At 39.7% G+C, this 113,191-nt stretch overlaps 16 protein-coding genes across 21 annotated transcripts; 9 read left to right on the top strand and 7 right to left on the bottom strand.

The window, feature by feature from the left end:
* The first annotated feature begins 2,344 nt into the window (after positions 1–2,344).
* LOC145902620 (uncharacterized) lies at positions 2,345–12,292 on the top strand. The gene is made up of 6 exons (XM_082990660.1): positions 2,345–3,078; positions 8,834–9,028; positions 9,462–9,574; positions 10,439–10,602; positions 10,923–11,113; positions 11,318–12,292. Exons 1-6 carry the CDS (start codon positions 2,436–2,438, stop codon positions 11,647–11,649), a joined length of 1,638 nt encoding a protein of 545 aa, XP_082846786.1. The 5' UTR covers positions 2,345–2,435; the 3' UTR covers positions 11,650–12,292.
* A 1,297-nt stretch (positions 12,293–13,589) lies between these two features.
* LOC145901543 (ras-related protein Rab-7a-like) lies at positions 13,590–17,023 on the top strand. Its single transcript, XM_082989269.1, has 5 exons — positions 13,590–13,706; positions 13,850–13,926; positions 14,547–14,673; positions 15,068–15,286; positions 15,907–17,023. The coding sequence occupies exons 2-5, from the start codon at positions 13,874–13,876 to the stop codon at positions 16,129–16,131; spliced, it is 624 nt and encodes a 207-aa protein (XP_082845395.1). The 5' UTR covers positions 13,590–13,706; positions 13,850–13,873; the 3' UTR covers positions 16,132–17,023.
* An 804-nt stretch (positions 17,024–17,827) lies between these two features.
* Positions 17,828–26,124, bottom strand: LOC145903956 (ubiquitin carboxyl-terminal hydrolase 4-like). Its single transcript, XM_082992153.1, has 19 exons — positions 25,968–26,124; positions 25,774–25,904; positions 25,357–25,487; positions 25,073–25,196; positions 24,810–24,955; positions 24,627–24,724; positions 24,267–24,463; positions 23,969–24,102; positions 23,509–23,627; positions 22,331–22,595; positions 22,114–22,226; positions 21,908–22,027; positions 21,653–21,757; positions 21,499–21,595; positions 21,156–21,264; positions 20,610–20,796; positions 20,214–20,363; positions 19,675–19,882; positions 17,828–19,039 (listed from the first exon to the last, which is right to left on the bottom strand). The coding sequence occupies exons 1-19, from the start codon at positions 26,078–26,080 to the stop codon at positions 18,794–18,796; spliced, it is 2,793 nt and encodes a 930-aa protein (XP_082848279.1). The 5' UTR covers positions 26,081–26,124; the 3' UTR covers positions 17,828–18,793.
* A 610-nt stretch (positions 26,125–26,734) lies between these two features.
* Positions 26,735–30,717, top strand: LOC145902585 (uncharacterized). Its single transcript, XM_082990618.1, has 5 exons — positions 26,735–26,883; positions 28,185–28,276; positions 28,891–29,058; positions 29,653–29,778; positions 30,011–30,717. The coding sequence occupies exons 1-5, from the start codon at positions 26,806–26,808 to the stop codon at positions 30,207–30,209; spliced, it is 663 nt and encodes a 220-aa protein (XP_082846744.1). The 5' UTR covers positions 26,735–26,805; the 3' UTR covers positions 30,210–30,717.
* Positions 30,718–31,013: 296 nt separating this feature from the next.
* On the bottom strand, positions 31,014–33,314 carry LOC145902089 (mitochondrial 2-oxoglutarate/malate carrier protein-like). The gene is made up of 8 exons (XM_082989947.1): positions 33,194–33,314; positions 32,976–33,128; positions 32,733–32,860; positions 32,494–32,663; positions 32,335–32,425; positions 32,097–32,196; positions 31,991–32,042; positions 31,014–31,816 (listed from the first exon to the last, which is right to left on the bottom strand). Exons 1-8 carry the CDS (start codon positions 33,253–33,255, stop codon positions 31,658–31,660), a joined length of 915 nt encoding a protein of 304 aa, XP_082846073.1. The 5' UTR covers positions 33,256–33,314; the 3' UTR covers positions 31,014–31,657.
* A 494-nt stretch (positions 33,315–33,808) lies between these two features.
* Positions 33,809–34,153, top strand: LOC145901983 (glutaredoxin-like). The gene has a single exon (XM_082989814.1). It carries the CDS (start codon positions 33,809–33,811, stop codon positions 34,151–34,153), a length of 345 nt encoding a protein of 114 aa, XP_082845940.1.
* Positions 34,154–34,506: 353 nt separating this feature from the next.
* On the top strand, positions 34,507–37,573 carry LOC145902227 (exocyst complex component 4-like). The gene has a single exon (XM_082990109.1). It carries the CDS (start codon positions 34,517–34,519, stop codon positions 37,343–37,345), a length of 2,829 nt encoding a protein of 942 aa, XP_082846235.1. The 5' UTR covers positions 34,507–34,516; the 3' UTR covers positions 37,346–37,573.
* Positions 37,574–37,612: 39 nt separating this feature from the next.
* LOC145901580 (bridge-like lipid transfer protein family member 3B) lies at positions 37,613–52,630 on the bottom strand. Its single transcript, XM_082989314.1, has 31 exons — positions 52,440–52,630; positions 52,198–52,360; positions 51,955–51,993; positions 51,799–51,887; positions 51,381–51,489; positions 50,730–50,819; positions 50,208–50,354; positions 49,427–49,609; positions 48,895–49,054; positions 48,391–48,477; positions 47,786–47,920; positions 47,628–47,686; positions 47,281–47,422; positions 46,606–46,808; positions 46,198–46,276; positions 45,935–46,019; positions 45,647–45,777; positions 44,987–45,514; positions 44,336–44,418; positions 43,918–44,063; positions 43,189–43,352; positions 42,654–42,866; positions 42,188–42,317; positions 41,540–41,755; positions 41,073–41,238; positions 40,620–40,776; positions 40,083–40,253; positions 39,829–39,908; positions 39,591–39,699; positions 38,873–39,225; positions 37,613–38,639 (listed from the first exon to the last, which is right to left on the bottom strand). The coding sequence occupies exons 1-31, from the start codon at positions 52,481–52,483 to the stop codon at positions 38,577–38,579; spliced, it is 4,524 nt and encodes a 1,507-aa protein (XP_082845440.1). The 5' UTR covers positions 52,484–52,630; the 3' UTR covers positions 37,613–38,576.
* A 3,522-nt stretch (positions 52,631–56,152) lies between these two features.
* On the top strand, positions 56,153–58,327 carry LOC145901984 (NXPE family member 3-like). The gene is made up of 3 exons (XM_082989815.1): positions 56,153–56,658; positions 56,823–57,074; positions 57,304–58,327. Exons 1-3 carry the CDS (start codon positions 56,153–56,155, stop codon positions 58,325–58,327), a joined length of 1,782 nt encoding a protein of 593 aa, XP_082845941.1.
* A 6,914-nt stretch (positions 58,328–65,241) lies between these two features.
* On the top strand, positions 65,242–67,387 carry LOC145903482 (uncharacterized). Its single transcript, XM_082991562.1, has 4 exons — positions 65,242–65,379; positions 65,508–65,634; positions 65,768–65,915; positions 66,153–67,387. The coding sequence occupies exons 1-4, from the start codon at positions 65,282–65,284 to the stop codon at positions 66,986–66,988; spliced, it is 1,209 nt and encodes a 402-aa protein (XP_082847688.1). The 5' UTR covers positions 65,242–65,281; the 3' UTR covers positions 66,989–67,387.
* A 1,786-nt stretch (positions 67,388–69,173) lies between these two features.
* On the top strand, positions 69,174–79,721 carry LOC145902103 (uncharacterized). 2 transcript variants are annotated; one of them, XM_082989964.1, is made up of 8 exons: positions 69,174–69,307; positions 74,655–74,751; positions 74,837–74,922; positions 75,261–75,413; positions 76,670–76,792; positions 77,197–77,292; positions 77,472–77,555; positions 78,202–79,721. In XM_082989964.1, exons 1-8 carry the CDS (start codon positions 69,218–69,220, stop codon positions 78,403–78,405), a joined length of 933 nt encoding a protein of 310 aa, XP_082846090.1. In that variant the 5' UTR covers positions 69,174–69,217; the 3' UTR covers positions 78,406–79,721. The 2 variants fall into 2 exon arrangements, with proteins under 2 accessions (XP_082846090.1, XP_082846091.1); XM_082989965.1 differs by having other exon boundaries at positions 77,472–77,571; positions 78,202–78,388.
* Positions 79,722–79,764: 43 nt separating this feature from the next.
* Positions 79,765–90,921, bottom strand: LOC145902098 (uncharacterized). The gene is made up of 18 exons (XM_082989957.1): positions 90,781–90,921; positions 90,435–90,560; positions 87,489–90,347; positions 87,311–87,422; positions 87,021–87,190; positions 86,591–86,740; positions 86,271–86,435; positions 86,089–86,193; positions 85,570–85,746; positions 85,085–85,249; positions 84,658–84,774; positions 84,197–84,336; positions 83,110–83,286; positions 82,496–82,728; positions 81,994–82,182; positions 81,339–81,532; positions 80,691–80,853; positions 79,765–80,206 (listed from the first exon to the last, which is right to left on the bottom strand). The coding sequence occupies exons 1-18, from the start codon at positions 90,832–90,834 to the stop codon at positions 80,130–80,132; spliced, it is 5,373 nt and encodes a 1,790-aa protein (XP_082846083.1). The 5' UTR covers positions 90,835–90,921; the 3' UTR covers positions 79,765–80,129.
* Positions 90,922–91,092: 171 nt separating this feature from the next.
* LOC145902104 (E3 ubiquitin-protein ligase MSL2-like) lies at positions 91,093–92,206 on the bottom strand. Of its 2 annotated transcripts, none has more exons than XM_082989967.1 (4): positions 91,995–92,206; positions 91,748–91,933; positions 91,603–91,681; positions 91,093–91,380 (listed from the first exon to the last, which is right to left on the bottom strand). In XM_082989967.1, exons 1-4 carry the CDS (start codon positions 92,191–92,193, stop codon positions 91,263–91,265), a joined length of 582 nt encoding a protein of 193 aa, XP_082846093.1. In that variant the 5' UTR covers positions 92,194–92,206; the 3' UTR covers positions 91,093–91,262. The 2 variants fall into 2 exon arrangements, with proteins under 2 accessions (XP_082846093.1, XP_082846092.1); XM_082989966.1 differs by having other exon boundaries at positions 91,093–91,383.
* A 28-nt stretch (positions 92,207–92,234) lies between these two features.
* On the bottom strand, positions 92,235–95,319 carry LOC145902102 (small ribosomal subunit protein mS22-like). The gene is made up of 11 exons (XM_082989962.1): positions 95,143–95,319; positions 94,892–94,960; positions 94,709–94,822; positions 94,400–94,484; positions 94,209–94,335; positions 93,801–93,965; positions 93,322–93,459; positions 93,113–93,252; positions 92,958–93,047; positions 92,619–92,730; positions 92,235–92,532 (listed from the first exon to the last, which is right to left on the bottom strand). Exons 1-11 carry the CDS (start codon positions 95,252–95,254, stop codon positions 92,443–92,445), a joined length of 1,242 nt encoding a protein of 413 aa, XP_082846088.1. The 5' UTR covers positions 95,255–95,319; the 3' UTR covers positions 92,235–92,442.
* A 450-nt stretch (positions 95,320–95,769) lies between these two features.
* On the top strand, positions 95,770–101,469 carry LOC145902101 (tyrosine-protein kinase HCK-like). 3 transcript variants are annotated; one of them, XR_014402575.1, is made up of 15 exons: positions 95,770–95,946; positions 96,022–96,105; positions 96,168–96,245; positions 96,348–96,441; positions 96,852–96,947; positions 97,076–97,179; positions 97,261–97,395; positions 97,857–98,015; positions 98,187–98,317; positions 98,623–98,751; positions 99,214–99,364; positions 100,094–100,225; positions 100,503–100,648; positions 100,763–101,279; positions 101,316–101,469. XR_014402575.1 is itself a non-coding variant. In XM_082989961.1 (14 exons), exons 1-14 carry the CDS (start codon positions 95,820–95,822, stop codon positions 100,817–100,819), a joined length of 1,623 nt encoding a protein of 540 aa, XP_082846087.1. In that variant the 5' UTR covers positions 95,770–95,819; the 3' UTR covers positions 100,820–101,469. The 3 variants fall into 3 exon arrangements, 2 of the variants coding, with proteins under 2 accessions (XP_082846087.1, XP_082846086.1); XM_082989961.1 differs by having other exon boundaries at positions 97,076–97,184; positions 97,266–97,395; positions 100,763–101,469; XM_082989960.1 differs by having other exon boundaries at positions 100,763–101,469.
* Positions 101,470–101,599: 130 nt separating this feature from the next.
* Positions 101,600–108,660, bottom strand: LOC145902099 (tyrosine-protein kinase Srms-like). 2 transcript variants are annotated; one of them, XM_082989958.1, is made up of 16 exons: positions 108,533–108,660; positions 107,942–107,975; positions 107,779–107,879; positions 106,711–106,860; positions 106,331–106,516; positions 106,110–106,266; positions 105,710–105,858; positions 105,079–105,268; positions 104,919–105,019; positions 104,588–104,734; positions 103,999–104,148; positions 103,583–103,728; positions 103,342–103,458; positions 103,070–103,223; positions 102,675–102,809; positions 101,600–102,255 (listed from the first exon to the last, which is right to left on the bottom strand). In XM_082989958.1, the coding sequence occupies exons 1-16, from the start codon at positions 108,564–108,566 to the stop codon at positions 102,026–102,028; spliced, it is 2,181 nt and encodes a 726-aa protein (XP_082846084.1). In that variant the 5' UTR covers positions 108,567–108,660; the 3' UTR covers positions 101,600–102,025. The 2 variants fall into 2 exon arrangements, with proteins under 2 accessions (XP_082846084.1, XP_082846085.1); XM_082989959.1 differs by lacking the exons at positions 106,711–106,860; positions 107,779–107,879; positions 107,942–107,975 and having other exon boundaries at positions 101,602–102,255; positions 108,533–108,649.
* Between the last annotated feature and the right edge of the window lie 4,531 nt (positions 108,661–113,191).

A 113,191-nucleotide genomic window follows, 5' to 3' on the forward strand; every position in this document is an offset into this window, starting at 1 on the left:
TTCCAAAGGCTAAACAGACACGATTTGTCTGTATTGTAACTACAGAGTGTCCTGAATGAGTTGGGTTCGTTGATGTAACGATTGCTTTATGCAACTTTTACACGTTGGACGTTTCCGCCAAAAATGTCGTTAGTTCCAAACATAACGGCATGAAATAAATGCAAATAAAATCCGCTACTAAATTTTCATTGGCTGTATGTTTTTATGATTGGGCATAAGTCAACTACGCAAAGTGGTTCGCCCGCATCTCAGCCAGTTGCCTATAAGCGACCGTCACGCACAGATTAAAACACGATATTTTCCGGCGGTGTTCGACTGCCAAATGGGGTTCGCCGGGAACACAGCCGACCACGTGTCATTGCCAGATCAAAACAAGGAAAGATCATGGCGCTGCCATTATCGCCGTTGAGGGGAAATGACGATGAGGCTGCGGTATGTTCCGGCGAAGGCCGATTGGGGCGAAATCGTGCGCGAAGTTCCCAGAAAATCTGGGCATGGGTCGCGAAGGCTAAAAGATGCCGACAAGTCCTAGCTCCGACAACGGTTTAACCCTGTCGCGCCGGGCTCACGTAAATGCACCTGCCGCCACTCGCATTAAGAAGGCACTTGCACACAAGCAGGTCGGTCAAGGGCCATCGAACAGACTTGCACAAAAGCACCCGAAACATCTGGTCTTGCCTGCCCACCAGCAACACCCCGCAAACCAAAACATCCGCGAAATTCCTTGGCCCGTTTTACCAGTACGTCGTACAGTTTGGGTTACTTATATGGACTTATATACCTTATGTTAAAACGGCACATTTAACAAGACATGCTTATACAAGCAACGCTCTGTTACAGCTGCGGTGGACCGCACAAAGCGAGTCTGTTTGCACAGATCCGGTCTCATCGATGCGCAGCAGGATCGTGAACGAACGAAAGTCGAGCGAAACCATTTCCACGCGCACCGGGCGTTCGCCGGGGAGAAATAATTTACGCTCAACGAATTTACAGTAGCGGATGCGGTTCGCGTGCGAAAAATAAAAGGCCTGCCGTGTCTCACTGCAATTAATCACCAGACGTTAATTGGATTAAATGAAGACGGAGCGACGAACCCTTGTCATCACGGTTGTCTCTCAGCCCTAAGCGCGCAGCTGTGAAGAAACTCCCGGGTGTCCTGCAAGACGTGCTAAAGTGGTTTCAACGCCAAACGGCGGTTGACTAAAAGTGGCCACGCGATAGGCGGAATGAGAATATCGGCCATAGCTGATGGCTTTCTATGGAATTGTGGTTGAGTTGTATCAACATGGTGGCCGTTATGTGTTCCACACCCGCCGCAATCGTCACGACTTGCTACGAGCATGGAAAGTGACGCACTGGGGCAAAAAATACGGCTGAGGTCATCGAGTAGAAATCCACGCAAGTTAAGCGGACTGGGGAAAAGAGAGAGGGTTCTGTGTTCACGTTAACTTTGCTTTCATCGATGGCGGAAGGCGACAGTTTCGCCCGATTTGCGACGGAGAAACGCGGCGACCCCGCGAGACAAAGACGCGACCGTGTTCGGCAGGGGGCTGTTTAGGAACATTGGTGTGGGCAAGCTACCGATGCATGCGGCCTACGTTTACAGTTTCCTGTAGGAAAGGCGAGTCGCCATTCTTCGGTCGAAAATCAACCGGCAAAAACACGGCGGCAATGCTCGGCGGAGGCATGTAAACACACCGGCGCTGAGCTCCCGTCGAGCCGTCGCGTTGTCCATGCTAGCTGGGGGAGAAAAAGTTCCCACGAGGAGGCCTTGTTGTTACTACGGTGGTACGGCGCGGGGCGAGTCAGTCGCGGTACTCGTGCCTCGCTCAATGGACGCTATTATCCGCAAATGTGTTTTAGCTACTCGAAACAGCGGCGGCGCGGCGTTTGAAGTCGGGCGCCGCACTTTATTCGTGTTGCCGCCTGTTTTTATTTACATCTCAGTGCTCCCGCCCCTCGATTTCAGCGCTACAAAGGAGCGCGCGATATGTAAGCTTATCTGCAACTCGCGCACGCCGTTTTTCGAAAGCCGGTGCCGACTGAAAAAATCAGATGCAGTGAGAGATCGGATAGGCGCAAGTGCAATTAATGTCACCGAGTTCAGCGGCAAAGAGATCACGGACTGGTTTATCAGTAGGTCTTATCTCCTATGATTACGTTGGACAGTTGCAGACTTTTTCTTGCAGTTTTGACAGTTCTACCTTTTATATGAGGCCCACTTACCTTGAATGTGATTTTTTAGCCAGTCTGGCAAATAAAAGGTAACCTCGTATTGACAGAACAGAAGGGCTTGTCTTGAATCAACAGTTACCAGCACTTAAGTACGGCGGTTGTACGTTTTTACGCCATAGCACAGTAGTGGACCTTGCTGTTAATTTCTTGTTGCAATTTGGTTTCTTGTTCCACAGAGTTGCCATCCAGCACAGGTTAATATGGCCGTATATTACAGTTTGCCAATGAGGCAGTTGCTGAAAATTGGCGGAATTCTGCTTCACGTCTTTTGCTGTATGGCGTCACAAACCGATGTGTTATGGAACAATGAGGAAGATTTAAATCGTTTGGGCGCAGATTTTCTTACTGGGCACGATGAACACGATGTGAACGTTCGCGAGTCAGGGGAAGATTCAGGAAAGGTTAACGGGATTTCGGGGCTGGAATTTCCGCAAAAATTAAGATGGGACGCCCATCGTTATTCTCTGCGAGTTCGTCGGAGCGCCAAACGCAATTCCAGCCGACGAGAGCGCAGAAAAAACCGCAGGAAACAGCAGCAAGAGGGCAAACTGATACAAGCCAATGGTTCCAGCAAAAACATTCCAGATGATTCAAAAATATCCCACAAGTTCGTGGCCAGCGTATGTCCCATGTGGCCCAAAGATTCGAGGCTTATCGTTAACTGCACGAACGGACGCCATGTCGGGTCAAGTTGCTACGTGCGTTGTCCTCCTGGTTACCGGTTGGCCACTAAGAACAACAAGCCACGTCGATGTAGAGCCACCAAACGAGCCAGACAGGCAAAAAATGGCCAAATGCTTCCAGAGCTTACATGGACTGGAAAAGACCGAAGTTATCAGTGTGGTGAGTAGGATTTCTACACTATAGCCTGTGTGATACCTAAGACAAGTCATGTGAACTAAAAGTTGGAAAAAAGAGTTTTAACATCTGTTTATGAAAACCTCGTTTTCACTGGACTTCATGGTTGCTGGTTTCAACTGAAGTTTACTCTGCGCTTCCACATTTAACCATTGAGTAGCAACTCCATTAGCAGACCAGAGGTGAAAACCCTCTATCTTTAAACGTCCCGCCAAAAATACTGTCGCACTAATTAAACCGACTTAATGTAAACAGCACCTGTCCCTGCACCGCTTGCGAGTTGCCAAAGAATCCCAGCACTCCAAAACAAACCACGCCTCGTGTTTCGTTTATCAACAACGGCGATTACATCTACCGAATCCAACGCTTGTTATCATCAAAAGCGCGACCGCGGCACCAAACCACCTCGCGGCTCATAGGCTAGTTCGTATTTAATCTCGAAACACTGTTTGTGGCATTCACGGTTTCATGTGCCCAAACCGCACCGCTTTTGACGCCGAATATTTGCGTTTTGTTTGGGCTCCATGACCTTGTTGACCGCGGTCGAGACCGAATTTTTTATTAGCCGTGAACGGTTTTATCAGCGCCAGTTGCGATGTGGATGTGGTGTTATCGGGCGTGTCATTCTTTAACGGCGTAGCCTCACAAACAAACTATATACAGCGGCAAGTATATATTTAGTGTGACTGGCAGTAAAAAAAGTAAAAAGTCATTTTAACAATGTGTAAAATCGTTTAGTCTTTACGTGTATTACACGCAGAGAAATGAATAAGGGAGCGATAAAGTGAAGATTGATAACTTCGCAGGCTAACTGCGGTTTGAGGCACACGCACTTGTGCCGGGTTTGCTGTGACTCGAACCGCTTGTCGCCTGTCGCACACGATCAAAACGGTGTACGAGTGTCGCACAGGATGGCTGGCCGTAGCCACTTGAGGTGAAGTGCACTTAAGCCAAGGAATAAACGTCTTTTATTGGCGCGCCGATGAATTATTTTTCAATAGAGAATGATTAGTGCCTTGTCGTTTATTTGACGAGCACTTGTGCCCTTCTATTTGCACATCGGGCATAAAATGTGCGTTGCGCAGTCGCATAGAATGACCGCTATTTCACCGTTGCAAGCCAAATATTACATGCGCTTATGTTGCATCGTCACACCCACCTTTAAAATCCACGGGGTTTCAAAATACTTAACTCAAAGCCACAGAGATTAAACTTCGTGATCGTTCAACGTGAAACTTTCAACACTATGCGAGGATCTAATTTATTGTAGCAATTTTAGCAATGCGTTTGCATACTTTTTAAACACGACAGCTAATGTCCTGCAGGACGGATAAATGTACCGCGGCTTTTCGACCCAACATACGCTATGTGGAACCGCCCCCTGCTTTTCGACAGACCATAGTCATATTTTAAGGAGAAATAAGGCGGGCCTAATTGACTTACGGAGGTTCGACCGGCATGCTCAAAGCCCCAGTTAATTTCCCCATGGCATACGCGGGTCGTGTGCAGGGGTGACGGTTTAAACAAAAAACGGCCTTAAAACTACGTGGTTTTAAGCACCCGTGTAGTGCGGTGCAACGTAAAGTGCTCCGTTGACCCCGGGGCCCTGTAACCCACACCACTAATACATCATGGCCTGTCGGACGCATATGTTCCGCGCATTTCCTAAACAGCCCTTCCCCTTTGCGGTTCCAGTTCAAGGTTTCGTCTTGAGACTAATCCTCTTAAAGCTAATAGCTTGATGCTGGGCGCACGTTCACCATTTAATCAGGTGCGTCTTACCCGTCAGCCGCAAATATCGCTTTCTATATAGCCAGGCGCGTTTTGCCGCCAAGGGTCATCGGAAGGTCATTGACCCATCGGGGAACTAGCAAGGGTTCCTCTTTGTTTTTCTGCCAACGTGACAAGTGGAATTCGAGGAATGAGAAACAAACGAAGTCGTCGTTTCGTGGAACGGATGTTGGCAGTGGTTTTTCGCCGCTGAAGAATCCGTAATCCAGGCTAAGTGTTGCGAAAGTTCTATCCGTCATTGGCAACTTGATGCAAGTCAATGTATAGCGCTCAAACATAGACACGGATACTATACTTAAACAGGGAGATAAACATACAGCCCACAACCATGGTATACAACAGATATAAGAAACCAATCCAACCCGACCAATTAAACACCATAACAGTTTAAATCCATCTAAATATGACGTCATTCAGCTATTTGAAACACGCACAAAAATAAACCGCTTCACAGGTTCGCGATCACGTACAGTTACATGTGGTTTGAAATTTGATTCAACACAATTTCGAGAAAAAAACAAAACAGTGACGTCCTGCCAGTCAAATTGGTTGCAACATGAAACATCAGAGGCGAACTCGTGACGCGCAAGTCGGAACCATCTCATTGTGACGTTATAATTTCTCTCGCCCCGGCGACCCCAGCACCCTAGGGGAATTGTTGGAGAGGCAATTGTCGTTATTGCGGCAAGGGTCGTTTCCGAAATGAGGTTACGCGATACCAGAGAACAGGTGAGAGTCGATCAGTGGGCGCCGGGGGCAAAGGGTAAGATTTTGGATGTTCAATGACTGGTTGCGTCAATTGGCGCTTTGTGAAGGCCCGCAAGAATCAGTGTGGCCCTTGTCCACGAACAAAACCGTTTTCCCACGCTTTTTGTTATCGGGAGAAGTCAGAAAAGTTCGTTGACATGGCCGGAATATGCGCTTCGGTCGACCTTCACAAACAAAACCCTTTCCACCAAGCACCCATCTGCCGCTTATGGCGTATAATTTTCCAAAATACCCTCCCAATAGTGGCCTTGCACTTGGAACCACCTATTTCCGACACGGGAGTCCGTATGAATTCCTGAACCAAAACACGGACCATGAACGTGCAACGGACGGAATGACAAATTGACCGTTTAGCTAAACAAACATGCCAGCTTGTGGTGAACAGCTGGTGCGGGGCGGGCCACGACAATAGACGTACCACAGGCACGTGCTGAGCCCGCGTGGGGCCAAGCTGTGTCCTCGGCTCATCGCCCTCTTGTCCGCTTTTCAGCGTCTTCTGCCTGGGGTGCATTGTCCCGCTAGATGAACGTCTGTCGTCGGTTATAGGCAAGGTTTGGGAAATTCAAACGAGCCCACGGCTGTTAAGTTTGTTGTGAGTATATCGTCCCTCGTTTTTCCCGTCCAAACAGCGTTTATGTGCTGTGGGTAAAATTACGAACTAAACCGCATGTGCGGTTCAGCTTTATGGTTTCCGCGGTTGAATCAACCGGGGCGTTTTCTTGATAGTCTGTTTATACGAAAACCTATAGGGCTGTTAAAACGCTCTTTAATCGTCCCGCTGGGACTCATTAACGAACTTAACATAAAATGCCGTCGGAGTGTGATGACTAATTTGTAGACACAAACCCATTGCGCTGTGACCTACGCTGCGAAAACCTCACACTAAACCCAATATCTTTTTCGTCTTCCTGGCGGTTTGATTGCCCGGGAGACTGGCGTCCAATTACCGGCTTACGGGCCAACAGGCATCAACTGATTAGTCTGCCTCTCGTCGGAGAAGCATTGTGTCTGTAGTCTCTCGCTTAGGTTACTCCAATCCTTTACACTTATTTTTCGCTGCGATTTTGGCTTTCTAGAGTAAATCACGACAATCTAATGTGGCTATATTCAATTCAATTTTATTTTGCACGAAAAGAACTTAAAGGGTTAAACGCATATGAACAATAAATACGCAAAATAAAATTGCGTGGGCATCGATAAAACGGGTTGTCGAGTCACGCACCTAAGTTTAAGGTGACGTGAACGTCTGGAGAAAAAAAATCCAATGTTCTGTATAAATGTTATACAACGCACTAAATTCAATGAGCATTGTTGCCGACAAGCAGATTAAACACAGCGCATAAAGCACAGAGCAAATCGGCGCAAATCAATCTGCCTATTTATCATCCTTTTGGCCAACCAGCAAACCCGCATACATTCATCCACAACAGAAGCAAACACCCTCACGGAGAGATCGGTCGGCTTGGTGGTGAGAAAGTCGAATTCCAGCGCTCGCTTTAAATTAAATTCGACGTGTGTTTGGCCTGGTTGGGGGCAATTACCTGCGATACATCCGCTCCATTCAACTTCGCGCAGCTGCCCATCGTCTGCCCGGCACACGTCCAGCTGGCCCACGGGCCCTCAACTGTGCCTGAATTCAATTAAAATGGGTCCACACGTTCGGATTCGACGCGGGGCTTTCAAATTGGGGCCAGGGACGTCGCATGAGAACCGCTTGTAACGGTTTTGGTGGCCATTTTGCGTCTCTTGTTTCTCCGATTGTCAACCAAAGGGCACCACCCTATACTTAACTTCTGGCTTGAGAAACTAGCCGTTCGATAGTTTCTTATTATTTTTATGGCGTTTATTTGACACTTCACAAATACTTACGTCATTATATTATACGTCTTAATGTTACCACACCAAGAAGATGAATGAAAAAAAAATTGTGTAACATAATAGTCCTCACAGGTCATTCAACCTTTGCGACAAACCCTTCATGTAAAGTATTTTGGATACAGGTAGCCCACAGCACAACCGAGCAACAGACTCAATATTTACAAAATCTGTTTATTAGCAGTTGCGATGGGTCGTCGCAGAAGTGGCGATCCCCAAACAATGGTTTGTATCAAGAATTCTCATCTGTCATCTACACACGAACAAATATCCGGATAATAGTGTTGCGTGGTAACGCCAAGCTTTCCCCCGTGTTGCGCCTCCCGTTTCCACGTCAAAAAGTCAGGAAATCAAAATCCCGCGGAATGTAACGCCCTGGTCGCGTTTTTGAAACCAAATCCCCGCGTTTCCGAAATCGGCTATTTTTTTAATCCCAAGAGCAAGGAAATGAAACTGCAGGGAGCGCGCGAAAAGTTAATCCCAGCCTCCCGGTCGCGCTAGGCTTCACAGCCTTAGACAGAGCATGAATTTTTAATCAACACCCCTACAGTTTCACGAGTCACCCTGCTGCTGTCAACTCAAACGACCCGGATTAATTTTCCCTCTGGCGCAGATCCAGAGCGGCAAGGCCGCGTAATACACCGCGTGGGCCCCAAGGCCGCGCGCGCCAGCCAGATGCGCAAATATAGGAGGCTGCGCAGGTGCGTAAACAACATACCCCGCGCGCCGAACCCAATATGCGGTTTAGGCCGCATAGCTGCGTTCGGCTGCGCTTTGATAAGTTAGGCGACTCGATGTCATGGTCTTGTTGCTTGAAGCAGGACCAACCCTGTTGTTGCGCTGACTTAATTGCGCGTTACGAACCATCAATTTCCGCGCATTTGTTCGCTCTCAAAAGGCGGTGAACTGTGGTTTGGACGCACTTTCGCCGTGTTATTTGCATTCTCGGTTTGGCCTGCAGCGCCGCCGGAAAGGTTGCACTGCGCGATGAGAAACGCTATCTGGGCGTAATCGCACACGCCGGAATTTTCGTGAAACCCGCGTGATTTTTTTGCACCTGATTTTATGCAAGAACCGAAAATTTGCGTGCGTGTTTTCCCCTTGTTCTATGCGAAACTTTCTGTCTAAAATTTCCATTACGCAACTAAACTAAAATACGACGAAAATGTAACCAGAATAAACTGTATTTTACACTCCGAAGTCAGGCATTGCGATGGACCATGATAATAACAGTGCTCAAGGCACAATGAAAAAAACAATCAAACCAGGGAAACTTTCCATTAGAACATATTTATCCATTTTATAGTGTCGGCGTGCCCACCGCTGAAGGCGCCACCCAACGGCGAGATCAAGTGCAAACCTTCCTCTGCGGACGATGTTTCCAATTCCCACGCGCAACTGTGCAAAACCCGTTGCCACCCAGGCTACGTTCTGTCCCACGAAGGTACGAGGAGATGTCAACAGAATGGAAGTTGGTCCGGACATTCTGCGACATGTCGATGTAAGTTTCACTTTGTGTTTTATGTGCCCTGGACTTTGTAGGGCGTTGATCCCAAAACACTGGGACATAGGGAAGAACAATTGATTGGCCATAATTTGAGGGTGTCATAGGTTTATGCATGCAGCTATTGTCGCATGCCTGATACAGCGTTATAGTTATCTGTTACATTTTGCATTTAATAATGCCGTGTTTTTCTGTCACACCTAATAAGACTAGCCTGCGAAAAAAATAAACCGGTCCGTATTGAAGAAAAAGGGCACAGGGGATCTTAAGGCAATTCAAGATCCTGGATTTTAAGCATGCCGAAGAAAACTGAAAATATGAGCAACTTTTTGTTAACATGCATACAAAGTCCCCATTTCGGAAATTATTATTTTGGGTGAAAATTCTATTACCATTAAGGTTGTTTTAATCATGTCTGCTTTTCGTTCAGCTTTGACCCTCAGCCACCAATTTGTTCCCCACCAGGCGTTGAGATGCGGTGACGTCAACAGTTTGGCGACATATTCGCGCGGAGGGGAAACGTACATGGTAGCTGGCGACACAGTACGTACAAATCTATTTGTAATTTTACTTCTATTTGATGATAACTAATACAAATTATATTCAAATAAAGTGATACCAAAAAGATCCCTTGTATACTAAACCATTCCGGGCAGGTTAATTTTATTTTTTCGACTCTGTTATCGCTCCAAGTTATCGTAACTTATGTAACCCGTAATTATAAATCTATCGCCCGTTTGTGTGTTTTTCTACCGGCGGAAAACGTGCCTAATTCTCCGAATACTGGAATGCAGACATTCGCGGAATCAATAAACAAACTTCCTAGATAGGCACTTAGTCGCAGATCGCGATATTTTTGCATGATAAAACCCTCCGTAAAATAGCCTTTTTACGTAAACTGTTGCATCGGCTGTCAACAGAGGCTGTCGCCGAAGCGACTCTAAAATGCAAGTCTTGTCCTATCCGCTAGATCAACAGTTCTTATTTATAAAACGAGGTTTCTTTTGGCCCATCACGGGCCAGATCGTCACTGTCACAATCTACTGCACTTGTTTGCTTTCTCGTGATCATGTGGACATGCGTTGTATCACAGCCGAAGATTACAATCATGGTTTAACATACGGTTACATAATCCCGATTTGCATGCATTATTTTGAACATCTCATGTTATTTCGACGGTCTCAAGTTCGGCGTTGTTGTTTTTCGTTATCCAAGTGGCCGATAGCGGCAATTGTCTCAATCAACATACAGCGGTAGTGTCTAATCGTTTGTTGTTGTAATGATAAAGGTTACACACACTGAAGCAATCCAAACGATAGTGCTCGCCAAACGACGTTGCGTAACACACAAATTACGTAGCTGGATGATATAAAGCAAACAGTGCATTAACTGTGGCCATGTTATCAGGAATCCAACGTCGTTCGCATCTTCAAGTGGTCTGGCGCAAAGTTTTCCGACGATCCGTGGCAGACGATCGAACACGACAAGCCGCACTCGGTGCAGGTTGTGCCGAGTCGAGGTGGCAATTTGTGGCTGTTTGTGGCTAACGCAAGCGGAAAAACCATTTACAGGTGAGTAATCGTCTGGACCACATCAAGTGCAGTTTAACAAGTTTGTGCAGTAATAAAATTGTGTCAGACCTTTGTTCAAACAATGACCAGTCTTGTTTTCCGAAATACCGCGCCACTTTTAAATGAATCCTGAATGTAACTTTCTTTCGGTGATCAACTAGATAACCCTTTGTGGTTTTATCGGTGCCCATTGTATTTTCTGTATCACGTCTATCTAGTGTTCAACTTTGCGCAAAAAATAAAAGTAATTTAATTTTATTTTTTTTTAATTTCAACAACTTGCTTTGTTGCATACAATGTCATTCCATTACTTTCCACAGACTCGGTCCCCGTGAAAAGTTCCACTCCGCGCATTTTATGCCAACACAAGAGGGCGCCACAGTCAATAGCAGCTCCGGGCTTTTAACCGGGATGGATTTGATGACGATGCGTGGTGATATCTATCGCTGCACAAACAGGAGGAAAGGAAGACGATCAGTCGTGCTTATACAAAAACTCGTCAAGAAAAACGGTAATCACCTTGGCCGCCTTCAGCACTTAATATACAGTTATATATCTGGGTTTTTAATATCCAGATACCTTTTTCTATTCCATTGTGCATTGTCAAATTAGTTAATGCTAAAAGTGTCAGAAAAAATAGTGCTGTAGTTGAATTACTGCAGCGGTGTTTATCACGAAGCTGTTTATCTTACAATAATCGACTATTTGTTCACAGGGCGCCGTAGCACATTCAAACGTTTCGCACGGAGGAAAATGCGCGAACGTAACCTTGTCGCCGACTGTGCGATGTTGTCCGTCGACGACGCTATGCTTGTCGTGATGGCGTCCAACAGGCCGGACGGGCGGGGCCGCATTCTCGTCGGGCGCTCTAAACAGCGTCGGATACGAATCGCTGAAGTCCTTAAGCATCGCGATCTTCGGAACATTTCGGATGTTTCCGGATTCCGAACCGCGCATGATGGTGGCGTTTACCTCGTTGCCGCTCAAAGGGTTAATGGAGGCCAATGCTTTATCTATAAGCGGATGAGCGCCACGGATGGACGCTGAAAGAATGCGACTCTAGGCCGACTAAGAGGTTTAGGTGTCGTTATTCAAAGAACAGGAGATGCAGAATCGTCCAACCCCAGAGTGGAGTAAAAACACAGCGTAACGTCGCCACCGTGTGGTTAGCGCGCCCGTGTTTGTCTTGTCTCGCGAAGGCGCCACATAAGCAAGTCAGAACTGGTCATCCATTTGGAAGCGGTGTCGTCTGGCCATATACACGCCAGGGACTCTCAAAAACGAAAATTAAGATCTTCTAACCACTCCTATTTATTTTGTTTGTGTCTATTTAAGAGCAAAGGTAGATGACAATGGTGCGTTAATTCGTTTTGCATTGTTGCCTGAAGTCCGTTTTGGCTTTTATTGATTTACGAAATAAGAGAATGTACAGTGTTTTGAAGCTACCTTCGTTGCTAATATTCCAACAGCTATTCATAGATATATACCTCGACCAATGTCGCCATTGAACGCAAGCAAATTGTTACCAAGGTAAAGTTACGATACAGCATCTTTGGTTACTCTTAATTTTGTACGTTTTTTTCGCCTTGTTGAAGTGAAATTCCTTGTAATTTATCTTGTTTCTTTGTCTCTATTTTTCTACTTCATTCGAACCCTTAATATTCCTCTTTTACCGTAAATAAAAAACACATTTTATGAAATTCTATTTTTAAAAAAATCATAAGCCGTGCACTGAACATCAGTTGAAGGCAGAAAAATACGCGACTGCCAGTTTACTGTGGTTGTGGTTCCCGATGATGATCGATGTAGGAGTTGACAAATTTTGTTGGAGCAATATGTCGATATTCAGCCAAATCTCAATAGGGCCCGCGAATCTTGCCTGCAATATTCTTAACTCAGCTTGATACTATAAAAGAACAATAAAAAGAAATAAACCGTGTTCCATTTTGTAAACAAAAGAAAAAACGCCCAACGAAAGGTCTCTGTCATTTTAAGAATCACAAAATTAGTCTCTTTGTCAGCTAAAAATAGTTGCGCATGTTATGCCCAAAGACTTGAGGCACAATTTTTTCACGAAACCGGGAATGTCATGAAGCAATGAACATACGACAGAAGTATTAATTGATTGAAGCCGGAGGCGGAAGCCATTGAAATGAATTGAAAAGTGTAGGGAAAGGCTTGCGTTGCGACTAAGCCAGAGCCATGGCAGCAACTGCATGATAACTGGTAAACACCTCAAAGGTTGCTTGTTCCAGAAGCGAAAGACATGAGACGAGAGACTTGTTTAGTAAAGTGGAAATTTAAAATCACCACAGATGGCGAAATTCTGGTCTCGTGACTAATACGTCACGCTCAGTGGAACAAAGCAAGGGAGCGCGTCTCCTTTCCAGCACAAAAACAACGCTTTGGTTTTACGTTGAATTGAGTTAGTTCCGCTTATGTAGCAATGTCAGGTTTTGTACTGTGTCAAAGACGATATTTAAGGTGTAGGTCGTGTCAAGGCCAATTTACCAAATTTGAAACAGTGGTAGACAATGATATTTTCGTGCTACACACTTTCGCCATTTCAGAAACCGGAAAAGCTTTCAGGGAAAAGTTTGACGTCTTTCAGCTGTTCGCCATGTTTTTGTAGGATCTTAATATTCGGGTAGAGTTGCTGTTGATGTACGTATAGCCTTTAGTGCTAATGGCCAAGTTGCTTCATGTTTTTTATGCCTACCTTACAATATAGGCCTAACTGTCTTCTGTACAGTGTTTCTTTGGTTCAAAAATATTTCATTTTAGGTTTAAGCCTACCTTCACTATTGAAAGGTTTCCAGCATAATGGAAATTTGTAGTTGGTAGCACCATGCATGTTACAGTCACTATCTTTTCCAAAAGTTTGTTGAATTAAATATTAAGTTGATAAAGCAACCATTTGAATAATATAGGATAGTAGGAATGGTTCATTGTGTTTTTTTACAAATACAATTTGCATTAAAACGTTATGTTAAAACTTAGCGTGTTTTGTCTTTTAGTGTTTTTCTCCTGTGTTAAAACATTATTTAAAACTTTGCTGGTGAAAGCTGTCTTGTTGCAAGCGAGAAATTACAATAACGTGAAAGGTATATTAAGTTTTTCAACTGCAATAACAGCATGATTACCAAATTGATTAAACACTTGTTACAAAACAAGTAAATCTTGAGCTACAATTTTCTAGAAATGTTAATAATACATGTAATTATTGTATTATAAATACTGCTTTCAGGACAGCATTGAGTAAAGCACAGAAATGGCTTCCCGCAAGAAGGTCTTGTTAAAAGTCATTATTTTGGGGGACAGTGGGTAAGAGAAAAGTATTAACAATAATATTTTTGTTTGCTTATCTAATTAATTACACTGTGCCCCTACATTGTGATGAGTCATCATTTTGTGTTGTTTGTCAAAGCACTTAATCATATGAGGTGTTGATGGATATTTTAAAGAGGAAGCAAGTCATGTTAGAAAACCATTATTGATTCTTTGCAAAATGTTGGATTGTCTTAAAACTAAAAAGTTAAACTAACAACAACATTATTATACCTTGAATATGCATTCCCTTTTACCTGCCATTTGCAGTGATATCAATTGCTAAAATTTGCATGTTGCATTTTGAAAGTATGTGGATATATGGGCCAAAAAAATGCATAACATTTGGGCAATATGTGTTATATTTTTTTGACATTCAGCAACATGCTGAAATATGTGGGCTTTTCAAACATATTGTGCCATTGGAGTGTAGGTTGTTGGCCAACAGCACTTATGTGTATGTATTGTTACCTAATTATAACGATTTTCTATTCAACTCCAACCTGTATTGATTACAGAGCTTTAATATCTAACTGGCATGAAACTGAAAATACACAAATTAAGTGCAACTCACTTTTTTACTTTTTTTTACTAATTTACTTTTACATTTTTCACAGAGTTGGCAAGACATCACTGATGAACCAGTATGTGAACAAAAAGTTTAGCAATCAGTATAAGGCAACAATCGGGGCTGACTTCCTCACCAAGGAAGTAATGGTGGATGACCGTCTTGTGACGATGCAGGTGAGGGACATTGTCTTTAAATGAAAAAGTACTGAAATTCACTACAACCATTCCACAAATTTATTCTTTCGAGTACAATGCTGTAGCACATGCATATTTTTCTTTTGTTCTTGTTTTGTATGGTTTGGGTGTTGGTGAAAATAATATAGGTTGGTGTTATGTGGTGTGATGCAAATGTCACAGAACATGTTACAATTGTGTAGCGGCACTGGTCATTTTTGTGACATGTGATATAAAAAGTCTTTGACTCTGTTTGTTTGGCTGTGACAAGCGTACACTGGCGAAAGTACAATATAACCAATTGTGAAGCTGCAATAAACCTCTGTTTCAACAAAAACAATGTTTATGGAGTGGATTATTATCGTGCTGGCTAACTAAATGTTACTATCAACAGATTTGGGATACAGCCGGACAAGAAAGGTTTCAGTCTCTTGGAGTTGCTTTTTACCGTGGTGCAGACTGTTGTGTCCTTGTTTATGATGTCACAATGCCAAATACATTCAAGACTCTGGACAGTTGGAGAGACGAATTTCTAATCCAGGCATCACCACGGGAACCAGAAAATTTTCCTTTTGTTGTCATCGGAAACAAGATTGATCTTGAAAATCGTGTGGTAAGTACATAAACTCTTAATAAGAAACTGTTGTTGTATTGAGAACTAGTTTCAATAATTGGCTCCCAACAAAGAATGTAATCCAGTTGTGCAGGATGGATTTGGCAAATCTCTTGTTAAACTATTGCGATTAAAATTGAAGAAGCACAGTATTGTATATTGGAGACTTATATGTTTCAAATCCTCCTAACACTGTCAGAGGATTGCACTAAGCTACTTTAGAAATTGCAAATTGTCCACATTTATGAGCCTATTTGGCTCTGGAAGGTTAAATTTATAGTATCATATCTAGCCTTTTCATTTCTTTGTCTGACAAAAAAAAGTCATATTATGACGTATGCATCAGTAAAAATGCAAAACATAGCTTTCGTTTAAATCTGTTTTAGGCTTTTGTTATATGTTGTTGTCAAGAGTCTACTGCAGCGATAGATATGGTAGGGCAGTGTCTCTCAACTATTTTGTCACAGACACAGAATTTTTTTGGTCGATTTTTGAATGGCCCACTACCTCTTTGTACAAAAATGGTAATAAGGTGTTAATAAGGCCCTGGTGCTGATTTTGACGCAAAAAACTTCTTTACTCCTGGAACCGCAAAAATTTGAGAACATTCTTTTTGGCAGGTCTCCTACAAGCGAGCTCAGGGCTGGTGCCACAGCAAGAACAACATTCCCTACTACGAATGTTCGGCAAAAGACAACATCAACGTAGAACAGGCTTTCCAAACCGTCGCTAAGCACGCTCTCAACCAGGAATCGGAGGTTGGCCTCTACGACGGCGACTTCCCCGAGCGTATTGACCTCAAAAACACTGATACCAAACCGAAACAGGGTGACTGTGCTTGCTAGATTGTGTGTCGTGTACTGGTAGTAACAAGCTTATCCGTTGGTTGTGTCCGAGTCGAAACCTTTTTTTGCGCCACTTGAAAACTTATACGTCAAAACGCCGAAAAACATGATTAAAGCCACGTGGAGAACCACTAAGACTCGATGTGCAATCTGTGATGAAAACAAACTAGCTTTCTATACGTGCGTCTCTTGTGTGTATTTAATGTACAATATTGTCTGCAACCTCATTTCGTTCACGTTTTCCAGGCGTGATTGCGCGCAATGTTGGAAATGATTAACTCGGATAAACTGATCTTGCGTAATTTAATTGCAAATGACTGAAGCAAAATTATTAGTTTTGAGTTCAACTCTGCGTAATTTCTGTTAAAAGCCCCTATGAAATATGCTACCAATGTATGATCGTTGTTGCACCAACCTACCCTTCAATGTGCCGACCAAGCTGTTGTGACGTACACGAAAAGTAGAAAGGCGCAGTGTTTCCTCACAAGTTCTTTACATACCCAGTGTTTCACCACATGTTTTTGTCAATTACTTAAAGTAAAAACCAAGAGGCTTCTTCTAACCTATTATTTTGCCTGTTTGCTCATATGCGAGATGCATCTCAGTAGTGAGTCATGATTTCTAGTGTGTTACGTTCCCTTTTTTTGCAGATATCAATATATGTATGACACTAAAACACGCAATGAGCCGCTGTCACCACTGGAAAACCTTGTATTTAATTACCGAGGTTTTTTTGAACGCCGTTAATTGACAAATGTTAGGATCAAATATTCTTTCGCGCCTTTAAATAAACGCTTGTACTTGTTCGTTTTTTTCCTTTTGCAAATGATTGTACATTGTCATGTCTGGCATGCTCCCACACTTCAACCAAATATAGGAGAAGATTTGAAAATTTGTGTCTTTAATTTGATTTTGACATCTCTATCGTTGGCAAACCCAATGTACTGATGAAATTAATATTATTAAAAATTGTATGTCATTGGGTCTCCCGCTGTCACAATTCGTCTCGCTGTCACAAACCACAAGTGAGCAGTTTCTTATCTGACTTGGTGGTCGGTTGGAGAACTGGATCTAGAAGAGTATCTCAACTCGTTTGGTGGCAAATTATTCGAACTCTGTAGACCCCCACACCAACAATGAAATTTTAGCCCGTTTAAAGTAGACTCATCTTCTGGTATAAAATTAACGTACTGTATTCTTTGCCAGAAGATCGGTCTATTTTTAATTGCAATATGCATGGCAGTACAGTATTTAAAGCCCTTGTTCGGTGATGTCCTTGTATACAAAATGAACCTCATCGCTGATAGTGTGCATTTTGAGTAAGTCCTTTGACTTCTAACACAAGTTGCTGTGTACCCTATGGACCCTAAGTTGAGAAACCCTAAACAGCATCCAGGCCTCGTGCTGTTTATTCACAGGAAATGAAAATGGAAAAATATACCGGAATTGTTTTACACCGGAATCAGAACGTATTGTATATCGGTCCAGGACCGCACTTTGGTAATTCTGCCGAGGTAGGTTGTTGAGACGAACATTCACGTTAATTTTCCGATTATGCAGAGTTAAACCAACCTAACCCCAAAAACATTCCTATATTCCTGTGTTAATATTAACTTTCCGTTTCCAAGCACGTCATGAAGCAACTGTGACGTTCAGCAATGTGCCGAAGTTTGGCGTTGTCTGTTAAAAAACGACCTTAAGGTTAATACACTTTTATTACGCGAAGGCATTATGAAAACACACTCATACAATGACAGTTAATCACAACCTTGAATATCGCAAAATAACAACAAGCACATCACAGCAGTTATATGTAACGATACCAGCCATACCGCTCATTCTACTTTTGTTACTTCAACCTCAGTAAATTGAGAACTATAAGACACGTGGATGAAGAATTAGTAAAATTAGAAAAGATCGATGGCTTTTCGCAGAAAAATTATTGCTGTGAACTGAAAAATTGAACTACGAGAAAATGTTTAAAAATATTTTTTCCAAGTTGGAGCGTATAGACATCCTTCGTCGCATTATCTAAGGGGGTTTCAGACGCCAACAAAATCACAACACACCAATGTGTTTTTGCTGTGTCGTTGCTCAAAAAGCAGCCGTGATGACATTACTTTCACACAAATAAGATTGCAAGCAAAATTTAAACAAATGCCGCATCACGCACAAGTTGGACGGTGCAAAGATAGGAGCATTACAGCACAAGCTACTGTGCAGCGCAACTTTTTCCAATTCGAAAACAATGTGGGCCACGCCTTTGAACAGCCGAAATCTACGATGTATATTTCGGGAATTTGGGTTTCAAGCTGTTGTTATATGCACAAATAGCCACGCTTCTGATATTTGGTCAGTGGAATTGTCAGCAAGCAATGCTTTCATGAAAAGGCAAACATGAAAAATAGAAACGTACACCATGCAAGTGCGAACGAACCGCTCTCCCGTGATTGGACGAGCCGTTGTTAACGAAATGAAATGGCGACTCGCGATTGGTCGAGCCGCTCCTGGTATCCATAACCAATGCGTTTAGAATAATCATCTCCAGTTTGAATATTATAAATTACTAAAGGCGATACTTTAATGTCGTCTATAATAAGGCTAAATTGTTTAGAAACAGATAGAAAAGTTGTAAAAAGGAATCGCATGCATTTTCCCCCTATCAACTCGTGTCCATACTGTCGTCGGCGTTATTGTTGTTCAAAATGTCCTCGTTTTGTTCGCTGCCGTGATTAGACGAGCCGTTGGTATCGAATTGAAATGGCGATTCGTGATTGGTCGAGCCGTTTTGGGCATCCAAAGCCCGTGGGCTGAACATCTCCATGTAAGGGAAAGAACCGTTTGGATTCTGCTCGCGAAATTCTTCCAGGTCCTGGCGTTGGTAGACAAGCATATACGCAGCCTTGGTCTGAAATTAAGTCAGGTCATGGTCAAAAAATCACACTTTTCCAAGCTGTGCAGTTTCCTAAGTGTTTTCATAGGCTGACACAGTAAGTTTATGTTCTGTATTTAGTGTATGTCAATGGAGCAATCTTTAAAGAAGGAGGTTTATTTAGTATGTTTGATGTTGGCAATACGCTGAGCCACAACGCAGGAATGTGAGCCATCGTTGACGTCAGCAAATGCGTTGCTAATTTAAGTCAACTCCACAACAAAAACACGAAGTTATATTGGGTATTTTGAAAGGAAGGTGCGAAGTTAACGTTCAAGTGATTAAATTAAAGCTAAAACGCCATTAATTATCTTAACTGCAGTAGACGTTTCGAACACTAACTGCGTTCATCATCAACTACCGTCTACTCTAGTTGAGATGATTAATAGCACATTACCTTTGGCTTTTCTTTTCAAATTAATCAACTCTAAGTACTTTGCACCTATTTGAATTAAAATATTACACTACGTTGTAGGCTACGTAACTTGTACCGTAAATATTCGCGCAGATTTCTATGTTCCATACACTTATATTGAGGATTACAATTTGCCGACCCGGCTGTGATGCTGTTCTTTGGCATTTACCCAACGTGAAAGCCAACAGATTCTCACCACAACTCGATCCTCTGAAGAAGATGAGACGCTGCTGTCGTCGAAGTAATGCCACTCTTTGTCCACAATGTTCTTTGCATATGCGGTGTAGTGGCCACCTCCCAATCCGCCGTAGTGATTTGAGACGGCGATCAGGTTGTAGCGGCGTTGTTTTTTCGGCCAGTGCATCTTAGCTTTGTTGACAATGAAATCCGACAGGTCAAGGTCTCTGTAGATGCAGTGGTTTTTGAACGGGAGTTATTTTAAAAAGGGATTTATTTTGTTTTCGACATGGAAATTAAGAACAAAGTAGCATTGTTTTTTGTAAATTCTATGATATTGTTTCTGATTTTATTTATGTCGTTTAAGAATGATGCATGCACAAACTCTCAAAGATGGCAACCAAGATTCCAAACTCGTAAAACTGGAAGACTAATATTTGATTAAAAGGACTCGCTCACTAAACCTGCTGCTATACAGGCTTTGTACATGAGTAACATCACCTTTACCCATGCAGTAAATAACAATACTACATACCAATTGCAACCATTGGGACGAACCTGATTGGAAAGTTAACAAGAGTGTCGAGTTTGTCACGGCTGTACCGTGTGTAAGAAAACCTCTTCAGATGAATAACCAGCACTGGCGGAAGCATCCATAAGTCGAACTTCTTCAACGCTTGCTGGTGTTTTTTGCAGTTTGAACAATACCTGTGCAAAATGCAATGTAGCAGTGCCATGGAGAATGCTATGTTAAAGGAGATCAAATTTTAGGTAAGTTATTTTAAAGAGTAACGTTACTGATTTATTGACGCTAAAAACAGAGTTTTTTTATCTTTTTACCGATGTTAGCATAGTGTAATGACATTTGAACTAAATTCAAGACACCAAACAAAACATAACACAAAATTTAATAAAAAAGGCAAGATTGCCTTTGAATGTAGACAGATATTTTACCAGGCATCGTCAACATCCAGCTCTTCTTCTGTTGTGAAAAGTTTCATGCAGTCCAGAAGATTTACTCCCGTTTGTTTCTTCGTTTCTGGCTTTGCGCTTTCATGCAATACTTCCATACTTGTCCATTGTTTTGGAAAGCAAGTTTCATATGTTGCTTTAGACCAGTCAGCAGCCAAGTAAACTCCATCTGCAACAGACAGAAAGACACACAGTGAGAGATACCAACTCTTCGGGGTAAAAGCAATTACAAAACCTATGTTACAAAATAGGGTTTATGATCTAAATCAGTGTTTTAGAACTGTTTTCGCATACTGAACACGAAGGTGCTCGGTGACTTGAACACAACCCCTAATCAGCATAAAATTATGACAAATGTATTTCGCACAAGGACAACGGCACACACTTTGAGAATCACTGATTTAAATCATTTTTAACAAACACTTCAAAACCTACATATTCAGGTAAATGGTTTGTTGTTGCAACACATAAACACTTTAGAATGACAAGCCCCTGTGGTAGTAGTAGGTATTTAAATTTATGTCATACCTAGGAGCTTAATGGAGTTTTCATCTTTGTAAAGTTGCTTGTACTCTTGTGTCCCAAAGCTGTTCACCACTTTTATTGTGAATAGTTTGTAAGCAGCATTTTCTTCAACCTGAAAATACAATCCACTGAATTTAATGATGTTGATAAAAAAGCAGCAATAACTCTGCAACGAAAACTTAAGACTTTTATACAAAATTTTTTGATTTTAGAAACAAACTTCATTATTTTATATGACAATAACTGCATATAACTGCAACAGTGCAACAGGAAACAGGATATTATTACAGTCATGAAGGAGTAGGAACTGTTTATTATTGTTATAATGAACAAACTGTTACTGCACCTCCTCTGAGTCATCCATAGATTTTTGTTCTTCATCATAATCTTCTTCCAAAATCTTCTCAATCTTCTCCTGGATTTCTTCATTGGCCACATAACGACTAAAAATCGGCAGATAAAATATGTTGTTTCAACAACCCAAAGCAATGCAAACCTACCAGCTTGCCCTCAAAATCGCCTTGTAAAGTTCTTTGTATTTAAGTTTGTTGGGACATACTGGTACCATGGTGGGCTGACCAAACAGATGGCAACTCCCACTTGCACTGTGAAATACACATTAAATAAAACATAATTTACATCACAAAATGTAAAGGTAGTTGGTAAGAAATGATGTCTTTGTGATGTACATGTTAATGTGATTGAGATTCTGAAACTTGTCTTATTTTAATGCCGTTACTATTGTTTCAGCCCACCTGACATGGCGCATGTAGACAGGCAACATCCTTGCACCTTGTGGACTCTGGAATATGTATATGAAATCTTTTTCATAAATGCTGCGAACACCTTCTTCTCGCTTGAAAATCTTGTGAAATCTAACAAACAAACAATCTCATAATTACAGATTCCAGCAGAAAAAAAGCACTGGTTTGTCACTAAGAGAAAGTAAAGATATCCCCACCTGCAGTTATAAACATCAGTCACCATCATTTCAGCACTTGGGTACTCGTTAAATTGAGATACAGCTGAACACAAATCACCGATGCAGCCAAACTTCGGAACTGTGACCTTATACTTCATAAAACATAAAAATCTTTTCTAGTTTAGAAACTAAGAAACAGAACCACAATTAAGATAAGAATCGAAATTGTAACCAAAGGTAAGAGAAATAAATGTACCTTGACAACATCATCAGTGCATTCAACAGGTACAAACATGCACTCCACAGTTCTTTCACGCTTGGCTGGGAGAGGTAGGGACAAAAAACAGAAGGGGTCAAAGGTCACTGAGATACGGGGACACTCTGGGCAATCAACTGTGCTTCGAAACAAGCCATGTAATGAATCAACAATAACAGAGTTATTCCTTTTTCTGTGATTGTCCCATGATTCCTTGGCTACATCTTCATCAGGTCTGCCACTAGCCTCCTGGATTTCTATGTATCTGCATCACAGATGAGATCAGTGTTACAGTAAGCCCGTTTACAGGGACTGATCAAATTTTGACACGCGTCAAAAGCACTTATTTAAATGACACTTTAATTCCATTAAGTTTAGTTGCGAGGCAAGGACTGGTAGCATTGCATGCTGTGGGAAAACATTTAGAACCACAATGTGACTACCAGCTTGGAATTACAACACAACACAACTCCAGTTTTGTGTGGACAGTTTAACAGTTTGTTTGTAAAGTGTAATACAGAACTTTAGACTTTCAAGCTAGGTGTCTGGACTTTTTCACAAATAACTATTCTTTGTGAAAAAACTGGTTTCAAACACTTGGCCGACAAAATGAACAAAAGAACAGGCAGAATATAATTGTTTGATCATCATTGTATCACATGGTTGGTTGTACACTTGGAAAAAAGGAAGGAAATATCAACTTTCCTTGGGTAAATTTAAATGTGCCGGCGATGAAATACACCTTACTTCCTTCAATAACGGAAATAAAACAGTGCAAGTAATGGAGATATATGAATATCTCTTTACATTGTTCTGGATCACTGATAAAAGTTTCATTTTGTGTTATTCAAAATGTTATCATGCTGCAATTTATAAACATTTTGGGATATCAATTTTCTTCAAGATCGCAAAAATGGTTCAATTTAGACATTCAAAATGTGATATAACTGTTGCCAACTCTGTTTAATAAATAGTGCCTCTGCTCAGAATGATTTGAATTTGATTAGACAGTTTGTTTTTCTGGAAATCACAGACCAAAGTCCAGATGCTGCATACTTTTTAAATATATATTCAGGTTTTCATCGCAATCCTGCCACTATGTGAATATTGTTATAAAATAAAGCAAATGTGAAATTTACAATTAAACTTAAAACTGAAGGTAGAAAAAGGAGACCTACGGCTTTTGGGAAATTCGATTGAGATCCTCATGGAGTCCGTCCACCAAAAACGAGAACAATTCCTGGCTGTCATGTTGCTGGTAGCCAGAAAACCGAGGAGCAAACTGACTGACTGCCATCTAAAAAACATAAAATTCAGCAAATACAGAAATTGTTTTCAAATGATAAAGATTTTAATTTACAGTCACAAAACAACTGCTGACCTTTAATGAATGAATACAAATGTCAAACATGTGTAACTTGTATGACCTTCAACAATGGCAACAGCCAGTGGTAACAATTGGTCACAGATAAAGGATGCTTTTTTACAATTGAAGTGCTAACAATTTCTCACCAGATTGAATAAATAAACAACAAAATCAAAAAAAACATCAATGCTGATACAAAATGCGGAGCAGTGAATGGAATCCAAGTGGAATAAAATCATTTTGAATAGTTAACTTATTAACATGTCATATACCTTAAAATCTCTGGGAGCAAATGAAGAGTGCTCGCCCGACCACATGGCTTGTATAAGATCTGCATAAGCTTTGGCCAACTTTCCTCCCATTCCAAGGGGATTTGTTTTGTTTAATTCCTTTTCGTGGCTGCCACCTGTAAAAAATAACATTTTTTATCACCAGATGTAGTAGAATATACAAATCAGAATTTGCACAACTTGGGCTTTTCTATTATGTAAAGAACTTACCTCATAAAAGTAGTGGAATATATTTTGGAGGCATTTATCTTATGATTTGAACGAAAACAGAAATATTTACTTTTGAAGTACTGTGTCAATGCTGGAACATTGCTGAGACACTGGATTGCACTACTCATAAAACAGGTATTGCCCAAGTTGTTAAGCCCACATAAACCAGGGGTGCAATAACGTCCGTTAATGGAAGTGGGGCTACTGCTGCGTAATTTGTACGAGCTAAATAATCCACTACTGCCACTTCCCAAAGAACTGCTTGTGCTGAAAATCAAATAGTACGATTTAACTTTTTGCAATGTGGTTAAATATAGTTGATCTGAAGAACAGCATGAATATGCCTAATGTTAAAAAAGGAATACCTGCATATAAAGGATCATTTTATGACCATAAAAAAATTATTTACAATTTAAATGCACGTACGTACCTGTTTTTGTACCCAGATCCATTTGAAAGACTGCTTTGTTGTTTGGCGCCACCATAAGGCCACTCACCGTTATCATTTTGCTGTTCAATAACCACAAGCTAAACAACAGTATGATCAATTTATTGAGACTGTTCGGACTACACATAGGCTTAACAGCATGCCATAATAAATATATATTTATACCTGGTTTTTCTGCAACGAATAATCACCAACTGACTGATCATTCTTTTTCAACTCGTCATAATTATCAGCAAGAAATGCATTCCAAATGCGAGTTTGCTTGTCTTCAGGTATATGAAAGAGATTCCTCATTTCCTTTGCCAGTTGTGCTAATATCACATACATTTTGCTGATTATTATTTGTCATATTGCTTAAAAATATTGTTTTTTTTTGTATGTTAGTATTTGTCATATATTTTGTAAATATTGCAAATGTGTAAATATACCAATTGTTGTTGTCTTGCTCATTTGCTTGGTGAAAACTTTTTCTTTGTCGTCAAAACAACACAGCTTGAGCTTCAGTGGATAAATTTCAACTGACGTACTTTGCGTGATGCCTTGCACAATTACCTTGCAAAAAAAAAACATTTCTTGACCATGTGTAATTTTTAAAAAAATACAGGGTTGGGAATAAGTGAAAACCTTCATGATGTAAATTTGCCAAAGCCTGAGTGGTATATTGTAACACAACATGCATGCAAATAACTTGGTGATTACAAAACTGATTTACCTTCCTTTTTATTTCCGGTTGGTCTTCCACCTTTCCATACCACTGCACCAGCAAATTCCATGCATTTTCAGGGACTAATGTATAGTTAAACACTTCTGACAAGTTGTCTTTCAGTTCTTCATAAGATTCATCTATAAACAGACAGAGCTAATAACACTTTTGCAAAATGAAATTAAATTTGTGCTGCTATTGCTCCCAGGCAATTCTCAATACAGCTCACCTTTTGGAAAAAAACAACACATACTTCATCTCAGGAATAATAAATCTCACTATATGGAAGATGAAATGTTGGTTTTATACAACTCTATGTTTTGCCAGATTGTCAGCTTTATGAAGTGTTAATGTTAAAGTTTTTAGTTTTTCAACATAAGAATAAGAAGATACAGCATTGCTTTAAGGACTGCTATCTTTTCACACCTTCAAACAAGCCAGAATTGTCAATTGGACCAGGAGGATTAAGATCATGAGTCCTGTTGATCTTCCATCCAAAGCTGTCATTCGTCACATACTTTGTAAAAGGTTTGAACCAATGTGAATCAATAAGACACCTACAACAACAGGTAAAAATTTATTTGAAAAATACTTTTTTAATCAGGAGAATATAAACATACCAGGTTTCACCATTTTGTAGCGGTGCATTTTTGAGTTCTTCTATTTGCTTGTGTTGTTGCTCTAAAACTTCTGGAGAATGATTTTCTCCAGGTTCAGCTTTTTGTTCTCCCATAATTAATTATAGCAAATATAGCTAAAGCCTTTATTAATGCAAGAATTCCAAAGAATCTTTGAGTTAACATTAAACACAAATATAATTTCGTATGTTTGCAGCCTTATCACGGTGGTAGGTAAAACAATATTGCAATAAATAAATATAAAAACAACTTCTGTTTCGTTTTTCTGGTTCCTTCCATATGATGTTTGGTAGGTACCTCTATCGACTCCGTCTTATTGTAATTGCAAATTGCAATAGAAATATGTGATCGCCGCTGTAGTGGCAAAAATATTTTAGCAGTGCTTTTGTCCACATTCATCAGTTTTATTAATATGGAAATATTGTATTCAGGGCAACTATTAGGTCAATTATTTGCTTTGTGAAGCATCAACTGCCCATATTCACGAGCAATGAAGAAGTTCACCGTATTCGGAAATAAAACGCAATTTGTACCTTACAAGCACAACCAAATGCGTTCGTTGCAGAATAAACAACTTTTGACAGGTGATAATTCGCAGATATACAGAGCATCACCGCAAAGTTAGTTTATTTGCTCCAACGCTTTTTTTCCACCAAGTCGCAGTCGAGAGAAAAGTGACATCATGCAACTTTCGTCACGGTAAGTTGAAACACTGGGGTTTTCATTTGAAGCGAAAAAAGAGGAACCCCACGGGCAACAAAACACCAGTAACAAACAACTATCAAGTGGTTACACTGGGTACAGCGTTGCAATCGTTGTAATGGATTACCCAAAGCAAAACGACGATTACGAAGTTACTTCTTTACCCTACTTCCATGCAGATTTGACAAGAGTGCAGGTAAGCAATCGTAATAAAAATACGTCCCTAAAGGGATACGGTACATATGGTATTCGTTTATACCATTATAGGCTACTATGTATACGATCATACGTCGAACTACTGTACGTTATAGTGTGCCAAATAATTGGATTAATTTTTAAATCGTTTTATGATGCAGACCAATTTGGCCGATGGTTTTGGCAACACCAATAATTTACAGGTTTTGAACAAAGTGTGCGTTAAAAAGGCTTAGTTGTGCATCGAAACACGACTTTCAGTGGTTTAATTCTTGTCTGAACTCTATATAACAACATAACCAATGTAAAAAATGGAGTTTTATAGTTCGCTAACCCATAAAACTTATGGTGTAATATCGATAGGATGTGAAACAAACAGCTATTGGTCCTTAACAGCAATTATATCTGAATGGTTAACTTTTGGACGAACACTGTGATTCAAATTGTTAGCACAACACGAGACAAAGAAGTATTGCCAAAAATACCAACGGAAAATGACGTTACGCCATTTTGTGTTGCCTATTGTGCTGCTTACGACAGCAGGTCACGTATACACAAATACAACGATGTAGGAGACGCATCACTTACCTGCACACAAAGGCAATTGAAACCTTAGCGCGGTTAAATGATTTACCCACCTAGGCGTTGTGGCTAAAATTGTACAACAATGTGACAAAGGCTAATATAGGTCAGGGGGATATGGGCTACTAATTCACAAAAATATGCTTTGTGTAATGTTGATTAAAGCGTGCGGAAAGAATCCTTATATTTGTGAATCAAAACACAACTTGCAGAGGTTTTATTCCTATGCATCCTAAACCTTATACAGAAAAGCATTGGCGATACGTTAAATATTAACCAATGTTTTTCCGAAAAGCTTGCGCATTAGAGCAACCTACTCCAATTTAAACGATAACCCATTGTCGTGTAACAATTGAATGATGGTCCAGATAGACATGCTGGTTAGACGTCTGAATAGTGTGATCCATGTTGCTCATGTGTAGTATTGCGACAAAGTGCCAATGCGGGAAGTGGCGAAATCTTTTTCTGTTATTTGTCTTTAGTTTTACATTCAAAACCACAAGTGCAACGGTGTGGAACTCGAGAACGCTTCACTTACGAACAGCACACAAACCTAACCGCAATCAAAATATTCCCACAAAGGAGATACGTTGCTTTATTACTAACAGAAATAGGCCCTGCTTATGAAATTACATTTCGGTGTATCTGCAAATATTTAAAATAAAATAGTGGCTAAGATAATTCCGGCTTCTTTTCGAGCAACATTTCGATTTTTTTTAGGCGGAGGATATTTTGAAAAGATACGTGGCAATACCGCATCACTTTCTCCTTCGTTGGAGCAGCAGCTATCGCAAGATAGCAGTGTCGTGCGTGTAAGTGTTTTCGTGTCGAAACTTTAGGCTACGAACATACTGCAGTTCTGTTTAGACGCAAACATTTTGGTTAATGTCGTTCTGCATTAAAAGTCGAAGTTTGTGGTTACTATTTATAGGGTCAATGCCTTATTTCTAAAAATATATTAATATCAGCTTTGTAAGGTTCACAGGCTTCACAGCCTAGCTAGATCAGCCACTTTTCCCGACAAGTCGGGCTGAGATCTGAAAAATCAAGCTCCCGGTGAGGTTTGAACTCATGACCGGGGGTAACCAGGCCCAATGGCCTGACAAATGAGCTACAGGAGCTCAGTGGTTTCGCGGGGTATATCGTGGCCAAGGTACACTGGTGCGCAAGAGCACAACTTGTCAGGCGACCTTCACATACGTGGGGGATCTCCACCGCCGTAATCAGACAACGCAGAAGTAATATCACGAATTTCGCATAGCAAGGCAGGATAGCCCCACTGCGCAGGCCCTTTCAATGCCTTGGCTGCAAAGCCTGTGAACCTTATGATCAAAATACGAGAACTGAGATCGCCAAATAAAAAAGACTTGCGCAGTGGGGGTATGCAAAAGCATAATATTACTTCTGTAATTTATTATATATGCAGAGTTAACGGCAAAAAAGTCAGGCACGCCCTCATACTCCGCACTTCCACTGCTGGGCGATTCTATTTGGAAGATGGTCTTGTCTTCGATGCTTTAAACGAGTTGATCGATCATTATTCACGAACCGAAATCCCAAACTTTACCAACAAAAGCCTTCACGTAAAACTGAGGTAACGTATATAATATACTCAAGTGCATTGTCACGGAACAGAGCAGTTGAAACTGCGATTTCTCATCACCTAAAAAGCTGTACATGCAGTGCTGAAAGTATAAGCTGGGACGCTCCGAGACGCCGCTCTGATAAGAATTTAACAACTGGTGTGTCCCATGCAGTTGTAAAAAACTTAAATTTAGTAAATTTATTTACTCACCTATAGAATGCGAAAAAACACTAGTAAATTTTTTCGTGTAAATTCTACTGTTTCGGATTTTTATTTTCAACCCTGTGTAAAGACCTGTATATACCTATTACAAACATCTTACAATGAATTATAGTTGCTTGTGGCCACTGGTCAGTTGAACAAGTTCATGCTAAATCATCACCAGGGCGTCGCTAGCGTACCGTCCTTATTTGTAACTGAAGGTCTTTATTTTTAGCCCATGTTAAGCTATTTTAGCCACTGGTTTCCTTATTTTCGGTGCGTCAAATTACATATAAACAGTAACAACATGGAAGGAGAAATCGTATCCTTTTCTGTCGTCATTATTTTCGGTTCCACATCGATGGCAACCTTATGGTTATGGGCTCTCATGTGTGTTCTCAGATACCCCGTCGTAAGGTTCCGTCGCCCCGTTCCTCGACCGTGGGAGCAGGATGTTGTCCAATATTCAATCAATGAGGAACATCCCTATAACGAGATCGGTGAACACTTGTGGGGAAGTGCCTTCAGGTAATTATACAGAGAATGATTGGTGCGGTAATATGTCTTCAAAGTATATAGACGTGTACGCCGCTTGTTTTTTTGTTTTATAGCTCGTGATGCATGACACATAAGGTTATTTTAATAAAAATAGTGCTCATAATACGTTACCACTAAGTTACATATTAAAAAAGCTATTTATAAACGATGCTATTAAGGCCACCACTGCACGATGCAATTGATTCCATTTATCTTTTTATAGAACTCCCAACACCTTTCCGAAAATTCTGACCCCTACCATAAATTCTTTCACCCCTACGGACGAAACCACAGCCAAGCTTACGTGTTTGGAAGATGCTGCGAGCACCGAAACAAGATACCTGACAATGTCGTCTCGCGCCACCACCGAAAGTGTCAACCCGCCGCCTATTCCTGACCGAAAGACTTTGTCGTGCAGATGATGATGCTTTGAAAAACAAACAGTAGGCTTTAATTTTGGCCTTACAAACTCTACATGCTGGCCCCAAGTGAGGGTGTGCAAACGGACCAGGTCTCATACGAATCTATATAGGTGCCCCATAAATATCAAAGGAGGGTTTATAAATATCATTGTTTTGTAATAAGCTAAGGGATTATTGTTGCCTTGTCCCCTCCAACCCTGTCCAAAAAAAACGCATGAAACAAAGGTTAAGATACAAGGTCAATATTCAAACTTAAAGTTTTTCCTTATTAATACTAATCATTTGCTATTTTGTTGGTTTAAGCTGTATTTTCTTATTCTTTTCTATTGCGTAAATGATTTATTTTTGTATATTTCGTTTTGGCTGAGACACCAGCAGCCATTGTTCTTTTTTTCATTGCACAAGCAACCAAACAGCGTTTTTTTTGCTTTTGTACCTAGATTTTTGCTTGCCTGCATAACAACATTAGCTTGTCGACTTGTTACTACTCAAAAAATAAACTTACAAATTCCGCTTTTCGTTTTCAAAATTAAGAAACACAGGATGTAGTTTGCAAAGCGCAATGTTTACCATTCAAGCATGGGGACAAATTACTTTACACTCCGGTATGTAATAATTCACCTGAAGGGAAATGTAACGTTTCACGGACTATGTTAACTGCTAAGTACCTATAGTAAAGCATTTTATTCAATTTTTTCAGTGCCCTTAATTGGGCAAATATACCCGAAGACGATCGCCATAAAAGTTGTTTATCCCTATACCTGGAAGACAAGATTTTCAATAATACACGTGGCCTTGCGCTACGAAACTGCTGTATTCTGCTGGTAAAGTAAATGCAATAAAACAATCCGTAGAAGTCCACAATAAGAGACACATCACATTCACAACTCGCAAAGTTGGTTTGGGAAAAGCTAGTAATAGCATAATGCATTTTGCGCACTCAAGACAACGGTAAAAAACTCCACTATTCTTTGTCGGCATAAAACGTATTGTATGACAGCATCCCAGCAGAACTGGCAAATTGAACATCGAAAAAAAAACAGAAAAGCCACACGTGGCTGTAGCAAACGTCCTACATAAGGTCTCTTAATCAATCGTTCCAAGCGATAAGACGGAAGGAAGAGCTTTTAACAGAGGTCGCACAAATCCGTTGCATTCTGTAGACTTCCCAAATTACACAGTAATCATCGAGTTAATATTTTGTGTGTTCAAGGTGATTTGGATTGAAGGCGTATATAACTGGTTGCTGATCGAATGAGAGTAATAAAAATATATAAGCAAAATCACCAACATAGCATTTTGCTACAGCACTTAATTCCCAACACCGCAATTTGCAGCACAATAACAAGTACGAAGTCTTATATAGTTTCTGAAAAATAGACACAGTACTGCAACTCTGGTACAACTGACCAGAAAACAAATTGCTAAATTAAAAAGCATTTATGAATTTAAGCTTCTTTCATAAACCGGTTTCTGTAAAACTTGTTCATCTGTTCCAAGAATATGAACGTAAGAACTGTGTGTGGTCCCAAGCGGAAATAGTAGGGAGTGAATCCCTTCCACAAGCTGAAGACCCCTTCGTTGCGAATTACTTTTCCAAAAACATCCTGAAATATAGAACATATTAAGGTCAATAGAAAAAGACAACCATTCATGCAAATGTCAATGTAAACAACTGGAAAAAGCTTCACAAAAAAACTAAGGAATTGCCAGCAGTAAACATTTTATAGTGCACAACTGTACAACATGCCAGCTTCCATAAATTGAACGCCAAAACTCACGAAGGCGCCTTTGTATTCTGGCACTCCATTCACAATCTTCATGTTTTGTATTCTGTAAACAAATGAGGTGGTTACATAAGGCTGATACAGTTCACCAAAGTGTCACCTTGTCTTTGCAATGTCCACTGGCATGGAAGCACATGTCGTTACAAAACCACTTATCATGCTTGCAACAAAGTGACAGAAAATACCATCTTTAAAATAATCTGTAAACAAGAAATGTTTCATGTGAAAGAAAATATGAATGACTAAAAATTTTGTTGTGTCATACCAGATCACAATGCTATGATAACTTGTGATAAAGTAAAATGAGCCCAAATGTAAATACTCATACGTAACATTACCTGTTGATAGAAGCATTTGTTTTGCTTGTGAGTATGATGCCAGCTGTGCTGCGTTTACAACCACAGCTCGTCCGATTGTGGGAAGACAACCCTTAATGTAAAAAAAATGATTCTAAAAATCATATCTCTGCAAGGACCACTGGATTTGGACACACTTACTCTCCATAATGTGAACAATCCTTCCTCCGTTATCATTCTAGACAAAGCATTAAAGACACTAGTGTAACCTCTTCGCTGTTCTACAGGTAATCGTCCATCTGCAGTCATTCTAATAAGGGATATCTCAGCAGGTGTACCCACAAAAGCACCACATGCTCCAGCAGTCATTCCTGTAGCATTATGAATATTAGATTATTTCAGCATAAATGTTGCAAATTCCAGTTTTACATTTTACATACCAAGTGCGGCTTTCTTAAAAAAGTTGGGTGGAGTTCCATCAGGAGAAGAGAAGGCATCAATCAGGTAAGTGTAGACCCCAAGTCTGGTTGTTGTGTATGTGGCTTGTCTCAGAAGTCCTGCAGACAATCTGCTCGAATACAACAATTTGACCCTCTTAATCAGCCTTTTTATGTAAAAATAAATTCACTTCAAACTTTAGTCACATTGTAATATATATACAATTATTACCATGGGAAGATTACCCAGTATAAATTCCAACTATTCCTTCACTCTTGAGGATTTTTGTGACTGCATCAGCACTATTTTTGTACATCTTCTGCTGTCCACCCTCTCCACTTAACTGGAGGCGATTCTTTACGAGGTCCAGCGGTTGGACAAACAGGGTAGCTCCCATTCTACATATAAAATAATGCAGTTTATAAAACAGAATTGCTGTTGTTAACAAAGTTACTTCACATACCCTGCGGATCCTCCAAACAAGAACTTAACTCCAGTAGGAATAGGCTTTTGTTGTTCTGGCATGGCTAAGTGTGTATAGATCTACAATTTGTTAAAAAGATTAGGTCTATTTAGTAACGTCTGCAATACATAAATAGCTATTTTCATAACGCATATGATATGAGCATAATTTATTTCTCTACATAATGTCGAGAAAAGGCTGCACAACAATACAAGCAATGCTTATGGCTCGTTATCTGTGACGAGAATTTGCACCTAGTGTTTACAAATCAATACCGCACAGAACGCAAATTCTGAACGTAAGCATACAGATAATACGAAAACACGAAGACTATAGAGCATATATGCTCTGCAAGAATGATTTTTGCAAATTATGCAACAAGAAAATAATTCTTCCTCTGTGACCTCACTTATTTTATGCCAACGCAAAGCACATCGCTGTGCGTTCTTGCGCTGCAAGCGACCTGACAACCGGCATGTCAATATTTGCATCAAAAACGTGATGATCAGCAACTGACATCTGTCAATGATTTGACAAATAAGTCGCAATAGCGACGATACTGGTCGGGATCGGGAAATCCCAAATTACACCAGCAACTGCTAAATTTTCGGAAAGATGGGATCTTATCAAGGAAAAACTTACGACAGCAAAGAAGAAGCGTCGGAATTTGTAAAAAATGAAATAGCGAAACATCGTGTAATTATGTTTTCAAAAGTGACCTGTCCTTATTGCATCCAAGCAAAGAGAGCTTTTAAGAGTATTGACGTTGAGTATCATGTCGTATCTTTAACCGGTAGACCTGACCGTGACGTCATACAGGACGTTTTGTTGGAAATGACAGGGGCGCGAACAGTACCAAGGGTTTTCATAAACCAAAGGTGTATTGGTGGCGGAAGAGAGACGGCTGCTTTAAACAAACAAAACAAACTGAAGGCTCTTGTGATGGAAAACCCTGAATAATCTTGTTGATTTCAACTAAATGCCAATAATTCAAATATGTTTTGTATTTGTTTTTTTCTAATCATTTAACTACGTCCATCTCAAGTATTACGTGCAAAACTGCAAATGCAACCATTTTTATGAAATAAGTTGTCAGTATTTGTGGTGGTTATTTAGTTTTTTTGTATTACTGATTGTTTTATGTAATATTGTATGACCATTGCAGTGTTTATATGCATTGATTTCTGGTAGGTTACTGTTATTTTAATGGTCATGTTAATAAACCAGTGAATTGTAACAAACCTCATTCATGTAAAGAACATGTTTGTGTAGTTTTCACTTCATTAACAATGTATTTTTGTTTATTAAAGGAAACAGGCAATAATGTCTAATCCTTTTGAAAATGGCTCTGCTTCTACTTGGGATGTTAAAACGACTTCAACCTCAGGAACGAAGTCAATGGCGGGTGTGGGAAGGGCTGGATTTATACGAGACCCTTCTGGTCTTCTAATGTCAACAATCAGGATTCTGTCTAACAGTGAAGATGATCACCAGAGGGAATTGGAAAAGGAAAAATTAGAAGAGGCATTTACAGAGACCGATGAAAAGCTTGACGAACTGGTCGCAGCAAATTATGAAGAGCTGGCTGTTTCCATTAAACAGTTTGGCAAGATTGGTGATCGCATATCTGAGTCAAGAAGGAGGATTAAGAGAGTAAAGGAAGACCTTCAACAGTGCAAATCTTTGATGTATTGTAGACAGGATGAGTTGCGCAAGTTATGGATTGAAGGTGTTGAACACAAAAAGGTTCTCTACCTACTAGACCAAATTGAAAGGGTCAAACAGGCACCACAAAAAATTGAGGGCTTTCTTTCCAAAAAGTTTTTCCTCCATGCCACAGAGCTAATCACTCAGACCTTGTCATCTTTGGATGGCGAGTTGATTCAGGTCGAAGCGCTGCATGACACAAGAAATGAGCTCCTTGGAAAAAAGCTTTTGATGCATGAACTTCTCATTAACGAGCTCCACAAGCAAATTTACATCAACAGTTTGAGCAATCCTGGAAAGAAAAAGGCCCCTTCTACAACTAAACCCCCAAAGCTGGAGAGAAAAGATTCATTTGAGGATGAAGGAAAGATTGGGAAGTTTAGCAAAGATGTGACAGACCTAGAGGATCTTGAATCCAATCCAGATGATGATCCTTTCCAGTTAATGACAGTTTTGGTCAAGTCTCTGGCTTGTTTGAAAAAGCTGCCTGAAATGGTTGAATCCAACAAAGCTAGAATGGACAGGCATATTAACACCCTGGTAACCCATACAACTGTTGAAGTTACCGACACAGCATTTCAGGATGAGCAAAAGAGTGATGACAATCCCAAGCGCTTGTTGGAGCTTTTAAAGCTCTTATTCAAAAAGTTCCATTGTGTGGTGAATGCCCATTACCACATACTCAAGTGCGTGCGGAAAGTTGTATCGAATACAAATGCTGAGGTGCAAGTGTATGAGATAGAAGATGTCTGGGAAAAAATTCAGTCTGTGTTGCAAATACTGTTGCATGAGTATTTAGATGCTGACAATGTGTCTGCAGCATCACAACAACTGGGATTTTCAGAGTCTGGCAGTCTTTCTTCACATTTTACAAGAAAGCGTGCAACCCGACCAACGGTTGCCAAGTTGTTTCGTTTTGATGGCTCGTCCCATGCAATATCAATGAACAATTATCTCAGAGAACAGCGTGCCCAAAGGCGCACCAACTCCTTGAACAGTCCAACATCTCCGCTGATGGACCATGTTCTGTCCACACAGAAAGTCTGCAAACCAAACCCAAGAAATATTACTACAATCTTTGGTCCACTAAAGAAGTTCATCAACGAAATAGAAATCTCACTGGACTATCCTGAAGGCCGAAAGTGTTCATTGCATGAGTACATAACTGACTATGTGCAAGACGTCTTTATCAGGCAGATCCAATATGAGCTGAAAAAGGATTTTGATGCGGCCCTTAAAGTAACTGAACCTCTCAAAGTCCTTGCTGATGCCAGCATGCAGAAAAACATAGCTAAGGGAAAAAGTTTACTGCAAAGTGCAGTGGTGGCTGACCAGTGCATGTGGTTTCTGTTTGATTTAACTGCAAGCTTGGATACTTACCATGACCATTTCCTCACCATGGCTTGTTCCCTAATTCAAGAATACAAAGAAATGTCTATTCAGTCGTACAGAGGTGTGGTGCAGCCTGAGTCTGAAGACCAAAGAATTGTGAGTGCTTCGTGGGTCCGCGAAACTGATGTAAATGAAGCACTCAGGAGTCTCGAAAACTGGAAAGCGCTGTACAGTTCAACCCAGCCACAACCAAACCAGATGAAAGATGCATATTTGGAAGAGTCCCAGTTTTTCATGGATAAGCAAGGGTCCGATCAGTTGGGCAGAAACTCTCTTGTGGAAGATCCTGCAAGTCTGAGGGACATTGCCTGTTTGCATGAAAGCCTTGAATGGTATTCAGGCCAACTGAAAGTTTTCATTGAAAAGATAACAGCCTATGCCCCACAGGACACACTTCAAATGCTTAAAAGCCTGCATCAGGACTACGTCAGGATGGCCGAGATATGCCTGCTTTGCTTACACATTGAATTAAGGCTTTGTTGCTTTTATCATCTTACTCCAATGCTGATTAACAGCAACTATGATATCCGTGGATTGGAAAGTATGGAGCACGACTTTCAAATTACCAAACTAACCAAGGATCTTCAGTCAGCTGAGGAAAACCTTAACTCCTCGCTGCAGACCTCCAAGTACAGGTATATATTTGATGGGCTTGGCCACCAAATTGCTGCCATCGTTATTGGTGGAGTTAAGCACATAAAACGGATTTCGTCATCGGGAATCAAGAAAATGTGCAGGAATATTTTTACCCTGCAACAGTGCCTGACAAATATCACTGTTTCTCGTGAATCCCACCTCGATATGGCAAGACAGTTTTATGAGATGCTGTATCTGATGCCGGATGACCTGCAAGTCCAAGTAGTGGAGCAGGGAGTTCGCTACAACGAAGAGGAGTATGTGGAGGCTCTCAACCTCCTACACAGGAGCAAACCAGGATCGGGAACTGACAGCGTTCAGTTGTCGAGAGCCCAAAGGCTACGGGCCATTGTTAGAGAGCAGACTTACAAGCGAGAATTTGCTGAACAGATGCAGCAAAATAGCGCTGAGCAGTAATATGTATGTGTGATTTCAATGCAGTGCTCTTCATGTACACCAAATCTAAAAGTGCTTTCAAACACATACACGGAGGTGCCAAGCAGCATTGTTGATTTGTTTCATTCCCATGTCCTACAACTGATTTGTTAAAGAAAATCTATCAATATATACCATTTATCCCTGTTCTGTCCGCATGTGCAATATAAATGCTCTTTGTTTGTAACCACTGCTTATTAATAAACTTGATCTCACAAAATACTCGAAAAAGTGTATTATTGGATTTTTTATTTGCATTGCAAGCAATCAAACTCATGTTGATTAATTCACAGACCTCAGTTGAGCACAGTGTAATTATCCATGCTGTGAGTTGCATAATAATTATGTGGTAGTTGTTGCCAACTGAAATTCAGGCATTTTGTCTTGTACCTGAAAACGGGAACAATTCCCATACTTTTAATGCATGTAAAGAGGACAATAATGTAATAATTTTTATATCTGCCATGATATACAACTGGCTGTACATATACATGTGGTAAAAGATTTCCATTTTCAAAGAATTAATAAATATGGTTAAACCAGGTTTTAAATCAATAAGATTGTTCCACAAATTCGTGGCACATTATGCAATAGTATAGCCATTTTAACATATGCAGACTACCCTTGCATCTTAACTGTGGATAAACAGCACCCTATGTTGTTAACATTGCATCAGCACCCTGTGCTGAACATCGTGCAACACTTGCATGGTAAAAATTAAATTCACGTGTTGGAATAAATTGATGCATTGGGATCAACAATGGGCGAAAGTTGGTGTGACAACGCAAATCATATGAAAGACAACCAAGCAAAACAAAAACAAGGTATATGCATTGCAAGAAAATCGACACAGCATTGCACTTGCGAAAAGACAGCACATAGGTCATGGGCACATTTAAGGAAAACAGCGCTGCAGAACAAAGAGTACCTTTGCTGGTTTTTGGAAGGTTGTAAGTTTTGCTACAATACTGAACAAAGCGCTTGGTGTGTATCAATATTTAAAATAATATTCTACTTGGAACTGTAGGGAATATTTGTGTTATTGCAAAAAATGTTCCAACACAGTATTGCAGAGTAACCAGAAAAGTAACTGTTCGGATGGTCTGCCAGACAGCTACTTAGACATGAAAACAGAACACTATTTTCAGTGAGTAATGAGCACTTCTGATTATATCCTGGAATCAGCATCACAGTTGCATTTATGCGGTTTGAATCATGTCTTTGATGGAGAAACCTGTTTTCGTAATACATTCTTTTCAGATTGCAGAAGGTCATCCTTAAAAAACAAGAAAAAACGTTATTGAAGTGAATATTGTTTTATGTCTTGATTTTACAGGTAAATCAGCTTACACACAAATAGATGAATTGAAACAAAGATAATGTCAGTTAAAAAGACTTAGTGAGACAATTTACCTGATTTTATGCCATATAATTATAGTATGAAGTGTATCTAATATGTTCGGTTTGAAACTATTAACTTGTGTAAGTTTGTTTTCAAAAAGGAAATACCTGCACCATTTGCAGTGCAACAACCAACGTATCTCTTTCCCTCGTCATCTCCATTAACTTCCTCTTGACTTCGGCCAATTCCCTTTCACTGTCATATTGCTGTTTACCTTTTTCAGTGTTTGTCATAATGACCCCGAGCAATGGGTCTCTTAATGGTTTGGCAACGTCACCATTTGGAATAAATACATGATTTGCGCAAGGTTGTGTCGAAATTTCAGATTGAAGCTTCTCATGTTCTACAATACAAGGGGGTTGTGTATGGTTGGTGAAGGGAGCTTCAGTTTGATTGACAGGCGATGAGGACTTTGCTGTTTCCATTACTAAGCTGGCGAGGGATTCTGCAGATGCTTCACCTACGCAATGAAGGAAGTGTTTTGTATTATCATCTGCATAAGTTGAATGTTAGAACAAATCATTAGGATGCAGTTTCTTAAACTTATAACATGAAGCTAATTTACTTTTAGCAGACTTTTTAATTGTATTGTTAACTAATCCCAATGTGATTGAGTTTGTACAGGGAGAATTTAAGAAGCGCATGTTGTATAATATACAGTTGTCAGACAACTGTTGTCTTAGCTTTGTTAATGAAGAAATTTTCATTTATCAGTGATTTGAACAAGCTGTTATATTTCCTTTTGTTCTTAGTGCCATGAAAACGCCTAACAATCAGATGAAAAAGGTTTTATTTTTTTCCCAATATGCTTCTCATTTTCCTTACTTGAAATATGGAAGGTTCCGTCATCAGTTCGTTGAACGGATGCTTTCTGAACATGCAGCATTATTGGGGGCAGTCTGGCACTTGTGGGGTACTTTGGTTCCTCGTCATTCTGCAAAAGAAGTTTGTGCCAAGAATGCAACTGATCACTAAGGAAATAGTTGCCATTACCCCAAAAAAGCCCAATAAAAGGAGAGACTTTTTGACATGAAATAGTTGCGTTTGGTTAATAGTTACATACGTTTATCGTGAGGTGAACGTCATTAGCTTCAATCTTCATCGGCATTACATCTGGGACTTTGTCATCCTCGAGAAATGCACCTTAACGGTTAAAGATTTAGACAAATTTCCCACATCGAATACATGCATTTTACATTTTTATCGCAAAGAGATTAAAAAATACAGTACGTACGAGGTTATCTATACTTCATATATGGGTTGTGTGTCTTGACAAAAGTTGTCGTTGAAAGGTTTTTTTTAAATAAGGAACGTTACCTAAACTTGCAAGGGAAGATGCTCTCACAGTCTCCCTCAAGTGGTCAACGTGAAGCTGCAACATTCCAGTGTCGACGGCAGCTTGGGAAAACCTCGATGCGTTTGGCCCCGAGTCGATCCGCATGCGAACGCACGGGAATGTTGAACTTGTTGTTGAATGATTTATCTTTCCTGCAATAGAGATTTTGAGATTTATGAACCAAAAAAACATCTTTCTCAATGTACTAGTAAGTACATGCGCGATACGACGACTGTTACGTCACGTCTGTTGGTACAACTTGTTTATTATCATCAGAATACTTAACGAAATTTAGTAAAAAAAATTGACCAAGAACGTTGTTTCTATTAGTAAGAATTACACCTTGGGCCAACAGCATCAAATACTTCAATCCTATGTGGATTGAAGGCCGTATTTTTTGCATTTAACGAAGGACTACAAAGACTAACAATAGAAAATTACTAAATGTGTAATATGTTAAACAGGAATACGCAGCCAAGAATTCATCAATATTTGTTAAATCGCACATTGCTACCAACCTGGGGTTGACAGAAGAGCAGACGCTTTGTCCCGGGACATATTCCCAAGCTCTTGTAGCGCCACCTGGTGTGCAACTAAGCGCACATTGGAGCTTTCACCACAGGCGTCCACACACAACTCAACACGACTCTTCGTGTCCAGTTTCAAAACCGCCACCTGGAAATATTTGTGCAAATACAGCTTTTTATACGTTATAGTGTTACTTACACATACATATGTATGACTGCCTGGCTTCTAAAATACGAATAACCGTTTAGCGAGAAACACATGTTAACCCAAATTTTTTCAAATGATCGATTTAAGGATATACCTATTATCTTTGTACAAATACTACCAAAATTAGCCAATAGTATGCTGAAAAACGAGAATGGCCGATTTACGGCACCAAAAATGTTTAAAATATTTTCTGATTCGGAGTAACATGAGCCAGCAGCGCAGAGTCGAACAAATACCTTATCGGAGCCGAATTTTTGCATCGAGTCTTCTGAGACCTGAACACCACGATCGACCGTCGACAAACTCTCACTCGACGAGTAATCGACGCCATTGTCGCCAACCACCGTTATTTGGGAATCCACCATGCTTACAGGCTCGTCATCCAGTGGGTCGACTTGTCGTCTGTACACAATTAAGGATGAAACACCATTAAAGGAATTATACGTGAAGGACCTTAAACATGGAAATTTTGATCGATCTGATTAAGAGACCTCCTAAATCATCCTTTTCCAAAAATGTTTTCTTTTGATGGTTGAGACTCAATTCGATATAAAATAATCAAGTGAGCGAAACTATATAACTTGAATGTTAAACACTTTCGGTTGTTGCTGCCAAACCAGCACCTAAAACGCAATAAAAATTCCCGTAAACACCTCCTTGCCTTACAACTATTGCTACTACTTTACATACGAGCAAAACTTACGATTCAGACACATTGGAACTGTTGTTTAAAGAAATATGGGGCCTCGTCAGCTGGGGTTTTGTGTTTGGCGGATCGACATCGAGCACAACGAACTGGTTGTCGCTACTGTTGCTTGAAGCTAACGACGCGCGGTCATCCTCTTGAAAGGAGACGGAATTAATGGATGAGTCGAAGGATGCTGTGTCATAACCGCTGCTGGTCATGGTTGACGACCTGCTACATACATATGTGAATACGAATTAGAAACAGTGAAGTTGTGAAGAATGTGATTGTTGTAAAGTGTAACAGGGCAAGGTATAGAGTTATAGTGGCGCTGCAGTCGTATATTGCTAAAGTATGGAACATCCGAGCCTTCATGACTCCAGGATAGCGATAAGATGATCCTATACCTTGGGACGATCCCATACCTTTCAATAGGTGCAAAATTATGCTGTGAAATGGTAAATAGATAATTTAGAGATGTCAGAATGAAACCGAAATATCCAGAGTAGGGCATTTGTCTAAACTTATTGAAGAGAAAATCATCAAGCTGCTATAAAATCACTTTAACATCATCGGCGTACATACACACACGTAACTTACGAAACAGAGAGAAGTGGTGATTTTTTATTTGATTGAAAAAATCAACCAATGAAAATATCAACCAACCTGGCCACGTTTTCACACGAAGCACTACTCGTAAGGGGATTTCCCTTCAAATTATTGAATCGGTTTTGGACTCGATCTTCTGCCTTGCGTCTCAGGGTTACAACGGGATCTGTCGCTCCACGTTTCTTGCCTGGAAAAACGAAATTTTGGTGAAATAACTTTATTAGAGAAAGCAATGTTCCTTCAGTTGATCGAAGAAGCAAAAATTATTTATTTAACTTTATTGAAATTTGCGTTTGGAGGTCAATATGCTGTTTTCATACATAGAGTGCTTTAGTCGGATAACTAACTGTGCAAACAAACGTTTCTACTTCGTGTCACTGTCTGCAGCTCACTGACCATTGTTGCACAATTAATTCCACACTAACCAATTTTGTTTTGAAAAAACAGTTTTTCTCGGTATTTTTAGCTTAAATCAATTTCTGCGAAGTTAAAAAAACAACACAAGTATTTTCTCAATTCTCACCAAACGTTGGAGAGGAAGGTAAAGATGATCTTTCCCCTGACAGGGAAATCGAGGGAGAGGCGATATCGTCTGGAGGTAGTTTAACAACAGAGGGAGCTGCAAGAGGTATATCATCACCAAGAATGCTCACCGTACCAGAGGAACTACAGACTGACGGGGATGGGGTCGGTGGCCGCCTGGTTGGGCTTGACGAAGGATTTGAAATGCTCGGACCTAAAATAGAGTGTGGTATAAATATATAGATTATATTGCGATCGATGTGGTATCAAAAATATCGACGACTGAAAAGGATACGATTTAACTTTAATGATGCTACATTTTACCGACATTGGAACTTGATGACATTTTTCGTGTCAAAATGTCTGACAAATCATGTTGGCGAAAAAGGATATTAAAAAATAAAAATATTAACGCCCCTGTGGCAAAAACCGCTCGAAAAATGACCACAAATAAGAACAAATCTTAAAAAGGACGGTATGACGACACTGATTTATGCAAGAAAACCGCGGAAATGATGAATTTTATCTGTGCTTACTCGGTGTGGAAACGATAGATTCTTGACTTTGCGAGGCGGACATCTCTGTGACGTCATCAGGCGACGGTTCGAGAACGAGATACAAACTTGCATCGGGAAGGTGGATTCTGACGCCACTCGACATCGGCGAAAGACCGGCAGATGTTTGTGAAAGATTCTGCGCACTAAACATAAACACAATACCGGTGAAAAACCTCCTGAATGTTTGTACATATTGTGGTGATTGCCCTTCAGTATACGGTTTTAAAGTAGGGTTAATATGGGTTAAATCTGCATGGATACTTGGAGAACTGAAAAGATAATGCGAAAAATGCTAATGACGAGGAAGTCTTCTTGGCGCGCTATATAACGGTGTACTTCTTCGTACTGCGGAGGTTGGTGTTTATAGCTTGACGTCACGCTCGGTGTAATGTGGGCGACAGAAGTTTCATTCCAGTGTATTACTAACCGGAACCTACAGTCGACACTAACCCAACTGAACTTCACAACGAAGTTTCCTTATAGGGTAAAGGTAAAAGTGTTTTGCAAGTGGAATTCAACTTTAATACCGCTAACACTGAGCGTTTGTTCAACTATTGCGATATGCATTGTATCTGTGCTTTGGTTGGGTTTGTTAAAATAATTGATAAAGTCGAAAAAGAAATATTTAGATATGAAGGAATCGCATCAGAAATAGCAAGGGCACATAGCATGCAACTGGTGGAAGATTAGAATACGATTGTTTGTTACCTGGTGTTTAGGGTACCATTGGACGATGATTTATCAGAGAAGATTGCGTCGGTGTCGTTGAAAACCTTCTCCCCAATACTCTGAACCGATTCAGCCAAGCGAAGCAGGAAGAGGAACTGGTGGTGATCCAACATTAAACGAAGAGGCTGAAAATACAAAACAAACAAATTACTTTATGTCGACCCGATTGGTTAATTTAAGATTTTCACACTCCCAGAGTTGTAAACATCAGTGAGTTTTTGTTCTTTGTTTATGTGCCACAACATTGTCCGCATTGCTTGATTCGCATTTCAGACCTCCTGATGAAGGCTGCTGCATAACAACCGAAACGCCGATACAATAAAATTTGCCAGAAGAGCAATATTCAGGAATAAGTGAGTTTGTTCATTAAGATATTCTCAAACTCAAAAATATTTACGCTGTCAGTGTCGATAAGAATGTTGGTGGTGGGTGAGCCTTTCATTTCCGCACATTTTTTTGGTATTGGCTCGACTGGCGATTCTGTAAGTGCAAAAGACAACTTGCTGGTGTTGTAAGAGCACAAAACAAATCATGCAATGCACACTAATTGCTCTACCTGGGACTACACATCAATTTAGTGGAAATTATTCTACACATTCCATTAAACAATCGTGCTATACAAACACATTTTTCATTACAATTACTTCTATCTGCAGGACACACATAACCTAGAGTATGATAGCCCTTCACCAGTATACATAGCTGAAAATGTGTATTGCTTTAAAATTATGTTTCATACAAATGCAGTAAATGCAATCTCAGTGCCCACTTTTTGTTTTAAATTATTCCATAGTGCTGTGACATAAAACATTTAATTTAAGTTCAAAAAAATATAAAGAATACATTAAAGGTTTTGCTTTGTTCAAATGTGGATTAATTAATGTCAGCTTTGCGTACACAAGCAATGCTAAAGTTAATATATAAGAATAAGATATTTAACTATGCGAAAGCGCAGAAACAGTGAAACAGAAACCCACAGAGACAACACAGCAAGTGATTTTGAGCATGCTAGTCGTGAAATAAATCAGCAACGACAGCCACAACAAACCTTGAATTGTACCTCTATAAAAATCAAGCAACTTCTTATTACGCGATGGCCTTTCTCCTTCATCTTCTGCCGAGTCACCACTTTTGTCTTGACTCAGCTCATTTGCAAGGGATGTCGAAGTGCTGGGAGATTGAGGCAGTGGATTGTCAGACACAGGGACAAATTGTCTGGGCTTTTTCTTTGTTTTCTTGTCCTGGTCATAGGAGATTATATGGTCTTGACTTTCAATGGTTGCTACATCATATTCATCAGGTAAAAGTCGATCATCTTGATTAGACACTTCCCCGTTCGTGTTCGACACAAAGTGGTTTTCACTTTCTGCAGATGACACTGAAAAAGTCAGTGGGTCACTGTTTTTTGAGATCCACATTGAAATTGGCAAAGAGTCTATAAATGGGCAAGTCTTGGGTTGTTTGGATGGTGAGTGTCCGGTTTCATTTGGTTCAGATTTCATGATGAAATCTACCCAGACCTGACGGAGCCACACAGACCAGACATCATGTATCGCCTTATGCTTCAATGCTGCACCTAAAGGTTAATATAAAAATTAGTTTACTTACAGTGAAAATTATGCATCACAAAACAAGGTTTTGCAGTTCAATGTTAGTGTTGCAGATGCTTTCAACTGCACAACCTGAATATCTAGTATACACACACTACCTATCAATCTTGGGCAGGGCATACTCAGTTCTTTTTTGAGTGGAATGTCTTCCCCGTCTGCATGACCTTGAAAGCTCTTGTGAAGAAAATCAAGGTCGTGTCCTTCATCATGAGGAAATATAACAGAGTTTCTGAAAGATAGGAGATTTTTTTATAAATATTAAACATACTGCAGCAAGCTACATGGGACTGGTTGTTTTTTAATATTGGCCTTATTTTATAGTATTGTCATTGTTGGCACTAAAGTATTTTATGGATACAGTAGTCCGAGTCCTTAAAAATGCTTACTTGGCCATAAACGAGTCTGAAATGGTCTCCAGAAGTTTTGCAAGAGATTTCCTCTCTGTGTTTTCACCTTTTCTGCAGTTGGTAACTGTGGACAACATACAACAATGCAACTGGCAATACTTCATACTGCATTACAGTTACACAGTGGTGGATCTATACTGGGAATCAGCTCGTATTCTTTGCAAACTTTTTAAAACATGATGAACAAAAATTCTTGCAGTTTTTTTTACAAAAACCTAATACTGGGTGTAATTGATTAATACCAGTTGCTTGTGAGATTTGAATTTCAATTCCCTCGGGGGTTTTCTGATCACCCTTGTCAACTGCTGAAGGAATGAATATCTGCAACCAAAGACTTTTATCAGCACTTAGTTTTCTTACCAAATGATAATGCTGTATATAGTGTATAACCGTGTACATGGAAGCAAATAGAACAGAACAATCAGTAGCCAAACACTATTGAAAAATACTGTGTAAAAAAGTGGTTAAAAAGCGGGTGCCAATTGTGATATTGAGGGCACAATTTTATGATGATATTAAAACCCTCCTCAAGAATCAGACAGAAAAGCTGATTGCAGTATTCATGGTGGTCCCTTATCGGTTTGCTCTTGCTGCCATTTTAGTGTGCAATATCTTTAAAAAGACAGGAAAGCGCTGTATAAAACATCCACCTTTGGCATAAGTGTCTCGATCCTTATATCAACATGGTCTTCTTCTGCGGGATCCCCCTTAGCGATGTCAACTCCAAAATCTTGGAGCATTCTCTGCACCGATCGGATGGTGGAAAGAGCAAGCTGGTTGCACCAGAGGAGGGAGGGCCAGTGAGCACAAACACTTGGAGCATTTACTCTCAGAAAAATGTTGTTGTGCGGAGCTAAAGAAACATTTTTGATAAATTAAAACAAAAACAATTGAATGGAACTAAGTTTTTGTGCAATGATACAAACATGAAACCAATAGTAAAACGAGGGGCAACTTGAAAGATGAATGTGAAAACAATGCAAGTAAATTAAGTTCAGTAGTTCAACACTTGGCTGAATTGCCCACAGGGTACAGTATAGGGGGTTTGTGTACGGAGGGGCCGTAAAACAGAGACAAATGACAATTGCACGTTGATTAAGGCGAGAGATTATGGTGACCTTTTTATATAGTATTAAGAGTTTATTTCCATTTTCAATGACAAGCTAGTGCAATCAATAATCACAACTATAAAACACTAGACATAATAAGTACATATTGGATAATCCACTGCCAGATAACAATCACAGCAGAGTGCAGTGTACGACGAGGTTATTGATCAATTGAAGTGTAATGGACATTGAATGACACTGATGCACCAAACTTACCTGGATAATCTCTGCCGTCAGGAAAAAAATAGTCAGTGATAATGGCGCACCCAAGTGGCATGTCATCGGGGAGTAACAACTCCTTGCGTTGGGAGGAGAGGATTTTATTGTCTGACCGTTCTTTGTCTGATGACGATGAGACCTAAGACACAGAATGTGATTAAACATATTTTTGTGATGTAAGTTTCTTTTATAGATTAAGATGCAACAGAACTTCAAGAAGAAACATTTTTTGGAAGAAGTAATCTTTACTCTGTTTAAAACAACACCAAAATTGTGGATAACATTATGCACCATTACTGCATTTCCTCATTTAATACATTGTATGTAGATTACATATTTGATACCTGACTGACTTCCAGATCACCAAGTCTCACAATGAAACAGCTTTCCAGCAATTTAGAGCCTGCAAGACATTTATTGGCATTTTAACATTACGTTTTATTTAAAATATACCAGACAAAGCAAATATCTGCATTGGACTTAACTTGGAAATGAAGCTTACCAACATATCCAGTTGCCATTGCTGCTTTTTTGAGTTCAACAAAATCTTTGCGGAATTGTCGAATACTTTCATCTGCCCATTTGTCCCTTGAGATTGAAATTTCACCGTAACGCCTGAAGTGTTTTCGACTTGAGCCTGAATTAGTACATTTGATGACCAAACACATCATGACAAATTACTCACTACTTATAGATAATGGAGTTTAAATGAATCTAATTACTCTTGATTGATTTTATTTGAATAATCAAATGTACAAACAGATGATGCCTTTTGATGCAAAATATACTTTTCCAAAAATAAAGTAAACATTTATAAACTCAATAGATCTAATATGGTTGAACTTTTCATAGAAATGCTGCTAGCAGATAATTATCATATAATTCATTTCTTATTTATAACAACTTTGGATAGTAAATAATCTACACAATGCGGGCAATTTAAAGTTATAAAATGTCGTGGTTTATCATGTAGCAAGATCACAAAACAATGTGGTATCTCAGTTACTGGATTAATTCCAGTTTCCAGTAAAACCGTAATTCAACCAGGTGGCAAACCTGTGGTGTTTACACAAAAACCTAATTTGAAGAAAAACTTGTTGTTCCTACCTGCTCTGTGGTAAGGGTAATGATCCACTTGTACAGAGAAGAGAGTGATGAGAATTGCCCCACCTTCGACCACTTTCTTGTAAGTAGCTGAAACAACAAACGTGGAAATAGGACATATTGTTCCTCTTTAAATAAATTTTCTACCGTTGTATTCCAAAAATACTAGGAAAGCAACCAATACATGGCAGTAATACGAGTTAGGTTAAAAATTTGCGAAATATATTTGTCATTATGAAGGGCAGGAAAAAATGGATTGTATGTGCACTTGAATTGCAACATCCTTTCACAAGAATAATCCATTGTGTTCAATGAGAAGATTAACATCTATATTGGTTCCTATTGGCAGTAATGGAAGGTCCTCTATGCAGGAAATTACAGCTTAAGGTCTGTAGAGTAACGCAATACCAAACATAGCAAGTCACAACAAGACTAAATAGCTGAGTCGGACCACACACAGATATTAACATTACACAGTGGGCAATGAATTTTAGAGACCCTTCCAACCTTCAGAATTGTGGTCAGATCCATCATCACATATGTGCAAGTCTATTCTGTCAATATCCACGTGAAATGACGTCTCAAGTATCATGTGCTGGTCGAACTGCTGGTTGGTGGAAGGTGATGTCATGATATCGTGTGAAGCAGCTGCCACTGGCGAACTAGGCTGTAACGGTTTATATATACCCACTGCCATTTTGTTGTGTAATACTCGGGTATGCTACCATAACAGGTCTTACACTTGCCCTTGCGTATGTGATTCTGATGGTAACTCTTATTATGGTAATTATGGTTAAATTTGTTAATTAATGCTTGGTAATACTTTATTATGGAACTATACGATGTATGTTATATAAAGCAGAAAGCTAGTTCTTGTTTAGCTATGTGTTGTTACAATTTACCAAATATTTAGAATGTAGTGTAAAACAATACACAAACAACCAAACACCCAATTATCCATTATAACATGTCAATTGTAATGTCAATTTATAATCTTGACTAAAGATTAAATAAAAACAGACAATAAAGGCTCAATTACCACATTGGTTGCGGCTTGATTTGCGGCCCTGTCTTGCTTGGACTGCTGTTCAGAACGTTCTATCGTCTCGCGGATAGTTTTAACGCAAAGTAGGGCAGATTGCACCTGGGCATCCGTCAAAACCCACAGTAGATCATCAAATTGCACATGTAGTTGTGAAGCCAATACCGAAAGATCGGAAACCTAAGAATATCCAAAATCGTTGCAATAATTTTTTTTTCTAACAACATATGCTGCTGTATGTTAGAAATCAGCTAGTAGTGAGTTTGTTGTTTACACAAACAGAAATACAGAAGTAAAGTATATTTGGTAAACCTCATGGGACCAATAGCCCGAGCTGAGTACTTGCCTGACTGTCATAAAATAGTAATTCATTTTTAGGGGTCAAAGACATTTGCTAGCATTCCTTTGCCACATTCAATATTTTTGTTTACTTCTTTTGTGACACAGCTGGTTTTTACAAGCGAAATGAATGGCATTGATTGTAGGCAATTGCAAAAACATTTAATCAAAACATTTTGCAGTAAGATGAAATTGCCCCTTAAAATATTCATGACTTTCCATGGCAAACAGTTGTGCAGATGCCTTTATTTAAATAGGAATCAATGACAAATCAGCCAGCTGTTTAGAATATGTACCTTACTTACAGAAAAAGAAAGTAAAATAATAATTGCCCACAATATATTTTGAAACTTGTTTATAGGAAGTGACAACATGTTTTCGTATGCTTACATAAACATTACACAATGAAATAAAAATATGAGTTCAGTAAAATACATACCTTTCGGCGCAGGACAATCTTTATTCTGGCTTGGTTGGTGATAAGCCTTATTGGAGTGGTCATGATGCCACCATGACCAGTTTTGGATGTAACACTGTCAATGGCTATTCTCATGGTCTGCCATGTAATCTTTTTGAATGTCAACACCTGATTCAAAAGGAACAATATGGTTTCATGTTGCAAGGAGCAGTTTTAAGCAGTTTCACCTAAGGAAATGCAATGTCATAGGAGTGGTGAAACTTTTTGACTAACAGGCCTGAGATTTCTGAAAAATTGAGAGCCGAGCCAATCGACCATTTAAGTAAAAAGTGGAATAAGATCATTTACATTACTGAACTAAACTGTTGAGAATATACATTTAAAGCTGTACCCAAAATCTAAAAAAATGTGCATCAAAAATTACATTATACTTTGTGTTGAACAATTTTCCTACGTGCCACTAACTTATACCAATGGTTGGTGGGCCAAAATAAAACAAACAACATGATGGGAGTTCGTCCATGTTAAACACAATGCACTAACCTGTCCACATTCCTTGTTCAAAATTCTTGTCAGTCTCAGGTCCGCCTGTTTGCCAGCTGGGTCTGTGCTGTACACCAAGAGTTGGGATAGCTGAAAAAAAAGCAAAATCTAAAAACACAAATCAAATCATGTTTATTTTTGCTGAATAAAGCAACTACGCGTAAGAACAATATACAAGGAAATAAAATGGCATGGGCACCGATAAAACCATAAGGCAGTGTTTCTTAACCTTTTTTGGATCACGAACCCCTAAACCTTTCTTTGAAAAGCTATGGACCCCTTTGCAAGAAACACATTGCAAATGTCGAAAAATTAAAATTCGTTGACAGCGAAACCTTATGGACAAAGGAAAATACGTGGATTTTCAGAATAATTTTATTTCGTTTCATGGACCCCTTAATGCATCTTCTCGGACCACTTGGGGGTTCATGGAACCCAGGTTAAGAACCCCTGCCATAAGGGTTATCGAGTCAGACGCCCATGTAAAGGTGATTTCCTCATGGAGAATACGACATGTCTGAGTTTGTTGTTGACAAAACCTTGAGCAAACGAAAAGGTTTCATAAAATATCACAATGAAGTCTACATTAAATTAGGAAAAGACCAACAGTTTTGTTTTTGATACAAGTAAGGTAGGTATGTGTGTATATACCTGAAATTCTGCCCTGAACACTGCAGATGAAAAGTTAACACTAATGGAGTTGATCCGCAAAGCAATTCCTTCCAGAACTTTCTGGATGAAACCATAACTCGAGTCCCCACTAAAACAAACATAATTTACGATGTATAATGTGACAAAAATATGATTCAGCATGATATGGTATTTTGTTTGTTAGCATGTGTTAATTCAAAGGATGTGTTTTAGTGGCTATTGAATTTAAGCACTTAAACTCTCCCGAGAGATTTGGCATCTGGCCTGGCAAAGCAATTATCCCTTCCTTTGGGAGTTATGGCAATCAAAGTGTACAAGTTTAGTTATGTAAAAATTAGGGTAGCTGTTTTGCAGCAGTGTTACAAAAATTGCAAAAATATTTTGGTTTATATCACAAAATAGGATAAACAAGTCTTACCTCGATGCAGATGCTTCAATTGGCGATGGACCATTGGGAGGTCGTGGTTTTTCACATGTCACCATATCAAGTTCAACTGCATCTAAAAACTAAGCACAGGGCCTTCGTAATTTGCCATGTATTAAAATAAACAGAGCTAGCAGTTTCTTTACTTACAATTGTTATAGCAGTCCCTTTGAGTTTGGTCCAGGGTATCTAAAAACAAAGGAAAATGTTTCAGTTTCAAAAACACTTTGTTTCAAAAATATTGTCGGATGTTCTGCACTTGTATTGACTGTTTACAATTTCATTTTTCAAAGCACACAACTTTACATTATTAGTTTAATATTTGAATTTATCCATGAAACTGGTGTGTTTTTACAGACAACGAAAAAGAATGTTCTTTACTCTAAATCTTACCTTTACATGCACTTTATTGCATTTTGCATGGTTGATTTGAAGCCATGTTGGGAGGTTGATCAGGTTCTGGATGGCAACACAATCCAACTCTAGGTTGGAAAGCTCACCCTCTCCACGCAAGGTGCTGAGCTGGATGCTATCCGCCGACAAGTTTTTAGCAAACCTGAAAGTGCATTAAAGATGAGTTACACACTAAATGTTGGGCAATAGGTTATAAATGTAAGCAGGGTAAGACAACTTACTTGGACAGGTGCTTCAGTATTTGCTTTTTGATTAATCCTGCCATTGTTGTCTTTGACAAAACCAAAGCAATAGTCACATTCGAAAACAGGAAGACACGGACTCCGTAAATGTTTCAACTCATTTTATGTCATTTGCTTTCAATAAACTTCTTGATAACAAAACAATGGTACTGATAAAAGCATACACAATTAATGCGATCTGACAAACAAAAGGTTCAAATAAATTTTGTTTCTTCATTCACGTGCTTTCAACGATTTCACAGCAAGCATGTATCTAAATGAAGTTTCTCACAACAAAAAGGCACCAACAACAAACCATTTCTTAGTTTTCGCACTTTGCTGACTTCACACTTTGTGACTTTAACGGTCACGCTAGCATGTTTTGCTCGTGCTCTATAGAAATCAAGCCCTGTCACGTTACGGTCCAATATAGGTTTCCTCCAAGTTCAGTTGTCTGGGTAAAAATTCGGTTGCCTAAACACGTGACTGCAGCGGCAATCAAGGATGGTACATATTTTCATCTAAGAAAGGGTTAATACAAATTAAAATAATTTACCATGTACCTTGCACTGTGCCCACGATAGGTAACTTTGTAAACGTTTGAGTAGTTACCCTATACCTTGTACTGTTTCCACGATAGGTAACATTTTTTCAAAGCCTCAACTTGTTTTAAGTGGTGTACCTATACCCCGACTCTATGAAAACTGCTGTGCACATCATCATCAGCAAAAGGCCATGACTGACTGACAGAACGCACACGTGTTAAATCTAGTGGGACATTGTGCTGAGAATCCGCCTAGGCATGCAGAGGCTTTAGAAGTCATCACAAAACAATGAGGGAGTTTGAAATCTGGGTGATCTCTAAAATCTGGGGAATTATTACAGTCTCAGTGATAATATTTGGCCCTGGAAGCACTTGTAGGTGTTGTTACAACAAACTTAAATGTTGTCTTCTGTGTGATGCCCTGGTGCGATATATCTTCGGTGTCATGCTTGTCTAAATAAATTAGTTCTCATAAGCCGAGAACACATGCATAGGCATTGGAACGTGGACAAATCCGTGATAATTAGGAACAGAGGAAGTTTCGAAAAGCACATTTGTCATAGAATTCCGAATAATTTATACCCCAAGCGTAAAAGCAAATATCGTCAGAAAAATTACACCAAAACAGCATACAAACAGTTGCCTACGGTAAGTTACTAATTGACCGACCAAGTCCTATCGCAAAGGAAACCCTACGATACAATGTAGGCGAAATGCCTTTTCAAGTCGATGTCCGGGATTTTACAGTGTTAAAATCTGCATTAGTAAAAAATATAAAAGTAGAAAATATTTTTTTTCTGATAACTTTGTTGCATTTTATAACGTCGGTAATTCAAACCATTGCCGGTTGGCAGAATTCCGCATTTGTGATGACACCAATTTAGAAAGGTGCAGTTGCGAAAGACGGTTTTCTTTCTTTTTCGTCATGAATATTGTAAAGCTCGCAACGGTGCTGCAGGCTTTACTACGGCATTGTGGCATTTCTAGAGAAGACTCTGTGGAAATGTGGTTTGGATATGAATGGGATTAAATGTGCCATGGCCACAATATTGGTCATCAATATTGGTCATACAAGAATTTGTCAAGTATTCTGCCCGTTATTAGATGTGGTATATCTAGCATCTAGGACAGGTAGAAGAAAATAACAATGTTGTTTGTGAGATTTAATGTACCTAGATTTCTTGTGAGACAGAGTCAAAGTTGTCGGCCCTTTTTTTGTTGACTTTGTTCATGGACAATCAATTTTTTTACAGAGCACTTTTCGCTAAAAATCAAGCTGTGGTCTAAGGGTTGTGTGGCCTCTTTTGTATATTCATTACGGTATAGCCTATAACGTAAAACTATGACAACATTATTTTTGAATTTTGTAAAGAAATACATCTTCTCCTTGACCTTGCGTAGAAAAATTAGATGACATATTTAATCGCTCGAGCCAGCAGTGTTTTACACAAGAAAATAAATCCCACTTGAGTCCTTGATTAGCATACGTCGGGGTGAAGGACATTTCTATGGACGAAATCGCTATAAATAATGTTTAACGGTATGGTATGCATTTTCTGAAGGAACCCCCACACGTAGGCTATATAAATTCGCAACGCGCATGCGATTGTTGGGAATTCGCTCAGACAGACAGTGGCTGGAAAAACCATCAGAAAAAAATGATTCAAAATTTATTTGTTCTCTTCAGCCGAATGTACGCGCATGTACATAAGATTTAAAAGAAATGCACAAATCCGTGATAATTAGGAAAAGGAGGAAGTTTCAAAGGCAAATCTGCCAGAGAATTTCAACTAACTTTACGCTAAAAACTTAAAAACAAGTATCAGTTACATGTAGTTTCTACATACAGAAAAAAACAGTAGCCTGTGGTAAGTTACTGATTGACCGAACAAGTGTAATCGGTCTGGAATTATACGCTAGCCATAAGGTCTTCAGTAGTTTTCAAACCTATGTGCAAATAAATGACCTAACTACAGACCTGTGCATTAGTAAAGAAGCGATCGTGGAAATGTGGTTTGGATATGAATGGAATCAAATGTGCTAGGCCACAAAAAATAGTTCAGTGTGACATGAATGTGTCAGGTATTCTGCCCGATATTAGTTATGGCATAAACCTGTAATCTAGGACAGGTAGAAGAAATTTGCAATGTCCTTGAGTGACCACCTTTATTGTACATATAGCTTTCTTGTGAGCCAGAGTTTAATCACTCAGAAATCACAATCCATTATCGCACCCCTTTCTGGTATAACTAAACCCTATGACCAATAGAGCCAAAGTGGAAGTCTTGTTGGCAATTTAGCTGAGATTGAAAATCACCACTGATGAGCCATATTATGTAAAAACAGTGACCCTGTAGCAGCTCGGTATAAAATAATTAACCTTGATGTAATTTATCACTCCCGCACCTTGGAAATATATCTTGTATCCCTTACTATAGGAAACCCTGTTCTAGAAGGAGTGCAACCAAAATGAAAACAATTTACATTACCAGTTTTTACATACGTAGCCGTCACGTCTCAGTCGCTGCTGTTTTCGTCAGTGGCGAATGAGGACAATGAGTATCTACGCCAAACGAAATTTTAAACTTATTCCATGAAATTATTACATGATGCGATTCATTTTATACGATCAGGATTTCACGTTTTGTTAAACGTGAGTTGCGTCAACAAAACGGTCGGAAACCATCCTACAACCATGGAAGATGTACTCATACCCTGTTCCGTCATGCTAAGTAGCTTGTAGATAAAATAGTATCGATAAGTTACTCTATATGTGTGTATTGGGGGCAAAGAACTATAAATTATATAGTTTTGCGTACACTCTCTATATAGACAGAGTGGTTTGTGGTGCTAGAGAACGCTTTTTTTGAGTATCCGATTAATGAAGTAACAGCTGTTGAGGGTACAACGCGTTGTCATCTCATGACGCAACTGGTTATATGCTAACTTCATGTCTGCAATGAGGATTTCCTACATGGTGTTTTACTGCGCGCTATATGCGCTGTTATAAATCATAGGCAAAATTGTTTATCCTAATCTTTACCTGTCTATTTACGTTTTTAGGAAAGTTTTCAACCTACACAGGCCTGTTTCTGTCACGTGGTTTTTATCTCTTGTTATTCTGTAGTTGGTTTTCTAAAAACAGGTGTTTTTCGTTTTTGTGTTCAGGATGACTACACTTACACTTCAGACGAGCAGAAAGGTTTTGTGTTTCATCGTGGCCGCGGTTGTTGCGCTTTTACTTGCCTATAGACAAAACCTGAACAGTATATTTTCATTTGATAAAGTGGAAGTGATTTCTGAACTGGTCGCTACCAAAGTGGAATCTCGCGTGTCGTCAAAACCGACCAAACACACAGAAAGCGTTACGACAAGTCACCAATTACTTTTCGACTCAAGGATAAATCCTACTGTAAAACCCGAAGCCTTCTTTGGGTCCAAAGAATGGAGGCAATATTACCCAGAAATAGGGAATTACCTGGTTTCAATTGAAAGGGGGTCTTTTCAGTGGCCTTTGTCAATAGAAAATACAACCTCGGCCAAGTTCTCAACCGTTGAAATTCAGAATCCCTCCGACGAAGGATTTAAAGTGGGTGATGTGCTTCACGCCGTCATTCAAGCCAAGAACGCCTATGACCAGGATAAGCAACACGGCGGCGACTATTTTCACGTCAGGTGAGTAGTTTGAGTCAATGGATTTGATTCTAGCCAACTACTGAAAAAATTACCCCACCACCAGTTAACCCAACACAGTTTTATGAATTTTCATTATTCACCTAAACTATGCGTGAAACGCTTTCGCAATTCCAGTGACCAATATCCTTCTGTCATGTCTACAGACTAATTGGAACCGATAAAAACGGTAACGCGTTGGCTCCGGATGTCAAGGACTGTGGCAACGGCAGGTACAACATCACAGCACCACTGCTGTGGGATGGTGACGCTCAGTTGTTGGTCGAGCTGGTGCATTCCAGCGAAGCGGTGGCGACACTAGTTAAACAGACAACAGGTCACGAAGGTCCAGGAATAACATTCGTTGGAGTTTACCAGAATGGCGAAAAAAGAGACTGTAATGTTGGTCTCAACGTCAAGTGCGTTTGAAAACGTGTTCTTTTTTCTTTTTTTTCCTTTCTAAGCTCAACGTCGTTGTTTAGTGCACTGATATGGCCTTTGCCGCTTACTGTTCAATATTGGCCCAATTGTTTGGCCACTTTTAACCACGGTACACGCAAATATGGGTTGAAAAGAAAAATAATCCGTGTTCTTTTCCGCGTAACTGCGCGATTTAAACAATACTCTGAATCAATGTTTTGTTTACAGAAATCCACTGAATTTGCCGTGCAACTACTCCCAATCGGAAAAGGGGGCATCTTGGTTCTGTTACCCACCTCGGAATGGGGGATGCACCCCTATTAAGTGGTTAGGTCTGCGCGAGAACCCAAAGCAAAGCATTAGGTTGGGACGACAGCCTCTGTTCCAGGCCGGGGTCAATTGGAAATCCGGTATAAAGGGGTCTGGAACAAAGTTTGTCATTTCCAAAGCAGACGTCGCCGAAAGCACGACTCAACGATTGCCGAAGTGCAACCATCTATCTGGGGTCAACAAATCGGCTCACGACCGTACGCTCGGGAATATATCAGGACTTTACGTGAACGCTCGCTGGGTTTCGTTGCAGTGCAGGAACGGGGACGGCGAGGATTTGAAGCGGGCGGCAAACTGCTACAGAAACAAGGTCTTGTACTTTATAGGGGACTCGACTTTGCGCCAGTGGTTTCTGCTTTTCGCTAAATTTTTTTCGTTAAAAGAAGAAAATACAGGAAACGAAGCCATCTGGCAGCGTCCAAGGCACGGCCACAGTGTAGCTCAAAATTTGACCGTTCACTATTTTGGTCACGGGCCGCCATTGTACGGTGAAGGGCCACCGTCCAGTCGACCCTACGTTGTCGACACACTGAATGGTATCAACCACGGAAGCGGGAAAGGGGTTTACGTGGTGATAAACCTTGCCTTACACTTTTACTTGTTTGACCCCGAAGTTTACATATACCGACTCCGTGCAATCCGCCGTTCGGTGGAAAAACTCCTTCGGCGCTCTTCTGACGTCACCGTGCTGGTGCGAGGTTGTTTACGTCACAAACATTCGATGTTGCGGGTGCCGAGTGAATGGTTCAGCTTTCGCCTGTGCAAGATACAACGCGCCATGTTTGAACATCTTCCCAATGTTGGGTATATTGATACTTGGTCGATGACCTCCGCCCATTTGCAGCCAGCGACGCATCCAGGAGAGAGCGCCGTGGCACAGCACGTTGCTCTGTTTACATCGTACATTTGTCCAAGCGAATGACTGGGGGCACTGTATTTAAATTGGCTTTTCCGCTATTTTGGTTTGTAGCTGCGACGACGAGGTGCTCGAATGGTCAGCATTCAATTGTTCAAGTTTTTTTTTTCAAAATTGCGACATTAATGAGATTTTATTTTGATTGTGTTATGGGTTTTGAGTAGTGCTGCAATTAAAACGTATAGCTAATCATTGTGGTCACAATTGACATTTTGTATTGACATATTGTGCAGAAAATGTGCCACTCGAGTATGACAACCAAGTTATTAACATCAGGCGTCAGCAGTAGCTTATCCATAACCCAGCAAACAATTTGACGTAATTTCTACGTAGATTTCGGGTTGCGTTTTGGTCTAATCTACGTAGTGTCGGAATGTTTTTTTTACGTAAATCTGTCGACTCGAAACTACGTCTTCAAAACGTTTTCAAAAACGTCAACCACATACGTAGAAATGACGTTCTGTACAGTAACGTTCAAAACCAACGTTGGCTCGACATTCGTTATAACATTACTTTTACGTAATACTGTCGACTCGAAACTGCGTCTTAAAAACGTTTTTGAAAACGTCAACCACATACGTAGAAATGACGTTCTGTACAGTAACGTTCAAAACCAACGTTGGCTGGACATTCGTAACAACGTTATGTTTACGTAGAAATGTCGACTCGAAACGATGTTTTCCTGACGTAGCTGTTTACGTCGCGAAAGGACGTTTGTTTTACGTTACATTTTACGTCACAGGATTCGTCTATAAAACGTTTACGCGAATGTTTCTTCAACGTAAAAACATTGACTACTGTGACGTTGTTTAGCCATAGTTTCGGAACGTTGGGCTAACGTTGCAATTAACGTCTAATCTGACAACGATCTGACGATTTTGAAACGTTCCTTTCAACGCCAGATATACCTTTCAAAAAATTTAGATTTTGTTAATTAATAATTTTTGATTTATCTTACCAACGCCTGTACAATAAGCACCACCTGCAGTTTGTCAACATAAAATAATTTATTAAAATAATCCCAGCACAACAATACTATGCTAAATCCGTCAATATGAAGACAGTGGTGTCGTATAATCCGCTGCTGGAATAGGGGTACTGCAAAAACAAAGCAAGAATATCACCAATCAATATAATTAAAGTTTTATACAGCAGTGTCACACACTAAGACACAGTTTTAAAATTTACACAAAAACTTACCCTTTAAAAGTCGCCACATTGCCTTTCTCTCCGCATTGCCTTCTCGGTGCATGCTTAAAAAAACAACCCACTTCCTTTTGATTTCTGGGGGGCAGAATGTAGTTTTTCGGCAAGCTCCTGTAAAAATGGAAATTTAACTTTAAAGTGCATTAAACAAGCCGTGACATGTACCGCAGTACCGGGACATAATATGTTATACCCATAGCAAGTATTATCTGGAAAAAAGATTTTTATACTCTATAATTATAATTTTTAACACCCTATAGTTGATTTAAACAATCCGCTACAAGTTCATTATTATGGTATCCAGACAAAACCAGCACCTACTTATTCATTGGTCCTGTGGGTGTTTCGTTTTTTCCACATTCCCAGAAGTACCGCCGAGAAAATAGAATATCTAAAATCAGGTTTTGGTGTAAGATTTGAAACACATGTCTTTGATAATTTTGGAACCAACGTAACTGTACATGAAATATGAAAAATAGCAATATATACAATACAACGATAAAGTTAAATTACCTTTACTTTCTGTAGGTTCCTTGTCCTGCTTTTCAGAATGATCCTCATGGAACTTTTGAACTTAAAAAACAAATAATTTCACACCAAAGCCATTTACAAACGCTTAAGCTGCAAAACAATCCAAGTACATTAAAGGCCAACAACAAACACAGCATTTGCTAAATAGAAGCAAACAAAATATATGTTGTAAGGGTATGCTATCATAGTATAATACTATAATATCATCTGATGATATTTCTGTTTCTGACGTGTCAAAAGACTGGAGGATACCCATAAGTTTGATTTGACTCGCAGCCAATACCAATAATATATCCCTCCCGAGACGAATCCAACGGTACTTTGAAAAACTTTCCCGCCAACCGGCTTCTCTCCCACAAGCCGCGGCAAGGCCAGATAGCGCCAAATTTTCTTTCACGAACATGTGAGGTATGCGCTATGCGGTGCGTTGACTTGCCGAACTGTGACCACACGCTGTGGCAAATCCATAAGGGACGAACTATAGCGAGGTCGGTGGACAGTCCCAATTAATCACAGTGTGTGTTTCAAAGGGATGTAGAATTTGTCGAGCTGTGTACGGGACAAACACTGCGCATATAACGTTAATATTTGCAAATCATCACTCTAAAAACAACTGACCTTGCCCCATTTCCTAAAAACAGATGTTTAGAAGCATCTATAAAACCACACAAAGGCCTTTCCATCACGTTTACGTTTTCTTTTACAATTTTGGAAAGACTTGTCCTTCACTATCCTGCGATGCAAAATTATGCACAGTATTACAACACTCTGTTTTGAGTTGAATTACAAAAACCGCTTTCTTTTAAATGGCTTTTAAGATCGAAACGACTAAGCATTGCTACGTGCGCAGTCAATAGCCGACCGCGACGGTCGTGCCTTGTCTTTAAACAAGTTGTCAGTCCCCCATTCGTTTGTTTCAACTTCAATCGAAATCAAATTTTGCACATTATTAGAACACTCTATTTTGAGTTAAACTGCAAAAACCGCTTTCTTTTAATTGGAATGGCTTTCAAGAGCGAAACGGTTAAGCATTTCAATGGGCCGGTCATTAGCACAGCGCGACGGTCGTGCCTTGTCTTCAAACAAGTTGTCAGTCTCTCATTCGTTTGTTTCAACTTCAATCGAAATCAAATTTTGCACACTATTAGTACACGCCATTTTGAGTTGAACTGCAAAAACCGCTTTCTTTTAATTGGAATGGCTTTCAAGAGCGAAACGGTTAAGCATTTCAATGGGCCGGTCATTAGCAAAGCGCGCCAGTCGTGCCTTGTCTTCAAACAAGTTGTCAGTCTCCCATTCGTTTGTTTCAACTTCAATCGAAATCAAATTTTGCACCTTATTAGTACATGCTATTTTGAGTTGAACTGCAAAAACCGCTTTCTTTTAATTGGAATGGCTTTCAAGAGCGAAACGGTTAAGCATTTCAATGGGCCAGTCAATAGCCGAGCGCGACGGTCGTGCCTTGTCTTTAAACAAGTTGTCAGTCTCCCATTCGTTTGTTTCAACTTCAATCGAAACCAAATTTTGCACATTATTAGAACACTCTATTTTGAGTTGAACTGCAAAAACCGCTTTCTTTTAATTGGAATGGCTTTTAAGAGAGAAACGGTTAAGCATTTCAATGGGCCGGTCATTAGCAAAGCGCGCCAGTCGTGCCTTGTCTTCAAACAAGTTGTCAGTCTCCCATTCGTTTGTTTCAACTTCAATTAAAATCAAATTTTGCACATTATTAGAACACTCTATTTTGAGTTGAACTGCAAAAACCGCTTTCTTTTAATTGGAATGGCTTTCAAGAGCGAAACGGTTAAGCATTTCAATGGGCCGGTCATTAGCAAAGCGCGCCGGTCGTGCCTTGTCTTCAAACAAGTTGTCAGTCTCCCATTCGTTTGTTTCAACTTCAATCAAAATCAAATTTTGCACATTATTAGAACACTCTATTTTGAGTTGAACTGCAAAAACCGCTTTCTTTTAATTGGAATGGCTTTCAAGAGCGAAACGGTTAAGCATTTCAATGGGCCAGTCAATAGCCAAGCGCGACGGTCGTGCTTTGTCTTTAAACAAGTTGTCAGTCTCTCATTCGTTTGTTTCAACTTCAATCGAAATCAAATTTTGCACATTATTAGTACACGCTATTTTGAGTTGAACTGTAAAAACCTATGTGCAAAACGAATTCTGGACTTTCACTCTCATTTTTAATGTAATCGCTCTCTGTAATGGGAAAGTCCGTATTTTAGGTGTTTGTTTGATTTCAAATAAAGCAAATTTAGCAGTTTTATGAAATCCAATCCTGAAAAGTTTCCTATTGCACTAGAATTGACGCGAAGGGAGTCGGTCGACGTTGAGCAAAGGAATATCTGAAGCGTAAACAATTGTCAGATTTTGACTGATAAAACCTTTTTCCCATGTGAAACGTTTGCGGCCAAGATTTAATGGCTGCATCAACGGGGGATAACGCGCCAAGAGTTTAAGCGAATGCGAAAATGATTTTTGTTCTTAACCCAGATAGTTTGTTTGTAATTTAACTTTCTGAATGATGAATCAAAAGCGTGTTAATAACAATGTCTAGCCCACTTCGCCTCAAATATTAACGATATTTTACAACACTCTTATCTGGCCTATCTTGTCAATAATAATATCCTGCTAAAATACTCACAATTATATTTTTTTAAATATATCAAATTAATATCTTCTCTACGTTTTACGGAACGTAAGAATACAGGAACTAGGACTTTCCGAAAACAAAAACGTCTTTCTTACGTTAACATTGACGTGCAATTGTGGTCGCATTCGGGTTGTATCGAAACGTATCAAATTAACATCTTTCCTACGTTAACATTGACGTGCAATTGTTGTCGCATTCGGGTTGTATCGAAACGTATCAAATCAACGTCTTTCCTACGTTAACATTGACGTGCAATTGTTGTCGCATTCGGGTTGTATCGAAACGTATCAAATTAACATCTTTCCTACGTTAACATTGACGTGCAATTGTTGTCGCATTCGGGTTGTATCGAAACGTATCAAATCAACGTCTTTCCTACGTTAACATTGACGTGCAATAATGGTCGCTTTCGGGTTGTATCAAAACGTATCAAATCAACGTCTTTCTTACGTTAACATTGACGTGCAATAGTGGTCGCTTTCGGGTTGTATCGAAACGTATCAAATCAACGTCTTTCCTACGTTAACATTGACGTGCAATAGTGGTCGCTTTCGGGTTGTATCGAAACGTATCAAATCAACGTCTTTCTTACGTTAACATTGACGTGCAATAGTGGTCGCTTTCGGGTTGTATCGAAACGTATCAAATCAACGTCTTTCTTACGTTAACATTGACGTGCAATAGTGGTCGCTTTCGGGTTGTATCGAAACGTATCAAATCAACGTCTTTCCTACGTTAACATTGACGTGCAATTGTGGTCGCATTCGGGTTGTATCGAAACGTTTCAAATCAACATCTTTCTTAGGTTAACATTGACGTGCAATTGTGGTCGCATTCGGGTTGCATCGAAACGTATCAAATCAACGTCTTTCTTACGTTAACATTGACGTGCAATTGTGGTCGCATTCGGGTTGTATCGAAACGTATCAAATCAACGTCTTTCTTACGTTAACATTGACGTGCAATTGTAGTCGCGTTCGGGTTGTATCGAAACGTATCAAATCAACGTCTTTCTTACGTTAACATTGACGTGCAATTGTGGTCGCATTCGGGTTGTATCGAAACGTATCAAATCAACGTCTTTCTTACGTTAACATTGACGTGCAATTGTAGTCGCGTTCGGGTTGTATCGAAACGTATCAAATCAACGTCTTTCTTACGTTAACATTGACGTGCAATTGTGGTCGCATTCGGGTTGTATCGAAACGTATCAAATCAACGTCTTTCTTACGTTAACATTGACGTGCAATTGTAGTCGCGTTCGGGTTGTATCGAAACGTATCAAATCAACGTCTTTCTTACGTTAACATTGACGTGCAATTGTGGTCGCATTCGGGTTGTATCGAAACGTATCAAATCAACGTCTTTCTTACGTTAACATTGACGTGCAATTGTAGTCGCGTTCGGGTTGTATTAAACGTTTCAAATCAACGTCTGGGTTACGTCAATAATGACGTGCAAATATGGTCGATTTGGGGTTTTCTGAAACGTATCGAAGTTACGTCCCAGTTACGTTAAAATTTACGTACATAAATAGTTGCATTCAGGTTTTTATCTAACGTATATAGTGAACGTTTTACTTACGTTATTTATGACGTACTTTTTTGGTAAAGACAACGTTCATTACTAACGTCAGTGTTACCAACTTTCATACGACGTTTAGTTTGAAAATTACCTGGTATGCAACCAATTTTCGACTTTCCAGCGACGTTGCGAACGTCGAAACTACGTTGTGTGTTTGCTGGGAACTACCTCCCACAATATAAGAAATGGAATGTTAGTTAGCAACTATCTATTGAAGTTATTCATTTGTGTGTTATTTAGTATCCCAGGAAAAAGGTCCTAATATACACACTTCCTACTCGACGCCGACTGCGCCCACAATGTACACAATGATCTTTGGTTTTAAGAGGCACAATGGGTTTTTGGAGGCGCAATGCCTACAATGCTCACACTGGGTTTTCAGAGCACAGTGCCTACAATGGAATTTTTTCAGGTGCCTACAGGTTTTTTGGGGAAATGCTACTACACCGTGTCACAAAGTTTTTTCCAAACCTGATCCACATATAAGTCTGTGTAAAACAGAAATCTGTGCGAATTTTAATGATTTAGGCGTGAACAGGGCAACCACCTGTTATTTTTTGTTATAAATTTGAGTTGAAATACTACACGAAATCGTAGCGTTAATATTCGCACAGATTTATATGTTACATAGGTTATATGTGGATCAAGTTTGAAGAAAACTTTGTGACCCGGTGTAAAAGTATCTTCCGTTTTTTTGGAAGGAACTAACGCTAAATGCAGTGTGGCCATTGTGGGTGGTGCATGTGCCATGTACTGCCATGTTGGTTGTGATTGTCACTCGTGTATTGTTGGCATTGCTTCTCGTGTAGTATAAGGTAGTGGGCATACTGGGCAATGTGTAATGGGTAGCAAATGTGTTATTGCATGAATGCTTGAAAGGAATGGTAACCAATACATGCATGGTCACTGTTATATTTTTTATGCTGATTTCAGTGATATGAAATAGCTACAGGTGATAAAAATTTTCAATTAGTCTGATGGCTTGTGGGACGCCAAGTCAAGCAACAACAAAACAGTTTTTGAAAGCAAAAACGTTTGAAGGACCTCAAGGCTCTTTATTGGCCAAACTTAACAGGTAAAGTAGGCAACTTTTGTCATTATAATCAGCAAATTTTCTGGCCTTGCAGTGTTTAGGCCTTTTATGCCAAAATTTCATTTTAAGGTTGCAACAAGTGGTTAACCTGTTTTTTTTTGTGTTGGTAGTGATCGCCTACACAACCAATCAGGACAATGTGACTTTGTGATCACAATTGGGAAAAATAAAGTGAGAGTACACAAGTTGGTACTGGCAATGTGTTCCAGCTACTTCTTCAAAGTATTTGAAGCAAAGGTAACTCACAAGCAAAAAAAAAAGTCAATTGCTTTCTAATAATAGACTTTGTTAATGAACTTGTGAACTAAAATAATCATTTATATATACCAAAACTAACTTCCTAAAAGGACAATGTGTATACTTAATTCAGCAAGAAGCCAAGATTAAGAAAGATATACAGGCACTGGATGCTGACTCTGTGAAAGCATTGATTGAATATGTGTACACCTCCCAAATCACCATAACCAGGGAAAATGTTTTAAACCTCACTGCGGCTGCTGACTTTCTAGACATTATTGGTAATTCTTTGCACATGATTTTGCATTTAAAAATAAGGACTATGAAATTTTCAAAAAATAATGGTACATTTTGCTGTTTATGTTCATAAAATGATACTGTATGACCAAGCTAAGCACTAACTGTAAGCTGAAGAACACAGTGTGCATGAACACTTGACATTTTATTAGAGTTTCTTGTTTCTTGCAAAGACCATGAAAGTACAAGTTCATAGACTAAAACATTAAACTGCTTTGCAGAAGTGAAACAATTCTGCAGAGACTTCGTCGCTGGCTTCTTTACGGAAACAAGTGAAGCACAGGAAACAAGAATAACTCCCAGCAAACCGGATTGTGACTTTCCCAGCCCGCTACCGGAATGGCATTTGTCAATTCTGTCAGGCCCTAATCATGAAATATCCGATAATGCCCTTCCAACACCTGAACACAGGTCTGAGGAAATAGTAATAGAGTGTTCAAATGAACTTTTCAGCACAGAACCCCGCGAGTCAAAACCGTCTACCAGTAGGGAATCTGCACTTCCATATATTTTGCCTTACTCCAACAACTCAAACGACGACGGCTTTTGGCGGACGAGCCACAAACTTCCGTTTGGATCCTTTCTTGGCTCCAAGTTCGTTTTCCAGTTGCTACTGGATCCAAACATTGAATTCTTGCCACAGATTCCCGATGGACGGAAGGAGGGCGTCTACTTCGTGGTGGAAAACATGGAGAACGTGATGCGGAACAGGGCAGGCCTCCCTCGTCGCTTTAACGACGATAGCGGTCCATGGGCCGCCGGACACCTGACGGTGATGTTGGGCTGGCTGAAAGGCGATAAAGTGATGCAGTTGACGCGCAATCGCGGAAGGTATTGCTTGCGACGCCACAGCGTCTCGCACGAGTGCGACCCGCAGCCCGACGAAAATGACGTCATCAGGGTGGGTAGAATTCACATGTCGCACAAGCACGACCCCAACTACAAGCGAAAGATCACGTGGATATACGAATGCCTGCGGGGGTGCAAACCGGTGTGCCTCGTCGAGTACCGGGGGAGGTACCCTGGACCGGAGAACCTTCCGGAACTTTCTATGTAGTAGTTAAGTACTTTTATATCAAATCGTTGTCTTGCAACAAGATATCCGTTTAGTAATTGTATTTTTCGTCTACTTAACGCAAAAAAAATCAAAAACGCAGTTTAAAACACTATCAATACACTTTTATTTTCCCCAATTTCCACCTGTTATGCAAGTGTCTCCCGTCGTATGGAACGACACGCGGCAATAATTTTAAGCGAATGTTATCTTGTGTTTTGAAACTGCACACATTTCTATGCCTAATATCGTTTACCATGCTGCGGTGCGCAACTTTTGCAATGGCACAAGTTGTGACCGAACGTTTGACTAAACTAATAAAATGCAGAAAGAATTCTTACGCACCGATTATGTTTATGTCTTGAAACACTGACCTCGTTTTTCTTCCTATTGATCACAATAGACTAGCGCAAGATGCTCACGGATATGGCCATTTTTACAAATTCACCATCATTAACGAAATGGTTTACATATACAATCGACGTGTCTTTCGGCACCGATCTAGGATGTTTTTTTAAAGTTAGTTATGTAAGGAAATCAAATTTCAGTACCTATTTCCGCGAACGGGGTGGAATTTGGTCCTAGATGCTGAGGGTCTATGCAACAGATATCCTGACACGTTACGACTAAAAATACATCACGAGGGGCGTGAAAGAGTCGCTGTTGTACAAAATCATCCAACCGTATCCCCGCAAAGGTCGCTCTTGGTGCCTGACGCTGTCAGCAGCAGTCTGAGAAAATTGGTAGATAAAGCGCCGCGTCTCCTAACTCCTAAGTTGACAATTTTTGACTTGCTTTTTTTTTTGTTTTTGAGGTTTTGTTTTGGGGTGTTTTCAGGCAGGTCAGATTTGTTGAATAATTGTGGGCTATTAACTTTTAATGAATCAAGTAAAGTGGTAATAAAAGAAAAAGACAAATATATTGTTTTAATCAGGTGATTGTTTAATACAGGTAAAACTTATCACCAAACTCAAGAAATTGTTTAGTCCAATACCCAGATTTACAATGAAGGCACAGAACGTGATACCTTCCAGTTCAGTTTGTATGCACGCACATTCCATGTGAAGATTTTTCACGTGTAAGCTATCAATGTGAGATTCTGGCGCCAGACCAACTTCCAACACAAGTCAACCCTGTTGTGCGTCGTGTACTTTTCTGCTCTATAGCTGAACAAACAAGGCGCCGCGTGCAAGCTGATACGCCATGAGTGATAACAGGCCGTGGTTTTAAACAGTACCGGACGAATGGGTGAAAGTCTAATTTGAAATCAAAGTACAGGAGCAGCTTGAGAGGAGGTGTTGTCGCCGGCTTAGTTTGACCGGTCAGCACTGAACCCTGCTGTTAAATAAGTCGCCACAAGGCTCTAGACCGCGGGGAAGACCTTTTGATGCGTTGGTTACCCGCTGTGCGTCAGCGTGAATTGACTTTATAACGAGATGGTGAGCCGTTAGATATTGCTCAATGTGTTGAAAGCTGCAAGTAGAAGATATGCAGTTTGCGAACAGCAGGTGAAGTTTTCAATAGCTTATCTACAGCGTTACACCACATTGACTGTATTACATGACATTTATGTAGATATCGTTTAGTAGACATGCACGTGACTTCTACATAGATAACTTGAAGCACACATATTAGAGTCAGCATAGTTGCGGGAACGGACTTTGAACTGGCCACGCATTCTGTTAATTGCTATGCAGATTGTAATATTACCAAAACCAAATCACGTACTGGATTCTACCGTTGTGCTACTGCTGTAAATTGCTGACTTCTTGTTGGTATGTCACGAGTTTTTTGGGTTTGGTCGAAATGTTGCGCAGGGCAGTGCACGAGACTTTAATTAAAGCGCCCAACGTGATTTGGTTTGTCGCCAAAACATGACTGCAAGTAACATGTTGCGTGTACAGGAAGTAGGAAGATTTTAAAATACGGGCAGACAAATTGCATGTCCTTTGTTGCAAGCCACAACGTGCAGTTTAAATTCCAGTTTAGCGTTTGGCTGATGTTAGTGGCATGTTTTGAGTGTCATTGAGGTATAAAGAATCCACTGATTATTTAATATTGTTTATTGTTATGTTATCAAGAACTTGCTATAACCACGTTTCTACCCACCGTTGTCAGGCACATCTCCATGTTCACAACTGTCTTGTAATATCGATCACTGTTTTATCGGTGCTGCATCGTCTTTTGCAGATTTAGCCCGTAGGGACCTAGGCGTCGCCACGCGAACACAAAATGAAATGCAAATCGACCTCTTTCTTGTTTTGTTTCCACCCAAAGTTCGACACTGGAACATGGAGCATTGCAGTTGCCTTTGCATCCCTGGTAAGTCATTGTTTGTCATTGTCTCGTCACACGTGTTTTACTGCTGCTGTTTAGAATGCCACTCATTGTTCGTGGCAAATCCTTTGTAAACAAAATCTGGTTTTCCACTATTCTGGAGTGGTTCGAGACCACTTTCAATCTCGTAGGGATTATTTGAAACGTCAAGGGACCACTATACACCTAGCAAAAAATCATTTTTAATTTTTTCGTCATGTCTTTGAAAGCAGGGTTATTAACTGATGTCTTTTAAGATGAGCGCAAGTCTGAATCACACCCGCAGGCGACGACCTCAATCTGTTTATAATCAGTCTTTAATTTTATACAATCTGGGACAATCCGTTTATGACACCGTACATACGCGACTTTGTCACAAGGGATTAAGTCCTCTTTTTTCCTACCTTTTGTAGTTAAATCGCTGTCTTCAAGGTTGGTCAAGTCTTTTTCGTCAAAACAAATTCACGGGTCAGATATCAACCATGAATACCTTGTTCTCTACAAGCTCCAACTATAACAATTTTATGCACAACATAGGGAAGCGATGTCACCAAAGATTCGGATTTCATGCACCTATAGTGCTGCAGTGAATACGCACAGATTCGAAAATACCATCTTTTCCTATATTTCAAATGATTTTTATATTATTTAAAGCAACGATTGTGACGAATTCTAATTTATCGGTTAAAACAATATAATCCTAATGCCTAATTGGAAAATAAAAACACGCAAGCCAAATTTCAGTGACAACACAAAGAAACTCGGAAACCTAAAACCAACCTTTGCCGCGTTGTAGTGGTTCGAATACCATTGTGTGTCACAATATCCCTAGAAAATTGCCTTTGTGACCGGTTAAGCCATCGGTGACGACTTAATAAAAGGTTAGCGGTGTAGAATTTCCGCAGCGCTATAATGCTTGGGGCTATGCGCAATGTAAGCCCGAGTGTATTTTTTTGGGTTTGTGGTTTTCGCCACGACGTTCCAATACGCAAAAACTGTAGTTTGAAACTAAAAACTGCTTTCAAAATGTAAAACTCTTCCTGCCAGAGTATAAAATGCCATCGATAGCATTTTTGTTTACTTTGCAAGACTGAAACGCCCTGTAAGCCAAATATTGCCGTTTAAATCTATGTTTAAGCGCATGTGACTGTTACGGCATAAATCATCATGAATGTACCAGTCAGTGGTAGTCATTTACATGGGTTTTCCATTTTATAATTTTACTACATCGCATTTCGACTGACTGAGGATATGGAGTAATTTATATCTGTTGCATTTGTTTTGTTCGAATAATAGTCTTGATTGAAACAACGGTGCAACATCAAGACTTAACCAGTTTTCAACATTGACTATTTGCGCATTGAGTTGTTAGTATTACTTGTGACAACGAAAATGTTCGACTTTCAACAGAGAGATAAACGTTGCGCTTTACTCGAACAAACTGGCATTCAGGCCCATATATGTCAGATTATTTCGTGGTTCAGAGACGGTCACAGATACACACGAGCTTATCCGGTCGATTTTTACCAGGAAAACATTAGCTTTAAAGCCAGTTCCTAGAAATTCTAATGCGATTTTGTTGTTTCTATTCGCCAACTTCGACTGTGCTTACAGTTAAAGCAGGTGTCGTGTAAGCTTCGCTTTGTCGTTTCGTCAATTACTTTTAGGTTGTTTGGAGTTAAAATTTCGATTGGCAATCATGTAAAAATGCGGCTAATCGGTCACATCTACTACTGGTATCCGCTGGCATATTGTGTACAAGGTGGGCGTGTTTTTCATTCGGTGCTTAAGTGCTTAATGCCGTTCTCTACACATTTGAAACACTTCACAAGATTTCCAAGCAGTTGTTCACCGTTCCAAGCCTTACGTCATAAGCACACTTACCGTTCACGCACCCCGAGCCCTGATACGGTTGCTGCCTGTGACATGATGCTTGTTTCGCGCCATATAATTTGTTCCATTGCCACAACAAGCTTTAAAATCTTTTTTTGGCCAATGGAGCGCATGAGGTTTGGCTTTTGCTTTACCATTAATGACAAAAACATAATGACCTGGTCGTTGTACGGCAGTGAATTTGTATACGCGACAGTTATTTGCTTGAAAAATCAGCAAAGCACAAAGAATATTACCCGCAAAGCAAGTTTTTGGTGATGAATAGCCACAGATATAACGTTACGAGCCACTGAATAAACACGTTGGTTTTGGACGACTGTGGCGAACGGCGGAGTTGTTTTAGGATGGGCTTCTTGAAAGAACTTCTAATAATATATTATCGAGTAGAGCGGTCTGATTTTTTTGTTCTTGCTCTGAAACTCCGTCATGAATATTTACAAAGCACAATAGTAACGTGGAAACACGAAGGAAAGAATTTAAACGAATGAGTCCATGTGTACAAGTCGTCATGCAAAAATACCCAATTAGAGTGTCCTTTCCTTGATAAACCTACATTTGGTCAAGCGTGACAAAAACAACTGGAGCATGTCCCTTTATGACGGAAATTGTGCTTGTAGGTCGTAGGAGGAAGATTGTAAACATTAAAGTAGTTTTGCATCGTAAAGCCATGCCATTCCAAACACAATACCAAGCAGCACTGCAAATTGCAAACAATCGTTCAAGTAAATGGAATTCGGACAGCAATCTTGTAAGCTATCTGAAACTTGAGGCCGAAGAAATGCACTATGTGTTCAACCTAGCTGTTATTAAACGTCCCAGTTGGGAAAACAGCCTTTGTTCGGTCACAGAAGCAAATATATGCGGTTGCCAACGTCACATTACGGCTATTGTCCGCGATCAAAGTTTCCTTATACAACACTATTACTTTCGTAGGCGCCTATTTGCCAAGCCTTTCTTATTCGAAAACTTAACAGTTAAGTTCTTATGGGGTGTTTTTTCACTGCTCCGTTCGGTTATTTTGATGCCTCAACTTTAAATCCACTTTTTCCGCTTTCTTAGGGATTTAGCGCAAAATATCAAACAAATCAATTCACTTTATTTTGCGCTAAAGACTATAACGTTAATAAACAATATCCAGGCAGTAGAATAGCATAGAATAGCAATTATAGAATGTTAATGGTTTTTGAGTCAGACTCCCATGTAAAGGTAATTTCTTCGCAGAGAATCACGCTCTGTTGTGGGTTCGCATTATAAACAACGTTAAGTTGTGGGCGTTGTGGCTGCTTTCAACAAGGAAACAACACAAGACCATGAAGTATGGAGACCGACCTTTTGTGTCATTCATCCATACCTTCTGTTAGTATTTGAATGTGAACATGTGCATACAAGTTAATGAATGACTTGATCCACCAGGGCTGCAAGGCCATTAAAATACCAACCTTTGTTGATATGACTGGCATGAACAGTAGTTCAAAACCTTAACTCATTACCATGTTGCTTTCTTTGATGTCCTTTAATCTGACTCGTTGCTAGGTGACAAGTGACAATCGAATTGTTCGATCACCAAATATTGATTCACCCAAGTTGTAAAGCCATGTATTGCAAAACTCATGGTCCCAGATCAACTTTTGTTCTAAAGCACGTTACTCACACTATGCATTGAACTTAATCCTCAGACTCGTTTTCTTTCACTAATTTCGTTTTTTTCAAAAGGACGTAAAAATGTAATGAGGTAACTACAGCACTGCCGTGTGTAGTGATTATATATATGAAGGTTGCCCAAGGTTGGAGTTGTTGCCTAAAGAATCCCAACATAACTTTCGAAAGTCAGGAAGCTTAAAAGTTATGTTACATACAGTAGCTGGAGATGAACGTGTGTTTGCACAGCGAAAGGGCGATGTCGAGTTATTTCGACATATGTTTGTCTGACGTAACAGACACAAACAATCTGTTTGCTTTGAATCACATAACTGACTGGTCAAGGTATACCGGCGGTCACATGACTGTTAGTGGCGTCCAACCTCTTTATGACGTCATAGACGAAAGAAGATTGCGCGTCGATCACGCCACCGAGCTTAGTTCATGATTTATTTAAACAAACACGACCGTGCAGTACCCCCTGGGACCAAGGCAAGGTATTAAAACACGTTCGGGGCGGATTTAATCAAGAGCCTTCAGTCCTGGATAGCTGGCAATTCAGGTTTCATCCCATCATGCAGACATTGGTTATATCGATATTACAACATCATCAGTCGCTTGGCCTTAACCGTATGTACTTGACATCTTTTTAACTCACAAAACTTCATCAAAATAGAGCTTGTACAAGCAAGAATTCTGAAGCCAAGCGGCCGAAAATGAAATTGTTGACGCAGGAAGCGGATTCTCTTACGGCGGTTAACGCACAGTTGAGAAAAACGCGATGATCCGTAATAGCCGTCGGGTGCTAAGTCTAAATCGGAAAAGAAACCCTCAAGTGACGCATTTCTGTACAATCCCTTTCTCCCAAAGCAGGGGAGACGGCTAATCACCGTTGATGGGGAGACACCGTGTGGCGGAGTGTTTTTGTTTTGGGCGTTATGAGTCACTGGAAGTTTTGCGTTGGAGGCGTTTACAAATATAGCGTTTCTTGCCGAAGAAATTGCTCGAGGAGCGGGAATTCATGCGGTATAAGCTCCATTGGTGCACATCATGTCTGCGATTCATCAAACTGAACACCAGAGGTTTCAGACTACCTTTAGTTATTGAACATGTTTTTGAAACTTCTACACCCTTACAACACACACAATACATCTTACAAATCACACAAAACGTTTATACACTTTATAGTATGGCATGACGTTGTGTATGATTAACTATATCCAAATTATCATCAGCGGCTATTGAATGCGCGCGCTCATGCGGAAATGAATTAAAGATGTGACAAGACGGCGAACGAGTTAGTTGGCTTGGCCAAGGTATAAAGTCCGCTTTAAACTCAGTCAGATCGTAATTACGTTTTGCAATGCTTGCCTGCTGTAAGTTTGTCTCGGCGACATCCTTAATTACAAGCGTGCACTGAATTCCAGCCCAGCACAAGGCCCCGTTCTTCGAGAGACGATTATTTATTTTTCTTGGTTCAAACAAAATCTCGTCTTGTAAAGTCAAGTGCCCTGGCAATCATTAAACTCACCGTAGGTGGTGTTTTTGCATGGGAAGATTTACAATTACAAGGTCAATAATTACCCAAGGTTTCGAGTTCCATGATAACGTTAGCGATGGGTCTCTCTTCTGTTTTCTTTTCAAATACAAATACAGTAAAAAAACTATAAATTTTCTTGTTTTGCATGATTTTAACGTTGCCATATGTTATTTGATGTTGTTTGTGTAAAGGTGCACAAGGGAATATTAATTGTCTGAAGGTATAGGTTGAAGCCACAGCAATTTTGCCATGTTATTTAGCGGTATTTTTTCTACTTTTCAGGTGATGTTTTCTGCTATTTTCACGATGGCACTTTCCTACGCAACACCAACATGCTTTTGCCCGCAGATATGGAATCACCTTAATGTATTGCCAACAGGTATAACTTGGTCAAGTTTCAAACAACGGAAAAAATGTTTTTGCTCGAAAAATGAAAACCGTAAACATGTTTATCTTTTTTGCAGAGTTCAAAGTTATTTACGTTTTACTTGTTCTTTTCCTCTTGGCTGTTGTCGCGTCATCAATCCTTGCTATTTATGGAACCTTTAAGGTGGGTAAAGTCACGTGTGTGTAATGACCTGTGTTTGGAGTAGCTCAGATTTACATAATATTTCAACACAGTGTTTAATCGCGTGAATTTACCTTGTGACATATTGGATAAACATCTGCTTCTGTAGCTGTTAAATCATCTCCTTCGCAATACTATTAAGGCCAGATGGCAGATGTGTTTATTTGTTTTATATCTAATTAAATCAATTGGGATACGTGAGCTATTGCAACATATGCTTGTAAAAACGTGAAATCCACCAAACTGACAGCAGGGTCAAAATGCAAGACAATGTATGTACCATATCCCTACGCAAACATTACTGAAAATTGTCATTGCAGGCTCAGCATTCAAAGTTGTCTTATTACGTCATTTTGATGATTGTGACGGAACTGGGGACTATAGGCGGATCAATATTCGGTTTTATACAAATCGCGCGTTTCGAGGAGTACCTCTTATTCGACAACGAGACGTACTGGAACATGGCCAAGATGGTAAGTGGGTACCGCAATCCCGGATTCGCGACTTTGTTGTATATTTGCTGTTAACTGTTAGCAGCATTGGTCAAATGCCCGACCCATGTACCAAAGAAAACCTCATCGGGATTTGTGGCCAGAATATCGTGGGTTCAAATCTCGGTGTGGTTAACAAAATGTGCTATGCAAAAGTTCAACGCCATTGCGTGGCATAGACTAAAATGAATGTTAGTGTTTAGCGGTTATACTTACATTTGCGTACGTTTCGTTGGCAAGCAAAATGCTCTTTCGCCACGTACGCCAAATGACCACCGTGTTACGGCTTACAAAACACACTTTTCCATCTGCATACAAAACATCAAAATCCAAACATTTTTCCGGTTTGGAAAACAATTACGCGCTGAATCACGACACTAAGCCACCATAATTACAAAACTCAATCATCCTCAACGATCGATTGGAAAAACAACGCACGGTTTTGATAACAAGGATGGTACATGCTGCTGCCGCCCCTTGTGTAAGCAACATCGAATTGGCATCGGACCGCTTAGTCCCCGCGGTCCACGCCCACATGCACATCCACATTTGTAATGCGTTTTAAGCATACTGCTTCAGTGGTTCGTCGGTATAATCTTGTTCTGCTCTTCAAACAGTAATATCACTGGCTTCAACCAAGCGCACAGACTCACTGAATTGTACGACGGTCCTGTTAATGCAAACGCTGTTTTGCTATTAAAGGCCAGTGATCGCCAGGTCATTGCAGTTTGGTTATACTTGACGTCATAACCAAAGACGGTTTTCTAGCGAGAACGTTTGTTGTGTCTAATGTTTTCTATCAAACCATCGTAACCGTGCCAGGACCGAACGCAAACTTTCAGGAGACTCTACAAAAGTTTGATTTTGATTTTCTGAAAAAAATACGGAAATCGGCGCATATGATTGCCTATCTTATATCGCAGTGTGCTTTTATTTGGTGCACAGGTTTCCCAGTAAGGGTGAACTACAGGGCACATAAAAAAATTAAAAATTAAAACGATGGATAATATTCGCAAAGGATCTGAAAGAATGGTGCAAAACTGCACGTTTCATGTCATGTAACATTTGCGACGAAATATCAGTTAGATTTCGATGCATCCTTGAAGGGGCCTCTTCATGAAATATTTAAAATATCTCTCCATACAACGCATTCCATGCACTGGTTCGTTTAGTAATCGATTCGATTTATGCGTGCTTTGCAATTTCGAAACGCAAAATTTCATTTCAAATTTTCGCAGTTTCTTCGAGAAGACTTAGTGACGCAACTGGAAAACGTCATGGAAACGGTCACAGTGTTGATGAAAAGTACACTGGGATTTGATATGAGTCAAGCACTGAACTTGGACACTCTAATGGATGCGGTAAGTCTGCCTTTGCATTTGAATTGGTTATGACCAGGGTTGTGCCATACCATATACTTATTTATGAGAATTCTGCATATATTTTGGCAACCTCGGTTAATTTTTATCCAAACGTGTTTATTTGCACCAGATGTGGATTTGAATTACATAGCGTATTGTGGTAGATTCTGTTTTTCGGCGTAATTGAGCGCTCGCGTCGACAAAAAAAATCGTGTCCAAAGATCATCATTCTGACGTAATTGATAAAAGCTTTCGGAAATTAATCACGCATCACAAATATGACGGAAATATATCATTATGTATTCATCTGCGCGCGTATGTTTTGGACTCGACCGATGATAAACCTCTTTATAACTTCGAATGTTACTTTCGCGTAATTTTATGATCATACTTTTTGCACACAGACGTTAAAAGAAGAGGTTTTGGTTGTTTTGGGAGGAATGAAAATGATGATGAAAGTGTCAGCAATCCTGTTGATCATCGGGATCAACACCCTCTTTGTAAGTTATATTGTCCTCAGACTAAACTACTTACAAAACAACGCCGTTTTTTATTGCTTTTCAAGCCAAGAAATCGGTCGTAAACCGTTTCAAACGGACGTTATGCGTAACTTTTGTCTAAACACTGCGCGCACCATGAAATGTTCGTTCAAAACAACAACCAAACATTCTCTCCTTAGATCACGTCTATCATGGTTGTTGGGTCGCACTACAGAAGGCTAAAAGAGGGGATTCTGCGCACATACACCGGTGTTCCGGGTTTGGTGAGTGTCTCTCATTGTAAGTAAAAAATACATATATATGCAACCTGCATGGCGACGACTCATCCAAAGCAAAGGTGCAGCACTGGAAATGCAGTCTTATTTCGGTTGCGCGACGGTGACAACCAATCCGTGTCCAGCACGTGACACGCGCTCGACCAATTAAAACGAGGCGTGAAGACGAATGCCATCATTAACATTTTTCGGAGTCATTGCACGGTTCCTTTGAGTAAGGGCATGTTGGATGGAAAAAGCCAACCTTCGGACGCAGAGTTGACTCAGAACATGTCGTCTTACCGCAGCACAATTCTTTGAACCCTAACGAAAAGAAATCGAATAAACGAAATGCCATGCACCCAACTTTTGGTTGTCTAACCTTATTTCCCTTATGCTTGGTCACCCTAAATTCTTTGGTTTCACTCTTCAAATTTTTAATGTTTTAGATAAACGTATCGGATAAAATCCTGTAAAAAAATAACTACAAATTTGCAAATAAAAACCAAACGAAATTAAATATATATTAAACGATCGTGGAGTCCAAACAAAACACCTTGTCAAGACGTTTAGCGAGTCTTTCAGTGCAAAAACATACGCACTCTTCTCCACACTTCGCGCCTCTAACTGTAAGTTTGCATTGCAATGGTTGCAGGTAATCCACAAGGCGGTGTTGACCAACTCCGGGCGCAGCACAGCCTCTGACTCGCTCAGCGATGACTGGTCCGGGACTCCCCTTCGCAAACTCCAGCAAATGAAGTCAAAGGATTACTCCAGTTCCACGCGAAGCTCGCGTCGCCTTTACAACACGGAAAAACTCAGCGTTGAAGAAAAGTTTCCTAAGGGCGACTTCCTATGATAGACCGTTCGCTTGACCGCTCATTTTGCTGTGATGTCATCGCTGGCGGTTGCGTTGACCCCGTTTCTGCCTTTTCGTATTCCGAAATCAATCTTCGGATTCCGATTTCGACCGAATGAGCAATCCGAAACAACTCGTGGTTTTCGCTTTTAGTGTTTTTTTCGTTTTTGCTGACGTCACTTTTCGTTTATTTTTTTTTTGAAGCCATTCGCCGTCATGACTGAGTCTTCCAGTAGAAAGACATCGAAACGAGGATGTCTTCATGTTGTGCAGAAAATAGAGGTTGTACCTGAAAAGAACAAAACACAATTCGCACCGTTCGAATTTTCTAAATGTCATTGCGTTGTTTTTTTTCAAACTGCAAGCTTGTTAATTTTGCTGCGAAAGTCGAATCTTTTGCTACTTGGTTTTAATTCGCACCTTCGCAAATCTCTATGTAGCCCGAGGCGTCTAAACACTTCACGTTGTGAACAAACTCTCTCCAACTATGTTGTGACGTCACAATCTCCAGCTTCTTTTAAACTAACACTACAAGTTTTCCCGCCAGAATTTCACAGTTTAGAGAAACTTACACCAAGGCGCTGCTTTTTCGAAGACATAATACCTGTATAAACATGCACCAATAATTCGATTTTTTCAAACGTACTTTTGGAATTTACAACGCGTTTTGAACAAACGGTCATTTAAATCATTCACGAAACGTATACATCAGCACTTAGGCACTCTATGTATATCACCACCAAGCAACGTTATTGCGAAGCTGCAATTGCCGCCAAGTTACTTTACACACACGTGCGAGCGTCGTTTTTGTGTGATTTTAGTTTTTTTCGCGCTTATAGCTTAACAACGATCTTCCTGTATTTTTGTGAACTTGGCCGCTTTGATCAAATCGTGACACTTTTAATTGTTACACAGGCCGCTTGCTACAAATTTTTATTGGCAAATCACCGTAGTCGGTAATTAGAATGCACTATTTTTGAGAATTTTCAATTGTTTGCTTCCAATTTTTCTTCTTTAAAGTAGCGACTTCGCTTCAGCAGGAGGACTGTTATTTGCGCTTGGTCGAAAATGCTTATCCGCTATACGGTGGCCGGACGATATGAAAGATTAAACCTCAATTAACCCAACTCACATCCAGTAACTGTGTAAGCTAACTGCATGATCGTGTTGTATTTTTCCCAAGCGACTGCGATGATACAAAACACCCCCCTTCTGTTGTTGCTTTTTTTCTCATTGTGCCTTTTTGATGCACTTTCGCTCACAGTTTTTAGTTTGCTTTCACAAGCGACCGGCAAATAAAACGACGTTTTGTATCACTCTTTCGAAAAACGCAGTGTGCAACAACTCTTGATATTTCTCTGACAGGTTGTTTTATTTAAGGCACGATTGCACGAAACTCTGCATAGAAATGTGCACAGATGAGACAAGCATAATATGTAATATTGATGTCGTATGCCAGTACCGACCTACTTTCTAACACGTAACGTCTACAGATAGATGAATAACATAATACAACATATATTTTCATAAAAAAGGAATGCTGCTGTAGGCAGAAGATGTGTTCAGGTTTGGTCCCTTATATTCCACCCATTTAAACTACGTTCAATAGAAAGGAATTGTTTACATAATGAGCAGTAGCACCAGCTGCGTTGGGCATTGGGAGAGTTAGCTTCGAAGTAAGTGCGATGATGATGTGGGTGATTGACCTCGTGTGACGTCAACGGTCACTGCATGCCTGACCATCGTTGTAAGTAGCTTCCCCAACCACTGGAGGTCTGGCCATCCCCGGTCGCATCGTCGTCTGCACAATCACCCAAATGATATAGAAATATGGTGATTTTTTATTAGACATTTTTGAATACGTTGGTTGAACAAAATTTATCGCCAGGGCGGAGTGATAAAGAGAGACAATAACTAAGGTTGAAGGGTAGTGCAAAACTTCATGAATATTTTAAATCGGAAAAAAGTTCCCCAATTGTGACAGAATCTAGTGTTCGATTTGCCATTGTCGTAACACCAATAATTTCAATCAACTAGCTGACTTTAATCTGAAACATTTTGTTACATACAATTATTTTACGACAGCTTTAAAATGAGTCGCTCTACACCTTGAATTTCGTTTTACCAATGTATTAAAATAACCAGCAATTGTTTCAGAACCTTTCATGCGGGTTTAGCAGACGCACAATATGTTTGATTTGTTCTTTCAACTAATGCCAGTACATGGTTTACTTATCCGGTACAAACTAAGCCTTTATCATTTTCTGATTTTTGTGTGTTCTTACCAGTAGCGATGGCTTGCAGGGTGTTGCGCTCTTCTGGGCTCAACTTAAGCATGGTATCTATAACCGGGAGTAAATGACGTCGTTCGTCAGAGGGTGGCAGCGTCACAAACTTGTAAACAACATTCTTCAAGTATTCCAAATTGGCCACGGACTGTTCACGCTCCTATAACAGCAAAAATGAAACGGAGTGAATCTTTCATAATTGATGTATTTTAAACACAGTGAAAGTGGCATCGCAGTCATAGTTGGTATAAAGCCACTTCCACCTGACAACGAAACGCGAGATGGAAAAATTTACGCTCTCGTTGAGTGTGACAAGTAAAAGCGGCTCAGATCCGACTTTCAATCAATCATGTTGGATAGCCAAGAGCGATCTGAGCGGTTGGCAATTATTTACAAAAGCAGCAGGTTATAATAATGCTTTAATGAATAGACCCTAGATACGGTGACGACATCATTAGGTAAACGGCCGAAGGTCATCCAAACATGTGCGGGCATTGATTTGCAATTTGCGTTCATTCGGTCAACGCTTACGTCAGAACCTTCTCCCATTAGCTGGCAAGACCTATCACGTTAGTATCATCTTGTACGACATTTCGCTTCGAACGGTTTAACAACATATGATAAACATTGAAGGTTGAAGTTAACCTGGTTCTTCTCCAATCGTCGGATCTCATCCTTGAGGACTTTGTTTTGATCGCTCAGACGGGCCGACATCGCTTCGTTTTCCCTCGCTACCTCCGAAAGGTGTTCCAACTGCTTGGTCTGTGCTTCAAACTTCGTTTCCAGTTGTTTCAGGTGCATCTCTGACGTCATACTCGCCGTTTCCGACAACTCCGTCACTGAGGGTCGAGATTCACTTTGTTAACGATGGGAAATTGTTGTTTTCGAGGGGAATTTTTGCGTTTTTGCGCAATCACAGCATTTGAGACTTAGTGCACATTTGTTGCATTTTTATTTGTTTTTCCAGAAAGGTTTCAAGTTTAATACTGGTGTATAGAGAATAGAGATGTATATGCAGGGCTGTCTTTTTTCAGGAAAAATGGCAAATAACACAAGCCTAATTTTTTTTCATAATTTAACGTTGGTTTAGAGAGCACATATTAACAATAGATTGCTTATGACCAAAACAGCTTAAAGGTGCCAAAAAATAAGGGCGCCCAGTCACAAATCAGGACTAATCTCAGAAATAAGAACAGTAGGGCGACCCTGTTTACAAAGATAAGTAGGTGTAAAAAATACACATATATTCCGCATCTAAACTGCTTTATCTGGTCAAGAAGCAATCACATATAAACAATACCTGATTTTATGTTGGGTGCTTGCAGGACTTGCTCGAAGGAAACGATGGAATTCACATCCGGGTTTTCCTCTCCTTCCCCGTCCTCGCGCGCCACCGAGCGGTAGTCGAGCGCCGCAGCAAAGTGGTGTGAGTGGTCGACCGACGGAAGGCGAAAATGTTGGGCCGAAGGTTTGCGTGGAGTCGAAGACACTGTGAAATCGGCGACAGAATAATAGTAGGCGTCTTATTGCTGCTAAAATGCCAACTTTAATTTTACATTTTTTTATGTAATATTTAACCCAGCTACATATTGCAACCTCAGAAGATCAGCTTGGGCCTTCTCTCCGACCACATTCAGTAGTTTTCGAAAGTAACAACTACATAATGCGTTTCTGTTACCATAAAGCCCTTACCACAACAAAAACAACCAAAATGACACAAAGAAAGGTAAACACATCCAAAAAACAACCACTCCCATAATGAGTCATTGAAAATCGACAGAGCATAAAACCGGTGCCTTTACCGTGCTTCTCTTCCTGCAAACTCCGTATTTCGTTCCGCAGGGCACACAACTCATTGTCCTTTGCCTCTATCTCGCCTTTCAAGATGTCCGTCTCTCTGTTACGTTCCTCCCTGATGACACCCAACTCCCTCTCCACCGACTCACTCGCCAACTCGTTTTGCTGAGTCATCTTTTGCGTCAGGTCGGTGTGCTGCTTGCGCAGGGTGGTGAGTTCCTGCTGCAACGACTTGACCCTGTACATAAAAGAATGATAGCTTGTGTACAAAGTACTTTTACACTGACAATATGCCGAGATACGATAATTTTGGTGTATGTCAATAACACTGTAAGTCGCATAAATATACGTATATTTAAAATATGTGGTCCAGTTGGTATTTGCAGTGCGTAAATAACTTGATTGGGTTGCGGATTTACTTCACGATGGCATCGAATTATACCGACTTCTTTTCGCCATTTAATACGCGTCAGTTGTAAATGAGTAATTGACAGGAAATTTTTTTCAGTAGTCTACATATAATGCTGTTTGTGCATTACAAAAACCTCAAGCCACGCTACACAGAGGATAAATCAATTATCTCTTCACGATGAAAGTTTCCGCTTCCGACGTCACCGACCTGGTCTTCCAGCGTCCTTCACGCTCCACTGCGCTCTCGGACGATTGTTGCTGCTGACGTAACAATCGATCGTAGTCTCCCTGCAGCAGATCCAGCTCTCCCTCGCGTGACGTCAGGACATTTTGGGATTCGACCAGTTTCGCCTGAATTTGTGATAGTTTCTGGCGAAGCTGAAGTCTGGGGATCATCAACACATTTATTATGTTCGCTACACAACGCTTGATGGCAGTAAGGACAATGTGCAAGGCACAAAGTAGGATAACCGGTTGCATTGTTTGGACAAGTGTTAAGTGTACTTTACCGGAGTCCACAATCGAAAGTAACGAGCATGACTCAGCAATATAAACTTAAGAAAGCGTTATTTTGCGGTTTAAAACACTTTCACATGTAATTCTTATTAGGGATGCACCGAAAGTTCGGTTTGCCGAATTTATTCGGCCGAAACTAAGGTTTTCGCAATTATTCGGTTTCGGCCGAATATTTCTGCAAAATTCGGCCGAAACCGAAACTTTTTTATTGCATATAAAGCTGAAACGCAAAGTTAAGAAAAGGTCAAAATCATTGTGTAAACTGTACGAATATGTTCGTTTCATTTGTTCACTTTCACAGAAATGATAAAAATCAACTTTAAGCACTTATGGTACAGAAGACGAGGTTATTCTTCAAGCGCCAAAAAAGGCTGTGTGATAGGATAAGATCTAATCCAGTATATGATTTGTTTAAATTTATTGCGTTTAAAGAGATGGATACCAAAATTAGTTTCGGTTTATTCGGCCGAATTAATTCGGCAACTTTTGCCGAATATTCGGTTTCGGCCGAATATAAAAATAGCTGTTTCGGTGCATCACTAATTCTTATCTTGCCAATATCACCACAAGATTACAATCAAAGCCAAAAGACTATGAGTAACCAAAGAAAAAACTTCTAATGGCGTGTCGGATATTGTCAACGCAAATAAATATAAGTAGGTTAAATCTAATCTTTATCTATACTTTCATGCACCAAAGGCTTTGGACCTGTATAATTACTATTTACGACAAAACAATCATACTCACTACAGTCTCAAAAATCTCTAAAAAAATCTTACATTTCAGTTTTGTCGGGTTGTACGGCAGGTTGCGAGTCCTTGCACTTCTGCTGTTTTAACACTGAGTGAACTCGTACTTTGTAACTTTCGTAATCCGAAGAAAGAGTTTCAAACTCGAGACGCTGCGAGCTCAACTCGACCTGAACACACAGAGTCGTTCGGTACAAAGGTCCCATGTGGAAATAGGTCAGTACAAATTAGTGGTCCTTTACAGCAGGTCAACGCTCTGTTTAAAGGGTGTTTGACCCAAAACAGACAAGATTTGAACAAAACAAAGATTATTAAAACCCGCAGAATAGATTGAAACATTTTTGGACAAAAAGTACAGTTTAGGCCAAATTCCGGTTGTTTGTGGCGACCTTCACCGTCTCTTGCATACCTTTATCGGTTGTTCGCACGAACACCAGCAGCGGTCGAATATCATATTACACAAGGGAATACAGGGGCATGCTATTAGTCACCTGGAGGCTGTTAACCTTTCTTTCCAGCAGATCGATCGTCCTGGTCGACGATGAACGGAGAGATTCAATTTTCTCTTGCAGCTCTCTCTGCTCTGCTGTTTTGCCCGACAGTTCCAACTGCACGACAGCGATTCACAACACGTAATTTTAAGCCGAAGGGTAAATGCGTGGCGGAGTATGAGGTTTTGTTGCATCTAATCATTCGTTTTCGGAGCACTTGGTTCACACTTTATCCCACAAGCTAGGTCGCAGCACAAACAGATAATATACAAACAAAATCACTATTGGCTAAATAGAGGCTCGTAAAGCCGTGTTTTTAAACTAGAAAAACAAATGTTACGTATTCCAGTCCAACACTGTAAGCGAAAAATTATCGTCTAATCTTGTGGAAAAATTGAAGTTTCTGACACCAAGACCACAACTTTACCTTGAATTGTTCGTTCTGCTGTTGCTGCACTTCCAACTGGCCGGTGATGACCTCCACCTGACCTTTCAGCTCTGCTTCGTTCGAGGCGAGGGTGGAAATTTCTTCCCTGCATTTATCGAGACTTTCCTTGTTCTTTGTGACGCGATCTTCGGCGTCGACGCGCAACTAAAACCAAATGACCAGTGTTATAAAATAAACATATGCTGGATTACATCAATTGTATATGAATGTTCAATGGAAAGTACAGTTCGGTGACCTTGTACAGTGTAATACCATTTGTCACTCAAAAACTAAGGAACAAATAGCGTTGTTTTCAGGCAAAAAGATAAATTTGAGTTCAGGCTTTGCCAAAAAATATTAGATTAACAACGTTATTTGCAGGAAACTGACGATGCTTGAATAAGCGAAATCGATTTTTCATAATAAAATCTGCTGAGGTTAATCCGAGGCTTGTTGCTTCATTATATTAGATTAAGAATTTTTACATTTTCAATGGTTTTGTTTTCGTCTTGCAAGGCAGAAATTTTTCCTTCCAGTCTTTCAATTTCCTCTGACTTTTCCTCCACCACACTTTCAAGCTCGTTGGTCTGGGTTTGAAGGTCGTTGATCGTTTTATCGTATTCTGCCATCTCAAGTGACATAAGATCATGTTGTTTCAGATTCTGCCGAAAATAATCAAGACAAACTTATGTGGGTGAATAATTAAAAAAAAAAATTATTTCACATTCGTCTGGCCACTGGTTGTCAATAAAATATTAGTTTATGTTAGGTGTCTCAAGTGGCAAAAATAGCATTTACAAAACCCATATTCAAATCATAAAATACAATAAATAATGCTTTGTGCTCAAAATTCCCATGTTCTATACTGACTGCTATATATTCATATGTGTAGCATGGATTATGGTTGACGCAAAACCCAAATATGGACATGAAATAACTTCTTGACTTTGACCAAATCAAATGGTGCAACAGATGTGCACTGGAAAGCAATAATTAACAATTACTTTTTTGGCATCTTTCAAAGCCTCTTCACTTTCTTGCAATTTCTTGTCTTTGTCGTCAACTGTTTTGCTTAAGGAAGTGAGTTGTATTCGAACAGCGTCCAATTCCTGCATTGTTAAAAATAGGTTTACAAATTTGAATATGCAGACACACCCCAGGTGAAAATAATGTTTAAAAAATCTACCTGCTTAACATTATTATTCTCTTTCACAAGGTTGTCTTTTTCTCTCTCCATGGAACTAATTGTGGATTTGGAGTTGGTTAAAAGCACTTCAACATCTTGTTTGTCTTTCTTAAGTTTTTCGTGATCAGTTCTTGCCGTGTCCAATTTCACTTGAACAGCTTGTTTCTGTTTGCAATGAAATAGTATTTGAGATTTCATACCAACTAATACTATTTTATACAAAGTGCCCTAAAAGCACCAAATCATTACTTTATTTATACAATTAAGCATTTATTCAACTAATGGGGGAAAAAATGCCAGGAAAAAACAATTTTTGGCACCTCATCTTTCTCGGCAGCAAGTTGAACAAACAGTTCTTCTATGTTCTTTTGCATGGCCTGCTTTTCTTCGGTTTTGAGATCCACCTGATCTTGGAGCTTGTCACATTCAATCTGCATCATCTGCACGTTGCTGGCATGCGCTTGACTTCCCTGCAAAGCACACATAATCGACCATATGTAACAACTTGCAAGCTGTTTGTTGCTTTAACAATCGACTGCGATGAAGCATATTGTGCAAAAGCAATGCAGGTCGTGAATATGTAAAACAGTGAGTTCAAATGCAATCCACCAGTAAGGACAATATGTGTGTATTTACGTTTACAAATAATACATGATGAGGAAGCCATTCAATAGCCCAACATAGTTGTATTGCTGCACGTTTTTATAGTATTCCTTCTAGTTTTAAATGCAAAACTACAGTGAAACAAACCTGTAATTGTGAGTCCAGAGAGGTTAGCTGTGTTTGTAGTTTTGAACGTTCCTCCTGCACTTTTTGCAATTGTTGCTTTGTTGAATCCAGTTCCTTTCTTGCCTTGACAGTGAGTGCTTTCAGCTTTGCATTGTAAATATCCTTCTCCTTGATTGACTTCTCTAAAGCCTCTGCAAGTTAACAAGATATGTAATAAATTTATAAATATATTTAACTACCAACGCACCATCACCTACAGTTTAAAAAACTTTATTTGCTAAAAATCTAAATACTCATAAAATTCTACAAACCTATTTTTTCAGACTGATTGTTGCTGCTTTGTTGTAACGATTCTTGTTCCACATTTTCCAATGCAGTAATCTTGGTTTTTGATGCCTCGCACTCCTCTGTTACTGTTTGAATCTAAAGGGATAACCACATTATATTTATTTTGAGTTAAATAACATTATCATTGAAGCAACATCAAACCTGTAATTTTAGATGGTCATTTTCCATTTGTGCATGTTTCAGTGCTTCTTCTAGCTGAATGATGGCCTCTCTGTGGGTCTTGGTTAGTTCTTTAACTTTAGCAAGTTCCCTTTCATACTTGCCATCCAGCACACCATTTTCTTCTTTCAAACAAGCAACAGATTCTATCAATTCTTGGTTTTCTTTTTTTAGGATCAAGTGATTGTTTTCTGTTTCAACTAAAGATTCCTTCAAGGTTTCCAAAGAACTCAGTTTTTCTTCCAGGGCGTTGCGTTCATTCTGAAGTACAGCTATCTGATTTGCATGTTCAGCTTCGAGACTCTTCTGAGTTGTCTGCAAACGTGTTATTTCAGCATTTCTTTCATTTGTTACCTTATCATGCTCTTCAGACAACTTTTTATTACCCAGTATCTCCGTTTCCAACTGAGTTTTGAGATCGGTAAGAGCAGCTTGGAGCTTTTGTGCATTTTCTTGTGTCTCGCATAACTCAGATTTTAGATTGACAAGGACCTGTGAGTTGTCATTTTCTGCTTGCTGATGAGAACTTTCTTGAAATTTAAGATCTCCCATCTCCAGTTTAATTTTATCAATTTCCATGACCAAAGTATTTTTTTCAGCGTGGACATTTTCCAAATCAAGCAAAGTTGTTTGTTTTTCATCTTCAAGACTTGCCACTTTCTTCAATAACTCTTGCTGCTCTGTGGTTAAATGTTCCACTTCCGCTTTGGATTCACATAATTGCGACTTGATATCTTCTAAACTTTGCTGCAGTGCCTTGCATTCTATTAAGTGGCCTTCGTTGGTCACTCTGTAAGCAACTAACTCTTTTTCTTTCTCAGTTAAACTTGCTTCCAGCTCACCTTTGATGGTTTGCAATTGACCATAACTTTGTTCTGCATTGGAAAGCTTTCCTTGAATTTCCAACAGCATTGTTTGATGTTCACTTGTGTTATGGGCATTGCCTTGTGTGACATCATCCAGTTTAGTTTGCAGACTGGTAATCTGTTGGGTCAGGTCTATGGTCTTGTTAGTAAGGTTTTCTGTTTCTTCGTGGTTTGCCTGTTCCACAGAATGTAGCTTTGCACGCAGGTGCGATATCTCTTCTTCAAACTGTTTAGATGTTGAAATAGATTCGCTTAACTGGGAGTTAAGATCCTCATTTTGTCCCAGTAGTTCTGATATTTTCAGGTCACTTTCGCTGGACTGCTTTTCCAACAACTCCTCAGCATTTTGTAATTGAGATTTAGATTCTTCTGCACTTTGCTGGAGTTCTGCAATGACTTTGGCTTTCTCCTTATCTTGTTTGACAACGACAAGGTATTTTTCAGTTACTTCCTTGTCAGAAGACTGATCCCTTTCTAATTTTTCCATTTCAGCCAATAACTGTTCCTTCTTTTCATTTTGTTCTGAGATTAAGGTTTCCAGTTTTTGTTTCTCATTTTGCATTGAACTTATTAGAGCCTCATTTTCCTTCAAATCCATTACAAGCTTTTCATTTTTCGAGTGTAGGATCGCAATTCTTTCATCAAATTCTTTGGTATTTGAAGACTGCACTTCCTTTAAACTTTCAACTTCACCTCTTAGACTTTCAATAATGTCATTTGACGCTTGGAGTTTATCACAAAGTTCAACTTCCTGTCTGGAAGCTTCGTTATTCAGTTCGTTTTCTTTCTCAACTGTTTCCTTCAAATTTTCTATTGTTTTTTCGGTTTCTGTCAATTGCTGTTCCACCTGGGTCAGAGCTTCTTGCAGTTGGTTTGTTTTTGTCTCCAAATCCTGTTTTTCTTCTTCCTTAGATTCACATGTTTCTTTCAACGTTAGGTTTGTGTCGACCAGTGATTGAATTTTTGCATTTAATTCATCAATATACGTTTTGCTGTCTTGCAAATCTTTGTTTTCATTTGTGGCTTTCTGTTCAATATTGGACTCCAGTGCCTTGTTCTGTTTTGTCAAAGCTTCTGTTTCAGTTTTGAACGTTTCAACGCTCTGATGCAGACCTTTTATTGTGGATTCTAGTGTTTCCTTTTCTGTCACTAACTTGGAAAGCTGGGTGGAGGTTTCTTCATTTTCATGACAAGCAGTGGTCAACTTTTCAGACATTTCACTGATTTTATTTAAATGTCCCTCTTTACATTTCTCAAATTCAGCAATTGTTTTGTTAAATTCTTCACGTTTGAGTTCCAATTCAATTTGAGCAGCTTTCAGGAGTTCTTCCACCTTTTGTGTGTTGTCTTCAGCAGAGGCTTTGCTGCCTTGCAAAGCTTCAACCATTTGCTTCATGTCATCATTTTCAGATTTTGCACTTGATAACTCAGCTTGAAGACGTTCAATATCTAATTTAAGTTGACTTGAAACCACTTGGGAGTTAGCAGAAGTTGCTTTCTTTTCTTGCTCGAAAAACTGTAAAGAAATCTTTACAGCTGACAATTCACTTTTTATTGCTTTGTTTTCACTTTCTAGAGCCTTGTTGCTTTCGGACATTTGATTTTCGCTCTCAGTCAATTTCTTTATATGTCCCTTTAGGGCAGAAAGTTGTTGATCCTTATCTGTTACTTGGTCATTCAGGTCCTGGCGTTCAATTTGCATTTCTTTGAACTTGTGCTTCAGTGCCGTAACCCTTTTCTGAGTTAGCTCAGCATCTGCATGGAGATGCTTGTTTTCACTTGTTGCCTTTGTGAAATCCTCCTGAAGGCATTGAAGTGAAGAAACCAACGTTTCTTGCTTCATCTGTAAACACTCCAACTCTTCAGAGAGGGAACCCTTAGCCTTTTCTGCAGCATGTTTTTCAAAGGTAATATTTTCCATTTCTTTCTGCAACTCATCGTTTTTTTCAAGCAGTTTGGTATGGGTTTCCTTTATCTGAGAATTCGGAAGTGAAATAGTTAAACCCCCACAACAAGTTAAAGAAAAAGATGATTAAAATTGCAGTTTGGTATAAATTCTTACCTCATCATAATCAGAAAAGTTCTTTAGCTTTCCCTGCAGGTCATCACATTTTGCTTTTAATTTCTGCATCAGGATTCGCTGTTTTTTGCAGTTTTTGACCAAGTCTTCCTGAGACATACTTTCCAACTGTAAAAACAAAACCTTGAGTGCATCTGCATCCCAAATTAAAATAACTCACACAAAATAACAGACCAATTAACATCTAGATCAAAACTCATGTTTTCCTTTATGGTAATACATTTACAGTACATAAACTCTGCTCTACAGGTAGGCAAAACGTAACACCCTTTGTGATACTACAAACAAAACACAAGCCTAGGATTCATTACGTCACTAGTTATCTTACGTTTCTTGGTGTCCCTTGTTGTGAAGGGGTGGTGCTTTTGGACGGTGACTCCATGGCGAATTACGTTAATTTTGCACACAAACCTCTTCTCGAAGAAAATCACAAAACTTACCAACGAAAGACGTGTTTGTTGTTGTGACGCAGTCAGGATCTATGACGAAATTAAGTTTTACGTAGCATGTACTGGTACATTGTAATCAAGGGTGACGTTACCAAAATCTACTTTTTCAAACGGATGCAAATTTTTAGTAAGACTGGGTAACGGAAATACTCCTGAAAATCACAAAACAAACTCATTTGAAGAACCGAGCATTTTATTTTTTCTTGCGCAAAACCTTTCTTGAAGAAATACAACACAAATACACCATTTTCCATCTAAACACACACGTTCACATGTGATTTTGGCAGTAACACAATTCCACCAGTTGCCCGTGTCTCGCGCCGACGGCATATAACGTTTAGCTACGAGGTTTCTTTCCTACTCATGTTTTGTCACTTGCTGTTGTGGCAGATTGACTGCTAATGTCCACTTGCTCTATGTTCATCGCATCTTGCAACACTTGTTGAACAGGGATGTTAAGCAGACTATTTGTCACATACCTCCTTCAAACAAAAAGACAACCATATGTCACATGTTCTTTTTGGGTTATCTAATATAGTCAGTGAATAAAAGTTATTTTTAATTATGTGAGAAAAATAGATTAAATAAAATATCTAACGTAGACCTAACAAATCTTCATCTTTGAATTATCATAGATTTAATAAAATTATGTATATGTCTGAGAAAATCCTGACATATGGCAACCCTAGTATATATGCTACCTGGCAAACTTTCTTTGGGCCCGCTTGCGCTTTGTAGGTGTGTCATCTTTGGGAGTGTCACTTTTTGTAGCCGCAAGCTCTGGCATTTGTATGAGGTTTAGGATTAACCAAAGTATTGCAAAAAAGGAATGGTCACAAAATATACCATTTTTGCGCTTCTTGTCATAGTTAACGATGTGTTCCAAGATTGGTGAAGCGGAAATAAGTTGACAAATCTTTTTGAAACACATGACCAATACAACTAGGTGTGGATTTACTTCAAAGACCTCTGCATCTTTACACCAGCTGCATTGTGGTCGCAAGATCATTTTTCCACCCTTACACTTTCCACCTAAAATAATTATGTCTTTAATATTATTAATATGTTATAAACTGACAACACCAAGACTTACAAACGAAATGTTGGCAGTGTGATTGAGTAGAGGACATTGGGTCAACAACTACATTGGCGCAAACACAACAGGTCAGTGACTGCCGTAACCAAGGTAATAGCTTGTAAAGGTCATCAAAGGTCGCCTGATCATCGTACTTGCAGGTGAGGAAAGTCTGGCACACTTGCAGGTACAGATTAGTGCAATTTTCAGTGTCCATGTTTAAAACAAGTTAAAATTTTTCCTACCATGTATTTACCATCTAGAAATCAAGTAGAAATTTTACGCCACTGTATGACAGGAAAAAGTAAACATATCACAACAGTCACATACAGCACGAGTGAAACAACACAGATTCAGAGCAAAATAAAACAACACAGATACAGAAACAATTTTGCAAAATTGTGCAGCTTTAAATGTCAGTTTTTCATTGTCAAACAGCAGCATTAAAATTTAACAACAAATTGCGCTAAGAGGTTGCAGCCGTTTTCGGTTGTTGAGTGCTCTGTAGTGCCAATGTTAGCGAACTTTTATTGGTGGAGTTTTCAAGTATATATATCTGTTGAAAAAAAAAAATATATATATATATATATATATCAGTAGTATATAAACTTACGATATTTTGTTCTGCAAAGCTAAACCTACCTCAACAAAGTCAGTATCATCAGCATTTTGTTTTTCATTTAGAGTTGTGGCGGTTTTGGAATCTGGATGAACTATGGTGTAAAGTCTGATCAAGTCAGCCGCAGTTGATATTCTGCAAAAACATTAAGGCAGTAACACAGTAACACAGTAAACATGTTTTATCCAATTTTTAGTTACTAAATACGAAAATTAGTAAAATATCATAGATTTAAGTTTAAAAATTTCCAACCTCAAACAAAATTTAAATTGCAAAAATGTTATTATACACTGTAATTTGAAAACTGAGTTAACTTGATTAACCAAAATAAATTAACTTGATATTTTAAGTGATTTTCTTACGGGAAGTTTTCTAATGTGTTCTGCAGAACTCCATCAATTGATTTCTGCTTGGTAAGGTACAACACAAAGCCACCAAAAAACCTAGTTGAACTGCAAGAAAATATATTGAGTGTCATTGTAATTAATATCAACTACTTAAACATATGCAGATATACCGCAGAAGTTCATATTCCCCCTTTTCTTCAACGTCATCGTAAACTCTTTGCGTGTGTTTAATAAATTCAGGGGAGTCTGGTTCGAATTCAACAAGAATTCTTTCAAGGATATTTTCATGAAGCCTGTTTTGGAACGCAATCTGCAACAACCCGATATTATGGTGGTTGCATGCAACTAATGATATCAATATTAAAGAGGAGACACACACCTTGGGGTCATTAATTACTGGATCCTTGTGAAAGTTTCTACCAGGTACTGGGTAGTACACAGTTAAGATCCTGTCCCTTTCAGGCCAGTTGGCTTTTCTAAGCAAACCGTTTGGTTCGCGAACCACCACCAATCTGTCCTATACAAACAAAACATAGGTTTATCAAAATAAAGCTATTAGATAAGGGGGTAAATATTTCACAGCACAACAAGTCATTCAATACGTACACCAATATTTTGTTATATGTCCGGGATTGTGTTTTGTCAATATATGTAAAGTTAAAAAAAAGGCTGGATGTCCGGTATTTGCTTTAATTTTTCTCAATTGGCACACAAAGTCAAAGACATTTTTTCAACAAATTTGTTAACTGGTTACTGACCGTTTCATCGTTCAATACAGTTTTTAGTCACATTTTATCAGCAGCACTACCCAATTTTTTAACACATGACAACAATACAAAAAATGTTAATATTTGTTACATCTTGTTTAACATCTTCTGTAATGTCTGTGAAGACAATGGAACTTTCTTCATAACCATCTAACAGTTCATCACAGGCAATAGTTTCATCAATAGGTTCTCTCTCTAGCATAACTGGTGGCATTTCAAGAAGGGCATCAGCTTTAGGATTCATCTTCTCAAATTCCTATTGAGTGATGAATACAGCAATGTTATACATACTACAAGTAAGTAGAGTGACTAACTAAGACAATTTCCAAATTGAAAAGACATAAGAGGTGCCCTTTCAACAAATCGAGACATTTAAAATTACTACATCGGCCATCTCAATTTTATGCAAAACTGTATATGGCGGTGACCTTGACACACTGAAAGAGTTTTAGGCCATACTAAGCAATAGAGTCAATAATGAATATTTTGTTCCCATTACCTCCTGTAGTTGCTCTTTGGTGAGAAGTCTCACCCTTGGCATATGTTCATATTCGGTTTTCTGCTCAGCGAACAATTTTTCTGGGTTTCTCCCAGTGACCGATTTCAGCAGTTTCTGCACTCCAGGTCTAAATTTGCAAAAGCAATTTTTTTGATAAAGCACTATTTTTTATCACAGTTTTTTTTACTTACTTTGCAAAGTCTGGATCCATCCGGTGTCTAACGGGAGTTTTCTGCTCGGGTCTCAATTCCTTCCCAAAAACTATTTTAGCAATATCTGCATGTGTGTAGAATTTAATGGCACATATTGTATGAATGCAACTTTTTTTCAAAGGGTAAGGGATTTTGAAATAATTTGTAAGTTCACTTGAACAATGCACCTCCTAATTATACACAGATAGACAGCATACACAGCCACATTGTTTAGATTTTGGACAGAAAATAGCTCATGTGCAACATTTGACACCCTTCATAACTACATAATTCGATGTAATGGCAAACCTGTAGGTTGAAAATGGTTCTCAGGATTGGTAAAGACTTTGTGTGGGAGAGAATACATTTTTCTTGCCTCATCATCAACTATTTTGCTATCGCCATCATGAACCACACCATTTTCTGTCAAAGAAACAATAACCTCTACAGTTCACCGCTCCTAACTACACTAAAGCACAACAGTGAACTCACGAATGTCCAAGACTCTCTGTCTGATGTTGCTCATTTTCTTCCATTCCCACGTACCATTGTCCTCAGGAACTAGACAAAAATATTTAGTAACAGTAAAAAGTATTAATGTCACAAAAAATTAAAACAAAATAATAACGCAATTGCAAGCCGCACCTTTTTCACTAAGTGAACACAAAGCTGTTTAACCATTGTAATTTTAGTTAAATGAGGTATGTTTGCAAAATTCGATGAACAACGCAGTTTAAACTTACAGTCTGTACGAGAAAATACTGGAAATGAGTCTGGTCCAGAATAAACTGTACGACGACCGAACCCAACTTTGGTCATCCGATAGATGGAACATCGAATTGATAAAGCAGTCATAGTTTTACGAAAAGTCCATCAGTTCCGCAACAACACTTAGCAAACTTCCTTGCTTATGAATCAAAACTCACGAACACCACATGGGTTACTCATGCGTAACAAAAAAGACCATAAAATGTACGATTTTTATTAGTGGAAATTTTCTCAAAAACCTACTGCCGACATTCACATTCTTTGGGCATATTTCAACAATCCAAATATTTTACATATAACATGGATACAATTTTCATAGTGCAGAGGCGGTTGTTAAAAATGTGTGTGTGCTTTTCGTTCGTATTGGTGATGTTTACTTTTTGTCCGAGTCAATTCAGCTTCACAGTCACCGCGTACTTTGTGCTCTTGTGAAAGGAGTGGCGTAATATTAGCTGGTGTCTCAATCCGTTGTGCGGTTCGGATTACATTATAGAAGCTGTATCAATTTGACTCGAAAGGTGCCTTGTATATATGTTGGGTGCGGACGAGTATCTTTCAGCGTGTAAACATATTAACAGACGTTGCTCATGTTTCAGTTTAAATATAGAGTGTATCTTTGATTTAACACCATGTAGAAATAGTTGCGGAAATTATGTGCAAATTCTTCTGTTGTTGCTGCATTTGGTGCAGGGACTGCTGCTGTCCAAGAGAAGATGACATTGTCATGACAGACATACGACGGGGTGAAGACAATGCCGCATCAGACGTCGAAGTAGCAGGTTTGTTTCAGCTCCTGGTTATATAGCGTTGTGGTCATATAAGTTGTGACAAGCAAATAATTTGATTTGTTTTAGAACCAAAAGGAACAAATAGTCAAGCACCTGACGTAAATTATTACGATACCGAAATTCCCAAGCACAAATATCACAATATACCGGGTAAATTGTTCTATTTTCAGCCACATTCTAAATAATATGAAGGAAAATAAATCTAAACACAGAAAACGACAAATCTCAAGCAGAGACAAACGGAACGCGGAGAGTGGAAACACCTCCCAACCTCAGGGCTCGTATGCCAGGTAAAAAACAATAGTTTGGGCTTAATGCTATACGGATGTGTATGTAACTGTACAAGCTAGTCGGCCATGTAAACATGCCGGTATCGTGTTACGGTTCGGCAGTCGGTGATCTATATTACGCAAAGTACGATTTCGATGTCAACTCTGGTCCATACGTACAATGCAGCCGCGGAGAACGTCTCAAAATACTGGAAGGGTAAGTGTGCATGTGCAAGTAAAATCTTTCACTTCGCAACTGAAAGTTAACTAACAACCGATAGTGGAACGTACTGAGCTTGCAAAGCACACATCGTTTAAGTAAACATAACTTCATAAGGGAGTGGCGATGGCAAACAAACAGTTGTGTGTGCAGCAACAGTGAAAATAAGTTTGGTCTATCCGGAACCCTATTCCGTGAAAATAACTTTTGTCACTACGGCGTTCCGGTACGGCTGATATGGCCTAAATAGTTATGATCAGATACAGAAGTTTGTTCACTTGTTTGAGAACTCCAAACACACACACAGTATTCGAAAAAATTTCTTTAATTTTTTTACGAAAAACTAATCGCGTTGGTAGAAACATTTCCTACTTTCACCACGTGTGTCTTTTACCTCAACTTATCAGGGGCGAATCGTGGTCTCTCGTCGAGCTGGAGAACAAAGAGCAAGGCTATATTCCAAACAGTTACATGACACACATTGAAAGCTTGGAAAGTTACGAGTGAGTATAATGTAAAACCTCAATCGTAGAACCGTCGATGGTCACCTAATATACATTAAAACTTCTTTGAGATAAGGGATCTACTCTTTCAGTTTTTAGGAAACTTCATGCATTCCGTTTTGTCACAGATGGTATTTTGCTACTGTGAGTCGACAGGAATGTGACAAGCTTTTACAACGGCCACCGTCCACAAGAGGAACATTTATGGTCAGGGATTGTTTGTCCAAGCCAGGTTTGGTTAAATGAAGTGTTCACACGATCACACTATGTTAGCTATACAATTAGTCTTTAACCAACCGCTTTTCACGACCAGGTCAGTATTCTCTCTCAGTTCTTCAGCAGGGCGACAGGGTTTCACACTATCGTATTTTTCACGATGACGGTGGATTCTTTCTCGAAAGAAACCTCGCCTTTGCAAGTATACCCGAACTAATTGGCCGCTATCAAGGTAAACATAACTATGCACACTAAATGACGTGATTTGATGCGGTAAGTTTATAAATAACTACTTTCCTTGGTTAAGTCTGTGAGTGTCACCATGTGGCCGTCGTGCAAATGTATGTTTTATTTTATTTCGCTGAATCAGTGGTTTTTAATCGGTGGGAAACGATTGGGTTTTTGGTGGGTAATTAGTCTGCACCACAATATACAAAATCAATTTGTGTTATGTATTCACCGTGTGCCAAACACCTATTGGCAGTTGGTCATGCAATGCCGTCAAAAATTGTTTTCATTCAATTCTAAGTTTAAAAACTGGTGGAAAAAACGATTTAAAGTGGGAAATGAGAGAAAAAAGGTTAAGACCACTGCACTAAACGATCCAAAGACATCTTGCAAACCATACAGCGATTATAAATTCGGAGAACAAACAGCAATAAATGTGTACGTTTCTACTTTTCTTATTTGTAGACAACGTTTCGGGACTGCTGGGGCGTTTAATAACACCGTGTAAACAGCGAACCGCTCCTCCGATGTTGTCGCTGCGCCTCGATTCTCTCCGCATCGACCGTTCTGAGGTGAAGAGATTGGAGATGTTGGACGCCGGCAATTTCGGGAAAGTTTACAAGGGTGAGTGAAAATTACTCATCGGACAATCTTAACAACATTTGGCATTGGCAATTGCTTCTGTGACATTATAAAGTGCGCCGAAATATAACTGTAAGTGGCGTTGAGGCCAATTTTAATTAACGCTTTTATATAATAAACATAATACACTTATCTGCAAATCGGCAATTGCAGGACGCTGGAAAAGATACATTATCGCCATCAAGACCAGAAAAACGGGAGTAATGAATGTCAAAGAATTTTTAGAAGAGGCCGAAACAATGTCAAGACTTCGTCACAATAACGTCGTTCAGCTTTGTGGAGTGGTATATGAATTCACTGATAATTTACATACAAAATTACATTTTTTGAAGTGTTTACGATCAGTGAATACCATTAGTTTTTTTTTTAAAACACTATTATAATCAAATTAAAAACATTTCGTTTATTGAATGAAATGTATGTTATTTCAAGTATGTAACTATGATATTTCGACGCAATGAAACCTGTTCGTGTTTGTTTCTTTTTTGGTGATTCAAGTGCTATATGTTTTCCAGCTCTGTGGGGCGAAAAAACCTCTTCTGTAAGTTTATTGATTGAGGGTTTTCTCACATACATCTTGTCGTTTAAGGTTTGTGAGGAGCCAATTTACATTATAACCGAATACATGAGCAACGGCAGCTTGTTGGATTATATGCGTGAGGCCTTGCAACCACAGGACCCTTGGACATTGTTGGAGCACACGACTGTTTCCATACAGGTGAAAATTTATTAAAATTCCTTTTCACAGAAACTGTTGTACAACATATAGTTTCACCACGAGTGGCGAACTAATGTTTGTGTGACGTATCATATTTTTAATACAAATGAAAGTTTGTTTTCTTCGAATCGCCTGTTGTCTCTATGGCTAACGGAGACTCAGTAACAGATTAGCACAAAATATTAAGCGATACCGATGATGCCTGCAAACACAGGCGAATATATATATATCAAAAAAACGTTAAACAGACGGACGACTGAGGATTATTTATAATATTTTATATTTTTACTACGTTTATATTTTACCGAATTAAAAACAACAAAGCAAAGTCCTAAATTCTATGTGCAATGAGACTTTTTTGAGCGTTATGTGAGCGTTAATGAAACTAGCCAGTGGACAAAATATAAAAAAGGACCAACTTAATGAAAAAGATACTGAAGCTGATTTCCTTATTTGTTATAGATATCTGATGGGATGTCTTATTTGGAGGAGAGAAGTTACATTCATCGTGATCTGAGAGCTGCCAACATCCTCGTTGGGGAGAATTTAGTTTGTAAAGTTGCCGACTTTGGACTTGCTCGTTTCTTGAAAGACCCCGAATATGTTGCCAAAGGTGAAGTGATTAAACCAATTACCTCAATGTTTTTTTTTATCATCTGAACTTACTGAAATATATTCGCCAATAGTTTTGTATGGTTATTGAGCTGCAAATTCGAATTTTATTTTGTCATGTATACATACATAAAGGAGAATCGCATTATGGATTATACGCCAAGCCTTTTTTCAGTCTCAAAATTTCTTTGTTTTAAAGCAAACAATGGCATCATGCCCCCATTTTTACAATAACAGGCCTCTATGTGTGCTTCACCCCCTATCGTGAGGACTATATGGTTAAAATATTATTGACAACTCACCACCTCACATCACAAAACCTGCGGCAATTTTTGTTTTTTTTTAATTTAGGTTTTATTTTGTCGTGTATGCATTAATGAAGTTTATCATAGTGATAACTAAACAGCACTCTTGAGAGAGAAAACGTGCCGAGGCGAGACATTTTTTGGGAAATTGCATCATAGATTAAGCTCCAGCTTCGAAATTTGTCAGTTTCAAAGCAACAATGGCATCATGGCCACCAATTTTTGTTTCGATCACACCGGGATTTGAACCCAGGATCTCCTGGACACGAATCTTAATCAGGTTTTCTTCCTGGTATAATGCCCCCATTTTGACAAGGCGGGCCCCTGTGTGTCGCTGCACCCCTTATCGTGGGGACTATGGTTACATATTATCGACCACTTACCACCACCACATCTTAAAACCTGCGGCAATTTTCGTTTTACAGGAAAGACGTTCCCAGTAAGGTGGACGGCCCCGGAAGCCATAACATACAGCACCTACTCCCACAAGTCAGACATTTGGAGCTTCGGCGTTCTGCTGTACGAGGTTGCAACCAAAGGTGGACGACCGTACGGAGGTGCGGTGACTTGCTGTGGACTTTAACTAGTTTCTATACGCGGAGCTTTATGTAGACGTGCATTTCATAGTTGATTACCTTGGTGGAATTATGCTGTTGGTCCACAGGTTTCATTGCCTGTGTCGTAACGTAAATGCGTTTTTACGTGATGGACTGTGAGGTCAGACATAAAAAGAACTTCGCATAATGCAGTCGCTTTGTATACAACGTGTATCAAAATTTTAATTCGCACAACCTTGTTTTCAAACAATTTGTTTACCATTGCTCTTCTCCCCAGATATGGGACACGAAGATGTGATGAGGTACGTTCAGAACGGCAATTTTCTTGCCAAACCGGATGAGTGCGACGATCTCCTCTACAGCATAATGACGCAATGTTGGGGGAAAGTCGTCGACGAACGGCCCACCTTCTCAAACATTAAGGTAAAAAGTATTCGATTTTTCGAATTAAAGATTAAACGATCATACGTACATGGTGTTTGTTTTTCTTTAAAAATTTTTAACTTTGTAGTTAACTGGTCTTTATAATTTCCACAGAAGTTTCTTTGCGATAACTTTGGATCCCTTGACGAGCCCTCATTCGAAAACGAATAAAAACCACTACCAGAGATTTTATATTAATTCTATCCTTTCCGTAACGTACGTCCTAAGTTCAAGTTTTCTGTGGAGAAAGCGTAAAGTTGTTCCGTTGAACGTACTCGTGTGCAGTAGCCAGATTGTAGACACTTCTGTTCAGTATAAAATGCTGAAATTAAGCACAACGCCACAAACGCTTACTGCAGTTCTTTACGGCCCCATACGTGTATAGGTATATGCTATAAAGGGGTTTGTTCTTTTGTACTATAAACTATTAGATATTGTGCAATGTAAGAAGTGTATTGCATCAAGTCATACGAATAAAAAAACCTAATGTTTATTAATAGCTTTGAAAAATTGCCCAATGCAGAAGTGTTTCCCATGCACTGTGTTGTGGTACAACATATTTCTGTTACCTTGGCATACGTGACCTAAAGTGACTTAGGACGACGCCAGAGTGGCCAACGTTATTTGTTAAGTATTGCCGCAGCACTGGAGTCAAAGGGGGGTATAGCCTCCAATTTGAAAAAATTACGTTTTTTGTGTGTTAAGTTTGTGTTGTGAAACGAACACACTGCAAAAGTTTACTGTACTTTCTTGCAGAGAGTTTTGTGCAATTCGTTTTCAACGAGTAGCGAAATGTCGTTTTGATAACGAACAAGAACTATTTTATTTTTGAATGCTTATATTTTAATTATTTATTTACATTATGCTGAAACAAACAATGAATTTGTCGGGTGCCCCAAACTCCAAAAAAAACGTACAATACAAAACTTTGTTTGTTATTTGGTTACGCTTTGCGTACGGGCGTTTATTCTGACAGTATAGGTATACAATGAAGTGGATATGTGCAATTTAACCAGCCGAAGTCAAACACACAATCACGTCTCCGGGATTTATAATAACTTTTCGTCGGCCACAAATGAAAAAAAAAAATTTATAAATGAACTTGGAAAAAAGCGCAAAATGACAGATTTACTGATAATTTAAATATATGAGAATTAAAACAGCGAGTGGATGAAAATACAGTGGAACATACTGGGTAGCAGTGCACGGAACTGGTCTCACGTTCTTTCAAAAAAAGGAAAGCATTGTAAGGAACAATGAGAAGATCACCGGTAAACAACAATAGAAAAATAGAAGCCGAAAATAACTTTATGTACAGTGCAGGCCATTACAGATTCGTGAAGTTCAAATTTGCTCGCAAAATATCAACAACATTAATTATGACATAAGAGCAAAGGTGTGCTTGAGTACGACCAACTCCACGTTGGTAGTGGTGTAGAAGTTTTTTAGTTTGTCGCGCAATGCTTTGAAGGTGGGCCTCACTTCTGCATTCTCGCGCCAACACTCCGCCATAAGTTCATATGCGTGGGTCGGGCAGTCTGACTCAGCGGGTTGTGGGATGCGATATCCTTCCTTCACGCGCAGTAGACTCTCGAGAGGAGCCATGTCTGAACACAGTATGCAAATAAAGTTGAATATAGCACCTATTGTACAAACCTTTCGGTTCTATATAATCCTGACCGCTTGAAAACTTCTTTTGAAATGACATTTTTTGTTAAAAGAAGGAACCGAAACTGTGATACAATATGCTGCATTTATGCACATACAGTGGATCAGAATAGATAAAATAGGTTTCATTACGTGGTTGAATGTCGTATACTGCTGCACAACTCTAACCGAATAATAAAAACCATACGCAGGTTGCTGTACGCGTTAAACAGTCTTTGGCTTCGATTTGGTCGCTAATAACCTGCTTTTTAACCCGAAGTCAATAACTAAAATAGGACGAAGAATAATCGGAAACGTCTTACATAAAGTGTTTAAGGTTGGATAAAACTATTTAAACGAACGTTGCAAGCTTTCTTACTGGGGTATGGGGCCTTGCCGTCGGTGAAAACCTCGTATAGAAGTACTCCATAGCTCCACACGTCCGAAGCGGTCGTAAACTTGCCGTAAATAGCCGCTTCCGGCGCTGACCACTTTGTAGAGATCTCCTTCATTTCTGCAAGCATTCGTTTTGTTACAAGTGGTGACAAGGCATACAATGGTTGCTTGGTAAAATCAAATCAAACCGTGATTGTTTTGTGCAAAAGACTACAACGTAAATGAACTATTCATGCAAAACCGAAAAGGTATGGAGACCGATAAAACTGGTTGTCGTGTCGGGCGCCCATGTGATGTTGATATCCTCACAGAGAGAATGTCAAAACGAAAGCATTTGTAAGCATGTTGGCTTCTATACCCCTCATGAAATTTACGTACCTCCTTCTTCCTGGTATACACCGTTGCCCAGAAACTCCGCTGTCTGAAAGTTTGCCAGCTTGCATTCGGAGTTTTTCGTCACCGACACATGTTGCGCTTGCAGGTTGCGAAGCACTATTTTCCGCGCTTGTAGGTAGAGCATGGCGTTTGCGATCTTTGCAATGTAACAGGCGTTAAAGCCAGCAGATTTTGGACATGTCAAGGACTGTTTTTTTACAAATATTTTAATATTAAACACCAAAGCTCTCTGGCAACTGATATGCGTTCCGTACCTGCTCTGCGACGCATATTTTTTCCAAGAAGTTAGCGAAAAGAGATTGTTGAAGGCAGGTCAGCAGAGAGCCCTTTTCCATCCATTCCGTCACAATATAAAGCTGGTCTCGTGCGTCCTGCGATAAAAATAACCTATTGTTGGATATTTTCGTAAATTTAGCTTTCGCAGTGTGACAGATCTGCTTATGCGTGCGCCCTTTCGTTTTAAACGTTTATTACGTACTTATGATTTGAGCTTACGTATTTAGCGATTCCATAGAAACAGGCAATGTTTCGATGCTGCAGGTTGTTGATCATGTCCACGTGGGTGCGCCATCCCCTTGATAACACCTTGTTCGTTTTGCGAACGATTGTAACTGAAGCGTCCATGATTCCTTCCCAAATTCCTACAAGAAATAAATGTGCAAGTTATGTAACGTTGCAAAGTTAGTGAGTTTTAACGAGTTGATGCAGGAACCGCAGCAAACCGAAACCTTTTACCGACGACTAAGTGTGCAACGTTATCCCTTTGTATTAGAATTAAATGGGTTGCGATGCCTTCACCTCTTGGAGGAAGTTTATATTAGGCGTTTGACCCGATGAAATGGTGGATACCGTACTGCCGGCATACATACAAACCATGCAAACTACCAGTGGATCAAGTGGTCTTTTTTTACCTTGCCAGCATTCGTGCTGCGTTCCGAAGAAAATTTGTTTGTCGAGGGCCACGGAACAATGTTCCAACTCTTTGGTCGCTTCCACTTTTTGACGTGGGCCATCCTTCGGGCAGGGTACGGTCAGCTTAAACTTCGGACTAAGCTGGTGGTCTTAACAGACGAAATATACTAATCAGGTGAATTATCGGACACAAAATAGTGTTGCAAGGAATCGCAAAGTATCCGTGAATACGTTTTATTGTTCTTTTTGGTATTAAACACAGAGCGCTTGATAACATGTTGCGTACAGGTTTTCAGTATACATAATTTTGAAAGTGAAATATCCACAAGGCGCATAACTACACTACGCATGCTCATCAGGCCATCAAACGACTTGCGACTAAAGAGTTTTGATTGTTATTCAAATAGGATTTTTCTTTTGGCATAAATTAACCTACTTTATTTGTCCGACTTATTTGTACGTTAATTTATGCCAAAAGAGCCGCCCTACTTATGTCGTACTATGGCTGGCAGCAAAACTAGCACAATATTTGATCATTATGCCTCATACACTTCCATATAATCAGCATTCATATGCAAGAAAACGTACTTCTGTAGTAAGTGATCAGTCCCGATATGCTGGCGAACTGCAAGCCTGAGCTGCCAAGGTGACAGAAGTTCCCGTCCATCTCGATTCTATAGTTTGTAACCCTGTAGTCGTTCTTATCCCCGTGGTAGGCGGTCAAGGTGTAACAACCTGAAAAAACATATAAGGGTACTGCGATTTGTCTGTGATTTTGTGAAAGTAATCGACTATTTTATATATTTTTCATGCTGGCGTTCCGGCTTAAAGATATTTATTCCTAAGCATTACCAAACCAACTCATTTGTTAAGGACAAAAACAATGAAACAAATGAAACAATGCAGTGCAAATGCAAACCTGCGCTCGATGCACTGTCCCGGATTAAATACATCCCGTGCGTTGCGCAGGCCATCAAAAGTTGCACGGCCTTTTCCCGGCCTACGTTGCCGAAATACCAACTAAAACACAGGGAAATATCACACTGTAGTCAAAGAACCTGATTTACTTCAGCACTTACGGCTGATTGGCAACTTCGGATGCGTATCGTGTGGCTGGATTTGTGTCTGGGGCCACCTCTTTTACGGGTGTAACCGGAATCGGCCGAACTGGTGCTGATAGGTTTTCAGCTACAGGTTGAGAACGGACAGGCTGTGGAGATCTTGGTTCTTCAGGTATTTTGGTGCTCTCTGCCACAAGGTTTTCTGTTTCTGTGAACAAATCGCAGATTACGTCGGAGAATGGATAGTACAATGGTTTTGTGTACAAAATAATTTTTGTTGCGTCCAATTCCTTTATACTGTGGTAGTGAATTTATTTGAAACAATCTAAGAGAGCATAACCAATATCAAGCTATACTCTGAAACTTTCCTTCCATCAAGTTAATGATGTGCCAAAAATGAATGCGTTAATATACACACAAGGCGAACCACCATCAATTATTCCACATAGCGGGAAGTAAACGAGCCTTCCGAAACTCTTTGACACACGGGAAATAAACGAGCCTTCCGAAACTCTTTGACACAAGGATTTCTTACGGTATATGTAAATAAACCCTCATGCAAATTGGAATGCGAGTATGAGTAACCAAAGTGTTTGAATTAAAGTTATGACGTTACACCGATTAATGCATTAGTTTAAGGGTTTAATACCGCCAGCCGTCATCAGGACGTAGTTATTTTCTGTGGAAACTGTAGTGACTGGCTCTAAACCAGGTTGTTGTTCATCTTCTTGGCTTGGGTCTTGGTTTGCGGTTAGTGATGCTGGAGCCGCTCTTAAGGGAGATGGTTTGGGCAATTTTCTGTCAAAGATCAAGTTTAACTTTGCACACAGAAATGTCAACAAAATGAAATTGATAGGCTTGATGCAGTTTTACCACAGCTATACTGCTTTTACGTCGAATTTCTCTCCAAGTTAGTAAGTGTATAATCACTGCCAGAATGAACAATTAATAGGACCTTAAGGCTTTTTCCCGCACCGAAACAAGGTTTTGGGGACCAGGGTTTGGGAACATGAAGTATTAGATGTATACTTATAGCGCAAATTGCGTACTGTAGTATGTTCATATTAACATATTCCGGTCTCTCTGACTCTCTTCTGTCGTTTCTTGGTTCAACTGTTTCTTTGATCGGTGCAAATCCATTGGTGTCTGTTTTATCATCATGATTAACGATGTAGAAGGTCGGCGAGCCGGTTCCTTCATTGTTCTCTGTACAGTCAACGGAATCAATGGTAAACAATACGTGACAATGACCTTTTCAGCCGTTTTAAACCTGCTTCTTCATCGTCGGATTCCGTTTGTGCCTCGCTGTGTTCGCTCGTATCATCATCGATTTCAATTTCATTTTTTTCTGCTTGCTCTTCTTCTGCTTGCTCTTCTTCGACTTCTTCGACTTCTGCTTCTTCCCCCTCTTTTGGACAGGGCACAGTCAACTGGTTGCCGATATCGACAGAGTTTCCTGTAAAAAAAACAAGTAAGCAACTGCTACTCAAAAGAAGTAGTTTGTTATTCCAAATGCCATATAAGTTAAAATTTGGACGTATTAAATTGCCGTCATTTGCTACAGTTGTGTTGTCGTGAATCAAAACCATATTGGCCAAATAAAAAAAAATACGCATCATGTGTAGATTTGTTTATTTCGCAAGCACGCACGTTTGTAAAATGCCACCAACGCTTGGAGGTTGGAAAATATGCGGGTGCTGCTTATCCAGTAGCTCTTGTTCTTGACGCACAATATTTTGTGGTGGGAGACCTTGAAACCTTCCGAGGCCGAGCCTTTCACTAGCGATAACGAATACATGTCTACAAACAGAAATAAAGTCAGCTAAGGTTTGGTTTGTATTCAAAAAAACAAAATTATGCAAACGATGACTCGAAAATTATGCACTTTTCGGACATATGCGTATTTTCATCAATGCCATATTTTTACTAATTTAAAAAACGCAAACACAGGAAATGTAGGCAAAGACTTGTCCTTAAATTGTACATAGTGCCAAAAACATAATAAGTTGTGATAAAACTATGCTATAAAGCAGCAAGCCTGGATTGCACTCGCTAATGAAGTGTATGGTTTGTCACGCTTGATTGGGCGCAAAAATCCGCACAAAATGTTGCGCATGCGCAATAGATAAACATGGCGAATGTATTGAAGATTTGTTGCTGCGAAGTGCTGGAGTGGCGTAGTTGCTCATTAGAATGCAATAATAGCCTGAATGCTGTAAATGTATGCAAGGATTTTAAAATAGACTGCAATGCTGACGGGTGCCTGACTCATCTGGAAAACAATCTGCGGTAAGCCTGAATGATGTTGTTGTTATGACTTGACAGACTATATGTTGTTTTAAAGAAACGGACATGAAACGGTGATTGCAAAGCTAATTTTGGGTTGTCTTTGGTTAATTCTGTGGCCTTTCACTTGTTTCTTTTATTTGTTTCAGTTAAAGGCTAACCGGTATTTGGAGAAAGTTACTGTCACCTCGCTTACCTTGTAATGTCAGGTCACTATCACAAAGTATGAATGCTTAAAGTCGTAATCAGATCTGATGTTTCAATATTTGTAACATACAACTTACTTCTCATTACTATGACGTCACAATGTGTTGCAGTAGAGACGTCTTGTTACACAGGATTATTAAGTTGACATGCAATTTGACGTCATAAAGTGCCCAAATTTACACGTTTGGAACGCACTAGCGTATTTTATTTGGTAGCAATTAATACCTGGAGTCGAATCGCTGTCTCTTATTAAAAAAGTTCCAACCGCCAAATGCCGGGTAAGATTGGCTTCCGCTGCTAATCGACCAATTTTGCCGAAGTACCATCTGTAAAGATAAATAAGTTAAAATAAAACTATACGAGCTTGGAAAATGGCAAACAAGGTTACCTTTCTTTTTGTATGCTCTCACCTTCCATAGTTTCTGTCAAACAGATTTAGCCAAACTTTAAAAATTATCATATCATGCAAAAACCAATAATAGGCTTCTAGTGCCAAATTACTGCTAAAGCAATCGGCTTAATTGTCTGACTAAACCTTGTTTAGAGAATGATGCCTTTCTATAGCGGAAGCCCACGCTCGCGTAACGTCATGCCGAAACAGAAAGGCCAGCTCTATGCCAGATTTGACGTCATTTTATTGTGCAGCATTGAGTTATACAATACAGGTCTGCCTAGGTTCACGATAATTTTTCGGCTACTTTGTGAGTTGTTTTAAGTATGTACAGAGTGGCCAACCATTTTTACACTATGCGCAGGCGGCTTGAAGACCTCCAAGACAGAATGATGCGCTTACGGTCCAGTTAAAATATTCATTTTACATATTATCCGCGTATATCCACAACTGCAAGTGAACGAATCGTTCAGCTGCTTGTTTTGACACGGTTTCATTTAATGCTGGGCCATCGCAAACGCAGAGGCAGAAGCTACTACCAAATATAGTATCATCCGCGTAATATATTGTTTTAAATCTGTGTCATACCTTGAGGCTTTGCCATTCCCTCTTCAGTTTCCATGCCTTCAGTACTCGCATGCAATATATCAACTAAACCTGCACTGGTGTAATCTAATCCAGTAACACTGGCAGTGGCCCTATAAAGACAATCGTGCACGCTCAATTTACTTCCTTGTTATTGCACACACCACTTATTACGCGACGGCGCTGTCGATGACGTCAGATTTCCGGCATCCCGGCTCTACCGTGCTGCCCACGTGTGCACAAGACATTATTGTGTACAGTACTCGGGTCTGGTGCGTTGACGACCTGGGTGAGAATAGGCAGCCTTTAAGGAAAAAGAACACACGCAAATTACGTTAGAATAACATGTGAAGTAACTCGACAAAACACCATATAAGAAGAAAAGTGTTGGAAAAGGACAAAACCACACTTACACCACTCCACACAACAAAGACAAAAAATTACATTTGAAATAATTTCAGCATGGCAATCCGTATTTTTTTCTAACATCTAACTGTAAACATGTTTAAGAGTTGGTATTACAACGTCAGACACCACATGTGACGTAATTGCTTTTATGAATAACACGTGCTGGCGTGTGTATTCATAATGCTTCGTGGAGATCTTTGTTTTATGTAAATTACGAGACAAGTCATGTCTAATTGGTTGCACGTATGTTCGCGCCCACCCAACACACGCAGACCACCTCTGCAATTATAAACTTCTGCTGTAACGTTGCAAAACATTTCGATATTGAGGGTTTTTATCGTTTAACTCAGTTGTACTTGAACTAAATTTAAATAATTATATGATTTTCTGTTTTCAAAAATTGTGCCGGACGTTTGAAAAGTATCAATTTTCGTCAAAACGGTATATTGATAAACAACGTACAAGCATAGACAAACTAGTAATTCAATCAATCAATCAGATGAAGGAACAAATTTTGTGTGGTGCTGATACCGATTTGATGGGTTCTTGATTTTCTCTACATTACATCCTTTGACTAAATTTTGTTTTCAAATCCTGGTTCGTCAACATTTCCGAAATTGGCGGTCAGACATTCCTGTGAATAAATGTCAATAAAGTAACTTCGCAAAGTCTGTGTGGTATTTAAACTACTTCGTGGGTATAATCTATTTAAAAAAGTTGGAAACTGACGATGTCACTGTCGAAATTTTTTGTTTTTTTGATACAATATTCAAATATCGCTTGGTTTTTGACGTGTTAATGTAATTTCCTCAAGTACTGTAGTTTGTTTTAACAAAATAACTCGCTTTGACCTTCAGGTACGCGAACGTGGGTCGTTCCTCAGCTGTTACTGCCCAACAGTTGGTCATTAGCAAGTAGAGCTAATTATCGCAGGAAGTTGCCATCCCTTACATACGTCCTCACCTGTTCGTTGTTCATATCTGAAACCGTTTGTAGAAGCCAATTAACGCCATGGTTAGTGACTGTTATCAGTAAAATAACACTGACCAAATAGTAGGAATAATGCCACTTCATAGAGTATCATGAGGTTTTCAGGCTTGGCAGCCCAGGCAATGCAGCCCCAGCTGGATCAGCCACTTTTTCCTGACAAGTCGGAACAAGATTTGAAAAATCAAGCTCCCGGTGAGGTTTGAACTCACGACCCTGGGCTAACCAGGCCCAACGCTTTACCAACTGAGTTACAGGAGCTCAGTGGTTTCACGGGGTATATTGTGGCCAAGGTACACTGGTGCGCAAGCGCACAACTTGCCAGGCAACCTTCACATATACGTTAAGTGGCTGATCCAGCTGGGCTGCATTGCCTGGGCTGCCAAGCCTGAAAACCTCATGATCGCGATACGTTAGCTGTGATCGCCAAGCAAGGACCTGCGCAGTGGGGCGATCCTGCCTATCATGCCATAGCATGTAATATTACTGCGTCATCTGATACGGTGGTAGAGATCCCCTACGTATATGTGAAGGTTGCCTGGCAAGTTGTGCGCTTGCGCACCAGTGTACCTTGGCCACAATATACCCCGTGAAACCACTGAGCTCCTGTAACTCAGTTGGTAAAGCGTTGGGCCTGGTTAGCCCAGGGTCGTGAGTTCAAACCTCACCGGGAGCTTGATTTTTCAAATCTTGTTCCGACTTGTCAGGAAAAAGTGGCTGATCCAGCTGGGCTGCATTGCCTGGGCTGCCAAGCCTGAAAACCTCATGATCGCGATACGTTAGCTGTGATCGCCAAGCAAGGACCTGCGCAGTGGGGCGATCCTGCCTATCATGCCATTGCATGTAATATTACTTCATAGAGTATTATGAAAATGTATAAATCTTAAAATAATACCAAAATACAAGAAATACTGAGTATAAATAGACTGGCCCATATTGCTATTAACACTGTCATGTTAAAGAAATACGCTTCACAAGAAATACGCTTCACAAAAATTGATTACATACCTGCGTAAGGCGTTTCACCCATAGTGGCTATTTCAAACAGCAGCACCCCAAAACTCCAAACGTCAGATTTGTGGGTGTATAATCGATATTGCAAAGCTTCGGGTGCCGTCCAACGTATTGGAAATTCCGTGCTCACTAAAGTTACGTCAGCCGACCGTGTAAGACAAATTTCATTCAATAAACTAATATTGTAACTTTGGGGGTGGCCCGAGCCTTTTTTTTATATTCACTCTGGTAATTTTCGTTTAATTCCTTATCCAGGGCAAAAAAAAAAATGTTTTTGTAATATTGGACCCCCATCAAGAATCAGACAGAAAGGCCGATTGCAGCATTCGTGTCGGTTTCTAATTGGTTTGCCGCCATTGGGTGTTGCAATATCTCTGTAAATTCCGCAGGGGTGCCGTGCGTCAAGAAAGATTGGAAACCAATTAAGTGAGAAGATAGCGTATAAACATATTTAAACATTCCACTGACCCATCCGGTATTCTCCCTCTTCCAGTACTTTGGCCAGACCAAAATCCCCGATTTTGTAAGTTAAGGTTTCGCCCACAAGGACATTGGCGGCTCGCAGATCCCTGTGAACGTAATTCCTTTCCTCCATAAAAGCCATGCCGTCTACGACCTAAACGTGATACAAAAATGCAAAGAAAAAGGTTGAATATTGTATTGTGCGTGTTAGTGACGTTGGTGAGGAAAAAGCGTTATGTAAATCGTATTAAACAAGTGATTCCAAAACTGGTTTACAAAACCAAAACCGGACGGAGGGTGTTCAATGCTGTTTTATGAACTAATTTATATGCAATGATAAAAGTTCAACAGTTGCAAATGAATAGCATTCCAGTTACACAATATAGAATATCTGTGTGAACAGCGCTTGCATGCTAGTCAACAAGCTCGCAGGGGGGCGTTTCAACTCTTGTTCACTTTCGTGTCGGGTTAAGTCGAATACCTCCAACCTAAGATAAACAACTATCGGTGCCTAACAGCCACACCATAACTCACAAGTGCAAACCTATTGCTGGAACAACGTTTGACAAATATTACTCGAAAACCGCGAGGAATTAAAAAACTTCAAAAAATTTTGCTGTGCGTCATACTCACTGTACAGATTCACTTACTCTGGTTCGTTGTCGCATTCATCTGCAAAATGTTTGAGAACGCTCTTTCAAGTTGACTAAGTGTTTCTTAATTTACAATTTATTTGGCGCAAGCGAAACCCGCCTCTGCAGGAACAATTAACGCACATATGTTTTACCTCGTGATGATAGTTTTGCAGTTCCATAAGGACAATAACATTTTTTTATGTAAACTATCTTAAAAATAATAACGACTTTAGGACTGCTGCAATTAAAATGAGAACTAAAATATCGATTGCACCATTATTGGTGTCCGGTTCGCAAAAAATCTTTAGCGGCAGCGCAAAATTATTTGACACCTCTGTACCACTGCTATTTACCTGGTTGGGGGTTTTCGTACGTAGCTGGTTCTGCTGAAAATAGGGTTTGACACGTTATTACACTGCACAGCACACTAACCAAGTCACCACAATAAGCATGTCAAAGTACAACACATTTTCCTTGTCAATAATGCCAAACCTTGAATTCGCCTAATTTCAGTTAAACACCAAGGCCTACAAACATACCAGCAGGAATATCGTTTAGTTCGTCTTCTTCGTTGTGTGTGACATCTTGACAGCAACAGCAGCAACAACAGCACGGTCTGCAACATCTGTCACACAGTCTTCCCAGCAACAACATTTTAATTCGGTCAAAACTCTATTTTAACCACACTTTATGGCTCAAATGGCAAAAATCATAAAAAATACATCAATTTTCTGTGACTAATCGGTACAGCTGTTACGGAGCTGTTGTGATGTCCTCTAATGCTGCTGCACTACTTTCAGTATAGTCTGTGAAGTTGAACAAAGGTGCAGCTAAGTTGTGTAAATAAAGGAATTTTGTGGACCCTGCCATAAACATTGCCCCTCTTTTGATTCATTTAAAAGCAATAGCTCGTTTGTTCCGGCTAACTGCTCGTAACGGTCAAATTACTGAGATTGGGCAACACACCGGTTTTCCGCTTGTCGTTTTTTATGTTTACTGTCAATACTGAAATAAAGTAAAAAACAGTAACAAGAAAAACACCCTGCAACAACATGCAAGCACTGTAAGTAACAAAAAAATCAAAAAATGTATTTTGTGAAAAGGGGGACTTTATTTGATGATTTAAATAAAGGAAAGAAAACTTCATTTGACGTCG

This window comes from Ascidia mentula, chromosome 5, assembly GCF_947561715.1.
Source record: "Ascidia mentula chromosome 5, kaAscMent1.1, whole genome shotgun sequence".
Taxonomy (NCBI): Eukaryota; Metazoa; Chordata; class Ascidiacea; order Phlebobranchia; family Ascidiidae; genus Ascidia; species Ascidia mentula.

What these genes read in the sequence shown, in the direction of transcription:
- LOC145902585 (XM_082990618.1), top strand. Translation starts at nt 26,806, where the DNA reads ATGGATTACCCAAAGCAAAACGACGATTACGAAGTTACTTCTTTACCC. An exon ending in AGCCTTCACGTAAAACTGAG is followed by an intron (nt 29,059 to 29,652) that starts GTAACGTATATA and finishes GTGTGTTCTCAG; the next exon opens with ATACCCCGTCGTAAGGTTCC. An exon ending in TTGTGGGGAAGTGCCTTCAG is followed by an intron (nt 29,779 to 30,010) that starts GTAATTATACAG and finishes ATCTTTTTATAG; the next exon opens with AACTCCCAACACCTTTCCGA.
- LOC145903956 (XM_082992153.1), bottom strand. Translation starts at nt 26,080, where the DNA reads ATGGGAGAACAAAAAGCTGAACCTGGAGAAAATCATTCTCCAGAAGTT. An exon ending in GGATCTGGGTACAAAAACAG is followed by an intron (nt 24,464 to 24,626) that starts GTACGTACGTGC and finishes TTTGATTTTCAG; the next exon opens with CACAAGCAGTTCTTTGGGAA. An exon ending in CTTGTTAACTTTCCAATCAG is followed by an intron (nt 19,883 to 20,213) that starts GTTCGTCCCAAT and finishes CTGCATCTACAG; the next exon opens with AGACCTTGACCTGTCGGATT.
- LOC145901983 (XM_082989814.1), top strand. Translation starts at nt 33,809, where the DNA reads ATGGGATCTTATCAAGGAAAAACTTACGACAGCAAAGAAGAAGCGTCG.
- LOC145903482 (XM_082991562.1), top strand. Translation starts at nt 65,282, where the DNA reads ATGGCTTGTGGGACGCCAAGTCAAGCAACAACAAAACAGTTTTTGAAA. An exon ending in TTATTGGCCAAACTTAACAG is followed by an intron (nt 65,380 to 65,507) that starts GTAAAGTAGGCA and finishes TTGTGTTGGTAG; the next exon opens with TGATCGCCTACACAACCAAT. An exon ending in TCAAAGTATTTGAAGCAAAG is followed by an intron (nt 65,635 to 65,767) that starts GTAACTCACAAG and finishes TACTTAATTCAG; the next exon opens with CAAGAAGCCAAGATTAAGAA.
- LOC145902103 (XM_082989964.1), top strand. Translation starts at nt 69,218, where the DNA reads ATGAAATGCAAATCGACCTCTTTCTTGTTTTGTTTCCACCCAAAGTTC. An exon ending in CAGTTGCCTTTGCATCCCTG is followed by an intron (nt 69,308 to 74,654) that starts GTAAGTCATTGT and finishes TCTACTTTTCAG; the next exon opens with GTGATGTTTTCTGCTATTTT. An exon ending in CCTTAATGTATTGCCAACAG is followed by an intron (nt 74,752 to 74,836) that starts GTATAACTTGGT and finishes TCTTTTTTGCAG; the next exon opens with AGTTCAAAGTTATTTACGTT.
- LOC145901543 (XM_082989269.1), top strand. Translation starts at nt 13,874, where the DNA reads ATGGCTTCCCGCAAGAAGGTCTTGTTAAAAGTCATTATTTTGGGGGAC. An exon ending in ACCGTCTTGTGACGATGCAG is followed by an intron (nt 14,674 to 15,067) that starts GTGAGGGACATT and finishes TACTATCAACAG; the next exon opens with ATTTGGGATACAGCCGGACA. An exon ending in TTGATCTTGAAAATCGTGTG is followed by an intron (nt 15,287 to 15,906) that starts GTAAGTACATAA and finishes TCTTTTTGGCAG; the next exon opens with GTCTCCTACAAGCGAGCTCA.
- LOC145902227 (XM_082990109.1), top strand. Translation starts at nt 34,517, where the DNA reads ATGTCTAATCCTTTTGAAAATGGCTCTGCTTCTACTTGGGATGTTAAA.
- LOC145902104 (XM_082989966.1), bottom strand. Translation starts at nt 92,193, where the DNA reads ATGGACACTGAAAATTGCACTAATCTGTACCTGCAAGTGTGCCAGACT. An exon ending in ACACTGCCAACATTTCGTTT is followed by an intron (nt 91,934 to 91,994) that starts GTAAGTCTTGGT and finishes TAATTATTTTAG; the next exon opens with GTGGAAAGTGTAAGGGTGGA. An exon ending in GCCCAAAGAAAGTTTGCCAG is followed by an intron (nt 91,384 to 91,602) that starts GTAGCATATATA and finishes TTTTGTTTGAAG; the next exon opens with GAGGTATGTGACAAATAGTC.
- LOC145902102 (XM_082989962.1), bottom strand. Translation starts at nt 95,254, where the DNA reads ATGACTGCTTTATCAATTCGATGTTCCATCTATCGGATGACCAAAGTT. An exon ending in GAACCATTTTCAACCTACAG is followed by an intron (nt 94,485 to 94,708) that starts GTTTGCCATTAC and finishes ACACACATGCAG; the next exon opens with ATATTGCTAAAATAGTTTTT. An exon ending in CCAAAGAGCAACTACAGGAG is followed by an intron (nt 93,966 to 94,208) that starts GTAATGGGAACA and finishes ATCACTCAATAG; the next exon opens with GAATTTGAGAAGATGAATCC.
- LOC145902099 (XM_082989958.1), bottom strand. Translation starts at nt 108,566, where the DNA reads ATGGAAACTGAAGAGGGAATGGCAAAGCCTCAAG. An exon ending in GGGAATGGCAAAGCCTCAAG is followed by an intron (nt 107,976 to 108,532) that starts GTATGACACAGA and finishes TCTGTTTGACAG; the next exon opens with AAACTATGGAAGGTGAGAGC. An exon ending in TCCGAAGTTGCCAATCAGCC is followed by an intron (nt 105,020 to 105,078) that starts GTAAGTGCTGAA and finishes CCTGTGTTTTAG; the next exon opens with TTGGTATTTCGGCAACGTAG.
- LOC145902098 (XM_082989957.1), bottom strand. Translation starts at nt 90,834, where the DNA reads ATGGAGTCACCGTCCAAAAGCACCACCCCTTCACAACAAGGGACACCA. An exon ending in AAAACAAAACCATTGAAAAT is followed by an intron (nt 85,250 to 85,569) that starts GTAAAAATTCTT and finishes ATTTGGTTTTAG; the next exon opens with TTGCGCGTCGACGCCGAAGA. An exon ending in CAACCCGACAAAACTGAAAT is followed by an intron (nt 83,287 to 84,196) that starts GTAAGATTTTTT and finishes GATGATCCCCAG; the next exon opens with ACTTCAGCTTCGCCAGAAAC.
- LOC145901580 (XM_082989314.1), bottom strand. Translation starts at nt 52,483, where the DNA reads ATGGCAGGATTAATCAAAAAGCAAATACTGAAGCACCTGTCCAA. An exon ending in GCAATAAAGTGCATGTAAAG is followed by an intron (nt 51,994 to 52,197) that starts GTAAGATTTAGA and finishes CTTTGTTTTTAG; the next exon opens with ATACCCTGGACCAAACTCAA. An exon ending in ACCTTCCTCTCCAACGTTTG is followed by an intron (nt 42,318 to 42,653) that starts GTGAGAATTGAG and finishes TCGTTTTTCCAG; the next exon opens with GCAAGAAACGTGGAGCGACA.
- LOC145902089 (XM_082989947.1), bottom strand. Translation starts at nt 33,255, where the DNA reads ATGCCAGAACAACAAAAGCCTATTCCTACTGGAGTTAAGTTCTTGTTT. An exon ending in ATAGTTGGAATTTATACTGG is followed by an intron (nt 32,861 to 32,975) that starts GTAATCTTCCCA and finishes GTATTCGAGCAG; the next exon opens with ATTGTCTGCAGGACTTCTGA. An exon ending in GTGGACATTGCAAAGACAAG is followed by an intron (nt 32,043 to 32,096) that starts GTGACACTTTGG and finishes ATTTGTTTACAG; the next exon opens with AATACAAAACATGAAGATTG.
- LOC145901984 (XM_082989815.1), top strand. Translation starts at nt 56,153, where the DNA reads ATGACTACACTTACACTTCAGACGAGCAGAAAGGTTTTGTGTTTCATC. An exon ending in GGCGACTATTTTCACGTCAG is followed by an intron (nt 56,659 to 56,822) that starts GTGAGTAGTTTG and finishes TCATGTCTACAG; the next exon opens with ACTAATTGGAACCGATAAAA. An exon ending in AATGTTGGTCTCAACGTCAA is followed by an intron (nt 57,075 to 57,303) that starts GTGCGTTTGAAA and finishes TTTTGTTTACAG; the next exon opens with AAATCCACTGAATTTGCCGT.
- LOC145902620 (XM_082990660.1), top strand. Translation starts at nt 2,436, where the DNA reads ATGGCCGTATATTACAGTTTGCCAATGAGGCAGTTGCTGAAAATTGGC. An exon ending in AGACCGAAGTTATCAGTGTG is followed by an intron (nt 3,079 to 8,833) that starts GTGAGTAGGATT and finishes TCCATTTTATAG; the next exon opens with TGTCGGCGTGCCCACCGCTG. An exon ending in ACATTCTGCGACATGTCGAT is followed by an intron (nt 9,029 to 9,461) that starts GTAAGTTTCACT and finishes CTTTTCGTTCAG; the next exon opens with CTTTGACCCTCAGCCACCAA.
- LOC145902101 (XM_082989961.1), top strand. Translation starts at nt 95,820, where the DNA reads ATGTGCAAATTCTTCTGTTGTTGCTGCATTTGGTGCAGGGACTGCTGC. An exon ending in GAAAGCTTGGAAAGTTACGA is followed by an intron (nt 96,948 to 97,075) that starts GTGAGTATAATG and finishes GTTTTGTCACAG; the next exon opens with ATGGTATTTTGCTACTGTGA. An exon ending in GTTTGTCCAAGCCAGGTTTG is followed by an intron (nt 97,185 to 97,265) that starts GTTAAATGAAGT and finishes CGACCAGGTCAG; the next exon opens with TATTCTCTCTCAGTTCTTCA.